The sequence below is a fragment of the Bos taurus genome, chromosome 3 (assembly GCF_002263795.3).
Source record: "Bos taurus isolate L1 Dominette 01449 registration number 42190680 breed Hereford chromosome 3, ARS-UCD2.0, whole genome shotgun sequence".
Taxonomy (NCBI): domain Eukaryota; kingdom Metazoa; phylum Chordata; class Mammalia; order Artiodactyla; family Bovidae; genus Bos; species Bos taurus.
In genome coordinates, this window is record NC_037330.1 from 46,635,634 (window position 1) to 46,779,812 (window position 144,179).

General features: G+C 36.3%; 1 protein-coding gene and 2 non-coding genes across 7 annotated transcripts; 1 reads left to right on the forward strand and 2 right to left on the reverse strand.

Annotated features, from left to right (window-relative positions):
- Positions 1 to 18,454: 18,454 nt before the first annotated feature.
- PTBP2 (polypyrimidine tract binding protein 2) lies at positions 18,455 to 104,149 on the reverse strand. 5 transcript variants are annotated; one of them, XM_024989568.2, is made up of 14 exons: positions 104,068 to 104,149; positions 102,370 to 102,400; positions 77,166 to 77,241; positions 60,751 to 60,923; positions 59,662 to 59,805; positions 53,718 to 53,882; positions 53,516 to 53,626; positions 44,742 to 44,937; positions 27,498 to 27,652; positions 26,004 to 26,037; positions 25,493 to 25,585; positions 20,559 to 20,775; positions 20,375 to 20,452; positions 18,455 to 20,209 (listed from the first exon to the last, which is right to left on the reverse strand). In XM_024989568.2, the coding sequence occupies exons 1-14, from the start codon at positions 104,073 to 104,075 to the stop codon at positions 20,080 to 20,082; spliced, it is 1,611 nt and encodes a 536-aa protein (XP_024845336.1). In that variant the 5' UTR covers positions 104,076 to 104,149; the 3' UTR covers positions 18,455 to 20,079. The 5 variants fall into 5 exon arrangements, with proteins under 5 accessions (XP_024845336.1, XP_024845334.1, NP_001421778.1 ...); XM_024989566.2 differs by having other exon boundaries at positions 18,455 to 20,212; NM_001434849.1 differs by having other exon boundaries at positions 18,457 to 20,209; positions 27,498 to 27,637.
- On the reverse strand, positions 49,269 to 49,483 carry LOC112446151 (small nucleolar RNA U3). Its single transcript, XR_003034213.1, has one exon. It is a non-coding gene; the product is annotated as a small nucleolar RNA U3 (small nucleolar RNA).
- On the forward strand, positions 54,967 to 55,069 carry LOC112446090 (U6 spliceosomal RNA). Its single transcript, XR_003034165.1, has one exon. It is a non-coding gene; the product is annotated as a U6 spliceosomal RNA (small nuclear RNA).
- Positions 104,150 to 144,179: the final 40,030 nt, after the last annotated feature.

Genomic DNA, 144,179 nt, shown 5'->3' on the forward strand with positions numbered 1-144,179 from the left:
TCAAAGAGCACACAATTTATTTGGGCAAAGTGGATTGATAGAATACGAAATAGATAAAAATAATCTTCGGTAGTGGTTTAGTCACTAAGTCGAGTCTGACTCTTGTGACCCCAAGTCTGTAGCCTGCCAAGCTGCTCTGTCCATGGGATTTCCCAGGCAAGAATACTGGAATGGGTTGCCATTTCCTTTTCCAGGGGATCTTCCCAACCGATGGGTAGAACTTGGTCTCCCGCATCACAGATATCTCTACCCACTCTCTATAGATGATCTGACCCACTCCTACTGCTTAAACTATGATCTATATGTTATGGCCAAAATACTCCCTAGATATTATCTCCACTTCCATCTCTCTTACAACCTGATCAAGTGCTCTGACAGTCCTTTAAAGTGATGCTCTAAAAACTAAATTGCAAGAACTACTTTTTTTTTTCCTACCTTAAGAAGTTCATACAACTCAATATCAGAAAAACAAACAGCCCAATCAAAAAATGGGCAGAAGACCTAAACAGTCATTTCTCTAAAGACATACAGATGGCCAATAAACACATGAAAAGATGCTCAACATCACTAATTATAAGAGAAATGCAAATCAAAACTACCACGAGGTACTACTTCACATCAGTCAGAATGGCCATCATCAAAAAATCTACAAACAATAAACGCTGGAGAGGATGTGGAGAAAAGGGAACCCTCCTGAACTGTTGGTGAGAATGTAAACTGATAGAGCCATTATGGAAAACAGTATGGAGATTCCTTTAAAAACTAGGAATAAAAAAATAAATAAATAAAAATAAAAACTAGGAATAAAGCTACCATATGACCCAGTAAGCCCACTATTGGGCATATATACTGAGAAAAACACAATTCTAAAAGACACATACCCCAGTGTTTATTGCAGCAATATTTACAATAGCCAGGACATGGAAGCAACCTAGATGTCCTTCAGTGGATGAACTTTGGATAAAGAAGATGTGGTGCATACATACAGTAGAATATTACACAGCCATAAAAGGAACGAATGAGTCAGTTGTAGTGAGGTGGATGCACCTAGATACAGAGTAAAATAAATCAGAAAGAGAAAGACAAGTATTATATATTAATGCATATATATGGAATCTAGAAAAATAGTACTGATGAACCTAGTAGAGAATGAATGGACTTATGGACACAGCGAGGGAAGGTGAGGATGGGATGAACTGAGGAAGTAACATTAACATAAATACTCAATTCTGTACAAAATAGTTAGTGGAAAGTTGCTATATAACACAGGGAGCCCAGCCTGGTGCTCTGTGATGACCTAGAGGGGTGGGATGGGAATAAGTAAAAAACAGCAGGAAGGGGAGGGAAGCTCACAAGGGAGGAGATATATATATATATATATACCTATATATATATATATATATATATGTATACTTACACATTGGAGAAGGCAATGGCACCCCACTCCAGTACTCTTGCCTGGAAAATCCCATGGATGGAGGAGCCTGGAATGCTGTAGTCCATGGGGCCGCTAAGAGTTGGACACTACTGAGCGACTTCACTTTCACTTTTCACTTTCATGCATTGGAGAAGGAAATGGCAACCCACTCCAGTGTTCTTGCCTGGAGAATCCCAGGGATGGGGGAGCCTGGTAGGTCGCCGTCTATGGGGTCACACAGAGTCGGACACGACTGAAGCGACTTAGCAGCAGCAGCAGCAGTGTACATACACATAACTATGACTGATTCACATTGTTGTATGGCAGAAACCAATACAACATTGTAAAGCAATTTTCCACCAATTAAAAAATTGAAATAATAGTGTAACCTTCTGGTCATTAATTCTTCCTTTTCCTTCACATCCTCTCATTGAATTAATTCCCCAGTCTGTCTCTGAAAAAGTCATTAAATTCTCTTTCTTTCTATTGCCTGAGTTCATATCATTATTTTTGGCTTGCACCGTTTCCAAGAGTTATTTCAGGGTCTCTTCACACAATCCATCCTCATCTTTTCTACTAGTTATCTAATATAAATCTGATTATATAGAGCCCTTATTTAAATACTCACAATTTCTATCTATAAAGAAGACTAAACTCCTCAGCATAACAGACAAGACTTACCTTGTCTAGTCTTACCTCTCCCCACTCCCATACTATATTCCATCAATATTGAACTATTCATATGAGTGGAAAATAAAGGAAAGTCTTTTCCATTACTCTGTGCCTCTGCACACATGTCTTTTATTGCATTAAGATGCCTTCCTTATCCCATTATTCCTTCTGGCAAATGCTTACTTACTTTTAGTACTCTAGTCAAATGTCACTTCCTTTGTAGCATTAAGTTTATCCTTCCCACATGCTCTCACAGCACAGTTATAGATACATCTCAATTAGAACCATGGCAATATGGTTGGTCTATGTTTTCTTTGCTAGACTGTGGGTCCTATTTGCAATTTTTGTTTGAGTTGAACAGATTTGGCAAATGCAGTGACTCAGATAAACAGTTTGTTAGGAGACAATTTACCAAGTCTAGGCTGAGAAATCAGGGAAGGATTCCAGTAACACAGTTCAGTCTCAAGAATAAGTAAAAACCAGCAGGCCAGGAAAGAGAAGTAAGAACATTATAGGCAGAAGGACAAACATGCACAAAAAGCAATGTTACGTACATTGATCCCTAAGTAGTATTTGCTAGTGGTAAAGTTGGAAATATGTATATATAGGCTAAGGGAAATACAAAAAAGGATTTTTTTAAAAATACAAAAAGGGATTTAAAAAAAATTATTTTAAAATGTTGCAAAGTACTTGGATGAGCTGAGCTATCTGTGAGGATGTATTAAGATTTTGTTCAACTGTGCTTAGTAATTATAGCAAAAAAAATACTGATCTGAGTTGGAATTTGCTGGTCAGATATGGCATAAGTAGACAGGTAAAAGGGAGGTGAATCTGAGTGAGAGTGGTTCAGATGACAGTTCTTAGTTCCAGACTATGTAGAAGAACTAGCAAGAATCAAGGATCATAGGCTCTGTTTTCAGAAAACCACATAAACTGAGATTGAAAAATTGAAAGTAGTAATTTGTGGAATGACTAATCTTCATTAAGCACTTCAATTTTGTTCACTCACTCAGTTGTATCCGACTCTTTGCAGCCCCATGGACTGCAGCACGCCAGGCTTCCCCACCTGTCCATCACCAACTCTCAGAGCTTACTTAAACTCATGTCCATTGAATTGGTGATGTTATCCAACCATCTCATCCTCTGTTGTCCCCTTCTCCTCCTTCCCCCAATCCCTCCAAGCATCAGGGTTTTTCCCCCAATGAATCAGTTCTTCACATCAGGTGGCCAAAGTAATGGAGCTTCAGCTTCATCATCAGCCTTTCCAATGAATATTCAGGAATGATTTCCTTCAGAATGGACTGATTTGATCTCCTTGCAGTCCAAGGGACTCTCAAGGGTCTTCTCCAACACCATAGTTTTCAAAGCATCAATTCTTCCGTGTTCAGCTTTCTTTATGGTCCAAGTCTCACATCCACACACGACAACTGGAAAAACCATAGCTTTGACTAGTTGGACCTTTGACGGCAAAGTAATATCTCTGCTTTTTCATATGCTGTCTAGGTTGGTCATAGCTTTTCTACCAAGGAGCAAGCATCTTTTAATTTCATGGCTGCAATCACCATCTGCAGTGATTTTGGAGCCCAGAAAAATAAAGTCTGACACTGTTTTCACTCTACTTGCCATGAAGTGATGGGACCAGAAGCCATGATCTTAGATTTTTGAATGTTGAGTTTTAAGCCAGCTTTTTCACTCTCTTCTTTCACTTTCACAAAAGGCTCTTTGCTCTTTGCTTTCTGCCATAAGGGTGGTGTTGTCTGCATATCTGAGGTTATTGATATTCTCCCTGCATTCTTGATTCCAGCTTGTGCTTCATCCAGCCCAGCATTTTGCATGATGTACTCTACATATAAATTAAATAAGCAGGGTGACAAGATACAGCCTTGACATACTCCTTTCCCAATTTGGAACTAGTCTGTTTTTCCATGTCCAGTTCTAACTGTTGCTTCTTGACCTGCATACAGATTTCTCAGGAGGAGGTAAGATGGTCTGGTATTCCCATGTCTAAGAATTTTCCACAGTTTGCTGTGATCCACACAGTCAAAGGCTTTAAGGTAGTCAATAAAGCAGAAGTAGATGTTCTTCTGGAATTCTCTTGCTTTTTGTATGATCCAACAGATGTTGGCAATTTGATCTCTGGTTCCTCTGCCTTTTCTAAATCCAGCTTGAACATCTGGAAGTTCACGGTTCAGGTACTGTTGAAGCCTAGCCTGGAGAATTTTGAACATTACTTTGCTTGCATGTGAAATGAGTACAGTTGTACAGTAGTTTGAACATTCTTTGGCATGGCCTCTCTTTGGGATTGGAATGAAAACTGACCTTTTCCAGTCCTGTGGCCACTGCCAAGTTTTCCATATTTGCTGGCTATTGAGTGCAGCACTTCAACAGCATCATCTTTTAGGATTTGAAATAGCTCAACTGAAATTCCATCACCTCCACTAGCTTTGTTCGTGGTGAGGCTTCGTAAGGCCCACTTGACTTCACATTCCAGGATGTCTGGCCCTAGGTGAGTGATCACACCATCGTGGTTATCTGGGTCTTGAAGATCTTTTTTGTATGGTTCTTCTGTGTATTCTTGGCACCTCTTAATATCTTCTGCTTCTGTTAGATCCATACCATTTGTGTCCTTTATTGTGCCCATCTTTGCATGAAATGTTCCCTTGGTATCTCTAATTTTCTTGACGAGATCTCTAGTCTTTTCTATTCTATTGTTTTCCTCTATTTCTTTGTATTGATCACTAATGAAGCCTTTCTTATCTCTCCTTGTTATTCTTTGGAGCTCTGCATTCAGATGGGTATATCTTTCCTTTTCTCCTTTGCCTTTAACTTCTCTTCTTTTGGAACTTCTCTTCATTAAGCACTTGCTATGTGCCAGATACTGTCTTAAGCACTCAGGATACAGCAGAAAAAGAAAAAAAAAAAGACAAAAAATCCCCATGATGTTTGTTGAAGTTCAAATTTTCAGAGGTAAAAGAAAGCGCATATGTTGCCATGGGTATGGGTGACTAAAGTATTGTGAAGGTATGGGAGTTTAGGATAACGTGAAACTGTAAGGAGAATGTATTCCTCAAGTCATAAACATGGGTAGGCAATTAGTCAAGGCATTTGTTAGTGCTTGGGTGGTAAGACAAAAAGCCAGGTGCAAGTCTTCAATCAATGTGAAGGAGTAAACAGGAGGTTGCTATGTTGTAGAGATGAAAATGGGCAAAGGAAGGTGGGGTCAGATGCAAATGTTTCACTAGAGTAGGAATGTTTCACTTAAAAGGAGGTGGAGAGAAGCTGTAGCTGAGAGGGAAAAAAAAAAAGCATGCCCTACCTTCTACCCCAGTGGTATATACATAAAATGAGAAGCATTAGGTTTTAGTTAAGGTAGTGGGAAAGGTGTTATATGAACGCATTAAGGACCGTGTTTATCATGGAGTGAGTGTTCCACAATCCTGGTAAAAAGGGCAAACAGAAAGATTATCAGTTGGAAGTTGGTTCAGAAAAGAAAAAGCCACAGAAAATTATGAGGATGAATATATGATAGATGATAAATGATTTGAGGAAATTACATTTTGGGCAGCAATCAAGAAATGGAGTTGGCTGACTCGAATGTTACAAAAAAGTATAGGTGCATGATGTTGAGTCCAGATTCTAGAGAGGACTCCTAAGTTAGAGGCTCTACGACTTTGGAATTTATATAAATTACTTCATGTAGAGCTTGCACGTACCAGTTCTTAGTTATAAGCTGAGAGTCCCTTGGACTGCAAGGAGATCAAACCAGTCCATCCTAAAGGAACTCAGTCCTGAATATTCTTGGAAAGACTGATGCTGAAGCTGAAACTCCAATACTTTGGCCACCTGATGTGGAGCTGACTCATTTGAAAAGACCCTGATGCTGGGGAAGATTGAGGGCAGGAGGAGAAGGGATGACAGAGGATGAGATGGTTGGATGGCATCACCAACTCAATGGACATGGGTTTGGGTGGACTCCGGGAGTTGGTGATGGACAGAGAGGCCTGGCGTGCTGCGGTTCATGGGGTCGCAAAGGGTTGGACATGACTGAGTGACTGAACTGAACTGAAAGTCCAGGGGAGTGCTGCCAAGTTGAATGGAGCCAGTTACCAATTATAGGCTGATATCCTGGGAGGTCTAATCTGTGGATATTGAAGCCAGGGCAAGAGTAGGTCCCTGGTGGAAATGGAGGCCAGTGTACTGAGAAAGTCAGAGTAGATTGAGGTCTCAGTGCATTAATGTCAATAAAAACAGAAATGCCCAACTTAAAAGACTCAATAGCAAAGAATACCCTCACCTGCTGTCTGATAACACACCCCCACCAGAAAGTGAGGCTGGTTTTGTTTGTCTCATCACTTGGCTCTAAAGCCTAGAGGTTGGGGTAGGCAGGAAGAATGGATAAAGAACATTCCAGTCAAAAGAAAACTATGCATTTTTATGGAGGTATCTGATAAAATGTTATCTCTAAAGGTCTGTGGGCTGAAATGATAGTGGGATTAGTTTTTAAAGCATGGACTCAGGCTTTGCTGTGTACCATGCAACTTTGGTAGTAACACCTCCTGAGCCTCGTTCTCTAGTATGGAAATAATGTGTGCCTCACAAATAAAATGCCTAGCACATTTTGTTGCTAGGCTTCCCGGGCAGTGCTAGTGATGAACAACCCGCCTACCAATTCAGGAGACATAAAAGACACGGTTTGATCCCTGGTTCAGGAAGGTCCCCTGGAGGAGAGCATGGCAATCTACTCCAGTATTCTTGCCTGGAGAATTCCATGGACAGAGGAGCCTGGCAGGCTGTGGTCCATAAGGTCACAAAGAGTTGGACACAACTGAAGTGACCGAGTCTGCACATACTCTGTTGCCACAGGAATTAAGTATGTAACTGTATACAAGATTCAGCATTGTGTTACTATCAAATGCTCTTCAAGTTCTAGCTATTATAATACATAATACAGGACCACAACTGTAAATCCAGACCCATAGGACATGAGATTTGTGTTTCCTGTTGTCACTGCTCCAACATGTGTCATTTCCTAAAGCTTTATTAAACCCACACACCCCCACCCCACCCCCACTATATGAAAAAGGAGACAAGATGTTTTCATGATCATCCTTCCTTTAGGAGAAAGATGGAATACAGCAGAAAGCTCTGGCTTTCCTGTGCAGAAATGCACTAAAAAGATATGATCAAAATGTACAAGATTTACATCGAAAGGACAGAAGAAATGTTACATATGTAAAATTTTCAGGGATAAAAGGTATATAGAGAAGCAACCAGGACCAAGAATAAAAAAAAGAGTTTTATTCATCTTCCTTTGACTGAAGGGCATGGATAGTTTGCTTTTAGTACTGGTTGCATAGACAAATTAAAGTGTCTCCTTCAAGCACTACAAATCTAACAAAGCTAGATTAGGTCCATGATTGATTTTGATCATGTCTTTATCTGTCAAAAAGCATTTAACAGGAGGCTTCCTGTGTGCTGTTTTGGATCTGTCAGGAATCCTCTGTTCCTTACTAATTCCTGAATATTCAGGAATTAAGAGGAGAGGCAAGCCTCTCCCAGGGCTGAGGAATCCAGGCATTTCCTTCCTTAGTTTTTCAATACCATAAGTACCCTCTTCCTTCTTGTGAACCATACAGTAAAAGTGATTGTTTACAACTCTCTCTCTCTTTAATATGGCTCACCTATGTTTTTTAAGTCTGGAATTTTAATCTTTATTTTTGCTGAGAATAACTACCTTGTAATGGTCAACATGGGAAATAGATGGGGAAACAGTGGAAACAGTGTCAGACTTTATTTTTGGGGGCTCCAAAATCACTGCAGATGGTGACTGCAGCCATGAAATTAAAAGACACTTACTCCTTGGAAACAAAGTTATGACCAACCTAGATAGCATATTCAAAAGCAGAGACATTACTTTGCCAACAAAGGTCCATCTAGTCAAGGCTGTGGTTTTTCCAGTGGTCATGTATGGATGTGAGATACACGCTTTTGAAGAATTGATGCTTTTGAACTGTGGTGTTGGAAAAGACTCTTGAGAGTCCCTTGGACTGCAAGGACATCCAACCAGTCCATCCTAAAGGAAATCAGCCCTGGGTGTTCTTTAGAAGGACTGATGCTAAAGCTGAAACTCCAATACTTTGGCCACCTCATGCAAAGAGTTGACTCATTGGAAAAGACTCTGATGCTGGGAGGGATTGGGGACAGGAGGAGAAGGGGACAACAGAGGATGAGATGGCTGAATGGCATCCCCAACTCGATGGATGTGAATTTGAGTGAACTCCGGGAGTTGGTGATGGACAGGGAGGCCTGGCGTGTTGCAATTCATGGGGTCACAGAGTTGGACACGACTGAGCGACTGAACTGACCTGAAGACAGTATATATGCCCATAGCATGTTGATTAAAACACCTTTGCTCCATCAGAGCTTTGGTCCCCGTGTCTTGTCTCTCCCACTCTTTTTCTCTCTCTCTCTCAGGCTATTTCTTTGGAGTGCAGAGGCCCTCTGGGTTCACTTTCCTGCCTGGGCTTCTAAGACCCTCTTGAGAAGGTGCTCTATGCCTTCACCCCATCGAGAGGGCACCTGAGGCCTTCATGAACAGAGCAAGCTCCGTGTCAAGGAGTTTATTGGTTTTCTGCGTAAACCAAGGAATATCAGCCTCTTTCTCTCTTCTTTACTTTCTTATTGTCTACTCCGGACCACCAGGTTCTGGTCCATTAAAGGACCTCAACATTTATTATAGCAAATAAAACTATAAATTTAGGTTCTAAAGAACACATAATACTTTCCCCCTGCTCAGACAGGGAAAGAAAGGGTACACTGTGACTCCAGACTTCTATATTCAAAAATGGTGTAGAGTATAAATACAAAGAAGAAAAGGACGCATCTAACCTCGCGTTCTTTCAAAAATCCTGTTACAATATTGTATGACTGCTGCTTTCTGTGTCTTGTTCAAATCATCTGAATTGTCTCTTATCTCTTGCTTCAACAAATCTACAAAGAACCACATACTTAAGCTCTCCTTCCCTAACAGAAAAAAACTCTTTTTTACTGGTATACCAGTACCTGTGTATACATGTTCAGATTAAGAATTCATTAAAAATAGACAGCAAATGAAAACAAAATTTGGATTAACTTTGCCAAGTATTTTGCATTTATTACACTATGAGTTAGACCAAGATGGTATGGAATTTATGAAATAAATATATTAAATATAGACCAATGAATCCTTTGATCTCCTTAGGCCAAACACTATTGAACTAATTAAAACTTGTCAAAAAATTGACAGCCTTTAGAATTTTTAAAGTGGGTTTTGACCTAAAAACAAATACGAGACACAGAAAATATAGAGGGAGACAATATATTGGTAAGGAATTTCAAGAGTTCTAGTGATTTAGTGATCAGACAGAAAGCAAATGCCCATAAATATTGTTGGCAATTCTATTTATTATAAAAACTCAATATTCCCAAAGCCATCTTATTTGACTTCAAGTGTCAGTAATTCTCATTAAACTCAAATATATCTGGCTTTTGTGTACAGAATGATAAGCTGAGGTAAAGAGCAAATTTAGAATCTCAGATGGTGAAGAAAACTATGTTGAATTTTCAGTCAAGCTGGTTATGAGTGTGATTGTAAACTCAAGAATACATTGCATGTGTGATTCTGCTTGAATCAAACTAAAAATATGGTTGATATATTTATTTGGCAAGTAATATTTAAACTTATGGTGGGACTTGAAACTATTTTTAAAGGTTAAAACATTTTTATGGAGGGGGTCTTTCCTCTTTTACATTAATTCTTTTGACTCAACAAAATAATTATTTCAGATTTTAAATTTCCGTGTTATGTAAAAACAGTGATTCTATTGTAGAATTCTCAAGCCAAAAGAGTACCATGAACAGCTTAGGAGGGTGAACCAATATTCCTAGGGAAATCTGAGGCAGTCCAAAATGGTCCTAAAAGTACAGTGACTAAAATGGGTCTGAAATTTCATTTTAAATTGTTTGTTGTAATCGCTTTGTTTCCCATTCTTCCCATGTCTATGTTTTAGTGGGAAATATTCTTAAATTACTATATAAAAAGACAATCCAAAATCATGTATCATGTTTGTTTCATGAATTTCTCTAATCCTTTTCATATAATTAGAATAGGATGGCCATGGCATTTAAATCATCCAAGGATAATGCAGCCTTAGAGTAAGGGTCTTCCTTTTAATGGCACCCAACAGGGTATTTTTAGAAGTCTTAATTTTATATTTGTTAAAATAATTTAAAATCAAGTTTTGAGTTTCTTGTAACGACAGGTTTAAATAAATTTAATACTTGATATTTTACAACTAGGAACAAAGAGCTTTACATTTAAGAGAGAGATTTTAATAAGCAGGATAAGTTGATCGTTTTGTCACTCCAACTCATACCCTTCTCTTAAAGGGTCATTTTACTCATAATTGTTTGAAAACACTGATCTTGAGTCCAGATGCTTTAGCAGGGCCCATAATTTGAACTTTTCATACCAAAATACATTTCTCTGCCGCTTCCTTGTCATCTCTGTATGACCTAGCAATGCTGAACTTTTAGTTTCTCCAGGGTGCCATAATCTTGACTCAGTACTATTTTTTTTTTTTAAAAAACAAACTATTCAGTCTTCAACACTTCCCTTCCTCACCCCTCCCTCTAACCCAGCTTTCAACTATAACTAGTTTACCTTTGGACAACACAGGTTTGGTCTACACGGGTCCACTTAAACATGGGTTTTTTAATAAATTCATATTATAGTACTACAGGATCCTCAGTTGAATCCCCACATGCAGAACCAAGGGTACAGAGGAAGGACTATAAAACTTTATAAGCACCTGACTCCCACGTTGTTCAAGTTTCAAATGTACCTGCGGGAATCCTAACAGATAAAAGTTGCATATATTCTAATAGCACCCTACTGTTGTTTAACTATTGTATCCAACTCCTTTGCAATCCCATCAACTGTAGCCCACCAGGCTCCTCTGGCCACAATGTCCCAGGCCAAGAATACTGGAGTAGGTTGCCATCTCTCAGGGGATCTTCCCTACCCAGGGATCGAACCCAGGTCTCCTGCAGTGGCTGTCAGATTCTTGATCACAGAGCCACCTGGGAAGCCAATAGCACCCAGTCATTTCTCCATAAAACTTATTCAACTGTACAACTGCTATTATTTCACACCAGACTGAAAGCCCCTTGATAAGAAGGAACTGTGTTTCATGCTTATTCACAGCATCTAGTTAGCATGTAATATTAATAGTATTTGTTCAAGCAGATGTTAACGGGTCAGTATGCTTTATGTTTCTGGTTAGAAATTCAGGTTTAGAAGTTAGTGGTTCATCCATAATACTGGATGTTTTATACTGACAATCTTTTAAAACTGAAATCTACTTCTTCAGGTGCTCTCCTGTAATTTTATAAATGTGGACAAATAATTAAACTCAATTACTATCTAACAAAAAAAGAAAAGGAAAAAACTAGCAATAAATAATCTATATCACTGTGGTGGACAGAGGAAACAGCCATGGACTTTGAGGTAAAAAAAAACCTCCATTTGTTCAGAAAAATATTACAACCATCTCACCCTAAAATTGATTCAAAAGGTGATTTTTAAAAATATTACTAGATATTTCCAAAGCTGTGTTTCTACAGAAGTTGATATTTTAAAATGTGCTTGTATGAATTATTGTTTAAAACTAAAAATAATCCTTTTTATTTTGAAAATATTTTAACATTGGCCATGTTTTATTGCTGGTGCTGTTAATCTATATATTGATTTAGCAATAAATACACCACTGTTACATAGAGTGTAATATTTTTAGTATTCATGACTGGTTGAAATTAATGCTGCTATTATTTCAAGAAAGATAAATACCATGCCAAAATTCGAAACTAATGCTCAAAAGAGTAAGATTAACAAAAACTATAAAATAAACTATTGGGCATTATCTTTTTAAGCATGATTCCTTTGAAACTCCATGGACGGTAGTCTGCCAAGGCTCTACTGCCCCTGGGATTTCCCAGATAAGAATACTGGAGTGGGTTGCCATTTCCTTTTCCAGGGGATCTTTCTATAATGAGGTAGATATTATCTCTATTTTACAGATGAGAAAATCAAGGCTTCGAAAGGTCTCATAACTACTGGGTAGCAAAGAAAGGTCTTTGAATAGTCTAATGTCAACGCCTATGCTTTTTCCAGAAAAAAAAAAGTTGTAATTTAATGCGTTTATAATTATAAAACGCCAAACTTAGGCAAGAGAGAACTACTGCAATGTAACTATGCTCTTCATGGGGCCGTTTTACTCATATCTTTGAGAAACAACAGTAATTATTCCTTTGAACATATGCAGTTTTAACTTCTATGAATTGTGATTGAATGCATTGGAACCACCATTTAGAACTTTACAAGTGTACTTATAGGGAGCTCTTTAACCCCAATTCTTTGACAAATTCTCCTCCACTAGAACTGAACACACTAGTGATAAATACATTAATACTTGAGATTTCCAGATATTTTGGTGGTTTCTACCACCTGGAATTGTTATAATACCACAAGTTAAAAAACAAAATTTTTAAAAAGGATTTTAAGCTGAACTAGACAAAAACAGAACATTTGAATATTACATACAATGCATTATCATTTATCAGTTCATTAACCAGTTGAAAAGACTTTAATTGATTATGGTTATAAAAATATAAGTCACAGGAGCAAGAAATTAGCTGCAAGGAAGGAAGAAACAGATGAAAGTTGAAGAGAAAGATAAATGTAAGTGACAGCTAAAGTGGTAGCAAGGTTTAGAGAGCAATGGGAGTGGTTAAGCAGGAAATACTCAGCAAGACAATAGAGAAAACTGTTCGTCACAAGAACATGAAAAATTATGTTAAGGGTGCGGGTAATAGCCCCTAAAGGCATAGTATGGCACAGCTGAATCTATATATCACAGCTCTAACTCAGAGTTATCAGCAGCATCACTCAATAAAGCTTAGGTATTTCAACTATAGAACTGTGCTATTCATTGGAGTGGAGAAAGGAACTGAAGCAGTACTCAATGAATCCAGGGAAGCCCAATGAATAGGCAAGCTGTCAATTTACCAAAATGACTCGAGTCATTTTATTATACCATATGATGTAACAGATGGAATCAAGATAGCTGGGAGAATTATCAATGACCTCAGATCTGCAGATGACACCACCCTTATGGCAGAAAGTAAAGAACTAAAGAGTCTCTTGATGAGTGAGTAAAAAAGTTGGCTTAAAGTTCAACATTCAGAAAATTAAGATCATGGCATCCAGTCCCATCACTTCATGTCAAAGATGGGGAAACCATGGCTGACTTTATTTTTCTGGGCTCCAAAATCACTGCAGATGGAGACTGCAGCCATGAAATTAAAAGACGCTTACTCGTTCAAAGGAAACTTAGGACCTAGACAGCATATTCAAAAGCAGAGACATTACTTTGCCAACAAAGGTCCGTCTAGTCAAGGCTATGGTTTTTCCAGTGGTCATGTATGGATGTGAGATACATGCTTTTGAAGAATTGATGCTTTTGAACTTGTGGTATTGGAGAAGACTCTTGAGTCCCTTGGACTCCAATGAGATCCAACCAGTCCATCCCAAAGGAGATCAGTCCTGGGTGTTCATTGGAAGGACTGATGTTGAAGTTGAAACTCCAATACTTTGGTTACCTGCTGCGAAGAACTGACTCATTTGAAAAGACCCTGATGCTGGGAAAGATTGATGGCAGGAGAAGGGGACAACAGAGAATGAGATGGTTGGATGGCATCACTGACTCAATGGACATGGGTTTAGTTAGACTCCAGCAGTTGGTGATGGACAGGGAGGCCTGGCGTGCTGCAATTCATGGGGTCGCAAAAAGTTGAACATGACTGAGTGACTGAACTGAACTGAATGATGTAATAGGGGCTTTCAATGTGGCTCAGTGGTAAAGAATCCACTGGCCCATGCAGGAGAGAGAGAAGACTCAGCTTCGATCCCTGGGTCAGGAAGATCCCCTGGAGAAGGAAATGGCAACCAACTCCAGTATTTTTGCCTGGGAAATCCCATGGATAGAGAAGCCTGGCAGGCTGCAGTCCACGGGGTCACACAGAGTCGGACACGACTGAGGGAGCACACACATATGCAAGCATGATGTAATACAGACAGGGCTGAAGAGTGTTAATTTCAAATCATTCAACAAAATCAATTCATGTGGAAGATCTTTCATGAACTTGGTATTTATTACTAAATAAAATTGATTACTATTATTAGCTATTTACCTATTAACTTGCACACTGAATTCCAGTAGTTTTAATTTATGAATAACAGCAGGTCTCTATTTGCTTTACACATTATAGGTCTGAACTGGAAACCCAGGGACCTGTATTCTAATTACAGATAAGTCAATACAAACGTGTTGCTAAACTATTCCTTTGACCTACCTCAACTACAGGTTAAAACCATATACCTAGGGTCCTTTTCAGCTCTAGTTATTCCTTAGTGTTATTAACAGTACAGATCTTTCAAATAACTTGTTACATTTTCTTGGTAATTTTTTCACAAGAAGGAAAAAAGCTGGTTTTCACTGAACTGAAAAGAATGTTCTACTAGCACAGAACTTTAATGTCCAGATGGGTCACACCTGCCAATCTTGTAAAAATGAAGATTCAGTAAGTCACAGACAAGGCTGGAGCATTTGAGGTTCTAATAAGCTCCCAGGTGATACTAATTGCCCTCAGTACAGGGACAACATTTTGAGTAGCAAAGTTCTAAGATCTGAAGAAATTGTAATGCGGACAAGCTTGGCTAGCCCTGATATTCTTATACAATTGCAACTATGAGCAGGAGTAAAACATGACATGGAAAATATCCCAGAAAGTCTGATGATATAATATGTCTGGGATTTGTGCTAATATGGGCAGTAAGTAAACAGAAGAACAAGAAAGATTAAGTTGGTAACCGAAGCTGAATGATGGAGCACTAACTAAGCACTAACACCAATTAAGGGGAATATTCTTTCTGTTCATTGAAATGAGAGGGAGGCATTAAGTTGCACCAAGGGTGGCTATAATCTAAAGCTAGAAAGGGTTATGTCTGTATTTGAGGATCTCACACATAAAAATTTCTCATTTACAAATTTTTCACAACTTTGCCTTAGAAGAAACTTGAGACTCAAAAAACAATGTTCACTGAAAAGGAATTGATTTAAAAACCTTAAAACTGGTTAAATGTCATGAGATTTAGTAAGAAGCCATTAATGTTCAGACACCCTAATCTTCAAACAATTATAAAGTGTGTTGAACAAAATATTCTACCATTTAAACATAAATTTTGCAGTATTTTTTTAAAGCCATAGACTATAGCACAAATTCCCTTTGAAAAACCACTGAGTTTAAAACATACTAAATTCAAGGCAATGATTACCTGTAGAAGGGGTATACAGGGGTTCAGATCAGGGCAAGTACAAAAATGTCAGTTCAATCTGTTTTAAGTCATACATTAAAATTACACAAAGTATGGAAAGTATTAGGCAGTGAGAGTAAATGTGTACAGGTGTTTATATGCTCTTCAAATTTTTCTGCATATTTGAATACTTCATTTTGTCTTTAATGTGGGGCAATCTCTTTTTTAACATTTATACTTCATTTGTAAAATAAAAAAAAAAGATGAAGGGAATAAGTGTATTTAGGAAAATAATAACTCCAAAATTAAAGGTTTTGATAACTGGTACACATACTCTAATCCTGTGGCTTAAAATTGAAATTTTTCTCCTGAATATGTCTTGAAACAGATATTTAGCCAAAACAGAAACCCATGTATGTTCAATTTCCCTAACAGTTCCATATCCTTTTCTCCTGAATGAAAAACATGTTTTCAGATTAATGCTATTTAAAAATATTAAGGCAGTGAGGAAATCTTGACGTCCCAGGCTGTTCATGAGACAATCTTTTCTTTTCATAGCATTCCAGGACTTTAAGTGTTAGAATTATCTCCAAGTTGCACAGCAACCTTTAAAGGTATGTACATATAAAATTAATTTTTAATGAAGTTCATAATTATGTATCTATGTTTTATTACTGGGCTATCAAATAATTCAAACAGAAAATCTAAGGCTAAATCCAGTCTTTCATTTGGCTTTGGGATGCATTATAGACTTGCTTTCTACATCTTTTTGCTTTACCAGATGCAACACTTTTTAAAAACATGAAAAGAAAATATTCCTCTGTAGCAAAAAGACATGAGGGTGTTATTTATTGCTGATAACTAAGATCTGGCAGACATGAAACTGGCATTGCAACTTTTCCTCCTACACAGCAATTTATCAATTGCATAGCATTTCTTCATTCGTACTATTTGAGCTCCACAGTACCTTGTGAGGTGGAAGAGCAGAATTTATTGCTTACATTTTGTATACATACATAAGGGATACTGAGGCTTAGAAAAGTTAACATGTCCTTTCCCTTCAAACTGTATGGTGAACCAAAATAGAACTAATGAACCAATTAACCACCACATAATTAATCAAGTAAGGTTAATATTAAAATTATATTTTGAAGTTAAAATACCTCTAAAGTATTAACATATCTCTAATGTTAACTAAATATAGTGATTCCTTATTATCCCTTGTTAAACAGCTAGGGTGTTCTTAGCTGCTTTCAAATACTGAATTAGATTTCTAACATTAAGTATACACGAATCCATTTCTTAAGTAGGTATTTTAAAAAATCTTGATGTCAAAAAAATCAGTTTTTCTCTGTTGAAGAAAAAAAAATCAAGTTATCTCTTAATATTCAAGGTAAGGCCTCTACAAACAAGCAACTGTGTCTTAACACGTCACTGTTAGCTAGTTCACTCCTCTTATCTTAGAGATATCTAAGAGATAAGACAGAGGCATCTAAGTGGTAATAATGACAAGGACAAAGCTGTTTTCACATTAACACTTAAAACAATTTACTATATGCTGAAGGACTGAGTAAATGTATGAAAATATTCTAGAATGTCAAAACTCCCACTTCATGGGCTTGAACTTTGGAAGGAAGGTTGCACTGGAGTGCACTGTAGAAAAGTGAAGAATCTATTACTCCTAGGCAGGAAAAACTTGGGTTTCTGGTCACTCCCCCAACAAAGACACTGGGAACTCTTCCCAGCTCAGTAACGAAGCAACCTCAGTTCCCACACATATTTCAGGACCTCTGTTTTCTTCTTACAAGCCAATCCCCGCTGTAAGGGACTATCTGAAAAGGGATAGCACCTACTTGATTCCTGGTGGTTCAGATGCTAAAGAATCTGTCTGCAATGCAAGAGACCAGGGTTCGATCCCTAGGTTGGGAGGATTCCCTAGAGAAGGGAATGGCAGCCCACTCCAGTATTTTTGCCTAGAAAATTCCATGGACAGAGGAGTCTGGAGGGGTACAGTCCAGGGGGTTGCAAAGAGTCGGACACAACAGATCGACTTTCGCTTCACTTCAGATATTTCAACTACCCCCCAATCATCCTGAGAAAAACTTCACTTGAAGAAACTGCTCAATTACTAGTCATTCATGGTACAGGTTTTTTTTTTTTTTTTTTTACAGATATTAGGCACATCTGCTGTTGCTGGAGTTCTTCTGTACTACAGTGATACTTGAAAAAAAAAATTGAGATTACTTACCTTTAAAATCACCCTCATGTTAACTCAAACGTACAAAATTATTTTTATTTACTAGACTCTTTCTTTTCTGGAGATTACTAATTATTGCATTAATACAGCACACTGAAAGGTACTGCATACTCCTTCATTTGTTTTTAATTTCCCTAATGTGTGAGTTCTGCAGACTTGTCAGTTATAACAGAACTTCAGGAACATAAGTAACTGCAAAGTTATCTAACACCAATACGCCTAACTGCTGACAAAAGTGAACCCCCTCCAAAAAAATGTTTTAATACAAACAGTACTCGAACTGAAACCATTTAAAAAGTGAAAACTGTAATCACCCGTAAGTTTTTAAATACCCTAATGTGCATCTGCCCTCCCACCCAAAGCAAAAGCAGATGGTGTGATTCTGTTTCTTCCCAGTAACATCAAGTACCCTTTGTTAAAACTCACAAAGTAGGAAACCTTTAGCAGACACAAAAGATGAAAGATGAAACTGCAGCAAGAGAGCATGGCAAATCCAAAAGATCTATTAGTGCAGAAGTCTACTGGAAAAAAAACAACAACAACAAAAGAGATAGAAAGAATTAACAAGATACAATAAAAGTTATGTCTTTAAAGCAGTAGATTGTAACAGGGTGGGAAATGTTTAATATGTGTCCTCCTGAAAAGCAGTTACCATCTTTCAAATTAAAAAAAAAAAAAAAAAAAAAAACAGCTGGTGTATTTTCACAGCATCTAGATTTATTTATGGTATAAAGTCATAGAATTGTATTATTATTATTCCTTTCCCACCCTGGCAGAGAATAAACATGAATTCAGAAGCACAGTGGAGTGAAAACAAAGGAGAGAGAGAAAAGGCAGCAGAGAAAGACAGAAAAGGTGAATACAGAGCTACAGAAGTGTTTATTGAGCATGCTACAGAGGTAAGCAGAGTACACACAAAAGGAAATTAAACAACCATCAAACCTCCCAACTTTGTTAGAAAATTAATTTTTAATTGTGCCGCTTTCAAACTATACTGAATTTTACATTTCTAAAGATGTAAAAACTCAACTAATAGAAAATATACATGACCATTCTGTCTACATAGATAACAGAATCTATGAATCTTGAAACTAAGTACATCAATTTCAAAAAAGTATTGGTCATTTAAACAGAATCAACAATTCAGATTGACAAGAACTGTTCAAATTAATTTGACCTGTAGATTCTGAGCCATGTTTTTATTAAAGTCAGATCTATTCCTAAATACAAAATATTTTGAAGATTTATTAAAACTGAATATTACAATGCAAGGTAAATTAAGACTAAAGGCACATAAACTTTGGTCCCACCTGGTTGTCAGTTTTAGAAAACTGCCACAAAATTAATCTTCCTGCAAATTTTCGCAGTACACTTTCTTTTATCTTTGAAAAATACATGCACCAGTTCCTGAACTAGCTAGACCAGTCTGCACATGCTCAGAAATCCACAACCATATTCCAAATCTTAATTACAAACTAAGGATGGCAATATATATTTAAATGCACATAAGTCATGTCAACTTCAAAACATCTACGAAAAATATTCAGCCACAAACAAGACATTACTTAGTGCTGACATTTATATGATACGTCCCACAAGAGTGTGTACAAAAAGGTTAAGATTCCACAATGCTTTTCCACATAGGGCTCAAACTTACAGAAATCACTTTGTTGTCTTAAGAAAGTAATACTCTGCATCTTGTTAATTTTAACTAATGCCTACATTCATAACTGAATCTAGACCAGAATTGTGAGATACAAAAGGCCAATGTTTTTTTTAAAGCAATAAAGCCTAAGGTAGTAGAAACTGGAAAAAAAAAAAAAAAAGCTGCTTTATTCTTTCCGTATCATGTATCTTATTTGATTAAATAAAAAAATATGACAAGCCGATAATTCAAAATAAGTTCCAAGCAGGAGGAAAAAAAAACTTAACCTTTTTACACACCCCTGCCTAAACATATTGTTAATTCCCATTTAACAATGTGCCCTAGACAACCAATTCCTTTTTTCTAGTAAATGCACAATAGCAACACTAGTTTCCTTTTTAAGGCACGTATGTCAACTAAGTTGAAAAAGGAAAGTAAAATTCAACTAAAATTTCAAACAGACAAAAATGGCTTCCCTACAGAACAGATGAAAGAGAGCAGTTAATAACTCTGCCTTTACATACGCCATTTCATTTTATAACCAAGGAATGATAACAGCATGGAAAAAACAAAAACAAAAACAAAAAATCAAACTCTGGTCCCCACTTTTCTGAACAGTCAATAGGTGATGACACCAAACAATGTGATTCACCCTCAATCTTCATCTCCCCCCTTTTTTAAATTGTTGACTTGGAGAAAGACACTCTCAGATGATGGTTTTCACCAAGGTTATAATTATGAAGATCAATCAAGGCCTGAATAGCTTCTTCCACTGTCGCCATCTGAAGAAGGGCCATTTTGTGATCTCTTCTGAAACAAAATTATGAAATTAGATACTTCATAAAAATCAGAATGGCTTAAATACTTTTGCTCATTTCAGGATCAAAAGATATCTAGAAATGAAAACAACTACTTGGAGAAAACTTTTACTTCTATCAAGTCACTAATTTAAAGACAAGAAAGCTTGCTTACTGAAAAAACTTAAATGCTTTCACAGTGCCCCCAGTGTTAGCAAACAGTGTTCGGAGATCTTCTTCTGCTACTGAAGGACTGGGAAATTAGATGGAAAAAAAAGAGTAATAACATTATTAAAAATTTTTTTATTTTATTCCTAAAATGTATATCCTTAATAAACTACTCCATCTTTAATACTTACGGGATATTGGATAGGTGAAGGGTTGCAGAAGGAGGGAAAATATTCTGAAAATTTTTGGATCCAGGTTTCTTAAAACGATGCAATGGGGAATTACCAAAATCTTTTGTTAGCCCTTGATCATCAAGTCCCTCTCGAGGTAGTTGTACAGTCTGATGTTTAGACAGAGTAACACGAATAATTTTTCCGTACATCTTCTGTCCATTAAGATGATTCATGGCTATAAAGAGGAAGAATGCCTATTAATAAACAATATCAACATCCAAAGCAAAAATATTACAATAATTCTTAGAATAGTTGAAATACCTAATTTTGCTATGGTTTTAAAATAAATCACGAATTTACAATAGCCACTGGTGACAAAACAAATTCATTTGCACTCAACAAGGCACTGAGGCAAAGAAGCCAGCTTCTTTCATAGAATGAAAACCCAGAATGAGTTTCTTGACAGTCCTGCTGATAATGCCCAAGAAACTTTAGAAACTTTAACTTTTTCTCCCTTCTGCTCCATATCCTAATTACCAAGTCCTATGTAACCCTTTCTAATTATCCCTCAAATTCATCTATTTCTACACTTTTCACTGCCATTACTTTTTATCTGTATAACTCAAATCAGTTTCCCAATTCATCTTGCTAGATTTTTCTCTATGTTCCTCCGTTCTATACAAATCTATGTCACTACCTGCTTAAAATCCTTAAGGATGAAGCCTCAACTTATTCAACATGTCTTCTATATTTCTCAGTCTGACCCTAACATCTTTCTCAAGCCTCCCTGAATAAATATTTTATTGATGATTTATAATACTAGTAACTTTGTTAGTGTTGAGAATCAAATGGTAATATAAAAACTATCCTGACCCTCATGGAACTTACAGTATCTTAGTACTATCCTCCTTGTACTTAAGTTTTCAGGTGTACAAAACATTTTTTTTTTAAACAAATGCTAGTATTTAACCTTTAGCCTGGTGCATGCTTTTCTACTTATAATGATTTCCTATCTCCTTCACAATCTTTCCTAAGCTATTTGTCAGTGTTATTTCCTTAAGAGGACCCTTTCTGCACTCTTCAGAAAAGGTTCAGAACCTTAGTAGATAGTCCCCATACAGTTCTATTTCTTTTTATAAATTCATCACATTTTAATTATCATCCTCCTTCAGACTGTAAAATACATGAAAGCAGGAACCAGTGTCTCTACCCCAGCACACAGCACAGTGCCTAAACACAGAACATCACATGCCTACTTCTTGAGGCAGCAGTTGGGTTACTTTTGAACTAAATAAACTGGTCTGAGATTAGAGAACAGTTATACGTTTTATGTTTTATTCAAGTAGTCACAACTGAAGAAAACCATGTCATAAGTCATATAGTTTAGCTAAACTGAACGTCTATTTGACTACTCAAATCAAAGTATTAGAGTATTAACAACAGAGAGGTAAAGACAATATGGAAGAGCAGGGAACTGAGAACAAAATCCCTACTCTCAAATGTTTTTAATTTGATTAGTACACTACAGTACACAGTCTGACACAGGAGATACCCAGAACTTGTTAAATCCATGCATCTTGTCATACTTACTTGTATAGAACAAACCAGTTAAATATAAAACAGGTCTGAAAAGGAAAATGCTATAAAAGTATAAGGTACCATTCTGAAAAATCTTTTTCATTTATAGCTTCCCTAATTTGTAAAATCAAATTTACTCTTCCAGTTATAAGATAAAGAGGTACTAAGGATGTAATGTACAACATGACAAATATATTTAACACTGCTGCATTTTATAAATACTCCCTCTACAGCACATTTTGCTAGAGAGTAGGTAAAGATCTATTATGAAAAACTATACTTTTAAGATGGCAGCTACATATGAACTAAAAACAGTTGAGGCTCTTTTGTAAGTAGTTCTTGAAAATACGAATTGGAGAAATAAGATAATTACTTTAACAAAGAACTACTTTTTGGTACTTCTTGAGAATTCATTTAATCGCTGAAGATCAGTACACTATTTCAAACATAATTTACAAATTCTGTTATTCCTAAACTACCTAATTTAAGAAAATTCTAGTATATTAATTAAATAGGCTATAGTAGAAATGGAAACATCTTTAATGTCTGCAAATTTAAAAATTCTGGTCTAAAATGATTTAACATGGCCTCTAAGATTTGCAATAATTCCATTCACACTTGACTATTACTGACTATACCTTGCCATTTATTTCTCCCATACTACTTTCTGAACATAAAAATATTTGCTTATAAAACAACTGAGTATTTCCCAAATAGAGTCCCATGAAAACCAAAAAGAACAGAGTCCATAAACAAAGTATATTAAAAAAAGTTTCACTTATTTTTTTCAATAGCACATCCTAGTTTTGCATAGGATTTGTGTGTGTTTTAAAGGCATTAATGGTGTGAGTCCATATTTAATGGAAATATACTTCAAGAAAGCAAAATCTAACCTATCAGCAATGAGAAATTTGCCACTACATATAGTCCAAAAACTACATCATGGTACGTAAGCAAAGCTTTAGTGAAAAGATAAAAATTTTATCTTTTTAATTTATAAAAATTAGGGATAAAACATTTTAAAATGTAAATAAATACTGTTAGGCAGTGAATTGCATTATCCCAAACTTCATATACTGAAGCTTTAACCCCTCAATGTGACTATTTGGAGGCAGGGCCTTTACGGACGGAATATAGGTTAAAAGAGGTCATAAGGGTGAGGCCCTAATCCAGTAAGACTGATGTCCTTGTAAGTACACGAAAAGATATCAGCACCTTAGAGGCTGAGGAAGGCTCCCAGGAAAGGCAGTGTGAGGACATATGGAGAAGGGAGCTGGTCTGCAAGCTAGGAAGAAAGTCCTCTCTAGAAACCAAATCTGTTGTCACCTAATTACTAGTCTCCAGAACTTAAGAAAATAAATTTCTGTTGTTTTAGTCACTCAGTTTGTTGTATTTTGCTATGGCAGCCCAAGCAGACTAAAACAAGTATAGTAAAAATTAAAGCATCATTTATTTAAACAGTCCATATATAAGAAACCAAAGAGCATCCAGAAGAATTTGATTGAACAGGTACTTTTCAACCATAATGACTGTGTATCCCTTATTTATAAGGGTAATGTGGAAAGACTGAAAGCAAAAGGAGAAGGGGGTGACAGAGGACGAGATCATTAGCATCACTGATTTAAAGGACGTGAATTTGAACAAACTCTGGTAGATAGTGGAAGACAGAGGAGCCTGGCATGCAGAGAACTGAACACGACTTAGCGACTGAACAACAGACACCACCCACAGTTCACACAATGAGAAAAAAGAAATCAAACATTTGAGAATGCTTTGTCAACTATGAAACACTGTAAAAGGCTTCTTATAAAGTACATAAAAATAATGACAATGACTATCCCTAACCAGAGTACACAAGTGTACATAAGCAGAAAAAGAAGAAAAGAATAATGAGCATCTATGACATAATCAAGGAGCTTCCCTGGTGGCTCAGATGGTAAAAAATCTGCCTGCAATGCAGGAGGAGACCTGCCTTTGATCCCCGGGTCAGAAATATCCCTGGAGAAGGGAACGGCAACCCACTCTAGTATTCTTGCCTGGAACATTTCAGGGACAGAGGAGCCTGGTAGGCTATAGTCCATGGAGTTGCAAAGAGTCATATAGGACTGAATGACTAACACACACACACACACACAATGACACAATCAGCACTTTTATAGAACTTCCACTAAAGATAGACATCTCCATTTTTTAAAATGGAAAGCCAGATATATAAAATTTTATACATTGCCTGATGCTGCTAAGTCCCTTCAGTTGTGTCTGACTCTGTGCGACCCCACAGACGGCAGCCCACCAGGCTCCTCCGTCCCTGGGTTTCTCCAGGCAAGAACACTGGAGTAGGTTGCCATTTCCTTCTACAATGCATGAAAGTGAAAAGTGAAAGGGAAGTCGCTCAGTCGTGTCTGACTCTTAGCAACACCATGGACCAGAGCCTACCAGGTTCCTCCTTCCATGGGATTTCCCAGCCAAGAGTACTGGTGTGGGCTGCCGACAATTCATTGCCTGGGCTACCCTAATAGCTGGTAAGAAACTGAATTTCAAACTTCTATCTGATGCCAAAGGCTAAAAGGTCTGGTTTATCATATTGTTAGTCTGTGAATCTCACTGGATATAACAGCACAAAATGGCAAATTTCAAAATTAATGATGTGAGTACACACAGTCTGAGGTACCATCATCCCCAAATCTTAATGAACAGAATTATAAGCTAACATCATACTGACATTTACAGTCAATCACACTAACTACCTTCTGGATTAATGTGATTTGACTTTATGCATGAAGTTGAATGAGATGCTAATTAAGTGATCACTTATTTATCTAATAATGTAAGTGAAACTTGTTGAAGTACATTTTAAGGTTCCAAAAAGGATTAAAGTGGGGCATTTAGTTTAAGTTTTTCATTTTATAGTAACCTGCTATCTCTAAAATACACTCATGTAACTCTTTACTAAGTTCAAATACTTTCAAATGACTTTAGAAGAATTAAATTAACATGGCGTTAATCAGGATCCCATGGACTATATGAACAGTTAACTTCAATTATAGGGAGTAACCAGAAATGAAAAATGCTAAGAATCTTTTAATATATATATCATAATTCTTAGGTGAAACTGTTATTTCAATCTTGAAGCCAAAACCTTTTTCCATTAAACTCCGAGCAAGAAATGGTAAGAGAATAGCACAAAAATACAAATATGTTCATCATGTACAACTATACATATTAAAATATGAAAATTAACAAGACACTGTGAACCCTGGCTATTAATAAACAGCTTCTTACTGATATAAAGGAGTTTGTTTTTATTCACAGGTTTACATTATACATTTGAAATCAGATTGAAGCCGTATAGATGACACATAGTTTATTCTTACCCAGTTGTGACTGGTTTCCATCAGCCATCTGTATTAGAGCACTGTCTTTCTTATTGTACAAAATCTTCACACGCTGCACATCTCCATAAACACCTTTTTTGGAGCCACAGAGAGGTAATCCAAAAATGGAATTAATTTTTATGTGCAAGTCAGCTAAAGATTATCTTTCTGACATATTAATGAAACATTCAGACATCAACATGATCACTCATTCAAACTCATCATTCTCACAAATGAATAAAGAAGATCAAGATTTTGAACAGTGAATTTTGAAAAGAATAATTTCTGATAAACCCTCAAAGCTATGTGAATGATATTAAATTAAAGACCATGCAAAATAAATCAGCATGCATTAAAACAAATTTTGTGTCTATGGAAAGTTTTAAATAGCAAAGAAAAATAGCAAAAGATTTACTATTCAACTTTAAGCCAAAGTGCTAGCTACAAATAAGAATTAAGGTGAAACAAAAATCAAATCAATAATAAAAGTATAGTGCTAACAATAACATACCGAAGAGGGTAAACAGACTTTGGGGCGTAACCATCTTTAGAAGGAGAGAAGAGCAAGCAGCGTAAGACAAGAAGAGAGAAGAGTCGAGGAAGAGCGGAGATGAACAGATCATCCATAACGAAGGGTGGTTCCCGCAGAATGGTGAGGTGGTCATGGATCATGGTTCAAGGCGGTTAATTGGGGCAAGTTGGTCCGAGGAACATTTGTTCAAGCACAGAAGCATGAACATAGGGAATGGAGACAGGGAATGAAGACAAGGACAAGGAAAATAAAGGATAAGACAGGGAAGGGAATGGGCATTTGGGAAAAGACAAGGAAAGGGAAGGTGAACACACAGGGAAAAGGATGAAATGGGGAAGGGAAACAGCAATGCAGAAGAAAAAAATAAGGAATCGGGGAACAAAAAAAAAAATAAAATATAGGTCAGTACATAGGAAATGCAGGATTTGGTCAGAAAATGGTTGGTTTATGTACTGTACAAGAAAAACTGAGTAAAATGTAGTCATCCAAGACAAATATGGGTAAAGTACATCTATATCAAAGAGTAAATTACAGCATTTCATCTCAACATAGGGAAGGGAAGCATGCATAGGAATTTTAAACTTTGAACTTTTAACTGCATAAGCATGGCTGGTTATGAAATGCAGGCAAAATTCTTAAAAGAAAAACAAAGGCACTCTGATTCAAACATTTTAGCATGCACAACTGTGAATGACTATAGTATTAAATGATAAAATAGCTTAATGTTCGTATTAACAGAGGCCAATTAAAAATGAAATATTCAAATTAGACATCATAAACTGATACATTGAGCTTCCCACATTTCATACCAGCTTCCATAGCAATCAAAATAAAATATACCAGACATAAAATGTACAACTAAAGAAAATAACTCAGCAATAAATTTTATTTAACAGGGTGGGAGGGGTTTGGGGAGAGGTAAAGTTGAAAAATATTTTTAGAAGACAATGACTAATAACTGCAAAGAAAAAATTACTAAGAAAGACTGGAAGAGTGCCTCGTCAAGATCTTTGGAAGAACCTTCAAAGAAAAATGTATTAGAGTAGTTCACATAAAATAAGATTTAAAAAAATGCAATGACACATAAGCATGAAATGAACAAGCAAATAATTAGAAAAGGCAAAGAGCAAAATTGTTTTACAGTTACATCTGCAAATTAGATATTTGCCTTTGAGAACAACAAAAAGATAAAAAGCCAAACTATAGTACTTCACCATATTTTTCTTAGGAAAAATAGGTAGTTAGGTTAAAAATATATATATATATATATTAAAAGAGATATGACTAGCTACAGAAATAAAGTATTACCTAAACAAGTACATAGATTTTATTTGGAAGTAGAAACACACAGAAAATACTTTGACTAATGAATGTACATAAAAAGAAAGGCAAGTGCAAAATGAAATAAACATGAAAAACTTTCACAAATGAAATGGAGTTAAAAAATAGACATCAGAAAATTATTTTACTAACCTCTTCATTTAAATTGCTAACCAACAGGACTGTATTGCCACCAGCTGAGACTCCAGGCATACCCACTCGGCCAGCAGCAGCTGCAGCAGCTGCTGCAGCAGCGTTTGGAATAGCCAAAGGACTCAGAGCTCCTGGAACAGCTGCAACAGGAAGCCCTAATTTTAAAATAAAGCATATTTTACGAAACACACACAAGTCGTTTACAAAACCAATTTAAGCACGATGGCTGATGGCTTGGGGCTGACCGTTCCAAATGGTTCCTGAAAGTTAATTTTTGTAACATTTAGAAAAACTGTTTAAGTAGCAGGGAAAATTCACTGGTTTCAATGAAATCATTAAGTATTAGAACCAAGGTACATACCTGTATTATGTCACAAATTAAATATATAACATTCCATTTCCTATGGAAAAGCAAACAAAGCAAAAAGAATGTACTTCCAAGTCAGAGACTTATAAAATTCACTTCCATGGTTCACATAGTGAGGAGTCAAATCTAAAAAAAATAACAAGTGCTATCTTCTTCATAAACTTACTTGAAATCAGACAATTATAGCTCACAAAACATATATAGCAAATTCTTCATTCTTAGAAACAAATCACCTTGAACATACATTATATAATGTATTCAACTGACCTAAAGAAAATCTTACCAAAATTTGTTTTCCTTAATTCCATACTCAGGTAGGTGTAATATAAGTCTTTCAAACACAACATTTGCCCCACAGAAAGAATAAGAGAAAGTCAATATAGCACACCAGTATTTTCCTATCCTTTACCTACCAGTTTGAACATTTCCTTCTTATTTCTACTGTTCTACTTTCCAGTCTTACTATTGCTCTGTCATCTTCAGGATTCTTCATTTATTCCACAGAATTCCCTTTGTCTCAGCATCTTTAATCTACTTTTCAACAATTAATAAACTTTGATTCCTTTCATTCCTTATATTCTTACATACTAACTTATTTCTTAATAAATATTAGTTCACTAAAAAAAAACAAATTACATGTTTTTTTTTCTTTCCATGATAAAGGAGATAAACATTCAACCTACATAAAATTAATTCATGACATACCTGGGTAGAACTGGCCCTTAGTACTGTTGTCCCATAAATTCATGTTTTATCTCTTCTTTTCAGCTTTCTTGTACATGTTATAAGGATGTACTGTTAACTCTGGTGTCAGATCTTACTCTTTTAGCCACGTTTATGTTTTTACTTTACAGAAACTACTATGACCTTTTATTGGCAGGCTGAAGCTTCTTCAGGATTGACAATTCTTAACCTCTTTAGTTTTCGACTTGTAAAAATTTTCCCTCAGATTTCCTTTGATCTTTACTGAGTACCTTTCATCAGTGGAATGGTGTTTCTCATATATGTTCAAGCTCTGGGTGAGTTTACAGGTTTTTCTCCCCCAATACAATATTTTGGGAGTCCCCCCTTTTTATTATTTCTTCAATTTTATTTTTTAGATTTTTCACTCTTTGTTTTGGAAAATTTCCAACATATACACAAGTACAGAGACTAGAATAATGAGCCCCATGTATCCATCATAACTGTTTAACAATTACTAACTCAAGGCCAATCTTGTTTCATCTATTCATCAATTTCATTTTTAAAGTAAATGCAGAAATAAGGATCTAATTTTAACACAGAAACTCCTCATGTCTAATCATTATTATACATACTAAGTAATCTTTAGCACCTTTTAGGATCTACCACTTTATTCTATGGTATTACTAACTTCCCCATGTTAAATACCATAGATCCCGTTATACTTCATAGGTTGTTTCCATTTAACATTCAATGGCTATCTTAAAATGCTGCCAATGTAAAGATACATTCCTAATTCCTAGGTATGTACTCACAGTCATTTTGTTCCTGCATATTCTGAGATACGTAGGTTCCCAAATTATAGTTCTAAGTAGTTTATCATTTTTCTTTGTTGCTAATTCAAGAAAAACTAGTAATTCATGAAACATGTATAAAACATCAATACATTTGCTATATCAGTCTACACACAACAGCCTAGGTAAACAAATGCTTCATTTCTATAGAAAATGGTTTCTTCTAAAATATATCTCTACCATGCCAATACACAATTAAACAATCATACAACTTCACCAAAATATTCAAAGATGATGGAAATTTTGTTCAAAGAAACTTTAAGTCTAGGATTTATAATGGAGATACCTTGGTAGTACAATATTACTTAAATCATCAAGCCTTATCATGGAAAAATAATCAGAGAATTAAAAGAATAAGTAAAATTAATTTAAAATAGTAATTAAGAATTAAAGTCTAGGCTAAAGCCCCCTTTTAAGTGTGAAAAAACCTGACTTAAGGCCAGGTTTTAATAAACATTACACTTTAGTAAAAATGAGACTAATAATTTTCTCATGAAATTTTGTGACTCAAAGCAAATACAATTTACCTCCTCCTAGTAAAGCAGCAATGGAAAGCTTAGCAAAAAGTGGAATGTAAGCTGTGACATCCCCAATGTTGTTGCTACTGCCCAAATGCTACTTCACAGTCTCCATATTTCTCCATTTATTCTTACCATGCTGGATCACTTGGTACTAAGACAGATGATCTATCATCTTGCCAAATGATCTTCCTTCATTTTAGGCAGTCCAGAGCATGGTGAAAAATACTGTCAGAGATGGAGTCACTGTCCTTAGTGCCACTAGCGTGTACTTCTCCTTCACTATTCCTTCTCCCAAGCTGGTAACTTAGAAAAACTATTTCAGTCATCTTTTGCAGTTCTAAGTCACTAGAATAGTCTTGCAGTTTTTACTGGACCTTTAAAAGCCTCTGAAGATAGATCCCACAATTTCTTTCAGTATATTCTTCTCTAAAAATTCTGTCAACCAGGTAAATCTCAACGTCTGCTACATAAAAACAAAAACCTACAAAGTATTTCATGATGCACTATTTATACTGTAATAATAAACTCTGGAAAGAAATTCTGTATTGTATTTTTCATAGTAATGTTAACTTTTAGCCATGAGAGAAAACAATACATTCACTATCTTCTCTTTGTAAAAAAACATATAGAACATGGTATACACATTGCCTCTAATGAATTACTTTTAGCTGTGAAAACAATTTGAATGATTAACATCTTTAAGGTAGCAAATATGCTGTAAAAAACACTGTCTATGCATACTGATGATGGGGGATAAAAACACCTGTTTTACTTCTAGAACCGCTATTGTTGTAAGAATCAAGTAACATCAAAGAGCTTCATATACTACCAGATGCTAAAGAAAAGGAAGATGTGACAGGGATCCTTTCTATGTGAAATGATCTTCATTAGCTGGGCCACCCAGCATTTTGAGTGATTCAGCCATTTTATAAATTTCCTGTAATAGTTCTGACACATTACTAGCCACTCCCCCACTGAAAATGATGGCAACACTGCCACATATCTATCTGATAGAGACTCAAAGTCCATGGGGATAAAGTGATTTTAAGTTATACATCTATCCCTCTATCCCCTCAGGTCACATTCTGCTGAGGCACACAGACATTCCTTGTCCATCACAACAGAACAAAGAATTAAACTGTTTTTGATAACTTCTCTTAAACCACTTGCCAATTTTATCTGTAATTTTTAATAAGCTTATTTTAGAACAGTTTTAGATTTGTAGAAAAATTAAACATTCTCCAAAGTTCCCATAACCTGGGCACCCCTGTCCCCCCATTATTAACATCTTGCAGTAGTATGATATACTTGCTATAATTCATCAGCCAGTATTAATATGTTATTATTAAAGTCCATAAAGTATTCAGACTTCCTTAATTTGCATCTAATGTCCTCTTTTCTTGGCTTCCCAGGTAGCGCAGTGGTAAAGAATCTGCCTGCCAAAGCAGGAGACACGGGTTCGATCTCTGGGTTGGGAAGATCCCCTGGAGAAGGAAATGGCAAACCCTCTCCAGTATTCTTGCCTGGAAAATTCCATGGAGAGAGGAGCCTGGTGGGCTACAGTCCATGGGGTTGCAAAGAGTCAGACATGACTGAGCACAGAATGCATTCATGTTTTTTATTTCAGGATGCTATTATTAAATTTAGTCATGTCTCCTTAAGGCTCCTCTTGACTATGGCAGTTTTGTCTATGCTTTTTAAAGATGCATAACTTGTTTTATCCTTTCATTTCCTATTCTAAAACTTCCATCCAATGTCAATTATACCATTATCTTTTCATCTTATACTTCTTTTCCCTGTTCAAGACATCTATTGATTGTTATTCTCACATATGACTCAACAGAGGATTTGGTGGTGGGACTTTTGAGGTTTATCCTAATTCATGTAGTATAGGGTCCTGGGTGGGGAGGGCAGTTTTTACAATATATTTCCTGATTTGAAAATAAAAATTTTACTTTTGACAAGAATGACAACTGCTATTCTTTCCTGAAACAACCCATTCCTCCTCTCCCACCAACTTTCCCTTCAATTTCTATTTTAGCCTCTAGAACCCATTTTTCTTTTGTCATTAACAATTTCACTTTTAGTCAATGTGTTCCTTAGAGAAAACGTTTAACTAAAAGCTTGCTTGATCCTAATGAAACTTCTCTTATAACCCTCATTTTTATCTCCCTAAACTCTTCCCCAAAGGGAAATAAGGGATGTATTATTCATCCTACTATCCCACCATCCAATGTTACTTTCCAACTGCTATTCTTCTATCACCAATTAGAATGCCTTTGAGGTTAATATCATGTAAACATCTCTCATCAAAACAGTCAGTCACTGGGACATTGTCTCTCACAACATAAAGACTTTCACACCTTATTTCCTTTTCCTTGCTCAGCTCTTGTCATCCTGCAATCTGTCCGACATGCTGGTCTCATGATTCCTTAACTTCTACCTTGATTTTACTATATCAATCTATTTTATCAACTTCTTCTGCTACATCTTTGACTTTCTTCTTTCACCATTCATTGCTAACATTTAAATCCTCTTTCCTGACTCCATTCTTCCATTTTCTTGATTCTACTTCTATACCAACCACTTAAGCCATTTTTAGACTATATGACAAATCCACTTCCCTTTCTATTCTCCCTTGATTAGACTTACTATGTAGCTGGAGCATTTTGGCTTGCTCGCTACTCATCTGTTAATGCTCTACTGTGCCAGGCTTGGATAAATTAAATCTTATATTGTGGACATGTCTTCATCTGGGTTTGTAAAATATTAAAGTGAAAACACACACACACACTCAAAAAGCATATGAGTCCACATTTTGTTATTCAACATTAGCTGATTTCCTAGTCTGTTTTCAAGAATTCCCTAAAAATCCACTAGACTCCTATACCGACCCTCATTCTTATGTTCAGCAAATATCTTGGAAGACTGAGATGAGAATTCCCTTAAAATGTTCAACCAACTTCAAAAGTTCTCCCTTCTTTCATCTGTTCCCCTTTCTTTATGAAGATACAAATGGTGAGAAGAAAGAATACAGACTGTAAAAAACTGACAACTTCAGTTCTGGCTCCAACTCTGCTCCTAAATTTCTATGTGAGCTTGACAGAAGTTCCTTTTAGTTCTCACAATGGTCCTAAAAATTTTCTATATATTTTGCCTCAACACTTCCATTATTCTCAATCCAATTCACTACAATCAATTCTAGGATTTAAGCTAGCCTTCAAAACAAATACTAGCTAATATGAAATTTCCACTCATTATATGTCAGGCATTGTGAAAAGTTCTCTGTATGCATTAACATAATTCAATCCTCACAACACTAGCTTTAGAACATGGGGATTACTATCATATCCATGACAAATGTGAAATCTAAGACAGCAAAGCTGAGCCAGATTTTGAATTGAGGATGTCTGGATTTTGAGCCTACACTCAAAATGATTATGCATACTTCCTTGCTTTTCAACTACCATCCCATTTTTCCTTCCTTCCAAGAGTGCATTACTTCAAAGAGGAGTAAATATTTTATCATATTTATATTCCTAATTCTTTATAATTTGATTTATACCCATTCTTATGAATAAGAATAAACTTTATGGTCACTACTAAACTGAAAAAGCACTTCTAATTTTAATCTTATTTTATCCCTTGATCTCTTGCTTCTTTTCCCACAACATAAATGTACACTGCTTAAAGTTTCAAGACTTTAGCCCTCCTGCCCTTTTACAGTTGGGAATCTTAAAAAGTTTTTTTTCTTTCAGTTTTATTGAGAGATAATGTACATACAGCACTGTATAAATTTAAGGTGTACAGACAGCATAATGATTTGACTCATACACCATGAGATGATCACCACAGTTAAGTATAGTGAACATCCATCACCTCACAGATAACAAGAAGAAACAGGAAAAAAATTTTTCTCCTGTAATGAGAACTCTTAGGATTTACTCTTTCATATATAACATACAGCAGTATAAATCATATTTATCACGTAATACTTTATAACCCTAGTACTATTTATTCTATAACCAGACGTTTGTATTTTTTTGTCCACCTTTATCCCATTTCTCCCCATCCACAAGCCCTCTGTCTGATCTGATCTCTTTAAACCAAAGTTTTAGGTATCAATCCTCTGGTCTTTCAAATTCTCAACCCCAAAGAACTCTTTCCTAAGTCCTAGGAATGAATATCCTACTGTCTAGGTCGACTTCTCAAGTTTAATTCCTCATGAGTCATCATATCATCAATTCCAAGTCTTACTACTTTTATGTTTAATTTTCCTCATGTTTCTTTCTTTCCACTCTCATTTCTATCCCTAGTGTAGATTCACAATTTTATCTTACTTAGACTAATAGTCTCCAGTATACTCCTTAGGATAGCATCCATTCTAAGATCCTGACCCAAACTTAATTCTTTTTCTCCTCACTGCCTTTCATGTTTTCCTATGCCCCTATGCCTCATTCACAACTGAATACTTGTCAACTTCCTAAATATGCAAGATATATTTTCCTTCACATCTGCTCATGCAATGTTTTCAAAATCCTTTCTTCTGGACTTCCCTGGTGGTCCAGTGGTTACAAATCTGCCTGTCAATACAGGGGACATGGGTTCAATCTCTGGTCCAGGAAGATCCCACACGGTGCAGAGCAACTAAGTCCGTGAACCCCAACTATTGAGCCTGAACTCTAGAGCCCATGCTCCACAACAAGAGAAGCCACCACAAGGAGAAGTCGCACACTCCGATGAAGAGTAGCCCTCGCTCACTGCAAACTGGAGAAAGCCCTCACACAGCAATGAAGACTCGACATAGCTAAAAACAAAACAAAAAGTAAGTAAAAATAAATAAGTCCTGTCTTTTTATCCCAATCAAATGGCTTTTGGCCTACAATGCCCTTCAACTTTCTCTTTTGGATGATAAAGTGCCCGTTTAATTATGCTCTAATACTATAATAACTATTACATATTTCAGTTTGCCTCATAATAGATATATATTCAGATGCTTGCTGCCAGATTATAAGCACAGAAATTGTGTAATTTCTCTGAGACCCTACAGTACCCAGCACAGTGCTAAAACCATCAAAAAATGCAATGAATGAATAAAGCAGGATGCCACTGAGTTGAGGCAGAATCCTTCAAGGAATGTGAAAAGCTCAGTGCAATTACTTAAGGGTAAGAAAAATTCACAAGGGTGCAAAAAAGGAAAGGAAGACTCAGAGATAAAATACCATTTTAAAATTAAGATTAACAGGAAAAAGAAATATTGACAAATGGAGAGAGAAATATGAAGCTAGGAAGAACTCACACAAAAAAAATCTATATGAAATTTCCTATATGTATCTATTGCTTTCTTGGTGCATCTTTAGAGACTCAAAACCTTCTGTATAATATTTACCTCCTTCAGATAAGAGGAGCATTTCATATTTGGTCACAAATACATACTTTTTATTCTACTAATTGCAGAGACAGTAGTAATATACTTTAGAAGGCTTTTCTTTGTTTTAGTTGCACCACATATACATAAGTGTCAACTCTTAAAAGCAAAATTTTTTTAAGATTAAATTTACCATCTGATTTGATTTAGAATTATCTTCTATATCCAAAGGCGGAAGTTGATTACCACTGAACTCAGGCTGTTTAGCTTTAAAAATACGAAGCCAGAATAAATAGGAAAAATGTTTTCAAATATGTGACAGGCTATCATGGAAAAGGAGAAGGTAAATACGGGATTAGTAAAAGAAATTCCTTAAAGCTACAGCTGAGAACAATATAATCAATGACCATAACAAAATCAGTTAAGCAAAGACTATATTATCACCCATTAGGAACTTGGGAATGAAAATTTGCATCCAAGATAGTTAAAAAGCGGCCTATGAATTTACATTTTAGTACTACAGTTACAAGTTTATTCCATTTGAGAATGCTGGTGCATGAGTAAATGCAAACTGATGCATTAATGTTTTTCTCCCAATGTTTTCGCCCATTGTATCTTCAAAGTATGCTATTACCATTTCATTTGCTCAGAAGACAAAAAAAAATTTTCCAGGTTTAAAATGTTAATTCAAATATTATTTAAAATATACTAACAGAATTAAATAAACTCTTTAAAAGGTCACTGCTTCAAGTTAATTTGTGATTCACAAGTGAAAATTTTATCCAAATTTAAAAATGAACAATTCAACTTCAGCTCTTGCAACTTCCTTTTTAGAAGAGATATTTTAAAAACTGGAAAAACCCAGTATTTTTAAAATTCAGCCATAGAAAAATAGAGGATACTTTAATAATCCAAAGAACTCAACGTTTTCTAAAAATGCACACATGGAAAAATAGGCAAGCTCAACTACAGTTTCTAAACTCTTAGATGTTAAAACAGAAACAAAATGAGAAAATCAAATTTATTGGACAGGTATTTTCATGAACTTTGGATGAAAAAAATTCTGATTTATGTTGAAAATGATAAAATACTGGCTTTTAAATTATGTAGTTTTTAAAAACTTTTGTTAGTTTTGAGACTCAGTGATATACTTTAAAATGGGTGTGGTTCAGTACTTCCAGGAAATATTTCTAGGATGTTTTCATATTTGTGAGTAATTATTTTGGTCTCTTGGAGCTTTCAAATGTGACTGCAATACATGAATTATTTGGTGTGATTTTCTGGCCATAACTGTCTTTGCTATAATTAGTCTTAGAATATTATAGATTAGGATTTTGCTAAGTTTAAGACTTTGGTATGTAAGTTTTAATGTATATTTTGTGAAAAAATAAAAATATAAATTCAGTTTACTATCATATAATATACACATGTATATGAATGACCATATATAATTGGTTTACATATATCATATATATATGAATGATCATATATATATAAATACACAGGCACACAGCTCCTATTCTGGATCCAATTATAGAGTAGGTATACTCATATTTGGTTTTGTAATCATGAAATAACCAGGTTAAACACTGGATGGACTTGGCAACAAAAAAATCTGTCATAGCAACAGAAAACATCCCACTATATAAAAAAGAAGGAAATTAAAACTACAGGCTTACCAATTTACTATATGCATGACATTATTCTACATGAACTCCATAGGGGGAAAAAAGGTAGGCTAAAAGCCTTAGCTAATCTGTAGCACATTTCATTTTAATGTTTATTAGAAGGACAGATTGTTGGAGCCATACTGCCTGGCTGGCTCAGGCCCTCACTAATGATGGGAATTTGAGCAAACTGCTAATCAGTTTGTGTTCCAGGCTTTAAATCTGTAAAATGGGGGCAATAAGGATAAATTCATTTAAGAATGGTGAGGATTAACTCACAAGAGGGTTAAGAATGATGCATTGGCATATACTCAATAAATGATAGACTATTAGCAATACCCATATGCATCTACCTTTTGGTTTCTGGGATTGGGACAATTCCATTCTAAAGCACAATATTTTAAATGTTTTTGCCTCAAAATGTATGAAATGAAGAACTGTAAGCAACAAAGGTGGAATCTAAATAATTACTTTTAAACTACTTTTCTGAAAAGATATTCCTGTGGTAGGAACTATCCCAAAAAGGATCTCCCTAAGGCACTTTGATAGTGGAGCCAAACTTTTATAGGGAGAGAAAACAGTGGTAGAAAAAAAGCTAACCCCCTTCTATCAATACCAATTATCCAAAAAATCTCACTCCTTAGAAACTGGTCTATGTGTATTTTTAAGACTCCTTTTTCACCACCATTTCTTTCTAGAAAGTGTGAGTCCTTCAGTTGTGTCAGACTCTTTGCAACCCTGTAGACTGTAGCCCGCCAGGCTTCTCTGTCCATGGAATTCTCCAGGCAAGAATACTGGAGTGGAATGCCATTTCCTTCTCAAAAGTATTTATTTACCTATATCATAAAGATGAACTTTAAGTGGCCTTACAATATACCAAGTGGCAATTTTATTCTTTCTAAGCTCTGGTGCTACTGAATGGTTCAGCAAAAACACTGAAACAAGAATTTCCAAATAACATTCATCTTTGGAGGATACAGAAACCATGAATAGCTTAAATTTATTACAAAGTATCTACAAACAACACTAAATATATTTTATTTTCTAAAACATATACAAAAGGAAAATCACAGGCAGCACTTAAATATATTTGTTAAGACAATATTCGATTACTGCTCTATTAGCTCAATACTAATTTTCAACTTTGTAGTTCCCTGCCCCCATTGCTCTATTGTAATGGGATACATGAGACATGTTTCACAGAAGATGTTTTTTACTGCACACCTACGGAATCATATTAAAAAAATAAAAAGACACAGAACAAACATACATATGGATACAAGGAAAAAGATGCTAACTTTTTGACTGAATTAATAACACACTGGTGGAGGGGGCCCCCCACCCCCGCCACAGTTAGTTTTAATAGAGAAGTGATTTTAGTCCACTAGGTTTTACGAAAAAAGTTTTTATGCTTCCTGGTTATTTCATGGGATGAATTCTTGTTTGAGATAAATATACCTAAATTTGATTAGTTCTCTTTAGTCCTTTAACCACTCCCCTCTTCCTTTTTGGGATCATTAAGACTGGGTGTTCTTTGGAAGGAATGATGCTAAAACTGAAACTCCAGTACTTTGGCCACCTCATGCAAAGAGCTGACTCATTGGAAACGACTCTGATGCTGGGAGGGATTGGGGGCAGGAGGAGAAGGGGACGACAGAGGATGAGATGGCTGGATGGCATCACTGACTCGATGGACGTGAGTTTGAGTGAACTCTGGGAGATGGTGATGGACAGGGAGGCCTGGCGTGCTGTGACTCATGGGGTGGCCAAGAGTTGGACACGACTGAGCGACTGAACTGAACTGAAGATCAAATAATAATAACAACATAAATAAATTAAAAAACACTCACTTCTAGGGTAAGGTCACCATCTCAAACCACTCTAGGGCTATCAAAACCTGGAAGTAACTAAGAGTTTCAAGTTTAAAGCAGAAGTAGGGAAGAATCTAGTCTGTACCCACTCACACATAATAAACTAAAAGCAAAATCTGGACATAACTTCTTCCACTAAAAATTAGCAAATAAATTCAAGAACTTAACTAACTGTCCTGCACAAACTGTAAATAGCCCTAGTTGACAAAGGAACACTAAACACTTTCAACCAATTATTGTAGAAGAAATGTTTAAATCAGAAGAAAAATCCAAAATTTGCAACCTCCAAATGAAATAAAGGCAGCAGCCATTAGTTGATACTAAAACCATTAATAGAAAAATAAAATGGAAGGATCAGAATGTCACCACCTGAAACCACAATCTTAAAGTATCACTAAAATCACTAAAAGTGACCCAACCATATATTTTACGCTTCCAACTGAGATCACAAGGAACATCATATTCCATATTCTTGCTTTAAAAATGTAAATAACAGAATCTGAATCTAATCTAGCTTTTGGAGCTAATTTCTTATTTATATAAAAGATGCAGTGGATTGAAGAACAAGTTAATGCTACTATAGCCAGACCAATCCAGACTGTGGCATTTTCTAAAAGGATATAACTAGGTTTCTATAATAAATAAGTCAATGAAACTGAGGGTTGGGTGGAAGAAGATGACTTTAATAATCTCTATATAAAAATAACCTCTATATCACTAATCTTCAGAATAATAGACACTCAGGAGACACAGTTACCAAACGCAGTATGTGGCTCTTGAAAAGATCCTATTCTGAACAAATCAACCCTTAAAAAACATTTTTTGAGACAATTGGGGAAATTCAAGATGAACTGGGTATTCAACATTAAGAGACCATTCTCAATTTTGGTAAGTTTTATGATCAGGTTTTAATCAACTTCCATCAGGTATGGTTGCTAAGAAAATGTCATTATTTTAGAGAAATTATGAAAATGTTTGAGATGACATAATGTTGAGGATTTGCTTTAAAATATAACAGAAAAAATGAACAGATATAACAAGTGTGGAAACTAGTGAATGGAGATGATGAATATATAGGATTTATTACATCAGTATATGATAAAAAAAAAAAACTTTAATAAAAGCTTTTAAAAAATCACCATGTAAATAACCCATTCAAAAAAAAAAGAGTTCACAAGTCATTTAAAGTTTTAAAATATTGTTTTTAAAAATATTTAAAAAACAAGTTTGCTTGTTAATTTTATACATCATAAACACATAAAAAGAAAACCAAAGTAAAGTCAATATAACAGTTAAACTGAACATCTATCAGTGGAACTGTATCAAGGCAGAGTTACAAGGCATGAATAAAAGAAAAGTATTAAAATACTGGGTCAACAGGTATGAAGAATATTTTTATGAGAACACTAATAACTGTGCTAAAAAGCTAAAATAAAGCATCTAAAATATTACATACTTTCTCTATAGCAGTAATGCTCAACTCCCACTACATAGTAAAACCATCTTGGAAACTTAAACAATTACAAATGCACGGAACCCCACTTGCAGTGATTTTCAGTCTAGGGTAGGGCCTGGTGACTTTGATGTGCAGGAAAACTGAGAAGCACAGATATATAAGGATTACAGATTTATCTAGATGGTTGTTACATCTATTCTCAATCATCAATTATTTTAACATCAAAATATCTTATACAAAGTTTGCTTTTCTTTTTAAACTATATGATGAGAAAGGCTGCCACACAGAAGGCTCTATTCTTGGAATGTATTAACTGCATTAATTTAAAAAATGTAGATAGCGTGATCATGAAAAATTACTTTTAGCAATTTTCTAAAAGTGATCCACCCCTTAATAAATTAACTATACTTCTTAAACATGATAAAATGATCATTATAACGACATCTCAATTTATAATCTCAAGGATTTTTGATCACCTTGTTCTTTGATGTAGAATATGAATAACTAATAGTCTGCCAGGTTTGTGATTATGTATTTAAACATCAGATTTCTAACTAATTACAAAGCACTCATCTCCATTCTTAAATAAACTGCATTTTTGAAGACACAGTGATTCCTAACTCTGAAAGAAAGAAGCAGAGAAGCCACATAAAAACTTACTGTGTAAAATAAACCAATTAAAATTTATAATATTGATTCCAAAATGACTAAACTCAGTCAACTGCTTAGATACAAAAATGATACAAAATAAAGTGAATCCCCCTAAATATTTGGCAGAAAAGAATTATCACCTAGTTATCTGTTTCCCTGGTGGCTCAGATGGTGAAGTGGCTGCCTACAATGTGGGAGACCCGGGTTCGATCCCTGGATCGGGAAGATTCCCCTGGAAAAGGAAATGGCAACCCACTACAGTACTCTAGCCTGGAAAATCCAACGGATAGAGGAGCCTGGTGGGCTACAGTCCATGGGGTCGCAAAGAGTTGGATACTACTGAGCGACTTCACTTACTTTCTTTTCTATCTGTGTTCTTACAGAATTTTTGAAACACAGGGATACCTATAAATTATTTCACTTTGAACAAGTACAGCTTAAGAAAGACTCAAGCTGAAAATGGATCTTATCAATATTAGTTTGTTGTAATCTGAAGTCACCTGATTAGATATCAATGGAAGCAAATAAACAGAGAAAAAAATTTAGTCACCATTCCAGAAGGTATGACCTTACTAAAACAATACTGCATGTCACTAGTCACTACAAACAGCGTCTGATCACTACTTTAAAAAAGTAAAATAGTAAGTGATTCTTCATGAAGATTATACTATCCACCAAAGGCGAGTGAAGCGGGCGAGGGTGCAAAGTTACCTTAATGTCCTATAAATGGAAATGTTTGGATTATGATGAATTATTTTAAAACATTTTTTTCCATAACTGGCCAATCTACAGTAACAGTATAAAGCTGAATGCTCAGCTCATAAAATAGGAGCAAAATATCCTTAATATACATTTAACATGTCTTGTATACTCCAAAAGAAAGAATCCACACAACCAATTCAGATTTGTAAATATCTGATGAGCATTTAGAAATTATAAACTAGTTCATAAAATGATAAAAATTAAAATAATCTGACATCCTTATTAATACCCTAGCAAATAAAAATACTAATACTCAATGCTGAACAGGAAAAAGTAGAATAGCCAGCCTCACATACCATGTATGTTAAATTAATTATCACCATTCTGGAAAGAAATTTCAAACAAGAATCACAAGGCTTTAACATTTCTCTGACACAATGATTCTAGTTCTATAGTCTAAGTAAATAAAGGACAAAAACGTTACATACAGGTACTGGTGGTCACAATGCCATTTATATTAATGAAAAGTATGAAGGGAAACTAAACGTTCAACATAAATACAAAAGTATTATATATCCATTAGCAGTCTATCTTGCTATTACAATTACCATTTTTCGGGAAAAAAAAAAAAACCCTCAATAAAATGACAAACACAAAACTGCAAACAGTGTGATTTTAATTTTTTACAAATATGTATTTACATAGAAAATAAGAAAAAATATATCAAAATATAGGTAGTTATCTTATGAATTATAAATATATTCCTTTATTTGATTTTTAAAATTTATAACTCACCTTTAAAAAACTATTTGAGGATATTTAAAAATTTAAAAATCCCCGTTAAAACATGTAAACAATGAAGTCATTTAGTAAAGGAAGATGAATTCACATATTTTCACCCCAAAATATTTTTCTACGTTGACACTATATGGTAGTTTAAGTGTGCAAATAGTATTATGTTTTAAAAAAGTATATACTGTTATTACAAAATACTTTATTGCTAAAAAATGCTAACTATCATGACAATGCTGGGCTGCCACAAACCTTCAATCTGTAAAAGAACACAGTTATCTGTGAAGCACATTGAAACAAGGTACGCCAGAATATTATACTGAAATCTTCAAGAGAGAACAGTGACACCAAATTAATTTACTAAAAACTGAGCAACTTTACTCACATTCTTTTAATGCAAAAATGTAGAACACTTGAGAAATGATAAAAGCACTGAATAAGACAAAAGTTAAGTTATGCCAGGATTGTATAATCTTTTATGAGAAAGATTTCTTATTTATTATTACTCTAAAAAAGAATTCCAACAAGGCCATTACAAGAAAAATGATAAACTCCATAGACAAATCCATGACTCCAACCAGAATCCAAAAAACATACATAAATTCATCAACTACCCCCCCAATAGGCAAATACACATAGCTCTTAGGGTCCCAGGAAGTGATTACGGGTCTAAGGAAGTACTATGTTTGAAACTAGCTGAAATTTCTCGGTCTTTTACCACTGTTTCTTTAATGAGTTCAAAGTAAAATTTTAAACTCCTTAGAAATGACTATAAAATCTTCGTATCATCTTCTACTTTGGTTACTTTAAGAATTAAATAATGTATCTGCCAAGTACCTTGCAGAACCCCTAGGATCTAGAAGCTATTCAATAAATGTTGATTTTTGTCTTTTCTATAAGTTCTATCAGTAAAAAATTAAGAATTCATAGTAACAATTACAAGCAAAGGCCATGATTCATTCATTACTGTCTCATTCTTGACTTTAAAAAAATGGTACACCATAAAATTGTTAATATTATTTACTTACAAGCCAAGTTGAGGAAATAAAGCTTTAAACTAAGCCCACAGAGTGATGGAGATTCTCTCAGGAAAGAATGTTATCAACCTAAAGAATTCATTATGATAAATTTATCATGATAAATTTATTATGACAAACTGCTATAATTTCTGCAAGTTGTTATTAGACAATCAGAATAAGGTTAAGTTTTGTCTAAAATTATCAGAATTAATTTCAAATATCAAATGCTTCTCTTGTGCATTAGTGTCTCTCTGTTCATAGATGATGTATCACTTATATAACATATTTATAAATGGATAACACATGTTACATATCCACACTAAATAAGTGATGCTTTTTCTTTTTACATTGATGAATGTAAGCTCAACTTATGTTCATCAAACTCCGGGAGACAGTGGATAGAGGAGCCTGGCATGCTACAGTCCATGGGGACACAAAGAGTTGGATAATACTTAGCAACTGAATAATAGCAATAAGCTAAACTCTAAGAACAAGTTTGCGATTCATCAATCTTGGGTTCCATACGTCCAGAAACATTCATTTAATGATAATCTTACAAACTTCAGAAACCAAGAATTTCCTGAATTCATCAAAAGGAAACTAAAATGTCATCTGAAGTTATAAATCACTTATTTTACTTACAAAATAACATTTTCTGTTATTTTTTCTTCATCTTGACTCTGTCAACTATTAGTTGCAAATATTTGTGTTTTTTTTATTAGGTGGGTCAAACCCATTGCTGAATGAGGTGAAATATAATAACTAAGACAAAATGCAAATAAATACCAAAAAAAATTTTATATAAAATTCTTCCTAGTTAAACCTGTGTTTTAAGACTACGATATGTTTTGAAAAATCCATATACCTACTCCCATTATATGCTGCCTCTGTTAACTTTCTGGGTTTTTTTTGTGCAGGGCTAAACTGAAACAATCAGATTGGTTTTCCAATCTAACTGAAACAATTAAGACTGAATATGCACAATGGCTTCTAGATAGCATGACTTTAAAGTGTAAATGTTTTATTAAGAACTCAACAGTATTTTTTCATTAGAGCTTTTCCTCTTCTATTTTGGGAGAGAAGATGAGATAGGTAAAAGCAATGTGACACAACTTTAATTATACTTATGAATTTAGGTTTTTCTTCCAACAGTATTCATATACATTCTTACCTGAGGGGGTGGGGGGATCTAACATAATTTCTTAAAATTCAAAATGGGAGATTCATTATACTTACTGGAGTTTAACAGGCACTTGCCCATTTGGCAGAAGTGGTACAGACAATAAAAATCATACCTAAGAGAGATGTTTCCTTGGCAAATGCTGCAGCTATAGCTGGGTCCAATGCAGGTTGTCCATCCCCAGATGGAAGATCAGGTCGAGTATAATCCCTACTTTTATCATTGTTGTATTTTACATTCAAATTCACAAGCTTGGAAAAATCAATCCTTAGGGTACAGCAAGCATTATAAATATTCTGACCATCTAGGGCCTGTAAAAGTGAATAAAGTATATCAGCAATTTTAAGAGATAAAAATTAGAAAAAGTACGACTCTGACAAAAAACTCAACAATGAAAAGCTGTACATAATAAAAGTTGCCCGGAAAGGGATCAAATTCCATACTCTTTTCTTTGCTACACTAGCTGTATGTATATTGTTTTCCACAAATACTACTGTCTTTAAATAGAAAGTGCTACTTAAATATAAAATATAACCAGTTAAATATATGTGCTAATATACTTTCAATTTCAAAAACCTGCAAATATTTTAATTAAAAAAAACAAAGGCCACAAATATAGTTCATCCTGCCAAAATAGTACTGTAATATCAATAGTTTGCACAATAGTTAAAAGTTAATTTTATTACACATATATTTTTTGCTGGATGGTAATACTTATGCTCTAGAGTTGAAAGACCACTCAATTAGGTCACCTTGAACAAGTTATTTAATATTTTCTAATCTCAGAATCTGGAAGACAGATGACAATGGCTGCCATGCTTCCTTGCAGGATTATTGTAAGGATTAGATAAAAGACCACATGTGTGCAAGTATCATGAATTATAAAGCACAGAAAAAGGCATATAAAGCATATAAAAAAATATGCTGCTGTTATGTTTTTTTCTCTTCCTATATAATCGCCATTTATACTCCAGCTAGACAGAAGCTTGGAACAAACTACACAACAGGAGAATATATTGTTGATTTTTTATTAGAAGAACAAACATTTTCTTTATAAAGTAACAGTTCAGAAATGAAGAACATGTTTAGCTCTAATTCACTTCAAAAATAAAACAACAATTCTTCTGGTAACAATACATAAATAGATCAAGCCTGATATCTATGTAGACCAAGATCTACTAGGTGTGTAAATATAGAACTATATTAATAGTAGACAAACGTATTTTTCACACTTGATGTTTGAAAGAGAATTTTTATATTACTTCAGTATGACTATTTTAATGGCTGTATTATTGGAGAAGGAACGTAACTGAAACACTTAAAAATAGTCAAGAGTGTTCTGTTATGGAAAAAGGAAACCTCAATAGCTGCTTTGTATATAAAGTTTATAGTTAAAATATTATATTTAAAATACTCCCACTCTGTGAAAAGAGGAAAACCCTTTCCTTTAACATACAAAATTAAGATTTAAGTGAATATATTTACCAAGCTAAAAGCTAACTTAAAAACACAATTCAACACAAGTTTCCCCATTTCTATATTCACATAAAGAGACTACATGCACATCAGGATTTGAATTCTATTTGAATTAGGGAAAGCACCTATCATCACATGAGAATGGGAAGTATCAACTCTCTCAGGCAGAGTAATATAAATATTAATTCAATACTTCATAAGTAATTAATTCTTATTCAATACCTAATAAGTAATTAATTCAATACTCTGCTGTAAAAGCAAACAAAGCACCGAAAATAGGTCTTCATTTACTCATTCCTATAGGGGAAATGGCGAGTCATGTAATAGAATCTATGTCTCTACCTTATACATGAATGTCAAAATTCACTCTTAGGTGACTATTTCAATAATATATAAAAAATCTGATATAAGAAAAGACCTGACTTTGGATCATAGTACCTCGATTAATGCAAGAAGTAATGTACTGATACAAAATGACTAACTTCAAAACAAGCAGTTTCTTTGGGGCCAGGTTCTATCAAAGAGGTTGACTGCCAAATATCTTAATGATTATGCTAACTGCTTGAAAGCTGTCTAGAAACCTTTAACCAAAAAAAAAAAAAAAACCACCTTTATGTAGGTATTATACACAGGTATACCTAAGATACACACAAGGTATACACACAAGGCACACACAAAACTGTACCTTAGATACAAGAGCTAGAGAAATCAGGAAACAATATGTATATAAGCAACAGGGGAGAGGAAAAAGAGCTAAGGATACATGATAACAGAAATCCAGGCATTTTCAACAGCTGGCTGAGGTAAAATGACAAGTGAAGTAAGAAGAAAAATTAAAGTAAACTATATATGCAAGCTCACTTTAAGTTCATTGTTATTTGCCAACTTCCAGGAAATAACAGTAGCACACAAGTCAGTCAGTGTTCAGCAATCAAGATTGTAGTGATCTTGCTGGAGCAAAGATTTCTGACAGTAAAAGCCCAAGTTAATTTGCAAAAAAGCCTCTCAAATGTATCTATGCAAAGGGAAAGTTTGGAGAGTACATGAAAACAATCAGGAAAAAATATCTTCATAGTAAATATAAGATTTATGTCAAAAACATGATAAACTCAGTAAAGATGTTAAATATAGAATGAATAATTAACACCACAATGAAACACTGCATATGGATAAAAAATAGGAAAAGCCACTAATGAAACTTAATGAAATATATTCTCCTGGAAGGAAATCATTAATGATAGGATTTCCAAAAGACACAGTGTCACTGTGCAGTGTCAACTGCACATATTCCTAATAAAAGTGGATAATACCCCTAAAAGCTGTGTTACAATTTTCTACCAAGTGTGTTACAATTTCAGGGTTGTATAAATTAAATAATTTTAAAAGATCCTGGGTGAAAAGGAGTCTACTTCTATACCTTGAGGGCTTCCCTGGTGATTCAGAGGTTAAAGCATCTGCCTGAAATGCGGTAGACCTGGGTTCGATCCCTGGGTCCGGAAGATCCCCTGGAGGAGGAAATGGCAACTCACTCCAGTATTCTTGCCTGGAGAATCCCATGGACGGAGGAGCCTGGTAGGCTACAGTCCACGGGGTCACAAAGAGTCGGACATGACTAAGCGACTTCACTTTCTATACCTTGAAAATACAGAAACTGAACTAGAAAGCCACAGTAAGTGAATGATATTTTTGTTTGCCAATACACTGAAAAAGATTTCTGAAAAAGGCATTAGGGCCTTTTCATTAATAAATGTGAGGATCATTTAAAATAATTTACTTTTTATTTGATAATCATTATTTTTACAATGATTGGTGATTACTGGTGGTGACTACCACCCTAAATGCCAACCTCAATATACGTAACATTACCTTGTTGGTTGACTTAAGAGGGTTTTTATTTTTAATTAACTAATTAAAAGATCATGACTTGACAATATTGTAATGTTTTTTGCCATACATAGACATGAATTAGCCATGGGTGTACATGTGTCCCCTGACTTCAGAGGTTTTAAGAGAGACTGGACTGCAATATACACGAACCTCAGAACAAATTCAGGTGATGGTTAAATTTTTCCCCTCCAACCCTCACTAATACAACTCCATTTTTAAGATTTTTTTTCCTGAGTTACTATTCTCTTATAAAATAAAATGCTAGGGGGAAATAATTCCAATTAACTGAAAGTAATTGCCAAAGATCGTAACTAATACATGGCAAGAGTCTGGTTGGCAATGTCACTCAAGCTGCCTTTACATGGCAGTGATTCCCAGGGCTTGAAAAACTAAACAGAGCAGTGGGCTCCCAATCCCAAAGATTATAACTGTTAGCTCAGAGGAGCCTAAGAGTCCCATTTTTTATAAGCAATCTATATGAAAAGAAGGTTCTGAACCATACTTTAAAAGAACACTCTAAGTTCTCTTCCCCTCCAAACCTAAAGATACACTATGCCTGCTAAATGAATTCCCAAGGCATAGGTGATATTTTTTCATTCTCTCAATCATCTGATCAACTATCACTATAGAAGTAGAGAAGCAGGCTTGAAATTCTCTTCCCAAACTATTATTCCTTACCTGTAAATTTTACATGATTTCTACTGTTTTAACAAGCATAAAAATGTAGCACCTGAATTACAAAGTTTAGATCTAACTCATTTTATTACACACTGAGATGTACATGGATGGTTGAAAGGTAGGAAGAGATCTACAGCACACCAGCTGTCGGCTAAGTTGTGTCATGTTGAAAAAAATGCCCTCATATCTATAATGTGTTAGGTTCTAAGAACACAGCAGAGAACAAAGCAGACATGACAACCACTCTTATACAGCTTATAGTCCAACAGATAACACAGACACTTTTTTGTTTAGTTGCTCAGTCATGCCCAACTCTTTTGCAACCCTATGGACTACAGCCCAGCAGGTCTTCTGTCCGTGGGATTTCCCAGGCAAGAATACTGGAGTGGGTTGCCATTTCTTCCTCCAGAATTCAGACACTTAATAAGTAATCATAAATTTGATCCATGGTGGTGAGAACTAAGAAAAGAAGGGATCAAATCTAGTTGAAAGGTTATAGAAGACCTCTCTGGAGAAGAGATTTCTAAACTGAAACCTGAAAGACAGAAATGAGTTGGTCATAAAGAGATGAAGAGAAAAGTATTTTATTTATTTTTTTTTTTCCACTCAGATTACGTTCTTTCCCTCTTCATCTCCTAAAAGGAAAAGAAGAACGATCATCAATGGCTAATGGCAGCTGCAGAAGCAACACCAAAAGCCGACTTCACACTCAGAAGAGAACGCTTTATCTCCTCCTCGTGGTTTCGGGTGCTCTACACGTTCAGAGAAACTTCTCCAGTAATGAACTATAGAAATGATCCCTCAAAGTATAGTCTTGAGAAAAGTATTTTAGCACATAGAATATAGCAAGTTGTAAGCCCATGAGATCAGAGAATACACAGCATACACAAGAATTTAAAGAAGTTCAATACACATTAGATGCAGACAAATACTGTTTGATTCCATTTATGAGATACCTAGAATACTCCAATTCATAGTCAGAAAGTACACTGGTAGATGCCAGGGGACTGGGAGTGGAAGTTGGGGAGGGGAACTGGGGAGTTAGTGTTTAATAGAGACAGAGTTTCAGTTTAGGAAGGTGGAAAATTCAGACATGGATGATGGTGAAAGTTGCACAACAATATGAATGTGCTTAGTGCCACTGAACTGTGCAGTTAAATATGGTTAAAATAGTATTTTTTACGTGACTTTTACCACAATAAAAATCATAAAAAAAAAAAAAAAAGCCCAATATGGTTACAGAGGTGTAAGATGAGACTGGAGAGGCAAGATTTAAGAGTTTTATATAAGTATGTTAAAGAAAGAGCATTTTTATACCAAGGACACAAATCAGTCATTGAAGGGTACAGAGAAAGGAAGAAATATGACTTTAAGTTGAGATCATTCTTAAAACTCACAGTGGTGGATTTAGACTAGAAGGCCAATGAGGCACAGATTTAAGAGACGGCTTGATGGTTTAGATTAGTGCTACTCAAACTGTGGTTCATGGACTAGCAGCCCAGTTCACCTTGCATGAAAAGAAGTTTGTATCAGAATTTATGATCAATATTGACACTAAACAAACTATAGCTTAAAGTAAGCTAATTTGAATGTTGGCACAAGCTTCTTATAGCATTGGAGACTAGCACTTTGAAAAACACTAGCTTAGGCTGCAGTGACGACAATTAAGAGTTGGAGGCAAAAGGATAGACTGAACAAAAACTTAGGATCTAAAATCAGTAAGATTTGGTGATAGGCTGAAAGGAGGAAGAAGAAAGAAAGATTCAATGTTTTCTGTCTTGTTTCTTAGATTGATGGTACTTTGTCCTGATCAATACCTAGAGAATGGTATATGAAATACAGATTTTAGTATTTTTGGTGGTGGTGGGGCGGGGGGTGACAGGAGTTTAATTGAACACACTAAGTCTGAAGGTGCTCCACCGTCCTAGCCTGGGTCTCTCAGAAGATGTGTGACCTAGAAATAAAGTTATATGAGTACTGTCAGAATCACAAAGTGTAACTAAGCTGTGTATAACAGGTGAGGTCACCCTAAAAGAAGGGGAGGGATACAACAAATAATGAACAGAGAGGTGGGATGTATCTAGGTGAGAAGTGTTAAAGACCAGGAGAAAAAAGGATTTTAAGAAAGGGAAAGACAGATTCAGTGTCAAAGGTTACCTAGAGGTTAGGTAAGATAAGGACTGAACAATTCTGATGAGATTTAGCTACTCCAGTGATCTCTTGTTGAGTAAATGGGTGCTGAAACCAAATTACAATAAGTAGAGAAATAAGAAGGGAATAAGTATAATAAGCAAAGACAACTTATTTAAGAAGTGTAGTTATAAATGAAAAGAAAGGGAGATGAGGTGTTAGATGGATAAATATACGAATTATGGAGTTAAGGGTAATAAATTCATTAAAAAAAAAAGAGAGAGACATTTAGGCACACTTGAAAAACTGGTGAGAAGTAACTAACATGGAGAAAAATACAAGAGAAAGGGGAGATAAAAGTACAAAGACTCCTAAGAGGCAGAAGAGGGTGGTGTCTGGTGTTTACTGGTCTTAGAAATATCTATGCCTTATATCTAGAAGAAAGAAATGTGTGGGTATAAGTATATTTTGTGAGAAAGGCTGATAAGACTTTCCATCTGATAGTTTCTTTTTTTTTCTGAGAAGCAGTAGGCAAGGTCATAAGAGTGAAAAGCGACTTGGTAGAAAGACAAATTTCCATCTGATACAGACAATTGTGGAAAATGGGAGAACATGCTGACTGAAGAAACGTGGTAAGATTTTGCAGGCAGAGTAGAGGGCCTATTTGTAGTTAATGCTGATGAGTTTAAACTGCTATCAACTGGTTAGATTATGTGATATTCTCTGGCTACACTCAATAGTCCAGATAAGGTATGAAGAAAAAATACTGGAGTCATCCAAAGTATAGGTTTTAAAAGGAGTCTGGATTACAAGATAATGGGACAAGCAAGATTAGAAAATAGATTCCTTTTTTCCTTCACCAATAAGTGCAATACAGTAAGCTCAGATACCAGAATAAAAGCTTAATAAAGTAATTATCTCTGTAGATTTTTGTAGAGAAGACCTGAGTGTATGTAAACATTCACCAACACCAGTAGTTTAATGCTTATTTTCTGTGCAGAAGATCGGTTAAATGAAAACCTATTAAATACTGAAAAATATATATAAACTACTTTCCCCATTGAATCACATAGCCCAAATGAGGTACAATTCTGAAACAAATTCCATTTCACTGGTCCTTTACTAAAGTGTGTTCCTCTGGATCAGAAGGGAATGACAAAAAGAAAATATTCCACATTAAGAAAAATGTGCACTATATTTAAATTTGTTTGAAGTTGTGAAAAATGCCATCAAGAACATGGCTTCTAGATTGTCTGCTATTGATCAAACCTCATACCACAATTATTTTGGTATCTATTTTTATCTCCAAAGTTGAAGGGCTGAAGCATGTTAGGAAAGTTGATTATTTTTGAAAAAACAACTTTATAATTGCTAATTTATTCCTGAAAAGGGAAGTATGATTAGATCATGCAATTGGGAACCACTGAGTAGAAACATACTGGAGAAGAGTAGACTGAAAAAATGTCTACTTTACAGATGTGTACATTATAAATCATTTACCTCTTTGAATCTTAGTATCTGCTAACAGGAAAAATTCCTGTTCAGTTTACAATACAGAGTAGTCAGAAAAAGAATGAGATAATAGCACTTGGTAAATCATTTCAATTATGCTATTATTACTAGTAAAGTCTTTCTGCTACCTGAAGCTACTTCTGCTCCCCAAATGAGATTCTAAGAATGGAAATGAAACAGTAGTTAAAAATGGCCTGGTTTCAAACAAGTTATTTTAATCTGGAGGTAGCACTGAAGTAATATACCATAATCAGTCTGAAAGTAAAAGAGTGAAAGAGAGAAAAAAGAGGTAAGACCATTTTAAGTGGAAGATGGCTGATTTAATGGTTTAACCACTCCAATATTCTTGCCGGGAGAATTCCATGGACAGAGAAGCCTGGGGCAGGCTATTATAGTCCACGGGGTTGCAAACAGTCAGACACGACTAAGTGACTAACACTTTACACACACTTAATAAATATTTAATTTTTTAATAGTGGAATAAAAATAACAATATTATACTACAGCACAAGAAGTTAAAGAGACAAAGGAAGATTTAAATAAGACAAAGACTGGTATGCAGTTTTCAATGCTAGCTGTAACATGAGCAAATTTTGCTGCTTTGAATAGTTTCTTACCCTCCATATACAACAACAACAACAAAAAGGTAAGTGATTGGAATAAAAAGGAGACCAAGAGCGTATCGAAAAAACCTATTTTTAAAAAATACTTAAAAAGAATATCGGAAATCAACTGAGAGCTTATTACAGCATTTGAGCCACATGAGTACTGATATATTTCAGCCAAAGTACCTTACAGCTAATTAAGTACTTTGAAACTCCCACTGGAAAATGTAAAATCTTAAACAGGTATGCATGCATAATATAATCCTGCTATATCCTCAAGAGCACAAAATATTTGGACCTAGATAAAACAAAAATGCAGAATATAAGCCTATATTATAGATAACTACAAATATGACAATTGTTAAAAATAAACATTTCTTTTTATCACAAATACTAAGCTTTCTAATACTATCTCTATGACATTAATCTGTGTCATCTAAAATGCTATATGGTACTGCTAAGTTATGTCAATATTAGTTACTGACATAATATTAATATTAATATGTAAAATAATAATATTAACGATATTAGTTACATATATATGTGTGTGTATATATATCTGCCACTAAAAATTATTGCTCTCAAAAAAACCTAGACTTACTAGTTTTGCTTGCTGAGCGTTTACTGGATCGCCATACTGGAGAAGAGCTTGAAACTGGTTATTTTTTGTAAATGTGATTATCTTCAATACAGCACCAAACTTAGAAAATATCTGTTAAAATATTAAAAATCAAAACAAATTATATCTACTGTATTATTATTTCTTCATTTTATAGATAAAATGCAAATGAAATTAAACTTACTTGGTGAAGAACATCAAGTGTTACAGGATAATACATATTGTCAATAATTATTCTAAGCACTGGACTCTGGGCTGGAGTCACTGCACTCTCACTAACTGTGGTGCCACTAAGAGGAGTATTTGCTGTCTGGACAGCAGTCACAGCTTGAAGAACTGCTTGAGCACGCTAAAAATCAAAACATAAGCACTTTAGAAACATTCCTGGTATATTCACTTATACTTTGCTACATGCTACAGTATTAAATTCTTTTCTAGAACACATACGGATTAAATAAAATTTAACACTCACTCAGTAAATACACTTTTAAGCACCTGCCATAAGCCACATATTGCCTGTTTACAATTCAAGTATCATACTAGTATTTACCTCAAAACAGTTATTGAGGGTTTGGGACCAATGCTGAACAAGATAGATAAGTCATGTAATTTATTCTCAAAACAGCATGATGTAGTCTGACAGATTCAGAAAATGTTTTAAACAGAAACTTTTAGAGAACAATGAAACTTTAACATTATTCATTCCATAAAAAAGGCAAATGGCAAACCTTAAGAGGAAATTACTAGATTATCCAAAAGAACACCTATAAAGCTTATTATTTCTAATAAATCCTAAAAGAGAAACATTCAGATACAAATTTTTTTTTGATACTAGTGTAACTTTTGAAACCAAAATTTTTACAACAGAAACCGATGTATACCACAGTACACAGCCATAAAATTTTCAGGAAAACTTCAAGATAAAATATAAAGAATCTTTCCCATCCATGTTATTGTTTCTAATATATCATTAATGGTAAAATGCACTATCCTTTTATGTAGGACTAATAAGATATTGCTAATTGAACCATGACAGATCAACTTATAAGACATATCTTGATTTCTGAGATTTTAAAAAGTGAAAAAAATATATACAGAATTGAGAAAATACAGTATTTTTAGGAAATGTCAACTAAATCTATGTTAAATGCTCCAGAAACACTGCCTTTATTACCATTATGTCTTTTCTATTATTTCTCTGACAGATTCACTGATAAGGAAATAATTGTTTTCTACCTTATTTGGGGGTCAAAAAACCTATATAAAGGCAAATAACTGTTAAATATAATAGTAACTAACACCTCTATGCTGCTTTACAGTTTGAAGAAGTTGTACTGGCAGACGAACAGGCGTATATATAAACAAAGCACAGCGATAAATGAAAAGGAAGACAAACACAAAAGAATAAGAACACTATGTATAAGGAAGGATCCGTGCTCCCTTTAGCAGCACACATACCAACATTGAAACAATACAGAGTTTAACATGGTCCTATGCAAATATGACCCCCAAATTCATGAAGTGTCACATTTTTTTCTGGACCTGTTAGCTAAAGTGGTGTTGGTAATCATTTTGCAAAACATAAATAAATCATTTTGCAAAACATAAATAAATCAAATAAATAAGTTGTATATCTTAAAATTTACACAATGTATATGTCTATTATCTCAACAAAGGTGAGGGGATGCTCATTTCACTGAGATCAGCCTTGGGATTTCTTTGGAAGGAATGATGCTAAAGCTGAAACTCCAGTACTTTGGCCACCTCATGCAAAGAGTTGATTCATTGGAAAAGACCCTGATGCTGGGAGGGATTGGGGGCAGGAGGAGAAGGGGACGACAGAGGATGAGATGGCTGGATGGCATCACTAACTCGATGGACGTGAGTCTGGGTGAACTCCGGGAGTTGGTGATGGACAGGGAGGCCTGGCGTGTTGCGATTCATGGGGTCGCAAAGAGTCGGACACTACTGAGCGACTGATCTGATCAGATCTGATAACTAGGAAATCACAGAGCATAATCTCAAAGAGACCACACACTCATCTAGTCAAACTTCGTCATCTACATGATAATTAAATAAAACACGACCTATAAATTTATGTTAGCTAAAGTGACTAAAATCCAACATTTTGAAATATATGATAAATATTTAATACAATGGACACATTTACACGACTTATAGATATTATAAAAGAGGGATGAAAGTATTTCTAGAACAATGTTTTTTAAATATTTGAACATATTTAGTCCAATACAAATTTAAATAAAGTATTTTAAGTAGCTCATTGCAATATCACTTTCTTCATTAGTGAACATGTCTACATACATTTATTATAATAAGCATGGAAATATCACAACTTAGAACAACCCTTCTGCTACTATTTCAAATAACTGAATCAAATACCTTTCTAAACAGGAATCACATGATCATGGCATACTATCCAAACAGTATAAAAAGTTAACTTTCCTCTGCAACTCACTCACCTGTATGCTTTCCCCTACGAACCCTCACAATAATCTTGGGTATTCTTCCAGAGACATCACCTACATATTCAAGCATGTATGTACATATATACTCCATACAAGCATATAAGCACTTATCTACTGCATATCTTTCTTTCCAATACTATACTCACTCTCTACATCTTCCTTTTTTTACCTTAACAATTATGTTCTCTATTAACAAAGAACTTCATTCATGTTTCATACATGTCTTAAAAATATTCATGGAGCAGAGGTGACCTGCCAATCTAGATTTTAATTAAACTTTGTATTGAAACAATCATACACATAAAAGGACACAAATCATGAGTATACACAGCTCAATAAAATATCAAATAAACCATATCATGAAAGCACTATCGAGATAAAAAAAAGAACATTACCAACACTCCAAAAGCCACACACGTTTTCTCCCAGTTATGTAAATGGAATGTACTACTCTGGTCTGGCTTCTTCCAATAAACATAATTTTTATGATGTCCATTCAAGTTTTGGATGCACCAGTAGCTTGTTCATTCTTTTTGCCAGGGAGTATTCCAACAAATAAATATACCACAACACATTCTACTGCTGCTCAACATTTAGATCATTTCCAGCCTTGGGTAATTACATATAGTGTGCGATGAACTTGCCCATACATATCTTTTGATGCACATATATATAAATTTTCTCAGATATATGACTAGTAAAATTACTGTGTCAAAGAACAGGAATATGCTCAGCTTTAGCTGATAAATGAAGATTTAAAAAACTATTCTACCAACTTACATTCCCATCACTTATTTATAAGAGTTCAAGCTTTTCTACATTGTTCCAACACTTGGAATTACCTCAATGTATCCAATATGGTAGCACATGGCAGTATCTCACGTGATTTTAAATTGCATTAAAGGTTCTTAATCCAAACCTAATCCACTTTGTAGATCAGAGGATGGCTTTCAAGGAAACTGGCTTATGGAAACTTGAAGATGTCTAACAACTGGTCATATGAAGTGTGGGATGGAAACTTGGCACAAACATAGGCAGGTCACAATATTTCAGGCAAAAGTTACATCACAGAAACAGTGGCCTCCAAAGACAAAATAAGAGAAGGTATGCCAAGTTATAGGATCTATCATTACTACTGAGATAGAAGCACAGGAAAATGGAGGGGGGAGCAGCCACAGACAGAAACAGTAGTCATCTCAGAAAGGACCTTTATCCTGAGCATGAAAACAAACTGCTGCAGGGGAGCAAGTTAGATCTGTGCATTTTAGAAAGAGATACACACACATTTGTACTAGGGAGAAAGTATTCAAGACAAAAATTAAACATCAGTAAGAGAGTTACTAACTTTCCTAGTGGCTCAGACAGTAAAGCATCTGCCTACAATGCAGGAGACCTGGGTTTGATCCCTGGGTTGGGAAGATCCCCTGGAGAAGGAAATGGCAACCACTCCAGTAATCTTGCTTGGAAAATCCCATGGACGGAGGAGCCTGGTAGGTTAAAATCCATGGGTTGCCAAAGAGTCAGACACGACTGAGTGGCTTCACTTCAAGAGAGTTATTAGGTAAGATTATTATATAGCTAAGACATGGCTATGTCTGAGCAACTGAAGTAGAAAAAAAGAAATGAAAACTGGGCAGATATTGAGAAGAGTGAATTCATACGACTTGTGACTTGATAAAAGGTTGTGGAAGAATTCATGGTTGATGTACATATTCGTCTCTCTTTTGTTATAAAACACTATTAAAATGCCTATAAATAAAAAATGGAATAAATGCAGACACTGAAGAGAGGTCATCACTGGCCAAGAATAATTTTATCAGATTCCTGGAACACAGAAATTGCATGGACTGAAGACACAGTGAACACATAGCAAACAGCATTTGCATTGGTAGCAGCCATAGGAATCAAATTAGAAACTGGCAGGTACACAGGAGGAGGTGAAATGGAATGTGAAAATAAAAGGATTAACAGAAAGCCTGGCTAACAAACAGCTAAACTCTTCTTCCTCCTCACCATCAACCAACTTAATAAAAACAAAATCAACAACTAAACACCCCCTTAAAAGAACAGAAACTCTAAAGAGGGTTTTAAAGGCCTAAGTAAAGACCTCTTTGGCATTTGGGGGGGATCCCAGCTTAGTATCCAACTCATTACTTTACTCTAGAGGAAAGCATGTAAAGTCCAGTAAAACCTAACTGCCCATTCTGAAATATAAAACAAGCAATGAGAGCGGGTGGGATGAAGGAGGAGAGCAAGATAAACAGCTAATACTAAGGAAAGTAAAAGATAGCAGAGTGTTTAAAAATACCATTAATTAGTATCCATAAACAATGACCAGGTGTAATATAAAAAGGCTATCAAAGAAGAATTTTTTTAAGTCAAAAATATGGCTGTAACCTTTTTTTCAACAGAAGGAACGTTGCACTGATTATTCCCTATGTCAAAAATAACCAAAACTGTAATAAGTGTTTTACTCTTTAATTTCTGAGGTTTGTTACTCAAATGTCACTTGTCAATCAGGCTTCCACTGGTTATCCTATTTGAAATTACAAGGCCCCCTCCACACCCCACCACAGACATCTATCTACAGATGTTTTTTCTTTGTCCTTTCAACATCCTTTTAATTTCAATCTTTTAAAATGAGAATGAATTCACTAATTACTTTACTGAAAATATTAATATGTTAAACCCAACTGGGATATTAAATGCCACTTTAAGTAAAAAGAATAGAGAATAGGCATTTTCCTTTGATAAAATTTTAAGAAGTACAACTTCTGGTTCAAAAGTAACGAAAATTACCAAACTTAAAAAAAAAAACAAAAAACTGAAATGTTAGCCTTATCTTTTAGGCAAAAAGTTTTACAAGCTTATTGTTCATATACTATCAAAATGATCTTAAGTTATTTTCTACAAAGGTTAAATTTTGTGAGGATTATTTTCCATTTGCTAAGGCAGAAGCCAGACACAGCTTTATATTTTACTAAAACAGATAAAATTAGCTAAAAGCTACATTAAAAGAGCTAAAGTTTCTATATCACTGTTTACTGCAATCCTAAGTGTTTATATCTAAAACCACTCTTCTATGATACTTTTCTAAAGAAACATTAATTTTAAATAACTAGAAACTTCTACCTTGCATTTTTAAAAGATAACACATTCATATATTCTCAATTCTTTTATTTCCCTCCAAGAAAATCATTAATTCATCTTTAATAGGAATTTATCCATAAGAAATTAAAACCTATAAAAAGTCAAATAACCAAAGGTACTGAATTTCACACAGTAAATCTAATCAAAGTTGTATAAACAGTTTATAGTTAAGTCCTACCTCAGACAGTTTCTGTACAAGTTTTAATTTGTACAAAGAAAAAGAACTTTGACCAGAACCTTAAAAAAACTGAAAAGATACTATTTAATTTATCCAGTACTAATTTAAAATATGAAAATAAAAGACTGCACATATGTTCTGTAAAGTAATATAATATTTAATACTTAGGGACATACTGTAAGAAAATATAGCAACAACAACAAAAAATTTAAAAGATCATACAAAAATCTTCTCAATGGTTAAAAATTTTCTCCTAATATGAGTCTTAATACGCTCTAGGACATTTTGTTTATGAACCTACACATACTCACTTGGTTTAATGTATTATCTGTTTTTAGTTCCTTGTGATTGGAGTACTGGATATAAATCGGTTGGTTACGAAGGTGAGGTGTCACAGCAGAATAGTAATTAACCATGGTAATAGCTGCTTCCTCTGTTGCTAGTTCCAAAAATGCCTGAAAATTTAAATAGCAAAAATTATAATACTATGAATTAAATTCAAATAAACTTCCATATCTGTGTAATCTATTTGGCTCATTAAAAAATCACTATCGAGAATTGCCCTAATAGGTAGAATCAGAAATCCTTATTGAAGCTTAGAAATACAATTAAAGCTAACCTTAGTAGAAAGCTCTTAGCGTACACAGTATTTCTGCCTTCCATCTCTGATTTCCATACATTACAAATGTAACTCCTCAAAAAAAGGCTAGAGAAAATAAAATCCAAACATTTTCTAGAAACAGAATTTTACCATGCCTAACCTAGAAAACATGAGATCTCCAAGTCATTTTTAAAGCATTTATAATCTACTAGAAAAAAAAATTAAATGCCATCTTATTAGTGATATTAACTATATTTAAGAGAGCATTAAATTTCTCTAAATTCTTCTAAATGCTATTAGGAACTTTAAAACAAAATTTGATTTTTAATACACCTGGACCCTACTGCTACAGATATATCTATTCAGTATAGAATATCTGGGACTAACACTAATTTTTTCTAATGCTATCAGATAAATATTTCCCTGGGATAAGCTTAAAAGGTAAGATGATACTAACGTCCCTACTGATTTCTGATATTACAAAGAGCAACGCCCCAACAAAAAAAAATATTTCATCTGTATTTCCCACAATCTCCTTGAACAATAGTTCAACTACAGTCCTAAAGTGAATTTATGAAGCAAAATTTGAAAACTATGGTGACTTACTCATTTTAATTCCCTAGCATTAATTTCTTATACACAGCTACCAGGAAAAGTCAGAGTAAAACTTCTGTCATGTTCCTTAAGAAAAGTAACCTTATGTATAATTATATAAACTATCATTTCATCAGGCCACAGCTAAATCCACTTGCTGGATAGTTTGGAGCTTAACATGGTATAAGTCCAGAAATAAGTATACCTGATTTTTTCCTTTCAGCATAAGGATGTTGGTCACCTTACCAAAAGGTAAGCCTAAAGCAATAACTTCAGTTTCTGTCACTTCACCAGGCAATTTTCGAATATGAAGTACACGAGAAGGAGCACCATCCATTTTATCTTCTCCTTTGAATTTTTTACTATCATTACCATTGGCTGAAAGAAAGTAAAGAAACAGTTGTGTTTATCTTATGTGCGTAAAAAAAAAAAAAAATCACAAAACAAACTTCAACAGAGAACTTAAAAACATAGCTAAGCATACCTGTGATACTAAAAATTTACAAACACGGTTTTCAGAGTAATGGAAAAAACTCTTATCCACCAATTACTACTAAATGATCTCATCAATTAAGATTATTATTGGGTAGAGACATCTCTGGATAGCATATGTAGAGTAACAACTGACAATCAAAAACATTAAAATGAAATTTCATAAAGAAATGGTCAGTGGCTATACAAAACAATTATCTTACAATTCAATCATCTGAACAGACTAAGGAATATACAAAATCAGTGAAAATTTTGACTTAGCAAAAATTAGGGACACTATATTTTACCTGAAAAATTCTAAATTGCTCAAATTGGAAAATGTACTAAAAAAATGGAATCAGATAATGCTTTAAAAATTATTATGCAGTCAATCCACAGTATGGCTTATATTCCTCTACCTAAATATTTTATCACTATCAACATCTACCTATTATATTATCACTCATGGACTTGATTATCTTTTCTGTTACTCTGCGCTTTAGAGTGATATATTCTGAACAACAAATTAATTGCCTACCTTTATCCAAAACTATACCAAAACACAAAAAACAAAAACAAAACTTATGAAAGATGCAATAAACAGAATATCATCTAAGACTCAAGGATAGTTCTAAGAATCTATTAAAATGAAAAACTCTTACACACAGAGAAATATACATGTATACTCCATTTTTGTATACAAATTTTGGTACTTCACAGTACACACCCCCAAACACTCAATACAATAAAATTAAGACCATCTTGATCTTCTAAAAGTGTCCTTAAAATTTATTCAAACATCAACTCTTTAAGCAGTTACTTTCTTGAGTATCAAGAAAATGTCTGGCCTTTTAGATTCTGGAGTACATCAATGACAGCAAGCAATAAGAGCCCTGATGTTCTCTCGTTGTCTACTGAGACAGATGGCCTACCTAGTACATGAACCAGATAACTTCTAGAAGTAGTAGTGCTATGGAGAAAGTAAAGCACAGTAATGAGATTAAAAGTAACATAACAGAGGACTGGAAGAGGGTGATATTGTAGTGATTTTACTGGATGATCAGAGATATGTGATCTCATCTGATAAATCATACAACTTGGAAGTGTCAATTAAGTCACAGTTTAAGAGTTGCATTCAAGTTTATACAGACAACGCATTTAAAAATTGCGTAGGTTGACTTTCAACATAAAACTAGTAAGTTCTACTTCAGTCAGTTCAGTTCAGTCGCTCAGTCGTGTCCGACTCTTTGCGACCCCATGAATCGCAGCACGCCAGGCCTCCCTGTCCATCAACAACTCCTGGAGTTCACTCAAATTCATGTCCATTGAGTCAGTGATGCCATCCAGCCATCTCATCCTCTGTCGTTCCCTCCTCCTCCTGCCCCCAATCCCTCCCAGCATCAGGGTCTTTTCCAATGAGTCAACTCTTCACACGAGGTGGCCAAAGTACTGGAGTTTCAGCTTTAGCATCATTCCTTCCAAAGAACACCCAGGACTGATCTCCTTGCAGTCCAAGGGACTCTCAAGAGTCTTCTCCAACACCCCAGTTCAAAAGCATCAATTCTTCAGCATTCAGCTTTCTTCACAGTCCAACTCTAACATACATACGTGACTACTGGAAAAACCATAGCCTTGACTAGACAGACCTTTCTTGGCAAAGTAATGTCTCTGCTTTTGAATATGCTATCTAGGTTGGTCATAACCCTTCTTCCAAGGAGTAAGCGTCTTTTAATTTCATGGCTGCAATCACCATCTGCAGTGTTTTTGGAGCCCAAGAAAATAAAGTCTGACACTATTTCCACTGTTTCCCCATCTATTTCCCACGAAGTGATGGGACCAGATGCCATGATCTTCGTTTTCTTAATGTTGAGAACTTTTTCACTCTCCTCTCTCACTTTCATCAAGAGGCTTTTTATAGTTCCTCTTCACTTTCTGCCATAGCGGTGGTGTCATCTGCATATCTGAGGTTATTGATATTTCTCCCGGCAATCTTGATTCCAGCTTGTGCTTCCTACAGCCCAGTGTTTCTCATGATGTACTCTGCATATAAGTTATAAGCAGGGTGACAATATACAGCCTTGATGTATTCCTTTTCCTATTTGGAATCAGTCTGTTGTTCCATGTCCAGTTCTAACTGTTGCTTCCTGACCTTCATATAGGTTTCTCAAGAGGCAGGTCAGATGGTCTGGTATTCCCATCTCTTTCAGAATTTTCCAGTTTATTGTGATCCACACAGTCAAAGGCCTTGGCATAGTCAATAAAATTCACTCAAACTCATGTCCATTGACTTGGTGATGCCATCCAACCATCTCATCCTCTGTCATCCCCTTCTCGTCCTGCCTTCACTCTTTGCCAGCATCAGGGTCTTTTCCAATGAGTCAGTTCTTCCCGTCATGTGGCCAAAGTATTAGAGTTTCAGCCTTAACATCAGTCCTTCCAATGAATATTCAGGACTGATTTCCTTCAGGATGGACTGGTTGGATCTCCTTGCAGTCCAAGGGACTCTTAAAGAGTCTTCTCCAACACCACAGTTCAAAAGATTCAATTCTTCTGTGCTCAGCTTTCTTTATGGTCCAACTCTCACATCCATACGTGACTAATGGAAAAACCAAATCTTTGACTAGACAGACCTTTGCTGGCAAAGTAATGTCTCCGCTTTTTAATATGTTGTCTAGGTTGGTCATAACTTGTCTTCCAAGGGGCCATCATCTTTTAATTTCATGGCTGCAGTCACCATCTGCAGTGATTTTGGAGCTCAGAAAAATAAAGTCAGCCACTGTTTGCCCATCTATTTCCCATGAAGTGATGGGACTGGATGACATGATCTTAGTTTTCTGAATGTTGAGATTTAACTTTTTCACTCTCCTCTTTCACTTTCATCAAGAGGCTCTTTAGTTCTTTTTCGCTTTCTGCCATAAGCGTGGTGTCATCTGCATATCTGAGGTTATTGATATTTCTCCCAGCAATCTTTATTCCAGCTTGTGCTTCATCCAGCCCAGCATTTCTCATGATGTACTCTGCATATAAATTAAATAAGCAGGATGACAATATACAGCCTTGACGTACTCCTTTTCCTATTTGGAACCAGTCTGTTGTTCCATGTCCAGTTCTAACTGTTGCTTCTTGACCTGCATACAGATTTCTCAAGAGGCAGGTCAGGTGGTCTGGTATTCCCAACTCTCTCAGAATTTTCCACAGTTTATTTTCTAGTGGCTTATATTGTAGTTTTAACACAAAAAAGTCTCACCAAGATTCTGGGTTATTTGTTAAATCCATATGGGTCAAAGAGCCATGGGCCCTCTCATCTTACCAAACCTCTTTTCTTACAGCACCCCAATACTCATTTCCAGTTTCTTTAATTCCTAATTCATTTGATACCTGTTTGGACCCTCTGCTACTTCCCAGGTGGTGCAGTGGTAAAGAATTTGCCTGCCAATACAGGAGGTGCAAGAGACCGGGTTTGATCCCAGGGTCAGGATGATCCCCTCGAGTAGGAAATGGCAACGCATTCCAGTATTCTTGCCTGGAAAATTCTGTGGATAGAGGAGCTTGGCGGGCTACAGCCCATGGGGTCACAAAAGTTGGACATGACTGAGTGCACACAACAAGCAGGCATACACACACACACTGACCCCTCTGCTAACTCATTTACGTCTCAAAATGGTTACAGTGACACCCGCCCACACACACCCCCCCACATACCTCCACCTGCTAACTCATTTACCTCTCAAAATGGTTAGAGTGCCCCAAGTTGTTCTGGTCTCCATGTCCTTCCTATCCTTATTTGCTCATATAAACACTCCAGAAAAAGGTTTTTTATATGCCCATTATTTTAATCTCACTCATTTACCAATATTCTAATTGTATACTTCCAACTGTATATACCAACTTGAAGTGCAAAATCTCAAAAACTACTTCCATCTATTCAGTGAAAATTATTTAACAAAACTTAAGTATACTCTCCTTATTTTCGTTTTCCAAGTCTTTCAGATACAAGCACTTATAAAAAAGCACTAGTAACTTCATTTATCAAATATGGTAACTGAAAGGCAATGCAGTTTTAATCCTAAAAATGTTTGAAATTTATTTTCCCAAATAGTTTTATTTTTTAAATTAATTTAATTTTTATTGAAGGATAATTGCTTTACAGAATTTTGCTGTTTCCTGTCAAATCTCAACATGAATCAGCTATAGGTGTATACATACATATCCCCTCCCTTTGTAACCTCCTTCCATCTCCCTCTGCATCCCACCCTTCAAGGTTGGTGCAGAGCCCATTTGAGTTTCCTAAGCCATACAGCAAATTCCCATTGGCTATCTATTTTACAATTGGTAGTGTAAGTTTCCATGTTAACTCTTTCCATACATCTCACCCTCCACTCCCCTCTCCCCATGTGTGTAGGTTTATTCTCTATGTCTACTTCTCCACTTTTGCCCTGTACATAAATTCTTCAATATCACTTTTCTAGATTCCGTATATATGCGTTAGAATAAGATATTTATCTCTCTCTGACTTACTTTGTGCTGTATAATAGTTTCTAGGTTCATCCCACCTCATTAGAACTGACTCAAATGTGTTCCTTTTCATGGCCGAGTAATATTCCATCGTATACACGTACCATAACTTCTTTATCCATCCCTCTGTTGATGAACATCTAGGTTGCTTCCATGTTCTAGCTATTGTAAATAGTGCTGCAATCAACAATGGGATACATGTGTCTCTTTCAATTTTGGTTTCCTCATGATATATGCCTAGGAGTGGGATTGCTGGGTCATATGGTGCTTTTATTCCTAGTGTTCTAAGGAATCTCCATACCATATTCCATAGTGGCTGTATCAATTTACATTCCCACAAACAGTGCAGGAGCATTCCCTTTTCTCCACACCCTCTCCAGCATTTATTTTTTTGTAGATTTTTTGATTATGGCCATTCTTAATGGTGTGAGGTGATATCTCACTGTAGTTTTGATCTGCATTTCTCTAATAATGAGCGATGTTGAGCATCTTTTCAAGTGTTTATTAGCTATCTGTATGTCTTCTTTGGAGAAATGTCTGTTTAGGTCTTTTTCCCACTTTCATTGAGTTGTTTGTTTCTCTGGTATTGAGTTGTATGACTAAAAGTTTTAGTTAGACTTCAAGGCAAAGCATAGTGTTACACAAGCTGCTAGCTTTAAAAAAAAAAAAAACAAAGAATCTGAGCTAAGGAAAATGAATGATCATACTTATCTTTCTTATCTTTCCATCCCTACATGGGAAAATAAATTTCAAAGAACAGTTAACCAGAAATGTAGGTATATACTGATAGAGAATACTTTTTAGCTGTTAGTTAATTCCAACAGATGTCAAACAAAAAAAAATCTTACTAGGTTTACTGTAAAACCTGCCTGTAACTCTATTTCTGAGTAGCTGCACAGCCTAGCTGCCAAATGTAACTTATGCATGACTTGGAAAATAATAGAAGGCTAGGGACTTCCCCAAGAAAAAGAAATGCAAAAAGGCAAAATGTTTATCTGAGGAGGCCTTACAAATAGCTGAGAAAAGAAGAGAAGTGAAAGGCAAAAGAGAAAAGGGAAGATTTACCTATGTAAATGCAAAGTACCAAAGAATAGCAAGGAGAAATAAGAAAGCCTTTTTAAGTGAACAATGCAAAGAAATAGAGGAAAACAGAAGGAGAAAGACTAGAGATCTCTGCAAGAAAATTAGAGATACCAAGGGAACATTTCATGGAAAGACGGGCACAATAAAGGACCTAACAAAGGCAGAAGACATTAAGAGGAGATGGCAAGAATACACAGAAGAACTATACAAAAAAGATTTTCATGACCCAGATAACCACGATGGTGGGATCACTCACCTAGGGCCAGACATCCTGGAGTGCGAAGTCAAGTGGGCCTTAGGAAGCATTACTACGAACAAAGCTAGTGGAGGTGATGGAATTCCAGCTGAGCTATTTCACATCCTAAAAGATGATGCTGTTCAAGTGCTGCACTCAATGGGCCAACAAATTTAGAAAACTCAGCAGTGGCCACAAGACTAGAAAAGGTCAGTTTTCATTCCAATCCCAAAGAAAGGTAATGCCAAACAATGTTCAAACTACTGCACAATTGCACTCATTTCACATGCAAGCTAAGTAATGCTCAAAATTCTCCGAGCTAGGCTTCAATAGTACGTTGAATGTTCAAGTTGGATTTAGAAAACACAAGAGGAACCAGGGATCAAACCGCCAACATTCTTTGGATCACGGAAAAGGCAAGAGAATTCTAGAAGAACATCTGCTTCACTGACTACACTAAAGGCTTTGGCTATGTGGATCACAACAAACTGTGGAAAATTCTTAAAGAGAATGAAATACCAGACTACCTTACCTGCCTCTGCAAACCCTGTATGCAGGTCAAGAAGCAACAGTTAGAACCAGACATGGAACAACGGACTGGTTCAAAATTGAGCCAAGGAGTATGTCAATGCTGTATACTGTCACCCTGTTTATTTAACTTATATGCAGAATACATCATGAGAAATGCTGGACTGGATGGAGCACAAGCTGGAATCAAGACTGCAGGAAGAAATACCAATAACCTCAGATATGCAGATGACACCAACCATATGGTAGAAAATGAGGAGGAACAAAAGAGCCTCTTGATGGAGAGTGAAAAAGCTGGCTTAAAACTCAACATTCAAAATCAAAGATCATGGCATCCGGTCCTATCACTTCATGGCAAATAAATGGGGAAACAATGAAAACAGTGACAGACTTTATCTTTTTGGGCTCCAACATCAATGCAGATGGTGCCTGGAGCAATGAAATTAAAAGATGCTTGCTCCTTCGAAGAAAAGCAATGACAAGCTTAGTGTATTAAAAAGTAGAGACGTTACTTTGCTGACAAAGGTCGGTATCGTTAAGGCTGTGCATGTTTTTCCAGGAGTCATGTACGGATAAGAGAGTTGGACCATAAAGAAGGCTGAGCACCAAAGAATTCATGCTTTTGAATTGTGATGTTGGAAAGGCTCCTGAGAGTCCCTTGGACTGCAAGGAGATAAAACCAGTCAATGCTAAAGGAAATCAATTCTGAATATTCACTGGAAGGACTGATTTGGAAGCTCCAGTACTGTGGCTTCAGAATCAGTCCTTCCAATGAATATTCCTGATGCAAGGAGCCAACTTATTAGAAAAGACCCTAATGCTGGGAAAGGAGGAGAAAGGGATGACAGAGGATGAGATGCTTGGATGATATCACCAACTCAACGGGCATGAGTTTGAGCAAACTCTGCAAGTCGGTGAAGGACAGGGAAACCTGGCGTGCTGCAAACAGTTGGACGTGACTGAGTGACTGGCCAACAAAGTGGATTCCCAGGTGGCTCAGTTGTAAAGAATCCACCTGCCAATACAGGAGAAAATGTGGGTTCAACCCTGGGTCGGGAAGATACCCTGGAGGAGCAAATAGCAACCTACTCCAGTATTCTTGCCTGTAGAATTCCAAGGACAGAAGAGCCTGGCAGGCTACATTCCATAGGGTCACAAATAGTCAGACATGACTGACGACTGACCGACTAAGCATGCAGACTATATTAGAGGAAGGCTCTCATCACCTCTATGCAGGAGGACATGTTGTTAGGACCCTTATAGAGATTCAAACTGAAACAACGTGCTGGAATATTTTCAAAACGTTACAATAAAATAAAATGACATCATATCAAAAACGTCTGTATATAAAAGTTAAAACAGACATATCTCAAACAGTTCTGAGTAACATGTAACAGAATCCGTAAAATGATTCACATAATGAAATAAAAAGTCATACTTTCAGCAAAATCCTGATGCTACAGATTAACAGCAGCACTGGCAGAAATATACCTAACTTAAAGAGGTATCTCATTTCTGTACCTATATAAAATGGACTCAAGAAAGACCCTATCTTACCACTGTCAAGCCTCCTCCCCACTTTCAAATAATTACACATTCCTTCCAATAAAATCCAATTCCAATCCATTAGAGCTGTGTCTTTGAAATGTTTAACTTCTAAAGAAACTAGTTTAATACAAAATAGTTTTGAGTAAGATTATTTCCCCAAGACTAAGTTTCTAATAACATTAACTTCCCCCACTTACAAAATTCTTTTTTTCTTTGACAGAAATACAGCTGTAGAGGAAGACAGTCTAGACAGGGAAAGGCTGCTGAGACATGCTATTGGAAACAAGAATTCTATATAGTAAAGTCAATTACAACAGACATGGAAAAAGCTGGAACATAAAAATGAAATACTATTTTGCATCTGACAATCATAAAAATGTCCTAGTAATATTTGTCTGTAAAGTCTGTTTTTGAGACATTTGGATGACAACTGTATATTTTTCTAGCTAAGTACAGCTACTGGTTTTCAAAGGTCTTAATGATTCAAATTGGCATCTGTCTGCATATACACAGACCCTACCCTCATCTATGTTAGAAAAAACACAGAAATTTTAAAACTCAACGTTTCCTCTGTTCAGAAAAGGTAAAATAAACTGCATGCATATAAATTTCTTATGTTAAAAACAGGCTTTAAGAAACTTTATTCCATCATGACAAAAAGACTTGATTCATTCTTTAGTCATAAAGTATTGTTATTCTAAACATACTTTAAAAAAAGGAAGACAATTAACAGATTGTTCTTTCTTTTCAACAAAATCAAATCACTTTCTCTACTTTGTTCCTTTTGTTAATGGAACTACTGTACTATCCATTACCCAGTGATTCCAGGCTAAAACTCTTAATACTTCTATCAAAGTCTACTTCCCAACTCAGAAATTCTTCTAATTTCTTGATACATCATTTTCTCCATATTCTACTTCTCAGACTCTAAAATTAAGGACCCTGATATCTCCAATTTGCCTCTGCCTTCTAAAAAAAAAAAAAAAAAACCACCAAACAGAACAAAAATCCTTTCTAAAGTGTAAATCTTTTCTAAAAAAGTTCAGTCTCCTTAGTATAACACATGCAACTTTTTGTTAAATTTCTTGATATTTTTTCTTTCTAAAGTTTCCATAAATGGATTTTTAAAAAGTTCATTGTCCAAAAATTTGCTAAGACTATCAGAAAAAACTATCTTTGTATGTTGAACTGTATCCTGTATCTGTTCTAAAAAATCACCTGGATTCCTTTGAGTTTTCTATTTTAAAAATCATGTTGACTATGAATAAGACAGTTTTACTTCTTCCTTTCTAAACTTTATGCTTTTTATTTATTTTACTTGCCTTAAAGAAAGTAAAAGCTAGAAATATTCAGGGAAGACACATCCTTACTTCATTCCTAATTTTAAGAAGAAAATATTCAGTGTTCCATTATCACGAATGAAATTTGTTGTAGGCTCTTAGTAGATCCCTCTGTGTATCCTGCAGAAGGTCCCTTTTCTTGTTAGCTTTCTGAGAACTTTTTACCATGAGTAGATGCTGTATTTTTTGTCAAATGCTTTTTCTGCTTCTATTAACTGGATGATTTTTTCCCCTCTGTTATTCTATTACTGTGATTATGTAGAGTTCATTTGCCACTGATAAACCCTACAATCAAGGGGTAAATCTCAATTAGTCATCATGAATTATCTTTTACATACTGCTGAATGTGATTTGCTAATATCTTGTGAAGAATGTCCACATTTATGTAAATGAAAAGTATTAGTGTGAAATCTGTATTTCTTATATTATCTTTGTTAGATTATTTCAGTAGCTTCATAAAGTGAATTAAAGAGCATTCTTCTCTTTGTCTAAAAGGTTAAAAGATGGCTATTATTTCTTTGACATTTCATACAATTCAACAGTGAAACCACCTATACCCGAGTAAAACCACCTTCAAGAGAAAACCACTGACCAGTGAAATCACCTATGCTTGAGTAATCTTTGTGGAAAAATAACTTAGGGCTTTCCTGGTGGCTCAGACAGTAAAGAATCTGCCTTCAATGCAGGAAACCCAGGTTTGATCCCTGGGCTGGGAAGATCCCACGGAGAAGGGAACAGCTACCCACTCCAGTATTCCTGCCTGTACAATTCCATGGACAGTGGGGCCTGGCAGGCTATAGTCCACAGGGTCACAAAGCAAAGACTCAGAGACAACTGAGAGACTAACACTTTAATTAAAAATTCAATTTTGATAATAGATATAAAGATAACCTATATCTATAATAACATATAAGAGGTAATCTACTATTATCAGTTTTTTAAACTAGATTTGTAAGGGAATTTGTCTAGTTCACTTGTTGAATTTATTGGCATTACTGATGCCTACAATACTATCTATTGACATATAGAGAGGTAATCTAAAATATTGGTTTTTTAAACTAGATTTATAAAGGAAACTCTCTATTTCATTTGTTGAATTTATTGGCATTACTGATGCCTGTAATACTGTCTTATTTTCCTATAACAAGGATCTATAGATCACGGTATAGGATCTATAGTAATACCGCCACTTCCACTACTGCTACCAGTAATTTATGTTTTTTCTTAAATGGCACCCCACTCCAGTACTCTTGCCTGGAGAATCCCATGGACGTAGGAGGCTGGTAGGCTGCAGTCCATGGTGTCACTAAGGGTCAGACACGACTGAGCGACTTCACTTTCACTTTTCACTTTCATGCACTGGAGAAGGAAATGGCACCCCACTCCATTACTCTTGCCTGGAGAATCCCATGGACACAGGAGCCTGGTAGGCTGCAGTCCATGGGGTCGCTAAGGGTCGGACATGACTGAGTGACTTCACTCTCACTTTTCTTTCTCGAAAGGAATTTCAAACCATTATTTTTTTTAATATTTTTAAGCTCATAGAGCCAACAAAGGTAGATAAGAGATAAGTATCTAATATAGGTACAAAACTATTTCCCCCCACGCACTTCTTGGAGGTGATGTGGGGAATATTTCTATATTTTCTTCTATATTCCAAGGAAATACAATTTTGTTATGTTTTCATTTTCACTGTCAGAAATATCCTATGAATCATGTGCTGTACAGAATTATGGAAATTTCTAAATATTTGGTAATTTCCTAGATTTCTTACTGTTTTTTATTTCTAGTTAACTCCTAGGATAATGAGAAGCAGCTTTCTATCATTTGAAATTTACTGTAAGTTATTTTAAAATCATGTTGAATATCCTATATTGGCTTAAAAAGTTATTCTTCAGTTACTGCATGTTTTATAAATATAAGTTAAGCCGAGCCAACAGCACTGTTCAAATCTTCTATGTATATTTTAAGATTGATTTGTCTTCTTGATTACTATGAACAATATTAAAATGTCCAGTTTTAAATTTAAAATTGTAGATTTCTCTTTTTGTCATTTTTAAAATGTTCTTGAACTGTTATTACTAATATACAGATTAAGGAACGTTGTTTTCCAATATATTGACCCTTTTGACACTAAGAAATATGTCTTTTTATACCAATACAACTGATACTCCTTGTCTTGAATTCCAATTCATCTGATGTCAATACAATTACACAAACTTTCCTGTGCTTACTATCTGCATGAAATATTTTCCAATCTGTATCTCTGTACTTTAACCTGACTTCAGCAGTAGAGAGTGTAGTTAGGTAGTACTTTTTAATCCACTATGACTTTGTCTTTTAATTGAACTTCTTAGACCACTAATATCCAAAAAATATATATAAGTCACATACTTTTAAGTTTCTAGTAACCGTATGGAGAAGTTAAAGAAAGTGAAATTAACTTTGATATATATTTTAACTCAATATATCTGAAATATTCCTGTGAAAGTGAAGTGTTAGTCACTCAGTCATGTTTGACTCTTTGCAACCCCATGGACTATAGCCCACCAGGCTTCTCTCCTCTGTCCATGGAATTCTCCAGGCAAGAACACTGGATTGATTTGCCATTTCCTTCTCCAGGGGATCTTGCCGACCCAGGGATCGAACCTGGGTCTCTTGCATTGCAGGCAGATTCTTTACAATCTGAGCCACCACATCAACATATAATCAGTAGTTTTAAAATTTTTTGAGATGTTTTACATCCTTATTTTTTCAGTACTACGTCTTTGAAGCACACACCCATTCACTTATCAATTAAGAGTAGTCACATTTTGCATGCTCTACAGCCTTATATAACCAATGGTTACTATGAGACTATGTTAGTTTAGCCAATTTACATTTAGAGATTTATGACTGGGTTTAACATCTACCCATTAATTTTCTAACTGTCCAGTGTTTTGTTGTTCTGCTCTTGCAATATTTGACAGTATTCCATTTTAATTCCTCTACGGGTTTTTCATTTTAAACAGTGTCTCTGAGGTATGATTCACGTAAAATAAGCTTCATATAAAGCTACAATCGTCTGACAAGTTTTGACATATGCTTACATCTATGAAACCTTCAGCATAAAAGAATATACATATCCATCATCTCCAAATTCCTTATGTCCTTTACAATCCCCTCCTCCCCTTCCCCGCTCCCCCCGCCCCATGCCCTTTGCTTTGTTGTTGTTTAGTTGCTAAGTTGGGTCTGACTCTGTTGCAACACCACAGACCGTAGCCCATCAGACTCCTCTGTCCATGGGATTTCCCAAGCAAGAATACTGGAGTAGGTTGCCACTTCATTCTCCAGGGGATCTTCTCAACCCAGGAATGGAACCCACACCTCCTGTATTGGCAGGCGGGTTCTTTACCACTGAGCCACTAGCGAAGCTCATAGAACAATAGGTCACTCTATATGGCTGAGCAGCATTTCACTGTATTCATGAAATTCAATGCCAAAAGAGTCATTCATTTATCCATTCATCACTGATGGACCCTTGGGTTGTTCTAGGCTTTAGATATTACAAATAAAACTACTATAAACATTTACATGTGTGATGAGTATATGCTACCATTTTTCTTGGGTTAAGTACCTAGGAAACAAAGTTGGATCATACTGTAAATGTTTAACAGTTTTAAGAAACTGCCAACCTGTTTTCCAAAATAGTTCTAAATTTTACATTCCCATCAACAGTATATGAGTGTTACAGTACCCTCACATCTTTTTCAACACTTAGTATGGTCATTCTTTAAAATATTAGCTGTTGTAGAGATAGGCAATGTTGTCTCACTTTAATTTTTATTCTGGATAAAAATCCTTTATCAACTGCATGCTTTGTAAAGATGTCTGCCACTCTATGGCTTGTCTTTTTATTCTCTTAACTGTATTTTGAATAATGTTAAGTTTTTAAAACTGATCAAATCCCATTTGTTCTCTCACAGACCATGCTTTTGGGGTCAAATTAACAACTAAACAAAACATAGATCCAACAAGTTTGCTGCTGCTGTTGCTGTTGGCAGCATATGGATATCTTACTGTTATACAACTCTGCTGAAAAATCTATTTTTTCCCCTCTACTGAACTGCCTTTGTACCTTTGTCAAAAACCGGTTGTCCATAATTGTGTGGCTTTTTTCTTGGACTCTCTATTCTGTTCTACTCATCTATGTACCTTTACGTTAATATAATATTGTTTTGATTACTTTAGGGTTTACAATAACTTCAAAACAGGAGTCAGTCCTCCAAATTTGTACTAGCTTTTAACTATGCATCTTTGTTGAAGCTTCAATACGCTGGTCACCTGATGTCTAGAACCTACTGATTAGAAAAGATTCTGATGCTGGCAAGGACTGAGGGCAGAAGAAGGGGGCGACAAGAGGATGAGACAGTTGGATGGCATCACTGACTCAATGGACATGAGTCTGAGCAAACTCTGGGAGCTGGTGAAGGACAGGGATGCCTGGAGTAATGCAGTCCACGGGGTCACAAAGAGGCTGACATGACTTAGTGACTGAACAACAAAATGTTTCTTTTTTCTTATCCTACCTAGCATTTTTCTTCAGATTTTAGACATTTTCAGTTATTAATGCTTCAATTATAGACATATTTGGCAACATTCTCTTCATTCCCTCTCTGAAAACTCCAAGGACACATACGTTAGACTGCCTGATCATCCAAAGACATACTTTTATTCTCTCTGGAAACTGAATACTTTCTGTCAATCTGTACTCAAGTTCACTAACCTTTCTTCAGTTGTCTCCAAACTTCTGTTAGTCTCAATCAGTGAATTTTCCATTCCAAATATGGTGTGAATATTGTATTTTTCAGTTACAGCATTTCTATATACTTTCTTTATAGCTTTCTCAACACATTCTTCCATGTTTATTCTTTCAATATTTTCTTTTACAGCTTTAAAAATACTTATAGTCTCTGTCTGCAAATTCCAGTATTTAGGTCATTTTGAGGTCTATTCTTATTGAATGGTTCTTTACATGATTTTAACATCTGATGTAGGTAGGATATTGTGGATAATTGTGGGAAGACTGAATCATGTTGTCTCCCTTAGGGGATACTGTTTTATTTAGGCAGGCAATTAAATTACTGGTGAATTCTTCACGTCTTGTCAGACTGGACTATCACAGTCCCTTAGTCTTATGATTGTCACTTACTATTAGTATTAGTGTATGATCCTTTCTCTGAAAGCCTGAGCATTCTGCAGCCTAAACAGAATGTTTGAGGTAATCCACAAGATGTATACATTCTAACTTTCCAGAACTCCAATGTCTCAGAGCACTGTACAATCTATGGAATCACCATTCTAACTCTCAGCCCCACAGTAGGTCATTCCTGACAGACCATGAGTGTGTTAACCTGCACATATGCAGTCCAGTCATTATTCAAAATTCTGATTTTGAATCCCTACACTGAATTCTGCCCTCTGACCTATGCCCAAACCCTTGGACGAATTCCTTTTTCAGGATCCTCCTCCATAAATTCCAAATAGCTCAGAAGCTCTGAATACCAATCTTATTCTCTTCAGCACAGTGAAACCTTCATGCTCTGCTTGGGTTCTACCTCCATGTGCTACAACAGTAGGGTACCTCAAAGGAGAAAAGCCAAACTATGAGGTTCATTTCACATGTTTCCTTTATCTCAAGGATCACCATCCTATACTATTTACTCATCAATTCCAGACAACAGCTGTCCTACATATTTTACTCTATTTTATAGTTTTCCATTTTGAGGGAAGATGGAAAGAAGGAAAGGCTGCTACCAGTAGTCTGTCACAGCCCTACGAATCAGTTTTTAAAACATTTCCATTATCCATCATTAAACGTAGTTTCAAAAAAATGAAACTGGCAGAGATACAGACATCTGAGCTTGTTTGTTCAATTATTTGCACATGGTACCCTGACTTTCAAAATCATGGCCTAGTAATTTTGTTTTGTAATTGTGACATGGAAAACTCAGTAATGACAATGTGAAGAAAAATTCATCCTATCATTATTATAACTATATTTGGAGAATACTTCATTGTAATTTGTATTTAACTTGCAGGGTCTGTGTGTGTGCACTGAGGTGTACATATACATGGGTGTGGTTATCTAAAGAAAATCAAAATGCTTTCATTCCTTTACAATCTTTACATTGCCCAATTTGATTCCTCAAACAAGTAATTTAGGAAAGGGTTTAGTAAAAAGAAACCTTGGTTAAGGTAAATAACATAAAATGTACAGTTATAAAGCAAACTAATTCATTCATCATCGGATTCAAATTTGGTCCAGTGGCCAAAAATCTAAGATCTAAATATTGGTCCACATATTTACAGACAGACAATACAACCAACCAATTATTTCAAACATATAAAGTTTAAATACCCCGTGAAGATTAAACAAATCTTACATTTTCAAGTAAATAAAGGAAGTCAATTCAAAGAATTAAAATACTGTTACAGCAAAGAAACATATTGAAACCACATAAAAAAGACAACTATGCAACTGAATCTTGTACTTGGGGCTGTAGGATTTGTGGGACTGAGAAGAAACACTTACAGTAAAAATATTTTATGACAAAGAAACATGAAAGCTAAACATGCAAGTACAAAAAGTGAGAGTGAGGAAACTTGTAAATGAAAGAAAAAAAAGGTTACATTTGTCATTAAAAAAAAAAAGCTGTAAGATTTAATTACTTGACCACAAGACACCCACTTCAGTTTTTTTTTCCACTTGATACATATCTACTACAGCAAAATTTCCTCTAAAATGTTTCAACACAAAGCATTTAAAAACAAAGGCTACTCTGGTAAAGCACACCAAACTTGTAACATTCTGCCCTGCAAAATGGCAAATAATGAGACTGTTAGGAGAGTAACACTTACCTGTAACCACCATGCTGGTCATGTTAGAGTTTGGACTACTGAGAACACTGCCTGAGAGTAGTTCGTCAGATCCTCTCTATAAAAACAAGAACAAATTAGTGTAAGACCCCTTTAAATTTAAAAATGTTAATCTGAAAGTCACTTCTCTGTAACTTTTCAAATAGTGTCACTGAAAAATGTCAGGTGTTACACTACTGGGAATAAAAAAAAATTTAATTCCTGAAACAATAAGTTAACTCCACTCTCCTATCCGTAACTTCCTTTCTCACAAAGCCAACAGTAGGTCCTTCCTTCCATTAACCCAAGTCCAAAAGGCAATAAATAGGAAAAATGACCAGGTTTCATAATTAAAAGCTTTGGAAAACTACATCAATTTTTTAATAAGCAAATACCAAAGCAGTTGAACTTTCTCACAGACACTCCGAATCCTTCAACCTCATATCCTTTACTCATCCAGATAACTCAGGTCTTCAGAAAATGAGAACTTCACACTAATGATCTGGACAACTCATCTTCATAATCATTGAAATTAAACAGGTGTATGTTTCAATGGCTAGAACACTGTAAGCAAAGGCAAAATCTATGGAATGAGAAATTTCTTTCTGCCAATATAAGAAGAGACAATCATGTTTTCAAATCCTTTAAAGAAAAATCACATGAATCGTATGTTCATATGTTCTTAGAACTACACAATTTGTTCAAACCAAGCAATGTTGTTTCAGCTGTTTTTAAGTGTACGTACGTAATGTGCGTACTTACAAAAGTACATATGAGCACACTAATATTTAAAACAGCTAAATCAACTGTTTTGCCTATTTGAAGTATGTGTATACTTACATACATTGGTAAGCAATATTTAAAATAACTAAATCAATACTAGCTGATTTAGACAAACAGTACGAAGTTGAATACAACTACCAAAATGGAAAAAAAAATATACAAAGGAGATGATTTATCGAGCATTTCAGAAAGTCCAAAACAATTCTAATTAACCATAAACTTCATGCTAATCAGTGTTAAACTCATTCTTTAATAAGCTGTATTACAATATAAAAATGATAAATATTCGTATGTCATTGTCCTCATTGTTTTAAAATCAAACTATTTATTAACATCAAGCTCAGAGACATACAAGAAGAAAAATAAAAACACAGTATCAAGTCACATTTACATCATCTTTAATTTTTTAATCAAGATATGGAAGATACAGCATGGCACTGTTTTATAAGGACATGACATACAGAATTAGATACTTAAGAGATCCTTAAATTGTGGTCCCTAGAGCAATATAAAAAACCTGGAAATTTCCTTAGCGAAATATGTTCTCAGATCCATCCTAGACCTACTGAAGAAAACAATGGAGACAGGATCCAACAACCTAAGTTCCTTAACAAGCCCTCCAGGTGCTTCTAATGAATGCTAAAGTTTAAGAACTGCTGATAAACATTACTGGTTAACTATCAACAACAAAAATGTTTCCTAGTTTGTTTTCTTTTTAATTTTTTTAGAACACTTGTTAAATTTAAAATAAAATTGAGAAGGAACAGATTTCTCATATACTCCCTGCCACCACACATGCACAGCCTCCTCCATTATCAGCATCCTCCACCAGACTGGTACATTTATTACCAAAGATTATTAATGTATCATAATCACCCAAAGTCCAGTTTAATACTTTAATTAAGGTTTAATACTGTACATTCAGTGGGTCTGGACAAATGTGTAGTAACATATATCCATCTTTTAACATTTTTTTTTTTAACATTATTTTTACTACCCCCAAAATCCTCTGTGCTCTGGCTATTTTCATCCAAACTCCTTCCAACCTCCTGAATTTTGTTGTCTCCATAGTTTTGCCTTTTTCAGAATACAGGTGGAATCTTACAGTATGCAGCATTCTCAATTGGCTTCTTCCATTTAGTAATCTGCATTTATGCTACCAGGTACCCCCATGCCTTTTCATCGCTTGAAAATTCATTTTGTTTTACTGCTGATAAATACCACATTGTTATGTACCACAGTTTACTAATCCATTCACCTACTGAAGTAGGACATCTTGATTGATTTCATGTTTTGGCAATTATGAATAAAGCTGCTGTTAAGATACATGTGCAGGTTTCTGTGTATACGTAAGTTTTCAACACCTTTGAATAAGTATCAAGAGGTTATGGGATCATATAGTACAAGTATGTTCAGCTTTGTAAAAACAGCTAATTTGTTTTCCAAAGTGGCTATATAATTCTGCATTCCCACCAGGAATCTATGAGATTTCCTGACACTCAATATCCTCCCCGGCCTTTACGGGTGCCAGTGTTTTAACTATTCTGAAACAGTATTTTGGCTATTCTGATAGTGTAGCAGTATTTCACTGTTGTTTCCGTTTGTATTTACTTTATGACATATGATGTGGAGCATCTTTTCATATGTGTATCTGCCATCTGTATATCTTCTTTGGTGAGGTGTCAAATTTTTTGGTCCACTTTCTAATCAGGTTGCTTTCTTACTGCTGAGTTTGAAAGTTCTGGGTATTTTAGATAATAGCCCTTTGCTCCGTGTATTATTTGCAAGTATTTTCTCCAAGTCTGTGGCTTGTCTTCTAGATATATTTCACAGACAAAAAAATTACTGATTTTAATCAAGTCCAGCTAATCAATTATGTCTTTCTTGGATTATGTCTTTGGTGTTGTACCTGAAAAGATACCTTTGTACCTAATTATCGAGATTTTTCTCCCACATTATTTTCTAAAAATTTTATAGTTTAGCATTTTATATTTAGGTCTATGATCCACCTTGAGTTAATTTTTGTGAAAAGTTTAACGTCTGTCTCAATTCATTCTTTTGCACATGGATTTCAGTTGTTCCACTAGCACCTGTCAGAAAGACTATCTTTGCTCCACTGTTTTGCCTTTGCCTCTTTGTCAAAAATAGGTTTGACTATATTTATAGGGGGCTCTATGCTGGGCTCTCTATTCTGTTTCACGAAAACCAGGCTGCCTTGATTACTGTAGCTTCATATTAAATCTTGAAGTTGAGTAGTATCAGTCCTCCAACTTTGTTATTCTCCTTCAATACTGTGTTGGCTATTCTGGAGTTTTTGCTTCTCCATATAAACTTCACAATCAATATGTTGATACCCATATAATAACTTGCTGGAATTTTGACTGGGATTGCACTGACTCTATAGATCATTTTGGGAAGAAGTGACACCTGACAATATTGAGTATTTCTATACATGAATATGGACTTCCCAGGTGATGCAAGTGGTAAAGAATCCACCTGCCAATACAGGAGATGTAAGAGATGCAGGTTCAATCCCTGGATTGGGAAGATCCCCTGGAGAAGGAAATGGCAACCCACTCCAGTATTTCTCACTTTGAAGATTCCACGAAGAGAGGAATCTACCTGCTGAACACCATGAGAGCACAAACTCACACAACCAATAAAAATACAAAATAAATTTAACAATGACACACAAAAGAGGATCAATAAAATCAAGCTTTTGATTTTTCAAAAAGACAACAAAAGAGACAAAACAAAAAAAGATAGCTACTTATACCTCATTAATCCATGCACATAAGAATAAAAGCTCAGGGAAAAAACTGAAAGCAACCAGATGAAAAAAACTTAGCTCAGTGAATAATCTCATGGAGCATAATGATACCATTTTCTTACAGTTGCAGGACTTTTATGAAAAATAAACTTCTAGGCTATTTATGCCACTATGTTCTTCATTTGCATTTTGTTACAGTGGCTTAGACTTTACACTAACATATACATATCCCTACCGCACAATTGCACTCATCTCACACGCTAGTAAAGTAATGCTCAAAATTCTCTAAGCCAGGCTTCAGCAATACGTGAACCATGAACTTCCAGATGTTCAAGCTGGTTTTAGAAAAGGCAGAGGAACAAGAGACCAAATTGCCAACATCCGCTGGATCATGGAAAAAGCAAGAGAGTTCCAGAAAAACATCTATTTCTGCTTTATTGACTATGCCAAAACCTTTGACTGTGTGGATCACAAGAAACTGTGGAAAGTTCTGAAAGGCATGGGAATACCAGACCACCTGACCTGCCTCTTGAGAAACCTATATGCAGGTCAGGAAGCAACAGTTAGAACTGGACATGGAACAACAGACTGGTTCCAAATAGGAAAAGGAGTACATCAAGGCTGTATACTGTCACCCTGCTTCTTTAACTTCTATGCAGAGTACATCATGAGAAACACTGGGCTAGAAGAAGCACAAGCTGGAATCAAGATTGCAGGGAGAAATATCAATAACCTCAGATATGCAGATGACACCACCCTTATGGCATAAAGTGAAGAAGAACTAAAAAGCCTCTTGATGAAGGTTAAAGAGGAGAGTGAAAAAGTTGGCTGAAAACTCAACTTTCAAAAAATGAAGATCTGGTCCCATCACTTCATGGGAAATAGATGGGGAAACAGTGGAAACAGTGTCAGACTTTATTTTTGGGGGCTCCAAAATCACTGCAGATGGTGACTGCAGCCCTGAAATTAAAAAACGCTTACTCCTTGGAAGAAAAGTTATGACCAACCTAGATAGCATATTGAAAAGCAGAGACATTACTTTGCCAACAAAGGTCCGTCTAGTCAAGGCTATGGTTTTTCCTGTGGTCGTGTATGGATGTGAGAGTTGGACTGTGAAGAAAGCTGAGTGCCGAAGAACTGATGCTTTTGAACTGTGGTGTTGGAGAAGACTCTTGAGAGTCCCATGGACTGCAAGGAGATCCAACCAGTCCATTCTGAAGGAGATCAGCCCTGGGTGTTCTTTGGAAGGAATGATGCTAAAGCTGGAACTCCAGTACTTTGGCCACCTCATGCGAAGAGCTGACTCACTGAAAAGACTCTGATGCTGGGAGGGATTGGTGGCAGGAGGAGAAGGGGACGACAGAGGATGAGATGGCTGGATGGCATCACGGACTCGAAAGACTTGAGTCTGAGTGAACTCCGGGAGTTGGTGATGGACAGGGAGGCCTGGCGTGCTGCAATTCATGGGGTCGCAAAGATTCGGACACGACTGAGCGACTAAACTGAACTGAACTGATACATACCCCTGTAATACGGGTAATAGAAAAAAAAGACACTGCATACTTCAACTGACTAGCTCTATATAAGCAAAAAGAAATAAAATTGGATCCCCACCTAAACAGTGTAGTAACTAAAATATTTTTTGATGAATTAGAAACAGAATAGATAAGACTTTAAAATTTTTCAGCAGAAAATATCTTTTTATCTATGAGTGTAAGTCACAAAAGTGGATCACATACTATGTAATGAATACCTCAATAAGTTTCAAAAATAAGAAATTGTACAGATCGTAATATTTGATCAAACATGATATTTTAATGAAAGTAAGAGAAGAGAAAAACAGAACAAAATCTAATTGTTATTTATTCAGATAAGATTTTGGAACAGTTTTTAAAAATTTGAGCCAAAAAATGACTCTACACCTCACAGAGTAATAACAAACTTTAAAAGACAAGTTACTTATAAAATAAGCAGCAAGAGATTAGTTTTCAGCACATGAAATGAAAATTACCCTTAATCTTGATCACAGTTTAAAAAAAAAAAGAAAAGAAAAAAAATTAATACTAGACATATATGCCATCTCACTTCTCAGACTAGCAAAATTCCAAGCATTTCAATATGCTGGGCAGGCTATGGGGAACTGAGGAATCTGCATTCTAACCAGCAGTATAAAGAAATGAGAAGATTTTCCATATATAGCAATGAAGTGATTTCCAGGGTATATTTACCTTCTAGGATATGTTTAACATTATGTTAAAAAGTCAAGATATTAAACCCTGTGTATTCTGTGCTATATTTTCTCTAAGATGCTAGGAGGGAGCATGCAGAAAAAACTCACATTTGCTTCTATTAAATAGAAGAATAAACAAAAAATTAATGAAAGTAGAAACCCTTTGTAAGGGGAATACAATAAGCAAAGTAGAATGAACAGGAGTAGAAGACATCTATGAATGTGGCTTGTTTTGCAACTCTGGAAAATTTATTCAAAGTGAAAAACTATTCCCTAAAAATGAAAATCAAAATGTAACAAACAAATCTAACTATTAGGGTGATGGCAGAACCACACACAAAATTATTTCAATAAACTTTAAAAAAAACCCTGTAATTGTATTGGTCTAACCAAAAAATTTGTTTTTAAGTAAAAATAAAAGACACATTTTTCATTTTTACCAAGAACTTTACTGAACACATTCACTGTTTTGTTCCACTATTTTCTGCCATTTTTCAGGCATAACTTCATAATTCTATAACTAAAAACTTGTTTTGAGTAAAGAACTGTTCCAGGTGCTTTTTACAGTCTTCTAGGGAATTGAAATCTTTTCCATTAGGTGAATTTTGTAAAGACCAAAATAAATGGAAATCCAAAGGTGCAATATCTGGTGAATACAGCTGATCAATCAGAACTTTCCAGATAAGTTGTAATAGTTTTTTTTTTTTTTTTGGGGGGGGGGGGGGCTGGTCATCAAATAAACATGCGGTATTGCATTATCCTGATAGAAGATTATGCATTTTCTGTTGAATAAATCCACACACTTTTTATTGGGTGCTCCTTTCAGTTGGTCTAATTGGTAGCAATATTTATTGAAATTAATCATTTGGTTCCCCAGAGGGAGCTCTTATTAGATAACTGCTTTCCAATCCCACCATATATACAACATCACTTTCTTTGGATGAAGACTGGTGTTTGGCTGGTGGTACTTCAACTCTCTTGTCCCACAATCTCTTCCATTCCACCTGATTGTACAGTATCCACTTTTCACTGCTTGTCACAGTTTGTTTTAAAAACAGAACGTTTTCACTATGTCCAAGTAGAGAACAGCATCAAGAAGGTTTTTTTCATTTATGTAGAACCCAGACATCAAAACAATTAACATAACCAAGCTGGTGCCACCCATTTTCAAGGCTTGATCTGACTATTTTGAGTATGTCAGCTATCTCCCACATGGTGTAATATCAACTGTTCTCAATGAATGTCTCAATTTGATCACTATGGACTTCAACTGGTCTACCCAACCTACTCATCCAGCAAAAAATCCCCAGCATGAAAACTTCGATTAACCACTTTTGACACATTTGACCAGGCACAGCACCTTCTCCATATACTACACAAGTCGTTTTTTGTGTTTCAGTTGCATTTTACCTTCCTTGAAATAATAAAGCATAATATGCCGAAAATGTTGCTTTCCCTTCCATCCTCAACTGTAAAATGGCTGCACAAAAATTCACCAATTTTAATAAGTTTTCTTTAAAATGCATGCTGATATGACAGCTGTCACAATACAATCTAACAAAATTGTTTCAAGTGAACAAAGTTAAAAAAAAACAACTACCAAAATTGTTTCAACTGAAGTTAATACAAAGATAACTAAGCAATACTAGAGTCATCTTATGGAAAAAAACAAATGAACCTGTTGGCAAACCCAATACTATACATTTTTCATGAAATACACTTTGAGGACAAAAATAATTGCAAAACAAATCTTAAAATTATATTACAAAAAATATACTACAATGTTACCACTGATGTTGCTTTTTAAAGAAATATATATGCAATTATGTTAACATTAGCAAGAATTTTCAACCTACAAGAGATACCAACAAAAAAATTGGAAAAGGAAACACAGTAAAATTATGTACGAATTGGAAATGAACACAGATATATATGTCTTATTTTATTAGCTTTCTCAAGTGAAAAAATTTGGAAACAATAACAAACCTAAAAGACATTGGCACCTTTGCACCCACATTATTATTGTCTCTAAAGACCAGGTCCCACTAAAGGACCCATGATTTCCAGCTAACTAAAATTTTGGAGAAAAAAATAATACTTTAGGTAAAGAGCAAAACTAGTGATATTATGAGCTGCTGATGGCGCAAGATGAGAAAATTCAAACATTTTTAAAGAAATGATCACTGCAATAAGACTAAATGTAAAAATCTTTGCCTTCAAAATAACACTTTCATCAACAATAAAGAATTCACGTTGTACTGGAGTTTAGGCTAGAGTTAGCAGCTCATAAGGAAAATTTTTAGCAAAAATCTCTCCTGTTTTTCTTTTAATAAGGGTGTTTTGGTAAAACCAAATATTTGAGAGGAAAAGTTCTTCTGAATAGAAAAATACTAAGTAACATATGCAGGAGAAGAGTATCACCATTTTTGCAATACCCAGTGGAATTATGCAATTATTAGCTACTAAAACCCACTAGTACAGACAGATGATGGAGCACTCTATACTGGATGCATCAAGCAGAGAACACCTGAACCTACTAATAAATGTCAACATCACAAAAAGATAACTAGGCATGTTCCTTCTAGGGTGATACATTAGAAATTACACCGTACATTTACAAAGTATTCTTGCTGAAAATTAAACTTGAATCTGATCAAGTCTTATTACCTAACTACAAGTACACAAGAGATAAAGGATATGAGGAATAGAAAAAAATGACAACATAGAGGTAAAATCAGCAAAAGCATAATTTTCAAAAAATTGTACAGAATAGATGACCCAGTTTCTCTAACAGAAAATCAATAAAGGGGGAGAGAAAAAAAAAAAAAACAAAACTGTCCTATTAATAGACTTGCTTGTATGCATGCTATGTCGCTTCAGTTGTGTCTGACTCTTTTCCACCCTATGAACTATAGCCCGCCAGGCTCCTCTGTCCATGAGGATTCTCCAAGCAAGAATACTGGAGTGGGTTGTCATGCCCCTCCAGCAGGGATACAGACCTTAAAGTACCAAATCAGTAAGCTGACTTTCCTTGATCCCTGATTTAAAAAGAAAATACACAAGATTTCTTTAAAGTGATCAGGAAATTGATTACTACTGTTGGAGATTACATGGCATTGGGAAATTATTTTAGGGACTTCCATAGTTCTAACAGTGGATAAGACCCCACCTGCTAATGTAGGGCACACGGGTTTGATCCCTGGTCCGGGAAGATTCCACATGCAGAAGAGGAACTGAGTGTATGCGCCAGAACAACTGAGCCCATTATAGAGTCCCTGCTCCACAACAAGAGAGGCCACCACAATGAGAAGCCCACACACCGCAACTAGAGAAAGCCTAAGACAGCAACGAAAACCCGGAGTAACCAGAAAGAAGTAACTTGAAAAAATTATTTTAGTGGTGGGGTGGGATGGGCAAAGTAAGTGAAAGTAATTAAGTGATACAAACTTCCAGTTATAAGTAAGTTACTGGGATGTAATGCACAGCATGGGGAATGTAATAATAATATTGTAATAATTTTATATGGTCACAAATGACTACTAGATTTACAGTGACCAATTTGTAATATGTATAAATGTTGAATCATTATGTTGTACTCCTAAATCATAATACAGTATGTCAACTACACTTAAACAACAACAAAAAATTCTTTAAAATTTTATTATGTATAAAAATATCTTCAAGAGACTGTATCTGTTAGAGATACACATTGAAATATTTAGGAATGATATAAAATCATCGCTAAGATTTGCTTTAATATTCTTCCAAAGGAAGGCAAAGAAGTGTACTATTATACCATTCACCCCACTTTTGTACATTTTGAAGCTTTCACAAAGCTTAAAAAAGTGAAAAAGGTAAAAGACACTGATGGAAGAAATTGAAGAAGATGCAAATGGAAAGATATTCTTTCCATTTATGCTCATGGATTGGAAGTATACTGTTAAAATGCCCATACAACTCAGAGCAATCTACAGATTCAATGCAATCATCAAAATTCCAATCACATTTTTCATAAAATAGAAAAAAAAAATCCTAAAGTCTATACGAAACAACAAAAAATCCTTAAGAACCAAAGCAATCGTGAGAAAGAACAAAAGTGGAGGCAGCACACCTCTTGGTCTTAAACTGTAATATAAAGAGTAACTCAAAACAGTACAATATGGGCATAAAAGCAGACTATTATAGATTAATTGTACTGAGTTCAGAAATAATCCATGGTCAATCAGTTTACACAGAAGGAGCCAACATACACCGTGGAGAAAAAACAGTCTCTTCAAAATGATGCTGAGAAACCTGGACAGTCTCATGCAGAAGAAAGAAACTGGACCACCATCTTTCATCACACATAAAAATTAACTCAAAATATATTAAAAATTTGAACATAAGGGCTGAAACTATAAAACTCCCAGAAAAAATGTAAGTAGTAAGTAAGCTCCTTGAAATCAATCTTAGCAGTGACTTTTTGGATTTGACACCAAAAGCAAAGGCAACAAAAGCAACAGTAATTAGGACTATGTCAAACTTTAGCTTCTGTAGGGTGAAGAAAACCATCAACAAGATGGATGGAAGGAAAAATCTGCACATCATACGTGAAATGTCAATATCAAAAATATACAAGAAACTCATAGAACTCAGAAAAAATAAACATTAAAGATTAAAAATAAACATTAAAGATTAAAGAATGGGCAGAGGACATAAATTGACATACAAATGACCAATAGGTACACGAAAAGGTACTCAATCATGGATCAGTGAAATGCCAATCAAAATCACAATGAAGTATCACCTCACACCTGTTAGGTGGATGGATGCTATCAAAAAGAAATAACAAGCATTGGCAGGGATTTGAAGAAATGGGAACACTTGCGCAATGACGATGGAAATGTAAACTGATGTACCCACTAAGGAAAACACTATGCAAGTTTCTCAAAAAATTTTACAAAGTAAAACTGCATGATCCAGTAATGCCATTTCTGGATATTTATCTAAAGGAAATAAAATCACTATCTAGACATTTGCACCCCCATGTTCACTGTAGCACCAGGGAAACAACTTAGGTCTCCATCAATGGATGAAGAAAATGTGGTTAATCTACACATTCATAACAGCTATAAAAGAAGAATTTACCATTTGCAACAACATGCAAATGAGGTCATAGGGCTAAGTGAAATAAGTCAGAGAGAGAGAGAGACAAACACTGTATGATCTCATTTACCTGTAAACTCTTAAAAAACGCAAAACACTGAATTCCGAAGCACAGTCTGGGGCAGTAAATAAAGATGGTGGCCAAAAGGTACAAACTTGGAATTCTGACATAAAGTGAAAAAGTGAAAGTGGAAGTCGCTCAGTCGTGTCCAACTCTTTGCGACCCCATGGACTGTAGCCTGCCAGACCCCTCTGTCCATTTCCCAGGCCAGAATACTGCAGTGGGTAGCCGTTCCCTCATCTGGGGGATCTTGCCAACCGAGGGAACAAACTCAGATCTCCCACACTGCAGGCGGATTGTTTACCAGCTGAGCTACCAAGGAAGCCCATAAATTAGCCCTGACCATGTAACACATGCTGATATAGTTAACAATATTTGAAAGTTGCCTAACGCTACGCTATGCTACACTACGCTACGCTAAGTCACTTCAGTCGTGTCCGACTGTGTGTGACCCCATAGACGGTAGCCTACCAGGCTCCCCCGTCCCTGGGATTCTCCAGGCAAGAACACTGGAGTGGGTTGCCATTTCCTTCTCCAATGCATGAAAGTGAAAAGTGAAAGTGAAGTCGCTCAGTCGTGTCCGACTCTCAGCGACCCCATGGACTGTAGCCTACCAGGCTCCTCCGTCCATGGGATTTTCCAGGCAAGAAGAGTACTGGACAGGGGTGCCATTGCCTTCTCCAAAAGTTTCCTAAAGTAAATCTTAAAAGTTCTCAGCACAAGGAAAAAAATTTAACTATGTGTGGCAATGGATGTTTACTATACTTATTCTGGTAATTGTTTCACAATTTTTATACGTACATCAAATCATGCTGTATACCTGAAAATAATATAATGTTATATGTCAATTATATCACAATCTCAAAAAAAAAAAGGAAAAAGAGAACTCTACAAATCAAAGCTTACTGCCAAACGTATCAACTGATTTTTCTTAATCTTAAATGCATTTTTAAATAAGAAAATAAACATGTTCAGCATGTAAAGTGACAAAAAATAATAAAACAAATCTAGCTGGGTAGAAAGAGATAAAAACAGAAATTAGTGAAATATGAAAAAAATTACAGAAGGTGGTACTTTGAAAAAACCAGTAAAATAAGGCCTCTGACAAGAAAAATTAAAGGATAAAATATGAATATGTGCTTTTAGCAAAAATAAAAAAGGGGAGAATTAAAAAATGCTATAAAATTCTGAAAATAGCAAAGTACTGAATAACCGAATAAATCAGTAAACTTTGATGAGAGGTGGGAGCATGGATCAAGAGGGAGGGGACATGTATACCTATGGCTGATTCATGTTGTTGTATTGCAGAAGCCAATACTATATTGAGAGACAATTATCCTCCAATTAAAAAGAAATAAATCTGAAAAATAACTTTGGAAGAAATCAAACTATTTGTCAAAAAAAAGGCTCTCTCTTTCCTCATGCCTTACACACAAGTTGTTTAAAATCCTTGCAACATGTAGGACAAATGATGGGAAGTACAATGCATTAGCTTTGGTAAAACTGCCAGTGACTTATTTTCCTTTTTGCCTAAAGCATCAAGTTTCTGCATTGAGCATGTCTTTTACAAATAAAGAAAATATCATGGAGAAGAAATATGCTCTCCAATTAATTTATAAATGTAGTACAACTACAATCAAAAATCAAAAGTCTTCATGGAACCCAGCCACCTTATCTTGTATATACACACAAACACATATATATATTTGTATATATAAATAAATGAAAAAAAATGCCAAGGACAGTTTTTAAGAAAAGTTGTGAAATTTACTCACCAAAATTCCAGCCAGGATTTATCATGATGCTACATTAAATTAAGACATGTATTGATAGCGATAGTCACAAACAATGAAACAGAAGAGATAGCCCAGGGAAGTTTCTCACATATATGGCAACACGACAACTAATACTGCAGATCAGTAGGAAAAACATGAAATCAATCAAGTTTGTAGCAAATTTGTTAGCCATAAGGGGAAAAAAACCATGTAACCTTTATAACACACTAAAATTAAATTTCAAGTAGACTGAGGCCCTAAATGTGAAAATCAAAATTTTTAAATGTTCAAAATAAAATCTGGAAGACTATATAAAAGATCAATTTAATACAAATTTCCTAAAGCTAAAACAAATTTAATGTTAGTATTTCCAAATCTAACCATCAATTAAAAAAAAAATAGCCACAGACAGGAAGTTTATCTGTACCTTGTACAACAAAGCTTTAGTACCCACAATTCATAAAAACTCCTAAGAATCAATAAAAGGAAAAGTTCCATAAATCAATATATAAAAACTCCAAGAAAATAAATGAAAACTTTGAAGCTGACTTCTAATAAAGTGCTCCTTCTTAGGATTTACAGATTTACAGGACTTCCCTGGTGGCTCAGACGGTAAAGCGTCTGCCTACAATGCAGGAGACCTCGGTTCGATCCCTGGGTCGGGAAGATCTTTTGGAGAAAGAAATGGCAACCACTCCAGTATTCTTGCCTGGAAAATTCCATGGAAGGAGGAGCCTGGTAGGCTACAGTCCATGGGATCACAAAGAGTCGGACACGACTGAGCGACTTCACTTACTCGCTCACTTACAGATTAAAGAACTATAATAAAAAGCATCACCATCATTTGAGTAGTTATGTACCATGTTGTGCTAATTCTTTTACATATTGTTCAATCAAGACAACTTTTGAAATAGGTCCCGTTAAACCCATTTTAAAAGCTGTAAAACTGAAACTCAGAGGCTACCTTATTCAATGTTAACTCGTCTGTTAATTCTAAATCATGTGTTTTTAATTTGACAAGACCTACACTGACAAAACATTTCTTTTTCATCATCAATAACTCCAATCTATATTACATTTTAATACTGCTGCTGCTGCTTCTGCTAAGTCGCTTCAGTCGTGTCCGACTCTGCTTTATTATAAAAATTTTATTTGGACTTTCCATCTTTGCATATATCCTTTAAGAATACTGATGAACAGATACTTATCGAGAAGACTATGCTGAGCATAAACAGGTTTAACAAAGTTATTTAAACGAATGTTCTTGAAAAAACACAGACGTATGCAAAAAAAAAAATCAGCTATCATGTATCTTTTAACAGAAAAACATTCCACCACTTACAGAATATTACTAAAAATCAAGAGAACGTGATGGCCTTAGATCCATCCACCAACTGACACATATGGAGAACATAATAATTGTAACATCAGAATACAATCAGTAGATGCAGACTACGGATAACTCTGTACCACCAACAATCAGTTTTCTTCAAAAATAAAATGTAATTATAAAAGCCTCACAAGGATAAAAGGATAATTTGCAGATCAAAAGAAATTTATTTACTGAATGTGTTGATCTTTGATCCTGAACCTTCCATACCACTAAAAATAAAGACAGTAAACGTACTACAACTTTTACAAGACAAATAGAAATCTTAACACAAATTTGGCACTTGAGAACATTAAGCAATTGCTGCTTTTTTCTTTTGGAGGGAGTGCACTGTGGTTGTATTTCTTTAAATCAGAGAGGGAGGAGGGTAGACAGAGAGAACTGACTCTATCTTTAAAAGAGACACAATAAAGTACTTTCGAATGAATACAAATACCCGGAATTTTTCTCAAAATAACAGAGGAGGAGAAAAGTAGAGTGTGGATAGCCTAAATTTTAGCAATGGGTTGTTTGTTGATGATTGTTTGGGCTGAGTGACAAATAACAGTTTATAATACTACTATGTCTTTTTTCTAAGTTCAAAATTCACAATAGCTATAACAAGAATCATTTCTCAAAAACACATTTCTTCCATAACTTTTTGATTATATTTTATTACTTTTCAAGTAAAAAAATTTACCTAACCACCTTAGTCCTTCATGAATAGCTAAAACTAAATTAGGAAACTTATTTAACTTTCAATTTAGCAACACAAATGAACCAAATAAGATATCTAAACAGTTAACTACAGAGGCTCATGATTCTAAATCATAGTGCTCCATATAATACCAAAGCTAAGGACTTTGCAGCTCAGTTGAGACATTCTAAAAATAGAATAATGAGCTACTTTCATATATGGAAGCTTACAGGTATATGGTTTTCCAGTAGTCATGTATGGATGTGAAGAGTTGGACTACAAACAAAGATGAGCACAGAAGAATTGATGCTTTTGAACTGTGGTGTTGGAGAAGACTCTTGAGAGTCCCTTGGACTGCAAGGAGATTCAACCAGTCCATCCTAAAGGAAATCAGTCCAGAATGTTCATTGGAAGGACTGATGCTGAAGCTGTAACTCCAATACTTTGGCCACCTGATGAGAAGAGCTGACTCATTTGAAAAGACCCTGATGCTGGGAAAGATTGAAGGTAGGAGGAGAAGGGGACAACAGAGGATGAGATGGTTGGACAGCATCACCGACTCAACGGACATGAGTTTGAGTAAACTCTAGGAGTTGGCGATGGACAGGGAAGCCTGGTGTGCTGCAGTCCATGGGGTTGCAAAGAGCCAGACACAACTGAGCAACCGAACTGAACTCAACAGGTATATGGAATACTGCCTACCACATGAAGTACAATCTTTCTGCCTACCTATCTGACATCCTATATTTTCTCTCCCTCCCACATACAAACTCTGCAGTAAAATTCAAACGATTCAGCTGATTGTTCAATGGTTATGAATCTGTGCCAGCCTATTGACACAACTTTAGACATGTCTTTCCCTCAACATATATTGCTCAGTTCTGCACCCAAACATTTACATGTACTGGTCACAATCCACTAATTTCATGAAATCTACTCTGATTCTACCAATTAATGTTCCCTACTGTAGCTTTAGGGCATTTTTGTAAACCTTGAATTAGTATATTTATGTCTTTAACTAGATGAGGTCCTAGAAGATATAGCTCTTTTGGATCTCCAGGGAAAAGGAAGAAGGTTAAGCAATAAAATTGGCATTGACCTTTTTACTGATAAGTAGCTCATGAGATTATGAGCATATTGAAGCCAGAGACCTTCCAAGAGTCATTAAGTATACTATGTACTATGTAATATGTACTACCAATGATGGAAAATCAACAAAATAAGTAAGGTCTCTGCTCTCAAGACACATATATTCTTAGTGTCTTTGAATCACCAGTTTTTAACATAGTGCTGTCATTTAGTAGACACACTGTGCTGCTGCTGCTAAGTCACTTCAGTCGTGTCCGACTCCGTGTGACCCCAATAGAAGGCAGCCCACCAGGCTCCCCCGTCCCTCAGATTCTCCAAGCAAGAACACTGGAGTGGGTTGCCATTTCCTTCGCCAATGCATAAAAGTAAAAAGTGAAAAGTGAAGTCCCTCAGTCGTGTCCAATTCTTAGTGACCCCATGGACTGCAGCCTACCAGGCTCCCCTGTCCATGGGATTCTCCAGGCAAGAGTACAAATGTCTTTAATTTGAAATTCTAACATAAATACCCTAGCAAGAATTATGTAACATTTTAAGAAAACTCAAAACCTAAAAACCCGAATAACACAGTTTTTGGTTAAAATACTGGTCATCAATCAGTTATATTCAACTACTATTAAAAAGGTTATGTTTAGTACTATTTTATTGCAATTACCTAGGAAAGCCAATGATGCTGAATAAAGTACCCATATTACAACTTAAACTGTCTTTGCATTCAACAGTTTACAACTGGTGCTTTCAAAATTCTAGTGAAATTTAACCCAAAAAAAGCTAACTATTTGGGCCCATTATTCTGCAAGAATTTCAGAGGCAAAATGGTTAAAAGTATAGAAATAAACCTCTGAAACAAATTACAAAGAATTAAAAAAAATTTTTTTTAAGAAATGCAACAAACTTTGTATTAAAATCTACCAATTTCCTTTCTGTTTCACAGTCTCACTGACCTAACCAAATAAAAAGGGGTCTATAAAGAAGGCTAAGTGCCAAAGAATTTATACTTTTGAACTGTGGTGTTGGAGAAGACTCTTGAGAGTCCCTTGGACTGCAAGGAGATTCAACCAGTCCATCCTAAAGGAAATCAGGCCTGAATACTCATTGGAAGGACTGATGCTGAAGGTGAAACTCCCAATACTTTGGCCACCTGATGAGAAGAGCTGACTCATTTGAAAAGACCCTGATGCTGGGAAAGATTGAAGGTGGGAGGAGAAGGGCTCGGCAGAAGATGAGATGGTTGGATGGCATCACCGACTCAATGGACATGAGTTTGAGTAAACTCCAGGAGTTGGTGATGGACAGGGAGGCCTGATGTGCTGCAGTCCGTGGGGGTCACAAAGAGTTGAACACAACTGAGGTACTGAACTAACTGAACTGAAATTAATGAAAACATTCATATGGATAATGAAAAATGAGATTTCAACATAGCCCAGAGCTACAAAAACTGGATATTCTATATGTAGTATAAATTGGTTAACATTAATAAAGGACTTAGTTCATGGAAAATACTTTTTATGTACAATCACACTTAATATTCAAAGTTTGTCATCTCAATTCTAAAGAAACTTAAGTTTAAAATGTTTTAAAATGTTTAAGTATCAAACAGGAAAAAAAGCTGAATTATACTACTTAATAATTCAAATGGGCTTCCCTGGTGGCTCAGATGGTAAAGAATCTTCCTGCAATGCAGGAGACACAGGTTCGATTCCTGGGTTGGGAGAATCCCCCAGAGAAGAGAATGACTACCCACTCCAGTATTCTTGCCTGGAGAACCCCATGGACCAGCGAGCCTGGTGGGCAACAACATCTAAATGCCCAAAACTGTATCAAAAAAGTAATAAAACTGTAGGAAAAAGTACCTATAATGCATATGAATCAATTATCTTTATATATAGAGTTGGACAAACATGATAATCATTAAAATAGATCCCATATTCAAAGAGGCAGTTCACAGAAACAGAAAGCCAAAGTTTTAAAATCTCACCTATTTCAAAATATAAATTACAAAGCTTTTTTTACCCTAAAATTAGCTAATATTCTAAATTTTCATTAAAACTCAGAATTGGTAAGGGTACAGAAAAACAAGCACTCCCATACACAATTGTAGAAAACAAATGAGTAAGAATCCTCTTGGCATTGTGGCTTTAATAAACTCTTTAGCTGTAATTTAATTTGACACAGTATTTTTACTTTTATTTTTAATATTCTCACTTGTTAACTGCAAAAATAATTAAATCAAAATATTAGTCGATGTGGAACTCAACTGTGATGTGTAAAGCAACTACAGTGTGAGGCACCAATGTAACAAGACAAAACTATAATTGCAGAGACCATATTAAGTAAAATTTTTAAGTGAACTTCTACTTCTAGCCAAGAAGGTGTAACAATGGACCAATCTGCCCTACTTAGGAAAACAAAAAAGTCATACATAATTTATACAACACTGTTTTTCAAGACCACTGGACACTTGACAACGATGCACCATGGGATAAGCCATGACTGTCCCAGCTTACTAGCTTGAGAAAGTCCAGGTCAAGGCCCAGCTCCAATAAGGAAACTGGGTTGAACTTCAGAAATTCCCTGACAGTTAAAAGTCAAAAATCCAAGATCAAAGCAGCTCAAGTTTGTTTGGCAGAGTTCAACAGAGAGCTGCACAAAGAGAACTCTGGAAGGTCAGCAGAGAATCCTCCCTGAGTATTCAATGCACGTGCATAACTATGTAAAGTAGAAGGTTATTTCTCTTGTTGTTTAAGTCTTTTAAAAAGATAAATGGCTACTTAAAGAATGCGCTATAGAATTTATAACATGTAGAAGTACAATGTTATAATAACAATAGTACACAGGCCAAAAGGGGAGAAGTATTCTAATACTTTAATGGCAAAGAGCCACTGCTACTGCTACTGCTAAGTCACTTCAGTCCTGTCGGACTCTGTGCGACCCCATAGACGGCAGCCCACCAGACTCCGCCGACCCTGGGATTCTCCAGGCAAAAACACTGGAGTGGGTTGCCATTTCCTTCTCCAATGCATGAAAGTGAAAAGTGAAAGTGAAGTCGCTCAGTTGTGTCCGACTCTAGAGACCCCATGGGCTGCAGCCTACCAGGCTCCTCCGTCCATGGGATTTTCCAGGCAAGAGTAGTGGAGTGGAGTGCCATTGCCTTCTCCTGATGAGGGTAAAAAATGGAGAGTGAAAAAGTTGGCTTGAAACTCAAAATAAAAAAAACTAAGATCATATCATCCAGTCCCATCACTTAATGGCAAATAGAGGCGAAAAAGTGCAAACAAGTGACAGATTTTATTTTCCTGGGCTCCAAAATAACTGCAGACAAAGACTGCAGCCATGAAATTAAAAGACACTAGCTCCTTGGAAGAAAAGCTATGACAAAACTAGACAGCACATTAAAAAGCAGAGACATCACTTGGTCAACAAAGGTTCATATAGTCAAAGCTATGGTTTTTCCAGTAATCATGGACAGATGTGAGAGTTGGACTGTGAAGAAGGCTGAGCACTCAAAAAATGGTATTTTTGAACTGTGGTGCTGGAGAAAACTGTTCAGAGTTCCCTGAACAGCAAGGAGATCAAACCAGTCAATCCTAAAGAAAATGAACCCTGAATATTCATTGGAAGGACTGATGCTGAAGCTGAAGCTCCAATACTCTGACCACCTGTAGTCTACAAGAACTACACTTTAAACTGAAGGATACAAATAGTCTGAAAGTAACACAATGGAAAAAGATAAACCATGTGAACTCTACTCAAAACAAAGCCAAGATGAGTATAATTAGAAAAAGTATACCTTAAAGCAAAGAAGATTACCATGAATAAAAATGGTCACTGTATAATAATAAAGAGGTGAATATATCAAGAGGACATAGTAATCTTAAACATTTATGTACTAATTGTAATTTCAAAAATATAAAGTGAAAATGATAGAAACACAAGGCAAAACAAACGAACGCACAATATAGATTTCAATGTCATTTTTTCAGTAAGTGACAGCAATAGAAAGACATCACTTGAACAACATTACCAATAAGCACGACCTAATTAACATATACAGAACACATCGCCCAACAACAGAATACACCTCTCTATAAAGCACTTAAAACTAACAGGATATATAATATCTAAACCATAAAATAAGAAAAAATTACAAAGATTCAAGTCTTCCAAAATATGTTCTCCAGGCACAATGAATTAAATTAGAAACAAACAAAAAGTATATGGAAAATTCCAAATACCTGGAAATTAAATAACATACCTCTCAATAATCCATGGGTCAAAGAAATAAACATGGTAGATGTACTCTGAACTGAATGAAAAGAAGCTTACATGTCAAAACTTGAGGGATGCCATAAAAGCAATATTTGTATGAAAATACATAACATTAATCCTCTGTATTAGAAAAGATACCGTGTCAACTACATCAACTTTAATATTAAATAGGAAAAAAGCAAACTAAATACAAAGCAGAACATTCAAACAGCAGAAATCAATAAGATGGGAAATGGAAAACATAGAAAATTCAATGAAGCCAAAAGCTGATTATTTAAATTAATAAAATCAATGTATTTCTAGACAGACTGATAAAGGAAAAGACACTAATTATCAATATCAGAAATGAGAGAGATGACATCACTATAGATTCTAGTTATTAAAAATATAAAAATCCAATACAACAAACAACCCTACAAATAAGTTTAGCAACTGTGATGAAAAAGCTTAGCAACTTTGATGAAGAGTTTAGCAACTTTGATGAAACAGACTAATTCTATGAAAACAAAATTGCCAAAGCTCACTCAAAAGGATAATCTGAATAATCCTGTATCTATTCAATAAATTGAATGTGTAGTTTAAAACCTTCCCACAAAAACAGCAAACCCATACAGCTTCACTGGTGAACTGTACCAAACATTTAGGAAAAAAATAACGTCATTTAAGGTATTTAATTCAGGAACAAAGAATGCTTGCTCTCCCTATTTAAACACTGCACTAGATGCTTTTTCATACTTAGTGACTGAACAACTAAATGCCATAGGTAAGAAAAAGAAAAGACATTCAGATAGAAAATATAATAAACAGTGTACACAGAAAATCTGATGGCATCTACCAAAAAGCTGTATACTGTAATAAAAATGTCTGGCAAATGTGCTAAATACAAAAGCAATGGGCAAAAATAATCTTTATTTCTATATATTAATAACAAATGGACATTTGTTTTAAATATTACTTAGAATAGCACCAAAAAAAAAACCCAAAATAAGGATAAATCTGAGTAAAAAGACAAAAAATCTGTATAGTGAAAATATAACTGCTCCAAAAAGTAAAAGATTGAATTAAATGTTAAGATAATTTGTGTTCATGGGTGGAAAAACTCAACATTAAGATGTTAATTTTCCCCAAATTGCTCTATTGATTCAAGTTAATTTCAATTAAATTCCAGCAGGCCTTTCTGTAGAAACTGACTCATAGGAAAATGTAAAGGACCCAGAAGAGCCAAAACAACTTTGAAAACAAACACAGTTCCACTTTATTTCAAGATTTGATATAAAACTAAGTAGGATAGTACATTTTTGGCTACTAAATAGACAAAAACGGGTCAATGAAAAAGAATACAGTACAAAGAATCATATGTAGATAATAATTGTTTCTGACCAAGATGCACAGCCAATTCAATTAGAAAAAAAAAGTCTTTTCAACAAATCATGCTAAAAAAAGTGAATTTCCATATTCAAATCCAAAAAATCTTGATTCATACATTGCATCATATTAAAAAAAGTTAAAAAGAACTTAAATGTAAAACTAAAAACTATAAAATCTATCAGAAAACAAAGGAGAAATCTTTGTGACCCTGGGTTTCACAATGACCTGTTTTTATTACTTAGTCACTAAGTCACTTCAGACTCTTTTGTGACTCCATGGACTGCAACCCACCAGGCTCCTCTGTCCATGGTATTTACCAAGGAAAAATACTAGAGTGGGTTGCCATTTCCTTCTCCAGGGAATCTTCCTAACCCAGGGATCAAACCTGTATCTTCTGCATTGCAGGTGGTTTCTTTACCCCTGATCCACTGAGAAGCCCTCACTGAGCCACCAGGGAAGCCGTAAAGACAATGAGTGAGTGAGTGAAGTCGCTCAGTCGTGTCCGACTCTTTGCGACCTCATGGACTGTAGCCTACCAGGTGCCACCATCCATGGGATTTTCCAGGCAAGAATACTGGAGTGGGTTGCCATTTCCTTCTCCAGGAGATCTTCCCGACCGAGGGATTGAACCCGGGTCTCCCACATGGTAGGTACTGTAGGCAGATGCTTTACCGTCTGAGCCACCAGGGAAGATCCTAAAGATGACTTAGATATGACCAAAAGCATGAGCCACACTAGCAAACACCTGGTAAACTTAAATTCATCAGAATTAAAAAATGCTATTTTTCAAAACACCATTGAGAGAATCAAAACAAAAAAGGCAGAAAATACTGCAAACCATATATCTGATAAAGAACCTGTAACCAGAATGTAGACTTCTCAAAACTTAAAGAAATAAATCAATTTGAAAAGCAGACATTCAAATAGACTTAACCAATGACATATAGCTTGCAAAAAAGTCCATGAAAAGATGTTCAACACCAAAGACACTAGAAAAATGAAAAATAAAACCACAAAGAGATTACCAGTTCACATCCATCAGACTGTCTATAATTAAGAAAAAACAGTAACAAGCACTAGAGAGGATGTAGATGGGGGATGCCACGGGCAGTAAACTGGAAATGAAAGCATTTGTTTACAAAAAGACCTGCACAGAAACTTTATTTATAATAGACCCAAATTGGAAACAATCCAAATGTCCATCAAGAGTTGTGTGGATAAACAAACTGCTGTATGTCTGTACAATGTAGTACTACTAAGCAATAAAAAGGAATGAACTACTGATATACAACATGGCTGAAATTCCAATAATGCTGAGTGGAATGATCCAGGGAAAAAGAGGATACATACTGTATGACTCTTTGCTTAAAATTCTAAAAACTGCAAACTAATCTACAGTGACACAAAACAGATCAGTGGTTGGCTGGGGAAAGAAAGGCAGAAGGGAGTAATTACAAAGGAGCAAAATGATACTCCTGGGGTTCATTACCCTGATAGTAGTGGTTCATAGGTGTATATATGTAAAAACACTGTATACCTTAAATATAGGTGGTTGATCTCAAATTATATCTCAATAAAGCTTCTTTTTAAGGCACAATATGGGCCAGTACACATGGCATGAATACATTTGTGTAACTAAACAAGGATGTTTATATGTGTGGTAATATGTAAACTAGTAATTTCAGGAAAAAAAATGCACAAAAAAAATTTTAACATAATCACCTACACCTAAGAAAAAGGACTGGAAATCAGGGAGAAATATTTTTCACTTGAATTTTTTTTAACTACACACATGTATTACTTTTTTAAATTTCATGAAAGCTTAATTACTTGGCACATAAATCCAACGCCAAAGGAAAAATTCTTAACCATTATCCTAGCAAATTATAGGCACCCCACTCCAGTACTCTTGCCTGGAAAATCCCATGGACAGAGGAGCCTGGTAGGCTGTAGTCCATGGGGGTCAAGAAGAGTTGGACACGACTGAGTGACTTCACTTTCACTTTTTACTTTTATGCATTGGAGAAGGAAATGGCAGCCCACTCCAGTGTTCTTGCCTGGAGAATCCCAGGGATGGGGGAGCCTGGTGGACTGACGTTTACAGGGTTGCACAGAGTCGGACACGACTGAAGCGACTTAGCAGCAGCAGCAGATTATAAAAATACAACTTCAGTTATCAAAACTTTTATATTAAACAACAGACAAAAAAAAAGGCTAGCAACCACTTAACATAATTTTCTAACAACATTCCCTCTTCAAACTACTAATGTAGAAAACTGCCAATAAACCACATCTGAACACCCTCTTCCAAGCATCTTCATTTCTTTCTGCTTGTTCTAGGTTTTGTGAATTCCTTTTCTCCTTATCCAGTAATTGACAACTCAGACTTGCATCATTTATATTTTTAAAAATTCACTTCCAGAAGATATGCTTGGATGGTTAACTACATCTGACCCTCTTAGAAAATACCATTGCTGAATAAAAATAAATACACCTTCCCACAAAAAGCTCATTACTTCTCCCTCAATCTACATAATATGAACTTAACAGGTAAGGCAAAATAGTACAGTGTGGACAAGTGCTTAATTTACTAGAAAGAGAGGACAGAAAATAAGCAAGAAAACACAAAATATCTCCAAGTGTTCTAAAGAATATCACATTGTTATTGATGAAATTTTAAGAATTCCAAAAATTATTTAGAATGGTCAGGAATAACTGGACTCTCAAGAGCAAACTGCCTCTCGTGACCACTCATACTTGAAGGAGGTAAATGTCTTGCCTCCAACAAGTATTTGAGATCTAGGCTTGAAAGACATTTTGCCAGGCTTGGAAAACTAAAGATTTAAGAATCGTGCCCTAACAGGGCAGAAAGGTTTACAAACAGAAATTTGTAATACATCCCAATGTTAAAATGTACAAGGATTCAAGGAAATGAAAGGCCTAAGCACTAGATCTAAGGTTTAAAGTATGAATAGTTTTTCTGGCCAAAGAGAGTGAGGAAAGATTCTAAACAATCTCTACACTAGATCTAAGGTTTAAAGTATGAATAGTTTTTCTGGCCAAAGTGAGTGACGAAAGATTCTAAACAATCTCTATGTAAGGACTAACTTTCTTTAGTAGACGCACAAACCAACTCTATAACTTCTGACTCAAATTTGAAGCTAACTGCCTGAACAAGTTTCTTTATTCTCTTTAAAAATCAGGGTAAACTGATTTCTAATGAAGCTTATTACTAGTGAAAATATCTCAGACTTCATAACAGAAAAGCAGAGTGAAAAAAATCTTATATTACTATAATTATATCATTTAGGTCAAATCACTTTATCTGTCCATTTAGAACCATAAGTTCCCCTCAGAAAATTGGGTTATCGTTTTATATTTACAAGAATATAAGCTTTTTCAATTCCTTGAACACCATTCATACTTTAAAATATTATTCTCAGAGACTGCTTTTCTAGAAAAATTTATGGTTGTCTATTTAGGTTAAAACTATTTATATAAACCAATGTTAAAAATTCAACAAGTACTTTCCACTGGAATTTTTGTAAGCTATATTATAGTTTTCAGAAGTCAACAGAAAGTTTCCTTTAATGATAATACACTCAGTAGATCGAGGAACCCAGCTTTCCTTAGTTTTAAACACTGTTTTCCTACCTTTACGCCAACTGCAACATCAGTGACAATTCTGTAAAACAAACAAACAAAAAGCTTCAACCTCTAGTTATTCAAATGGTCACTGTTAGAAACTTTTTAGGGTAGTTCATCAATCATAAATCTTCCACTCAAAATGCAGATGGAAAACACACACAAAGATGGTCGGTGGAACATTATCAACTTGGCTTTCTAGAAATGACTTTCAAACATGTGAGGAAACTCACAGTTTCGGTGTTTTTTTTTTAATTTCAAATAGCAAAAAGAACAAAACCCCAAAGCCTACATAATGTCCCGCTACACTTAGGTTAATAATTTAAGACTTAATTCAACTCTTTAGTAATCTTAATAGGATGAGGAAACATGAAATTCAATACAAATTTTGCCATCTATTTCCATGCTGATCTGGGGAAAACAGTGAAATCTGGATTTGTTTCATCTAGAAAATAATCTTTAGAGAACACCTAGGATGAGTCAAATTTCGTTAGTCTGTTAACTTTTACTAGATCTGCACTTGATATCCTTAAAAAACATCGAAATCCAGATGCTTAAAAAAACCTCGTATTTTACTTCTGACCCTTCAAATACAGTCACTGATTCCAATAAAAGATACTGTTTTCCTATGCTCCCAAACGGGCTGAATACGGCTACATTTCGCCCTAAAGGGTGCCTCCTTTAACAATGAGTTAAATTATTAGAGTCTTTTCAGGTGTGGAGCGTTAAGTGCAGGGAAACCCTGGTCCCGTATCATTTCCCGAAGCCTTTGCCTCACCTCACTTAGCATTCTATCGCCAGCCTCAAAGGTGCAGATGGTTCTGGCTTTTTAAGAGTTGTTTTTGTTTTTCCCGAAACTGGTCAAAGTAGCTGAAAAGATGGCCCTGTGTTGACTATCTGCTCTTCTTTCTGCCACAGCTCTTAGCCTTTGCCCATGTGACTGATGTCCACCACAAACACTTCGTTTTTTGAGATGATTTAATTTCTGGGCCCTTCTGCCAAGCCTTCAACGTTCTTAGGCCGCACAGAAAGGCATTTTTCAGCCTCCCGCCCCCACTAGCAGACTCCAGTGAAAACAAAAGAGTGTGACATCTGCCCTCCCCCTTCCTCCCGCCGCCGCACGCCTCCCCGCCCCCCTTCCCCCGCGGCTCCCACTTAGCTTTCCCCGGAGCTCCCGCCACCGGCATCTCCCCCAGCCAGGGCGGGCCAGGCGGGGCCAAGAAGGCCTGGGACTTCTAGGGAGGGGGTCCGGGGAGGGGGGGGGGCCTCTGTTCTCTCAGCGGGGAGCCGCCCCCCTCCCCCAACGTAGGCCTCGCTCTCCGGCCGCTACACTCGCTCCCACCGGAACCGCTCGTCCGGGGTCCGGGTCCCCGGTTACGGATCGAAATGGCTCCTAGAGGGGGGAAGGGCCGGGCGAGACATTCTGGGGCCCCCACCGCATCCCTCGCCGCCCCTCCAAGACCCGCTGCTTCTCCGGGGTCGTCGCCCCAATGCCGGCCAAGCCTACGAGTCCGCTTTCTTCCCGTTTTCTCGACCAGAGCCCGCCGGGGGAAGCCCAGGGAGGGGTGTGTGCGATGGGGCGGGGGTTGGGTAACCGCAGCCCAGCCCTGGGAGGGGCCGCCAGAGGGTTTCTGCCCGACCCCGGACGGGGCCACAGGCGGGCCCCACTCCCCTCTCACACACCACCTCGCCAAACCCGTTACCTACCCGTCCATTGCCGAACCGAACAAAGCTTCGCTCACAAGAACCGAGCCACGCAGCCGGCGAGACACACAAGCGGAGAGAAAATGGCGGCTAGAGCCCGACGGAAATTGCCGAAGGTGCCGGAGCGCACGGGGCAGCGCGTGGCAGCGGCGGCGGCGGAAAGAGCCGAGCGCGCCGGCGCCCGGCTGCGGGCGGCGAGCGGCGGGGCGCGGGGACGGCGGGGAGGGGGCGCCGCCGCAGTGGCCTCCTACGCGGCGCCGCGCGCCTGGGGCCCTCCGCCCTTTGCGCTCTGGGCCTCGGCCTGTTGTTGAGCAGAGTGGCTTGCTTGGTTTCTATTGTACGTTCCTCCTCGAAGTCCCTGTTGCCCTCTCAGGGCGGTGTGGGTGGACTAGCACCCAGCCCTCCACACCCACTGCCCTGGACCTCGGGAGGGTGTCCCCTGGACCGCAGGACTGCCCAAAGACCTCCTCCACTTTTCCCTCCAAAGCAGGTCCCAACTTGGCTACCGTCGACTTAGATGGGCCAAGAAAAAAACTATTTCATAGCTTTTTTCTTTTTTTACTATGCCATCTTTTATTAACAGACCCCTCCATCCTCTCAAAACCAAAAACCAAAAGAAACTTTATCCCATTAACCAAGACCACTGCTTAGTGAAAACTGTGCTTCTGAAGCAAGTAGACATCAGATTGAAACATACGGCTTTTGCTTCCCGACGCTTGAAGTTCCAAGTGGAGGAAGATAACGATTCTCACCTCACTCAGCTGATTAGTCTGCACCTGTAGGAAATACTCACAATACCTGGATGGAAAAGAACACAGGTTGAGAGATGTATTAAAAAGTTGGTAAGAAATCTGCTACCAACAGTAAGATCTACCATTTGGAGGCTTGAAAGAGCAAGTGGGGATGGAAGTACTAGCTCCATCTTTACCGTTGGTTAAAGATGGAGGAAACACTACGATGGGCTACTCAAATCGACTCCCTTTTCTATATCTCTCACTGGTTTCCTTTTAAATTTTAAAAGCATATTGGACAATTCCTTTAAAGTGTTTTTATCAGAGGCTCAACGTTTGAAAAGGCATCCGTTTTTGAAAAATTTGCTCAGTGGGCGACTTTTCTCTATCCTCCGTCCTTCCCCCGCAGCCACAACACACACATACGCACACCTCTAATCCTGGAAATGAAAAATATTCTCTTTGTCTCTCCAATTACTCTCAATGACCACTCTGGGTTTTCTGATATCTCCTTCATACAAATCTCTTATCCATTTACTATTTGGAATTTCACTGTACTAAATATACTTTATGATTCATAAAATTACATTGTTTTTAACTTGAACAAAACTTATAGAACATCTGGTCCAAATAGAACTCTTCAGAGCACTCAAGTGTTAAGAATTCTTGATTTGCTTCAGGGATTAGAATTTCTTAAAAAACAAACAAAAACAAAAAAACACACATTACTTCCTACATTGTCTTCCCTTTGCCGTTAACATTAACTTGTGATACATAGAGGACCCATTATCAGTGCCATTAATAATCACTCTTCAAACGTTTGTGGTTTTGAACAGGTATTTTCACTCAACAATTACATATGTAAGCTCCAAAGGCCAGGAACTCTATCATAATTCTCTGTATTCCCCCACAGTGACTCAATCAATGTTGATTCATTAGCTCTTGTTTTATCTTGGCAAAGACAAACTGCTCCACCAAAGGAAACCTGTCCTTAGGTGTCAAAACAAACAAACAAAATTTATCCTGTTAACCAAGACCAAACTATAATATTCACAAAAACGTGTTTTTCTTTTTTTTTCTCCTAATAAAATACAAGACTACGGACAGACAATAGTCAGTGTGCTTGCTTATTTAGACCCATCACTTTCTAGAAAACATTTAAGTTTCTTTATAAGTCAAGACACAAAAAGTAGTAGGTAAAATATATAAAGTGAAATAAAGAAATAAAAGGGTGATACAACATAGAACCAGAAGTGAGACTAATGCAACAACTATATCACAAAAGCATGGTGATTAAAGATTGGATTCAAATCAGAGCTCTTTTCATTTAGTAGATGTGTGACACTAGACATGTTCATTAACCTCTCCAGGAAAAAGTTTCATTAACTGATGTTAATGGGATTTCCTCTACTGTAAGTAAAAATGGGATTAAAAATAAGACCTTCATCCCAGATGACTGACCTTAAAAGTCCTAACGTATGTAAAGCAGAACTCTAAGTCACTGATGGGATACAGTAAATGCTCAATAAAGGAATAAAGGGTGCTATCATCATCCTATTTTTTTGTTGTTGTTGTTCCTAAGTATTATTAGTCACTTGAGAAGGAACAGGTTGCAATTTTTTGGCCCTTGGATTTTTTAGCACCAATAATATTCATATAAATAAACCTATATAGAGACTTTCACAAAGGTTAAACACATCACTAACATAATTAGATTGGCTGATATCTAGTGGAATAAATCTGGGGAAATGTCATAGATAAATTTCTAAAACCTCATCCAAATCAAGATTTGTGTGATTTTATGAGTTAACCATGGTGGAGATTATTAATCTCAACATTAGCAGATGATCAACCTTTGTAATATATGACAAGACTATATTAGTATTTATGACTTCCTAACAAAATAAGGCAATAAAAATTAAAGTGCCTGTACAGTATTATTTTCATTTCAATATCTTTTTTCAGTATAATGATTTGTTCTTTCTCCTCTGAGTGGTAAATGTTTTGACCTTTTACAGAGATTTACACTTATGTGAACAATGATTAAATCTAAATTTCAGTGTATGTTAAGTCAAAATGACGTCTAATATTGATGCAATAAAAATAGGAGATAGGATCTTTTCATAATATTCTGATTTTATTCCTAGCTTTACATCTTTCCTGCCTATATTACTAAAGACTTCCTTTAACTTTTTTATGCTGCTTTTCTTCTTATGAAAAGAGGAAATAATCATAGGATCAATTAGATAATTCCAGGGGAGTATGTATTTTTATACTAATGGAAATATTCTAAAAGTAAATTGTGGTGATAGCTATACAATATACTGCTACTGCTACTGCTAAGTCACTTCAGTCGTGTCCGACTCTGTGAGACCCCATAGGTGGCAGCCCACGAGGCTCCCCAGCCCCTAGGATTCTCCAGGCAAGAACACTGGAGTGGGTTGCCATTTCCTTCTCCAATGCATGAAAGTGAAAAGTGAAAGTGAAGTCACTCAGTCGTGTCCGACTCTTAGCGACCCCATGAACTACAGCCTACCAGGCTTCTCCATCCATGGGATTTTCCAGGCAAGAGTACTGGAGTGGGGTGCCATTGCCTTCTCCGATACAATATACTAAATATAAAAAAATTCATTGAATTATACACTTAATACTGATGATTTTCATAATATGTAAATTGTATATCAATAAATCTGTCAACCAGAAAAAGCACATATCTTTAGCTACTGAGGAAACCCATCCTACCAGTTTACTGGTATATTCTCCACATATATAATGTATAAATTGATTACATACAGAGTTACATAGGTTTTATTACAAAGTAGTAACCACAGTACACATTGTCCTGTAACTTATTTTTTAATTTAAAAATATATCTTAGAGATCTGTCCCTGTCAGTAACCACATTAAGAACTATCTTTTTCTTTATATATGTCAATGTGCAGGCTCAGTCACTCAGTGGTGTCTGATTCTTTGCAACCCTATGGACTATAGCCCACCAGGTTCCTCTGGCCATGGGATTCCCAGGCAAGAATACTGGGGTAGGTTGCCATTTCCTTCTCCAGGGAACCTTCCCAACCCAGGGATCAAACACATGTCTCCTGCCTTGGCAGGCAGTTTTTCTTTACCACTGAGCCACCAGGAAAGCCCCCATTCTTTATATATAGCTGCATAATATTCCATCAAATAAGAATCATGATTTATTTAACTAGAACTCATAGATAATATTTATATTGCCTCCAATCTTGCTATTTACAAACAATTTTGTGATGAATATTCCTATTTCTAGGTCATTTTTCACATGTATGAATATATCTTCTGGATAGATATTACAAATTTCTGCATAGAATTCACTTTTTATTTTAAAAGATGCTATCAAATTACCTTTCAGGTGCTTGAGTCCTTGCAGGAAAATATTACCAATTCTCATCATTAAAAAGGGCTGATATCTCTAATATATAAGGAGTTCCTAAAAATAAAAAAATCAAAGTCCAACAACCAAATTTTAAAAATGGGAAAGCATATGAATGAAATATTAACAAACATCTTAGGAAAGTAAAAGCAAAAATTATAAATCCTTACCCTCACTTATAATAAGAAACATCCAAAGTAAAACTGTATTAATGTACTAATTTCACCTGTCAATGCCCACCTCCCTCCTCCACCTCAGGCAAATATCACACAAAGCTCAGTACTGAAAGGATTCCTTTCCAAAGTATCAATTGTGAAAGTAGAATAAAGATACCTCTAGATATCAGTTCAGTTCAGTCGCTCAGTCCAACTCTGAAACCCATGGACTACAGCATGTCAGGCTTCCCTGTTCATCACCAACTCCCAGAGCTTGCTCAAACTCATGTCCGTCAAGTCACTGATGCCATCCAACCATCTCATCCTCTGTTGTCCCCTTTTCTTCCTGCCTTCAATCTTTCCCAGCATCAGGGTCTTTCCAATGAGTCATTTCTTTGCATCAGGTGGCCAAAGTATTGGAGTTTCAGCTTCAGCATCAGTCCTTCCAATAAATGCTCAGGACTGATTTCCTTTAGGATTGATTGGTTGGATCTCCTTTCAGTCCAAGGGACTCTCAAGAGTCTTCTCCAACACCACAGTTCAAAAGCATCAATTCTTAAGGGCTCAGCTTTCTTTATAGTCCAACTCTCACATCCATACATGACTACTGGAAAAACCATAGCTTTGACTAGATGCACCTCTGTTGGCAAAGTAATGTCTTTGCTTTTTAATATGCTTTCTAGGTTGGTCATAGCTTCTTTTTCAAGGAGCAAGCATCTTTTAATTTCATGGCTACAGTCACCATCTGCAGTGATTTTGGAGCTCAAGAAAATAAAGTCTGACACTGTTTCCATTGTTTCCCCTTCTGTTTGCCATGAAATGATGATACTGGATACCATGATCTTCATTTTTTGAATGTTGAGTTTTAAGCCAGCTTTTCACTCTCCTCTTTCACTTTCATCAAGAGCCTTTTTAGTTCTTCTTCATTTTCTGCCATAAGGGTGGTGTCATCTTTGTATCTGAGGTTATTGATATTTTTTCTGGCAATCTTTATTCCAGCTTATGCTTCATCCAGCCTGGCATTTCTCATGATGTACTCTGCATGTAGGTTAAAAGGCAGCGTGACAATATACAGCCTTGACGTACTCCTTTCCCAATTTGGAACCAGTCTGGTGTTCCATGTCCGATTCTAACTCTTTCTTCTTGACCTGCAGCCTTTCCCTTCTCCAGGGGATCTTCCCAACCCAGGGGTCAAACCCAGGTCTCCAAAATTGCAGGTGGATTCTTTACCAGCTGAGCCACCAGGGAAACCCACCTCTGGATATACTAAATGTCAAAATGTCTATTCCCTACACATTTTTTATTTGGCAGTTTTCTGGAAGATATATTTCGCAATAAAGCAATGTATCAGTAAAGAAGACTTGGTACCCAGGAAACCAGAGAGCCAACAAGTAAGAGAAGAAAATTAGGTATCAGTGAAAGAAGGCCTAGGCCAATAGCTATACAGTCATATAGCAGTCGTAAGATTCCAATACTGTATGAGACCAGAGAGCTCCAGAAAACATGTCTCCAAGGAAAAACATGGAACTTACAGACTGAAAATGTCTGAATATATTGAGCAGAGTTTTCTAGCACTGTTGGCAAGCTTAGGGGTAAAATTAATAAAAGATACCTGGAAATTTTTTAAAAGTTAGCTTCAGGATAAACAAAAAGTTGTAAGGAGATATGATCACATACACTGTGAATCAGTTATAAAAATAGTTACATCTCCATAAAAATGTAAGCACTGAATATTAATAAAATTAAGAGTGTGAAGCAATTTCATGGAAGGATGGAAGAGAAGCATAGATGTATGCATATGTATATGTGATGGGAATGCAAATTCTCATATTCCAAAGTAGGAAGCCAATAGATAATGTCTAGCCTTGATAGGTGAGAAAATGGCAGATGAACATACTGTTCAGAAGCATAGAGGTAAATACCAGGAAAATCAGGAAGAAGAGTTGAATGCAGTTGTTTCTGGGGTATAATACTTGGGGATAAGAAAAGGGTGAGACAAAAGAGTATAGTTTGGATTTTGTTTATTTCATGATAACTCTTCCAAAACTATTTACTTTTTATGTTTTGTGCATGTGTTACTTTGGTAAAAATAAATTTTACATTAAAAAAAGAAAGGATTAGATGGCAGCGAGCAAAGGACTGTCTTAGCACAACCATTACCTCTTTTGTATTCTGCAAAAGTGACTGCTTATCTACATGTTCACTGAAAAAAGCTCAGCATAGCTGGCTGTCCTTCCTATATTGTGCATATAATAAAGATTATTCTTGGAAGAGAACACAATAGTTTAAGCGGATCAGCAGTTTTTAGAATGTTCATGCATAAAGAACTAAACTAGGGGAGCGAATGTGAAAAATAAAGAAAAATGCGCAGAAAAGTAAAAGATGAAAAATATGCTAAATACAAAAGAAACAACATCATTTTTGCTTTATAATATTATAACTATGAAATAGTATAAATTTATTATAAAATCCACATTATAATTTACTTTCTTTTATGCAATAACCACACAAATGATGAGTGACAAGTGGTCTGCAAATAAAACTACAGCTTTGAAGCTCATTCCTGGAATGAGTAACTCTTCCAAACTAACTTTCTTTGTTAACTTCACACAGAAAGGAACCAAATAACAAATGGAAACCTTCGGCCTTTTCAAAATCTATTTTAATAGTCTAGAGTGTTCAAAGTAATTTAAATACATTTGCTCCTTAACACCGGCGATGAAAAGCTGAGAAATGAGAGCTGAAAATTGTTCAGATTTGGTTAAATCTCTTAATTATCTTGCAACAGATATTTCTGTTGGAGCATTGTTACTTCAAGTCTGATCTCTTACCCTCTACACCCATTTTCTATTAGAGAAAATAAGGTATGTTTTAAAGGAAGAAGAAACGAATATGATTTTGTCCTCATTTAATATATTTAATATTTACGGTGAAGTATTTTTTCCAAATTTGCAAGTGACAGGTACTTTATATTAGGAAGATAGAATCAGTATTCAAAATGATATTGGAAGGAATTCAATAGGAATATAAATGTAAATTCTCCTATTTAGGTTTTAAAAAATCAACTGTAAAAGGTTCTGCATATTAAGGGGTATGTGGTTTGATGATACATTCTATACAGAAAATATGAAGCATTGACCCAAAACAATTAGGATTCTTAATAAAATAAAAGTATTCAATTAAGAAGGTAATAGTTCCATTATATTCGACTCAAATTTTTCCCATGAACTTTGTTTAGTTGGAATGTGTTTAAAAAAAAATAATAGTTGTACCAGGATAATTGTAGAGAACAATATTGTTGGCAGCCCTATTCTCTTTATGGATAGCCGTGCAATTTGGTGAGGGGTAAGCCAATTGAAAAGCAGAGACATTACTTTGCCAACAAAGGTCCATCTAGTCAAGGCTATGGTTTTTCCTGTGGTCATGTATGGATGTGAGAGTTGGACTGTGAAGAAGGCTGAGCGCCGAAGAATTGATGCTTTTGAACTGTGGTGTTGGAGAAGACTCTTGAGAGTCCCCTTGGACTGCAAGGAGATCCAACCAGTCCATTCTGAAGGAGATCAGCCCTGGGATTTCTTTGGAAGGAATGATGCTAAACTTAAACTCCAGTACTTTGGCCACCTCATGTGAAGAGTTGACTCATTGGAAAAGACTCTGATGCTGGGAGGGATTGGTGGCAGGAGGAGAAGGGGATGACAGAGGATGAGATGGCTGGATGGCATCACCAACTCAATGGACGTGAGTCTGAGTGAACTCTGGGAGTTGGTGATGGACAGGGAGGCCTGGCTTGCTGCAATTCATGGGGTCTCAAAGAGTCGAACACGACAGAGGGACTGAACTGAACTGAACTGAAACCAATCAAAGTAATCATCCCCCTCCTTCCATAGTGATAATTTCAGGTCATCCAGACCTAAGGCTAATCAGAGCATGGCATTCTATTGAAAACAGAGGTTGGGTCAAGGATGGGTCAGTCAACATGAAATCTCATAGACACCAACATGGAAACATGTAGTTCTGATCAGTGCTGGTAACCACACTAGAATCACAACGGGAGACTGCCTAAACATAAACCTTACAGAAAGACAGAAAGAAACTCTTGCCTTCCAATAATCTATTTTCAATAGGAGCCAGGGAGTTTCTTTTGTAAGCAAAATCTTGTCACTACTCTGCCCAGAAGCTGGAAATGGAGCTTGATTTCACTTTGAGTAAAAGGCAAGGTCCTTACAAAGGTTTATAAATCTGACATGATCTGGTCCCCCGTCCTCTCTCTGTCCTCATCTGTAGTGACTGTCCTTTTTTATACTCATTCCTTACGGATGTACTGGCCTTTGCTGTTAGAATATTCCAGGCACTGTCTCACCTTAATATCTTCTCTAAATCTGTTTCTCTGCTCTTCCTTCAAATATCCCCTGCCCACCTCCTATGTACACCCCCAATAAAGTCTTCATCTTTAAGTCTTCATTCAAATCTCAAAGAAAATTACCCTGATATAGCCTTTGTACCCCACTCTCAACAATCTCAGCCCCCTTTCCTTGTTCTACTTTTCATTTTACTAAAAGCACCTGCCACATTCTAACTTACTATTCAACTTGTTTATATTCTTACATTTATTGTTTACCATCAGTCTTTCTCCACTAGAATATAAGCTCTAGAATGGTGGTTTATTTGGGGCCTGACATACCTCGAGCGCCTAGTACAAATGCCTGGCACACAGTAGGTGCTCCTCAATCCTTTGTTAAAGGATGAATGAGCAACCTAGCTACTGGATCACCCACTTGCAGAAAACTGACTCTGGACTTGCCAATGATGTGAGCCAAGGTGAGTCCTTCAGGGCTTTATACACTTGAAACAAAAATATCTTTTTTAGGCAACTGAAAGCAAACTAATTATTAAAGTACTGAAGGATAGGAGATTCATACCAGAGAAAAACATGAAGGACTTGGAGATGTTTTTACCCTGGGGAACATCAGTGAAGAACGTGTTAGTTATCTTCTAATAAATAAAGGGCTGCCAGGAAGAATTTAGGCATATATTGTCCCACAAAGCAGAATGGATTGAAGTTATAGAGATCTCAGCTCTGTGTACAAATGGACCTTCTAACAATGAAACTGCCTCAGTCTGGAATGAGCTGCCTCAGGCTTTAGCCAGCTTTCTGCTATCCAAGCAGATACTGAATACATCCATGGGTCAGAGAGAGGATAGCAGAGGTCACTGCATTTGGCAGTAGATTGAACTCTGATTTTTAGAGTCATTTGCTACTCTAGAATCAGATCTGAAGTATTTTGATGTGAGCACTTATAAGATATTTGCTTTACCCATAAAAACATCTACCCCCTTCTTCATTCCTTGACTCTTTTTACTTGGATGGGCTTCCAGCATTCAGATTTGTATTGTGAGAGCCCAGCTCCTTTGGACATAGGTAATTAGACTAGGGATGGGCATCTTAGGAAACTGAATCAGTCAGATTCTTCCACTTAGAAATTTAGAGATAGGAGAAAAATCTTTCAATTCGTCTTCTTATATGATTAGAAAGGTAACATCTGAATCCAGAAGTAATAAACAATCGTATTCTAGCATATGAATTCTACCATATGAGCTAATGAGTGAAGATAAGTGGTCTGTAGAAGGATTAAAAGAATGTAGCTGACGCAAAGAAACAAAACTGAATGAATGTTTATGCTGTTTGACTGTCAGGCTTTCCAGTTCCTATTTCAGTCCTTCCTACAGCCCAATGGTTTTCCTGTTCTTGAGTCTCTCTGTTTCTCATTTTCGTTCTTGCTCTATTTGTCCTCTTAAGCTAGTAAGCTAGTCAATTTCTTTGTATTACTTGCATTTAATAAATATTTTATTTCACTTTTAACCCCTGGTTATCTGCATTTTTAGGTTCTGGATTAATAAATGAAATCTATCATTTATATATAAAGGGTAAAGGTAATATTCTCTCTACACATTAATTGGGATGCTGCTGCTAAGTCACTTCAGTCGTGTCCGACTCTGTGTGACCCCATAGACGGCAGCCCACCAGGCTCCCCCATCCCTGGGATTCTCCAGGCAAGAACACTGGAGTGGGTTGCCATTTCCTTCTCCAATGCATGAAGGTGAAAAGTGAAAGTGAAGTCGCTCAACTAGTGTCCAACCCTCAGTGACCCCATGGACTGCAGCCTAACAGGCTCCTCCGTCCATGGGATTTTCCAGGCAAGAGTACTAGAGTGGGGTGCCATTGCTCCGCCAACTGAAAAAAGTAAATGTAGTGTGGGGAAATTGTAGGGATACATAAGAAAACAAGCATAAGCTCTTGGCCAGATCTCCACCATGTGAACCTATCTCATGGAAGTCAGATCTGCCCCCTGAGATAATCTCACCACCGCTACTATCCTCTCCCTCAGTGCACGGGAACAGAGGCAGAACACTGGAAAATGTTTCACAACTGGGAGAAAAGCTCTGTTTGATCATGTTTGCTGATTTGCATGCGGTTCAGATGGTAAAGCATCTGCCTACAATGCGGGAGACCCGGGTTCAATCCCTGGGTCAAGAAGATCTCCTGGAGAGGGAAATGCCAACCCACTCCAGTCTTCATGCCTGGAAAATTCCATGGACGGAGGAGCCTGGTGGGCTACAGTCCATGGGGTCGCAAAGAGTCGGACACAACTGAGCAACTTCACTTTCTTTCACTTTCACTTTCAAATACTTCCTCCATGGTTGATTTCAAGCATGAATTTGGGAAGATGTGAGCCTAGTTGGTTCTCAAGCCTGTGTACAAGCCAGTTCCAGCATACCACTGAAACAGGCCACCTTACTGAATCCAGAATCTACTTCCAAGGACGTCAGCCTCAGGCTGGGCTCTTCTGTCTTGAATGCTTTTCTCCCTTTGCATGTTTTTCTGCCTTCCTTCTAGTCTTGTTCAGAAGTGACCCCACCTCAGAGAGGCCTTCCCAAACAGTTCTGCTTAAAATAACGACTCTTCCATTATTCTCTGCCTTACTTCTTTTTTTCTCCTTAAGAATTAACAGCCTAAGAGTATACTGTATGTCTAAATGTTTAATTGATTATTATTTGTCTCATCGCCCAAAATGCAAAATACAGGAGAGTAATAAATTTGCATTTTTTGTCCTTTGTTGCTCTTCAAACACTTAGAACAATGCCTGGCACAAAGCAAATAGTCAATAAATCATTATGAAATGAATTAATGAATAGACTTCGCTAAATCAAGTGGTAATCATCTCTCTATTGTACGTGCTTAGCACAATGCCTGGACCAGAATTGACACTCAATAAAAATGTTTGAATATATGAATAAGTGATTAGATATATAAGACAAATGAGCTAAAGTGGAAAGTTAGAAGAAAGTTTACTTAGAAATTATTTCTAGTGATCTGCCTGGACAATAGATGGCATATCTTTTCCTCCTTATCCTGTTTCATAGTTTGGAAGATTGAAATACAGAAAAACAAATTACTTTACCTGTTGATGTAAAGTGTATTGCATTTATATAAGGCTAGTAATTTGATTCAGAAAAGACTGTCTGAATTAGAAATGGAAAGAGCAAAGGATAAGTAGTTCAGGAGAGCTGGCTCTTGTGTCAGTTGCCTAAACTGGGTGGAACTAAATGATTTTTTGGTAAAAGAAATATTGTGAAATGGCATGATTAGAGGTTTCCTTCCAACTCAAAGAGTCTATGATCAGGTTATTTTACTTGAGAATATACATTTTTCAATTCCTTTTTATGTGAGGTGAAATATCCAGTTCAAACAAAAATAAGTTTCCGTTCTAGAAGTTACCATTCATGTTGTTGTTGGTGAGCCAAAGTTATTTAACTAATGCAAGTTTAAATATGTATAAAATAGTTGACCACATGCAATAAGAGATATTCATTCATTCATTGGACAAGTATATATTCACACAATACATATATTTGTATAATCAATAAATGTTTATTTATTCATAAATATTTATTTGACTGTCCTATTTAATAGTATAAATTGTCCCTGTAGCAAATCTGATCCTCTTCACCCTACTTTCACTTCTTCATAACATCTTTCAATATAGTAAACAATTTCCTTTTGTATTAAATTTAATTTTTGTTTCCTTTCTTTCCTTCAACAATCTTTCACCATGGACACTCACAAGGGAAAGCTCTTTGCTCATCAATGTACCCCAAGCCTTTAGAACGGTGCCTGGATCTATAAAATACTAATCTTATTAACAATAAATATTTGTTAAATGAAAGAATTTACACTTTCTATGTTTCAGACTCTATTTTAGGGACTAGGAATATGATCACACTATATGTGTGTGTATATATATATATATTCATGTATGCATACACACATATATGTCCATATATATGTCAGGAGATGATAACTGCTAGATAGAATAATAGCAAGGCAGGGTAGAAAAAGGCAATAAATGAGAACTGAGTGATGTGTTTTAATAGGGAGATTAGGGAAACCAATTCTGATAAAGTAATATTTAAGCAGAAACCTAAAAGAAGGTAAAACAGTATGAGACTGCACTTTAACACTCTCTGTGTAAGTATGGAAATATATTGATTGTGGCTGTTCAAAATTTTTGAAAATTAAGTTATTTAAGACATAATTTATTGGAAATGTACCATATTTTAAATCTCTGTGTAAGGTACTGAAGCCATAAGGATGAAAACAAGCAAAGAAACAAAACAGTCCAACAGTCCTCAGCCTCATGTAATTTGACTTCTGCTAGAAGGAGGAGCCATTCCCTTCTCCAGTGGACCACATTTTGTCAAAACTCTCCACCATGACCCATCCATCTTGGGTGGCCCTACACAGCATGGCTCATAGGTTCATTGAGTTAGACAAGGCTGTGGTCCATGTGACAGGATTAGTTTTTTTGTGATTGTGGTTTTCAGTCCATCTGCCCTCTGATGGAAACAGATGAAAGGCTTATGGAAGCTTCTTGACAGGAGAGACTGACTGAGGGGGAAACTGGGTTTTGTTCTGATGGGCAGGACTTTGCTCAGTAAAACTTTAATCCAATTTTCTGTTGATGGGTGGGGCTGTGTACCCTCCCTGTTATTTACCTGGGGCCAAACTATGGTGGAGGTTATAAAGATAATGGTGACCTCCTTCAAAAGGTCCCATGCACTGCTACACACAGTGCCTCCAACCCTGCAGCAGGCCATCGTCAACACACGCCTCCGCTGAAGACTCCTGGACATTCACGGGCAATTCTGGATCAGTCTCTTGTGGGGACACTGCCCCTTTCTCCTGGGTCCTGGTGCACAAAAGGTTCTGTCTGTGCCCTCCAAGAGGCACAAACATGGTCCACTGGAGAAGGGAATGGCAAACCACTTCAGTAATCTTGCCTGGAGAACACTATGAACAGAATGAAAAGGAAAAAAGATAGGACACTGAAAGATGAACTCCCCAGCTCAGTAGATGCGCAATATGCTCCTGGAGATCAGTAGAGAAATTACTCCAGAAAGAATGAAGAGATGGAGCCAAAAGAAAAAACAACAACCAGCTGTGGATGTGATGGGTAATAGAAGTAAAGTGCAATGCTATAAAAAGCAATATTGCATAGGAACTTGGAATGGTATGTTTATGAATTAAGGCAAATTGGAAGTGGTCAAACAGGAGATGGCAAGAGTGAACATCAAAATTTTAGGAATCAGTGGACTAAAATGGATGGTGATGGGTGAATTAACTCAGATGACCATTATATCTACTACTGTGGGCAGGAATCCCTTAGAAGAAATGGAGTAGCCATCATAATCAACAAAAGAGTCCAAAATGCAGTACTCTGATGCATTCTCAAAAATGACAGAATGATCTCTGTTTGTTTCCAAGGCAAAGCATTCAATATCATGGTAATCCAAGTCTATGCCCCAATCAAAAATGCTGAAGAAGCTGAAGTTAAATGGTTCTATGAAGACCTACAAGAGCTTCTAGAACTAACACCAAAAAAAAAGATGTCCTTTACATCATAGGGGACTATAAGGCAAAAGTAGGAAGTCAACAGATACCTGGAGTAACAGGCAAATTTGGCCTTGGAGTACAGAATGAAGTAGGAAAAAGGCTAATAGAGTTTTGCCAAGAGAACTCACTGGTCATAGCAAACACCCTCTTCCAACAACACAAGAGAAGACTCTACACATGGACATCATGAGATAGTCAACACTGAAATCAGATTGATTATATTCTTTGTAGCCAAAGATGGAGAAGCTCTATACAGTCAGCAAAAACAAGACCGGGAGCTGACTGTGGCTCAGATCATGAACACTTTATTACCAAATTCAGACTTAAATTTAAGAAAGTAGGGAAAATGAAATCCCTTATGATTATACAGTGGAAGTGACAAATAGATTCGAGTGATTAGATCTGATAGACAGAGAGCCTGAAGAACTATGGACAGAGTTTGTGACATTGTACAGGAGGCAGGGATCAAGACCATCCCCAAGAAAAAGAAATGCAAAAAGGCAAAATGTTTGTCTGAGGAAGCCTTACAAATAGCTGTGAAAAGAAGACAAATGAAACACAAAGGAGAAAAGGAAAGATATACTCATTTGAATGCAGAGTTCCAAAGAATAACAAGGAGAGATAAGAAAGACTTCCTCAGTGATCAGTGCAAAGAAATGGAGGAAACAATAGAATGGGAAAGACTAGGAATCTCTTCAAGAAAATTAAAGATACCAATGGATCATTTAACACAAAGATGGGCACAGAAAAGGACAGAAATGGGATGGACCTAACAGAAGCAGAAGATAGTAAGAAGAGGTGGCAAGAATACACAGAACTATACAAAAAAGATCTTCATGACCCAGATAATCATGATGGTGTGATCACTCACCTAGAGCCAGACATCCTGGAATGTGAAGTCAAGTGGGCCTTAGGAAGCATCACTATGAACAAAGCTAGTGGAGGTGATGGAATTCCAGTAGAGCTATTTTAAATCCTAAAAGATGATGCTATGAAAGTGCTGTTGCACTCAATATGTCAGCAAACTTGGAAAACTCAGCAGTGGCCACAGGACTGGAAAAGGTCAGTTTTCATTCCAATCCCAAAGAAAGGCAATGCCAAAGAATGCTCAAACTACCGCACAATTGCACTCATCTCACATGCTAGCAAAGTAATGCTCAAAATTCTCCAAGCCAGGCTTCAACAGTATGTAAACCAAGAATTTCCAAATGTTCAAGCCAGATTTAGAAAAGGCAGAGGAACCAGAGAGTCAACTGCCAATATCCATTGGATCATCAAAAAAGCAAGAGAGTTCCAGAAAAACATCTACATCTGCTTTATTGACTATGCCAAAGCCTTTGAGTGAGTGGATCACAACAAACTGGAAAATTCTTGAAGAGATGGTAATACCAGACTACCTGATCTGCCTCCTGAGAAATCTGTATGCAGGTCAGGAAGCAACAATTAGAACAGGACATGGAACAACAGACTGGTTCCAAATGGGAAAGGAGTACATCAAAGCTGTGTATTGTCACCCTGCTTATTTAACTTATATGCAGAGTACATTAGGCGAAATGTATTTCATTGGGCTGGATGAAGCACAAGGTGGAATTAAGTTTGCCAGGAGAAATATCAATAATCTCAGATGCACAGATGAAATCACCCTTATGGCAGAAAGTGAAGAACAACTAAAAAGCCTCTTGATGAAAATGAAAGAGGAGAGTGAAAAAGTTGGTGTAAAATTCAACATTTAGAGAACTAAGATCATGGCATCTGGTCCCATCACTTCATGGTAAACAGATGGGGAAACAATGGAAACAGTGTCAGACTTTATTTTTGGGGGGCTCCAAAATCACTGCAGATGGTTACTACAACCATGAAATCAAAAGATGCTTGCTCCTTTGAAGAAATGTTATGACCAACCTAGACAGCATATTGAAAAGCAGAGAGACATTACTTTGCCAACAAAGGTCCTTCTAGTCAAAGCTATGGTTTTCCAGTAGTCATGTATGGATATGAGAGTTGGACTATAAAGAAAGGTGAGTGCCGAAGAATTAATGCTTTAAACTGTGGTGTTGGAGAAGACTCTTGAGAGATGCAAGGAGATCCAACCAGTCCATCCTAAAAGAAATCAGTCCTGAGTATTCATTGGAAGGACTAATGCTGAAGCTGAAACTCCAGTACTTTGGGCCCCTGATGCAAAGAGCTGCTTCTTTGGAAAAGACCCTGATGCTGGGAACAATTGAAGGTGGGAGGAGAAGGGGACAACAGAGGATGAGATGGTGGATGGCATCACCAACTCAATGGACATGAGTTTGAGTAAACTCCTGGAGTTGGTGATGGAAAGGGAGGCTTGGCATGCTGTAGTCCATGGGATCACAAAGAGTCGGACATGACTGAGTGACTGACCTGAACTGCACTGTTAAGAAGGAGCTAGGAAAATCAATTATTAAAATTCAGTTAAAAAAAAAAAATTCAATACAGCTCTAGTAAAACCAGAAGCATAAAGAAGGGCCCGCTGTATTGGGGAATATGTGAATTGGAGAGAGTTTTCTGGATGGTTGAAGCTTCAGGTCTCAGGTTGCCAATAAATGAGACAGGCAAGAGCATTTCAGGTAAGAGGAAACAGCACGTGCAAAAAAGGGCATCAGGAGAAAGAATGAAGTGCTTAGAACCTGTGTTGGTGGTGGTTTAGTCACTAAGTCATGTCTGACTCTTGAGATCACATGGACTGTAGCCTGCCAGGCTCCTCTGTCCATGGGATTCTCCTGGCAAGAATACTGGAGTGGGTTGCCATTTCCTTTTCCATGGAAGATGTACAGAGAGGTAATAATGGTGTTGAAGATTTTGTTGCAAGGAATGGAGTGAGAAGAGAGAACCTGGTAATGAAATGTCTGTATATGCCTACCTATGGAGTTTGACTCTTGAGTCCCTTGTGCAGCAAGGAGATCAAACCAGTCAATCCTAAGGGAAATCTACCCTGAATTTTCACTGGAAGGACTGATGCTGAAGCTGAACCTTCAATACTTTGGTCACCTGATGCAAATAGCCGACTCTTTGGAAAAGACCCTGATGCTGGGAACGATTGAGGGCTGGAGGAGAAGTGGAGCGACAGAGGATGATATGGTTGGATGGCATCACCGACTCAATGGACATAAGTTTGAGCTAACTCTGGGAAATAGTGAAGAACAGGGAATCCTGGCATGCTGCAGTTCATGGAGTCACAAAGAGTCAGACATAACTTAGCAACTGAACAACAAAAAGTAAGGATTTGAACATTATCCTAAAGGCAATGCAACAAGAAGCTGTTGGAAGATTTTAAGCAGCAGAATATGTGAGGTTCCTATAAGATGTTTTGGTAGGAACTCAGGGTAGATATTTCCACTTTAAAATTTTGGAAGTTACAAGACTGTTTCGTAAAACTGTTACCCATTGGAGACTCTTGATATCTCAGAAGAGGGGGAAAGGCCAGATAAAGAGTTCATAGTTTCTCTATAATACTGAAATACATAAAGCACCAAGATATTTATGTCACTAACTTTTTCATGACACTTAGTATAGCCTGGAGATTGTCTTTGATTTGAAGCTTCTATAAAAGGAGAATTGGATATTTTCCCACTGATATTGAAAGCAGCTTTTTTGCCCCTTTCCTGTTTGCCAATTTCTATTCTCCTCTAACCTTAAAAGAATCTAATTATAGGAAAGAGATCACTAAGCTGTCAAAACTAACACCTGACTTATGCCCTCCTGAATGCACACCAGCCTTGTCTAACTTGTTGATTTTTTTCCTATCTATAAAGAAGAATGAAGAATTAAGTAAAGAATAATTTGCTCTCTACTCCTAACAGTTCCCAGAGGATTCCTCCAGGCAGATCACTCTGGAAATAACATCTGAAGAGAGAGTCAGCCAGTCAGCACTCAATGGAGAGTGACTAGAACCCATCCTCCTGACCTGATGACTTACTGATATTCTTCCCCCTTTTAAAACTTTAAAAACTGTCATGACTCAGCAGAATCTTTGGAGTTGGTCTCTGGACACACATCCACCATCTCCCCAGATTGCCTGCCTTTCTGAATAAAGCACCTTTCCTTTCTACTGACACTTGTGTCTCAAATTATTGGCTTTTGAGTACTGAAAGCTGAACTTGAGATCAGTAACAATGTTAATGCTAGTAATCTGATGATATTATTTAGATTTTACCTTGATTAAGGTCAGGAGGGGCGGCCATGAGGAGATACCCCTCGTCCAAGGTAAGGAACAGCGGCTGCACTTTGCTGGAGCAGCCATGAAGAGATACCTCATGTCCAAGGTAAGAGAAACCCAAGTAAGACGGTAGGTGTTGCGAGAGGGCATCAGAGGGCAGGCACACTGAAACCATAATCACAGAAAACTAGCCAATCTGATCACATGGACCACAGCCTTGTCTAACTCAATGAAACTAAGCCATGCCCTCTGGGGCCACCTAAGAAGAATGGGTCGTGATGGAGAGGTCTGACAGAATGTGGTCCACTGGAGAAGGGAATGGCAAACCACTTTAATATTCTTGCCTTAAGAACCCCATGAACAGTATGAAAAGGCAAAATGATAGGATACTGAAAGAGGAACTCCCCAGGTTAGTAGGTGCCCAAAATGCTCCTGGAGATCAGTGGAGAAATAACTCCAGAAAGAATGAAGGGATGGAACCAAAGCAAAAACAATACCCAGTTGTGGATGTGACTGGTGATAGAAGCAAGGTCCAATGCTGTAAAGAGCAATATTGCATAGGAACCTGGAATGTTAGGTCCATGAATCAAGGAAAATTGGAAGTGGTCAAACAGGAGATGACAAGACTGAATGTCGACATTCTAGGAATCAGCGAACTAAAATGGACTGGAATGGGTGAATTTAACTCAGATGACCATTATATCTACTACTGTGGGCAGGAATCCCTTAGAAGAAATGGAGTAGCCATCATAGTCAAAAAAAAGAGTCCAAAATGCAGTACTTGGATGCAATCTCAAAAACGACAGAAAGATCTCTGTTCATTTCCAAGGCAAACCATTCAATATCATGGTAAGCCAAGCCTATGCCCCAGCCAATAATGCTGAAGAAGCTGAAGTCGAACGGTTCTATGAAGACCTACAAGACCTTTTAGAACTAACACCCAAAAAAGATGTCCTTTTCATTATAGGGGACTATAAGGCAAAAGTAGGAAGTCAAGAAACACCTGGAGTAACAGGCAAATTTGGCCTTGGAGTATGGAATGAAGCAGGGCAAAGGCTAATAGAGTTTTGCCAAGAGAACGCACTGGTCATACCAAACACCCTCTTCCAACAATACAAGAGAAGACTCTACTCATGGACATCACCAGATGGTCAACACTGAAAACTGATTATATTCTTTGCAGCCAAAGATGGAGAAGCTCTACACAGTCAGCAAAAACAAGACCGGGAGCTGACTGTGGCTTAGATCATGAACTCCTTATTGCCAAATTCAGACATAAATTGAAGAAAGTAGGGAAAACCACTAGACCATTCAGGTATGACCTAAATCAAATCCCTTATGATTATCCAGTGGAAGTGACAAATAGATTTAAGGGACTAGATCTGATAGATAGAGTGTCTGATGAACTATGGATGGAGGTTCGTGACATTGTACAAGAGACAGGGATCAAGACCATCCCCATGGAAAAGAAATGCAAAAAGCAAAATGGCTGTCTGAGGAGGCCTTACAAATAGCTGTGAAAAGAAGAGAAGTGAAAAGCAAAGGAGAAAAGGAAAGATACACTCATTTGAATGCAGAGTTCCAAAGAATAGCAAGGAGAGATAAGAAAGCCTTCCTCAGTGATCAATGCAAAGAAATAGAGGAAAATAACAGAATGGGAAAGACTAGAGATCTCTTCAAGAAAATTAGGTATACCAAGGGATCATTTCATGCAAAGATGGGCACAATAAAGGACAGAAATGGGATTGACCTATTAGAAGCAGAAGATATTAAGAAGAAGTGGCAAGAATACACAGACGAACTGTACAAAAAAGAGCTTCATGATCCAGATAATCACAATGGTGTGATCATTCACCTAGAGCCAGACATCCTGGAATGCGAAGTCAAGTGGGCCTTAGAAAGCATCACTACGAACAAAGCTAGTGGAGGTGATGGAATTCCAGTTGAGCTATTTCAAATCCTGGAAGATGATGCTGTGAAAGTGCTGCACTGAATATGCCAGCAAATTTGGAAAGCTCAGCAGTGGCCACAGGACTGGAAAAGATCAGTTTTCATTTCAGTCCCAAAGAAAGGCAATGCCAAAGAATGCTCAAACTACAGCACAATTGCACTCATCTCACATGCTAGTAAAGTAATGCTCAAAATTCTCCAAGCCAGGCTTCAGCAATACGTGAACCATGAACTTCCAGATGTTCAAGCTGGTTTTAGAAAAGGCAGAGGAACCAGAGGCCAAATTGCCAACATCTGCTGGATCATCGAAAAAGCAAGAGAGTTCCAGAAAAACATCTATTTCTGCTTAATTGACTATGCCAAAGCATATGACTGTGTGGATCACAATAAACTGTGGAAAATTCTGAAAGAGATGGGAATACCAGACCACCTGACCTGCCTCTTGAGAAATCTGTATGCAGGTCAGGAAGCAACAGTTAGAACTGGACATGGAACAACAGACTGGTTCCAAATAGGAAAAGGAGTACTTCAAGGCTGTATATTGTCACCCTGCTTATTTAATTTATATGCAGAGTACATCATGAAAAATGCTGGGCTGGAGGAAGCACAAGCTGGAATCAAGATTGGCGGGAGAAATATCAATCACCTCAGATATGCAGAGGACACCTCCCTTATGGCAGAAAATGAAGAGGAACTAAAAAGCCTCTTGATGAAAGTGAAAGAGGAGAGTGAAAAAAGTTGGCTTAAAGCTCAACATTAAGAAAATGAAGATCATGGCATCTGGTCCCATCACTTTATGGGAAATAGATGGGGAAACAGTGGAAAGAGTGTCAGACATATTTTTGGGGGACTCCAAAATCACTGCAGATGGTGACTGCAGCCATGAAATTAAAAAACACTTACTCCTTGGAAGGAAAGTTATGACCAACCTAGATAGCATATTCAAAAGCAGAGACATTACTTTGCCAATAAAGGTCCGTCTAGTCAAGGCTGTTGTTTTTCCGGTGGTTGTGAATGGATGTGAGAGTTGGACTGTTAAAAAAGCTGAGCGCTGAAGAATTGATGCTTTTGATGTGTTGGAGATGACTCTTGAGAGTCCTTTGGACTGCAAGGAGATCTAACCAGTCCATCCTAAAGGAGATCAGTCCTGGGTGTTCATTGGAAGGCCTGATGCTAAAGCTGAAACTCAAATACTTTGGCCACCTCATGCGAAGAATTGACTCCTTAGAAAAGATCCTGTTGCTGGGAGGGATTGGGGGCAGAAGGAGAAGGGGACGACAGAAGATGAGATGGCTGGATGGCATCACCGACTCGATGGACATGAGTTTGAGTGACCTCTTGGAGTTGGTGATGGACATGGAGTCCTTGCGTGCTCAATTCATGGGGTCGCAAAGAGTGGGACATGACTGAGCGACTGAACTAAACTGAACTGAATGCAGTGGACAAATATTTTCTTTTGTTATTAACATGCAGCGTAGCTTATTTATATCTCATCAAAAGCTATCCCTTTTTCATATTGTCTACCAATATAGGGATTTTCTGAGTTTTAACAGCAGCAAACAAATCTTGTCCCTGAGAGTAGAATTTGCCACCCCAAATATGCCGCTGTGGCATAAGAATGATTTCGAGCTGAAGGCAATTGAGAAGAAGCAGATGAAAGAAAAGTCCTCTGTTCTCCTCCTAATTTGTTTAAAAGGAGGACAAACATTTACAAAGATGTCCCCCAGTGGAGACAAATTTAGAAATTTAGATCCTTATCAGCTTGGAGACAGCACCAGAGGAATCAGCATAATAAAGTTTACTAACTAGCCTTTACTAACCATTGGATATGCAGATATTTATCTTCTAACAATTTGAGACCTAGAGGCTCCTCTTCCTTTGTCTTTCTACTTCTTTAAAAATTTTTTATTCCTTTGTTTAAATACTGTATGAACAGAAGGTCTAGCCATCCCTTTGAGTTACTAATCCCTGAGTCTCTCCTTTCATACATTGGATATACATGTTAATAAACTTCTGTTTGCTTTTCTCTTGTCAATCTGTCTTTTGTCAGTCTAATTTACAGGCCCAAGTTGGAGAACCTAAAATAAGCAGAGGAAGAGATTATTCCCTCCCTACATTCCATCGGACACATGAATATAGTAGAATAGAAGATGGCAGCCTGGCTACTCTGATGTTATATGTGCTTTGGAATGCAAAGTGACCAATTAGGGTATATTTTAAGCCAAGGTTTTAATAATTTATGAAATATATCTTTGGACCTTTTTTAATACTTGTCAAGTGTAGGCATATCTTCTGGATCTCCTTCCCAAAATCTCTTTAAAAAAAAGAAAAAAGAGAAGATTTAGACACTACAATAAAAACTTTAAAAGAAAACTCCACAATATTCAGATTTTTGTGGCTTTTATAACTTCAAAGATTGAATCAGATTTATATAAAGTTCATCTTCCCCAAAAGAATTCCTTACTTACAAACAACACGACTTAATTGTCTGAGTGTAAGCAGAATGAATGTTAAAATAACATTAACTATAAACTATTTCTAAGCACCTTCAACACCCTCAAGTACTTCAGAACTAATTAATTTACATACAATTGATATGATAACTTTGGTTAATTTATGAATAATTCTTATCTATTTGTTCAATCAGTCCCCTAGGATTTTTATTAGTCAGCACATTGTTAGCTGGAAGAGTTTTTGTTACTTCAGACTTGACAGCAAATGAATAAGATGATTGGTGAAATAGTTGCTGCCTTTCATCTTTGTCAAGTGAACTTGGACATTTATTTCCCCTTTTCTCAGTGACTATCTCATCTTGTTTGGTACTTTTTTGCTTAGGACCCAATGCCATTATGTCTGTTGAAATGTGAAAGTGTTTGTCACTCAGTCGTGACTGACTCTTGCAACCCCAAGGACTGTAGCCCTCCAGGCTCCTCTGTTCACAGAATTCTCCAGGCAAGAATACTGGAGTGGGTATCCACTCCCTTCTACAGGGGATCTTCCTGACTTAGGAATCAAAACCGGGTCTCCTGTATTCCAGGTGGATTCTTTACCATCTGAGCCACCAAGTTGGATATGTCTGCTGAAAATACCCACCAGATATTTTATCAGCCAGAGTGGTTTTTTGAAGACATAATTAGGTACAAAATTAAAGTTTCCATCATATAGGGTCTGGACTCACTAAAATAGGTAACCTTAGTACAGTTAATATCTTATTTTTCGAAAAGGGCAGAAGCAGGAAGGTCACTCTGACCTCCCATCACCCCCCACACCCTTGTTCTCTGAAGAAGAAGAAAAATATGTGAAAGATTCACTCCCTGTACCAGAACGAAAGACAACATTCTTATTACCAGAGCTGGGGAAATCTGCACAAACAAACCTTGTTAAACACACCCTTACCTTCCTAGTTATTTCTTCACCACCCATACCTCAAACTGCTTTGGTCAATTCTTCACAAACTTACTACTTCTTTTTCTAAGAGGAGTAAAATAACAGCTTCCTGTTCTAGTCACTTCTTCAGGTTTTTGTTCTCTTGTGAAGGCTCCCCGTACATGTAAAAATTCAATAAAATTTGTATGCTTTTCTCTTGTTAATCTTTGTCAATATGACTATCAGACCCATCCAGGGACTCTAAAGAGGCCTAAGAACAATCCCCCTTCCCCCAAATCTCTCCAGCTCACAATTTAATCCAAAATTTAGGGCAGAGAAAAATCCCTAAACCTTGCCCAATACATTTTCCTCTAGTGACTATTTGGAAGCTTTTCACTGAAAACAAAACAAAACAAAACACGTGGTGCTCCTATCTTGCTAGAATCCTAAGCATGAATTTAGCTTGATTATCGGTTAAACTGGTATTAGGCACTTTAGCGGCCAACATGATAAGTTTTTGGCAGATAATGTCCTGAACCAGCCAGAGGAGAAGAGAGAGCCAGCATTTAAACTTTAGAAACAGATACCTATGGCTTTGGGTATAGATTGCTATAAGGGTGGCTTTACCTACAGCCCAGCCACATAAATTTACAGTAAATACTGAATGTTTCTGTTAATCCAGTCTCTCTTAGAAAACTTACCTGTGCTTTCCTAGTACTTCAGTGTTTGAACATGTTGTGCCCTTGTTATATGAAAATGACAGTGCTGAACTGTGCTTTGAGTTGTTTATTTGAAGGCAGTGAAAGGTTACAGATCCAGTCACTCTTTCCTTTCCTGTTCCTCTTATTAAAGGTAGCATGCATCCTTGAGACAGATGACTCAGAATGGAGTTTATCAATTGAATGCTCCCCATATGTAAGGCATATGCCAGGCAGTCAGGAGATATGGAGGGACTGGTTTGAATTCAGCCCCCTGAGAAGCTATTGTGGAGGCTTTCCTGCCACTAAAGATAAAGTTGGTGTGAATCACCAGTGTCCACTCCTGGGAGCTTTGATTCTCATGATCTACTTTGCCTCCAGCTCCTGTGTCTATATTTCCTACATCCTTACACCTTGCACTAACATATATGTGAAATTCAATCCCTTGTTTAGTTTACATAATAAATCAGCTTCCACCAAGTGTCCATGAGATTCATCCTGAATATTTGGAGGTGAAAATGAAAGTTATATTGTGCTGAGGTTAGACTTCTACAACAACTTTCTTTTTCTTCTCTCTTCCTGATTTTGTTCTCTCCTCTCCGTTGAAGCAAAACAAAATGTCCTTCCTCTCTCATGGGTACAGTTTTAGTGACCATCATCTATTGCTTCAACTTGTCTTTGAGAGTCTCATTCAAAACATCAGGAAATAATTCTTCCTTGTAATACTGTTCTTCCCTAGAGGAATTCTGATGACTACATTTCTCTCCCCTCCATTATAGGAGTATGAGAGAGAAATCTTAAAAGGATTTAAAATTTAGAAATTTTAAAAGGATTTAAAATTTAGATTTGATTATTTAGAGAAAGCTTTTAACTACTGCTCAAAAAACAAAAACAAAACTCCCAAGTGCTATACTCCCAACTCCTCCTAATAGCATTCCAATCAAGCCTCTAATTTATCACCTTCTCTTTCCTCCACCTGAACAGTTAAGTGCCACTTGTGAAACATCTCCCAATCTTACAGATGTTGCCTCCATAAAATCACATTTTCAAAACTCAATTGGATCCTCAGCTTCTCCTATTAATCCCTTGAGTTGTACTCAGCCTCCTCTCCCTCAACTACGAATCCAAATCGGCACAAATCTTATCAAACTCTCCATTCAGTTTCAGGCCACTTCCACTGAGAAAACTGAGGCCATGATATATAATTTCTCTTAACTGGACGTCCATCTCTCATCTATGAGGTAATTTAGATAAACCATTCACACTTGCTCTTTTTCTCTAATTTTGAGGATGAAGGGTACCTCTTGTAGTTCCTGGATATTATACCATCCAGGTCTTTAATCTTTCAATGACTCCCACCGTCACTTAATTTTGTTCGGGACAAGCATCTTCTCTTAACTCAATTACTATAATAACTTCTGACTCTTCTAACCACTATTCTTATTCATATTAACTCTACACTCCACAGGATCTCTGTAAAACCAGATCTGAATATGGAATCATCCTTCTCAAAAATGTTTAATGACTCCCTTTCACTGTAGATAAAGTCCAAGCTTATTTACATGGTATGCAAACTCTTCATGGTGTTGAATCTCACTTTTGGACACTCCCAGTCTCCCACTTTATGCCCCAGACAGATAGGACACCAATAGTTCCTGCACCTAGCATGTCATTCTTGTCTCAATGCCCTTGTTTACACCTGTTTATGACCTTGCCAACTTTCGCACAGTACGCTACACTGAATAACACATTTCCTTTGCCTAATTAATTTCTGCTTACTTTACTGAAGTCATTTAATATGTCACACTAAAACTTTTTCTTTTTTTGCTCTGATAATATCCCGTGGCTCTCCATCACCTATTTTTATCTGTTATTTTCTAATTCCCTCTTTAAGTCTGAGCCACACATACCTTATAGGTTCTTGAGGGTAGAAACTAGATTATTTTTCAACCTTGATCTACCAAATCCTTTATTGTATTGCAATGTGAAACTCTGAATTTTTACTGTGAAATATTTCATCCATACCAGACACAAGTGCTCATAAACAAAGAATACTAATGGAATTAATACCACCTGGGTTAAGAAATAGTGGCCAAGACTTGAGTGAATCCCTGGTAGTAATAAAGTTCACCAATCTGGGCATCTGGCCCAGCTGCTATGTGGAAAAGGTCCTTGCCCTAAAGCAGAAATTATGTCCACAGGGAGTAGGCCACTCTATATACTTTTTCTTTTAAGATTGCTATGTTCTATCTCTAGCTCTCAGGAGTAATCAACCTGAACATATTTCTATATAGTGAGATCAGAGTTCTTGGCTATTACAGCAGGGAAAAATGGAAACTTCGCTTGTAAATAGCCAAGACAAGTCAATCACAGATAAGAATCTGGGCTAGGCTCATTAGTATCCTTGGCCATAAAAAGTAATTGGGACCTGACATGCCCTCCTACCATTAAAATGATAAGAAACACTATAAAACTTGAAAAATGTAAACAAATGTTTTTATACACTGGACAACAAACAGTGCAAAACTGAGAAAAGGAAAAAAATGAAGTGAGCCCTATGATCTCTCCAACTTGTCCCTGAAGGCACTTTCTGAAATACGGTGAGGAGAGAATTAAACAAAGCACAATATGACAGTCTCACTAAGTTGAGGTGACAGATATCAGATTTAGAAGAGGCTAAATCACTTGAAATCTGAACTGATGAGAAACTGAAACAGAAGGAAAGCAGAGGAATTGCTCCAGAAATCTGTAAGAGTTACCCTAGAGTCTATTGGCGAATACTGAGCTACACATGCATAGAATAAACCCTCTGTAAAGCTGGTCAAAGAATGACTGATGATCTGTAAGCTGAGTAATGATCATTGTTCTCACAGGGCCGGGAGATACTTGAGCTCCAGTATCTTTGTCTGGGTATAGCCTTGGTGGCTCAGATGGTAAAGAATCTGCCTGCAATGCAAGAGAACCAGGTTCGATCCCTGGGTTGGGAAAATTCCCCAGCGAAGGAAATGGCACCCCATTCCGGTATTTCTGCCTGGAGAATCCCATGGACAGAGTAGCCTGGAGAGCTACCATCCATGGAGTCACACAGAATCAGACACAACTGAGCGACTAAACACACACACAAACCATGGTAGAGAGTCTTCACTGAATGTCCGTGTATTCAATGGAGACCCCAGAAATGTCATCCTTTAATAGTGGAGCTAAACAACCCTTAGCAGTGTTAAGATTACTCTCCACCTTCCCTGACCAAGCACCTCCCCCTCAAAAAAAATTGAGTTAAATTGATCTGAAAGTAGCTAAATTGATCTGAAAGTCAGTATTAGTCACTCAGTCTTGTCCAACTCTTTGCAACCCCATGGATTGTACCCCACTGGGCTCCTCTGTCCATGGAATTCTCCAGGCAAGAACTGAAGTGGGTTGTCATTTCTTTGTCCAGGGGATTTTCCTGATCCAGTGCTCGAACCAGGGTCTCCTGCATTGCGGTCAGATTCTCTATCACCATCCGAGTTGTCAGGGAAGCCCAAAACTAACTTAAATGTCTACCAAAATAATTCAACTCTCTTTAAAAGACAGCGAAACACGACACAGAACAAAGTAAACTTTGCTATGTCCAGAACTCAATACAAGTTTAAAAGACATATAAGTGAAAGTGAAGTTGCTCAGTCGTGTCCAACTCTTAGCGACTCCATGGACTGCAGCCTTCCAGGCTCCTCCGTCCATGGGATTTTCCAGGCAGGAGTACTGGAGTGGGGTGCCAGCAGAAAAAGAGACTCATGCAAGAAAAATGTCAATTAATAGAAATATACCTTGAAATTATAGGGATGATGGGTTTTAGCAGAAGTTTTAAAAGTGATTATACATATGCTTATAAATATAATGACAAATATAAATATGACAGAAATAAAAGATATAAAAAGATTATTTTATATAAAATCATTTTTATATAACATATATAACTAAGAAATTTAAAAATCACATGGAACTTCTATAGCTGAAAAAGTTAACAGTTGAAATAAAATATTTTGTGGATAAGTTTAATGGAGCTCTTAAACACTGCTGAAGAAAAGATCAATGAACTTGAAGACATAAAAATCAATATCTATATATATCCAAACTGATATATAAGAAGGAAGAAAAGACTGAAAAAAATGAACAGAATTTCAGTGTCCCATGGTACAATAGTAAATAGCCTAAAACATGGATAATTGAAGTTCTGAATAGGGAAGGGAAGACTGGAAATACTTGACATATTAATGAATGAAAAATTTCCAAATTTGATAAAACTATTAACTCACAGATTCAAGAATTCAAGAAAAACCAAGCATGATAAGCACACAAAAAAACTCCTAAATATGCCACATCATAATCAAATTGTTGAAAATCAGTGACGAAGAGAAAGTCTTAAAACCAGACAGAAGAAATAAAATATGATTGCAGATCTCTTTCCAGAAAAAATTGCAATACAGATGATGTGCAATGACATCTTTAAAGTGTTGAAAAATTTTCCTTTCAAACTAGAATTCTATATTCAGAGGAAATATCTTTCTGAAGTTAAGGAAAATGAAATCCTATTCTACACAGACAAAGTTGAGAAAATTATCAGCATATTGGTACTATAGTTTCCTCAGATAAAAGGAAAATTATACTAGAGAGGGAATTGAATCCTAATGAAGGAATGAAAATGCTGGAAAAGGTGAATATGTGGTATATTTGAAGTTTTTTTTTTTCATTTTACATAATTGATTTCTTAAAGCAAAAATAAATGCAATTTATTAGACCCAGGGAACTGAGGAGGGTACCCAAGACAGTTTTCACACAGCATAATTCTTAGTTCAAAGGAGGGTGTTAATCACCTTAAGATGGGATGAGGGTCATGATAGACAAGCACCGGCGTCGTGGTTGATCCACCTAGCACAGAAACAAAAGGAGACTTCAGAATATCTCTCTGCATTTTCAAGGTGGGGACAAAAAAAAAAAAAAAAAAGAAAACCACTATTATCTTCCAATGATCTCTAAAATTTAGCCCTTTGCCCTTTAAAGCTCAAACATGAATTATTTGATATTTACATTGAATAGCTCCTTAGCAACCATCTCATATATATGGAGAACGGTACAAAACTGCTTTAATAGAGCTGAAAATTAAACAAATCTCAGCTATATCAAAATATTAGTATATAAACATATCTCAAAGATTTTTAAAAATTAAATTTATAGTCACCACACATCATTTCAAAATGGCCAGTGATGTATTAGTGATTGCAAATTTTTCAAAATAATAACAAAGAATACAACTTACACTAACAAATATTTGTTATGGTTGCTAACTGAACATATTGTTACAGGTTATTGTGCCAGTACAGAGTAGCAGTTGGGAAGAAGGCTTTGTTAGGGATCCATGGTCAGACAATGTGTCAGGGGTTCAGGGTTCCAGTTATGCTGTTGCTGTTGTTAAGTCACTAAGTAATGTTGAACTCCTTTGCGACCCCATGGACTGTAGCCCTCTAGGCTCCTCTGTCCAGGGAATTTCCCAGGCAAGAATAATGCTGTGGGTTGCCATTTAGTTCTCTAGGGGATCTTCCTGACCCAGGGATTGAATCCGTGTCTCCTATATTGTAGGCGGATTCTATACACTGAGCCACCCGGGAAGCCCACTCCTGTTATATGAGAGACTTTAAATAGACAAATCCATAGAGACAAAAGGTAGAATAGTGTGTGCATGGGTACAGAGTTTCAGTCTGGGATGGTGAAAAATCTGGAGGCTGATCATGGTGATGGTAGCACAACAACATGAATGTACTAAATGCCCCTGAATTGTGCGCTTAAAGTGGTTAAAATGATACGTTTTATATTATGTCTATTTTGCCATGGTAAAAAAAAACAAACATATAAGCATTCATTTTTTAATTTAATATTAATGAATATTAGAGTCAGCCAATAAAAATATGAGACTGAAATTTGAATGTCAGAAAAACAAATTTTTTTTTAGTGTAAATGTGTAACTTGAATATTTGGGACTTACTTATAGTAAAAAAAGTATTTGTTTTCTGAAATGGAGCATATTTATACCAAAAATATCATTCTTTATATGAAATTCAAATTTCATTGGGAATCCTGTAGTTCTACATGCTAAGCATAGGAAAATTCAGTTCAGTTCAGTCAAACAGTCATGTCCAACTCTTTGTGACCCCATGGACTGCAGAGCACCAGGCTTCCCTGTCCATCACCAACTCCCAGAGCTTCCTTAAACTCATGTCCATGAAGTTGGTGATGTCATCCATACTGTGAACTCATCCTCTGATATCAATTCACACTCTGTCATCCCCTTCTCCTCCTGCCTTCAATCTTTCCCAGCATCAGGGTCTTTTCAAATGAGTCAGTTCTTCACATCAGGTATTGGAACTTCAGGTTCAACATCAGTCCTTCCAATGAATATTCAGGACTGATTTCCTTTAGGATGGACTGGTTGGATCTCCTTGCAGTCCAAGACTTGCAAGAGTCTTCTCCAACACTACAGTTCAAAAGCATCAATTATTTAATGCTCAGCTTTCCTTATGGTCCAACTGTCACATCTATACATGACTACTGGAAACACCATGGCTTTGACTATATGGACCTTTGTGGGTAAAATAATGTCTCTGCTTTTTAATATGCTGTTTAAGTTGGTCATAGCTTTTCTTCCAAAGAGCAAGCATCTTTTAATTTCATGGCTTCAGTCACTGTCTGCAGTGATTTTGGAGCCCAAGAAAATCAAGTCTATCACTGTTTCCAATGTTTCCCCTTCTATTTGCCATGAAGTAATGGGACCAGATGCCATGATCTTCATTTTTTGAATGTTTAGTGTTAAACCAGCTTTTTCACTCTCCTCTCTCACTTTCATCAAGAGGCTCTTTAGGTCCTCTTCACTTTCTGCCATAAGGGTGGTGTCATCTGCATATCTAAGGTTATTGATATTTCTCCTTGAAACTTTGATTCCAGCTTGTGCTTCATCCAGCCTGGCATTTCTCATGATGTACTCTGCATATAAGTTAAATAAGCAAGGTGACAATATACAGCCTTGACATATTCCTTTCTCAATATGGAACCAGTCTGTTCTTCCATGTCCAATTCTAACTGCTTCTTCTTGACTTGCATACAGATTTCCCAGGAGTCAAGTAAGGTAGTCTGATATTTCCATCTCTTTAAGACTTTTCCATGGTTTGTTGTGATCTATACAGTCCCTGGCAGCTCAGCTGGTAAAGAATCCACCTGCAATGTGGGAGACCTGGGTTTGATCCCTGGGTTGGTAAGATCCCTAGGAGAAGGGAAAGGCTACCCACTCTAGTATTCTGGCCTGGGAAGTTCCATGGACTGTATAGTCTATGGGGTAGCAAAGAGTTGGACACAACTGAGTGACTTTCACACAGTCAAAGGCTTTAGCATAGTCAATGAAGCAGAAGTAGATGTTCTTCTGGAATTCTTTTGCTTTTTCTATGATCCAACGGATGTTGGCAATTTGATCTTTGGTTCCTCTGCCTTTTCTAAATCTAGCTTGAATATCTGAAAGTTCTCAGTTGCTGTACTGCTGAAGCCTATCTTGGAGAATTCTGAGCATTACTTTTCTAGTGTGTGAGATGAATACAATTGTGCAGTAGTTTGAACATTCTTGGGCTATGTCTTTCTTTGGGATTGGAATGAAGACTGACATTTTCCAGTCCTGTGACCACTCCTGGGTTTTCCAAATTTGCTGGCATATTGAGTGAAGCACTTTCACAGCATTATCTTTTGGGATTTTAAATAGCTCAGCTGGAATTCCATCACTTTCACTAGCTTTGTTTCTAGTGATGCTTCCTAAGGTCCACTTGACTTCACACTCCAGATGTTCTCCTCTATTTCTTTGCATTGATCACTTAGGAAGACTTTCTTATCTCTCCTTGCTATTCTTTGGAACTCTGCATTCAGATGGATATATTTTTCCTTTTCTTCCTTGCCTTTTGATTTTCTTCTTTTCTCAGCTATTTGTAAGTCCTCCTCATGCAACCATTTTGCCTTCTTGCATGTCTTCCTTTTGGGTATGGTTTTGATCACTGCCTTCTGTACAATGCTATGAACCTCTGTCTATAGTTCTTCAGGCACTCTGTCTATCAGACCTAATCCCTTGACACTATTTGTCACTTCTACTGTATAATCATAAGGAATTTGATTTAGGTCATACCTGAATGGTCTAGTCATTTTTCCTACTTTCTTCAATTTAAGTCTGAATTTTGCAATAAGCAGTTCATAATATGAGCCACAGTCAGCTCCTGGTCTTGTTTTTGTTGACTGTAAAGAGCTTCTCCAGCTTTGGATACAAAGAATATAATCAATCTGATTTTGATATTGAATATAATCAATCTGATTTTGATATTGACCATCGGGTGATATCCATGAACTTACTATTTATCAGATATTATGCTAGAGGCTGAAATATGTGGGGTATGAGATAGAATTCTGGCGTTTGAGTAGTTTTCTTAAGTTATGGTGATGCTTAGCCATATTAGCATATGAATTATACCTTTATATAAATGTTATTAATACAACAGTGACATATCTTCAAAAATTCTTCAAGTTTTAATTTTTAAGTGATTAGGAAAAAGAAAGCTAATAATAATAAAAAAGCAAGAAAAGACCTATGAATTCATTCCCAGTTTTTGCAGTGTTTACTTGTAGCATTGTCACAATCTTGTGTAATTTTTTTCGTTCTTATTTAAAGAATACAATTAAAAGGAAAAGGTTTTTTTAAGCTTATTTCTTTATAAGAAACACACAATAAGTTATGCTTCTTAACCCTATTTTAGAATTTTAAAGTCTGTATTTATGATGTTATATATATATTTAGCTAAAAAATGACAGACTCCACTGTTGTTCAGCCAGTATTGCAATATACCACTAACCTCTCTCCCATGTATAATTTCTACTTCCTGCAACCGATCCCTGATGGATTAATCTTCCTGTTACAAACTCTGTTATTGTTACTTCCTCCCCCCGATTTTCAGTGGTTCCTCTCTATATTAGGATAATACGTGAAGTCTTTGGCTTGGATTTCAAATTTCTCCAAAATTCATTCCTTTCCTCACCTCGTTTTACTTTTCCATTCTTTTCTCACTCCTCTAGTGAACTCTATCTTTAAGACACGGAGTTATTTTATTCTCCAGTGTGTTTCTATATTTGACCTTTGCCAAAGCTATGTCTATTTTCCTAGCTCATTTTCTTCCTTGAATCCTTTCTGTTTTTAACATCGTGAATTTCAAATGGTTTTTGCTTTGTTTGCTTTGTTTTACTGAGACCTACTGAAAGAAATGTATTTTACTTGCAACCTAATGCACATATATATGTACATTAAAAAATAGAAGCAAAATTCTCCTTAAAGTATATTTTCCCTTACTTTGAGTCATAGAAAACTTCTTTTTGATTGTATTGTGTTTTGTTCTCTACCATTCCATATCACTAAAAGAAAATGCTAATCTCATCCCACTAGATTGATTTCTTGACCCAATTATGGAATACTGTTATATTCTCCAGTTGGAAACACTGCCTTAATGCTTATCTAAAATGTCCCCTCCTATATGAAGATGTTTATCCCTCTAATCAGAAACAGCCTTTCTTTTCTCTCTACGCTGATAAGGGCTTTTACTACTGATGCACTTAATTAACACAAAATCTGACATTATAGCTATTTGTGTCCATTTTATGACTTCTTGTAAGATTGTAAACTTCTCAAGAGTAAGGCTGATATCTTATTTGCGTCCTATTTGATACAATATTGTAGAGTCTCATAGGAAGTTAGTCAAAAGAAAGAAATCAGATATTAGTCTTTATATGCCTCATCTAATCTACTCTAAAAGATTTGTTTTTTCTTGAGCTGTATCTGCTTTAGGGACATGATGATAAAATTCATTAAGGTATTCTCTATTATCTGTAATCACTTAATGCTGCTCTTGAGTAATTCATCCAGACACTGCCAATTCTTACAGAGCTTCCTATGCTAGGTCATATTTCTATGTTGGTTCCTTAAATGGGGTAGTAATTTTTACAGTACTTCTGAATCTGATCTGATGCGGGGTGAGGCTGAGAAATCCAATCCTAGTTTTATAGCAGTTAGGAGGAGTGCTGGTATATTAATATCTTCAATCTCTCTTATTAGAACAAAATAATTAAAGGTATGTTAATAATAGGGAAAAATGAAAAGAAAAGCAAACCACTTGAACACAGAATAACATTTTTCAGAAAAGCAGTACTCAATAACATGAAAACATTCAAAGGGGGAACTCCTTTAAATATTGTTTTAAAAAAACTTCAAAGAGGATACCCAAGTCATGCAACTGTTTTTTAACATGAAAATCTTCTAATACATTTCCCATGCAATGCTTAAAATTCTCAAAGGGGGCTCCCTCTGGAGTAAAACTCTTTGAAGGTGAAATCTCTTCAATCATATGAGTTTTTTCAAAGAGAAAACCTTTTCCAAATTTTCTTTAAGCCAGGGACATTCTTTAAGGAGGAATTATTTCTGAAATAGCAAAACTGCCTTTTCAGTGATATGTGCATTTTTAGATTCCTCCAGGTGAAGCCCTTAAAAATAATGAAAATAAAATATGACCAATAATATATTCTGCATTAAGTTTGGCAAGAGAAAGTAAGTTCTTGTCAGCAATGTATGTAATATACTTCATTTTAATGTTATTAAAAATGTAAGTGCCTTGAGATTGTTAGATATATTGATTTAATTAAAATAAGGGAAACAAAAAGATTTTCCCTAGGATCTTCCTTTTGGCTCAAAAAGGCAGCAAGAAGCTTATTATGTGTGGTTAGACTTAATTTCTAACTTTTATACTTAATGTAACCTTTGATGTGATCTTACCATCAGTTTCTCTTTAACTACCTATTGTAAAGCTAATTTTGCAGGTTACTATGACATCTGAAGAGGAAACCTGCCAGACATCTTGGGTCAGATCCATTGCCCAGAGAGCTCAGTATTTTGTTAGTCATACAGATGACATGGTTTTGTTGTCTGGCCATTTATTTGGTTATTCATCAACAAATACTTATTGCATTTACAGTATACCACTTATTATACTGTCATTACTCATGATAGCAATATAAGAAACTTGGATATTTGCCCACCAAATAGTCTCTCTCATTTTCTTTTCTCTAGAAGCTTCTGAGATTAGTCACTAGAAGGACCAAAACAGGGGCAGGTGTTTTCATCCTCACAATTAATTTAGGCCTTGACTCCACTCCAGACTAGGCATGCAGCTTATCTTTGTATCTCTAGTGCATGTATTCCACTGCTTTAGTAAACAAAAGAACTACCTACCAGGATTTCTAGGCTTAGCACAACCCAATACTGGCACCAGTTTTGACAGGTGTTGCATGTGATACAAAATGTTCACTTTGTTTTGTAAAATAGCAACATCATTTGGAATACAAAAATTAATGGACTAGTATACTTCACCTCTGTGAGATTCTTCCTCCAAATCTATAAACTTAGTCTAATCATGACACAGTAGACATACTCAAATCAAGAGACAGTCTATAGAATTATTGACAACAAATCTTCATAAGTGTCTGTTAGTCAAGATCATGAAGAAACAAGGAAAGACCAAGAAATTATAACAGTTTAGAAGGGAACTAAGGAATCATTATAAATGCAACATGGTATTCTGGGTTGCATTCTGGAACAAAAAATGATGCTAGCAGAAAAACTGGTAAAATACAAGTACAATACAATTAGTAGTGCCGTATCAATGTTAATTTCCATGTGTTGACAAGTGTTTCATGGTTGTATAAGATGTTAGCATTAGGGGAAACTGGGTGAAGGGTATATGGGAACTCTATGTACTATCTTTACAACTCTTCTTTAAATCAAAAATTGTTTTATAATAAATAATTGAAAAATATATCTGCAGTTGTGATGTAGGGGAAGAAGCAACTTTAAAAGTGATATTTAAATGCTTGAGGTCCAGTAAATGTCACCTTAGTTCGTGCTCTCTCCTGAGAATTGAATCAGCTTCTATGTGAATTTCATAGAAAAATGAATTGTCTTACTTGTCTTTGAACCCTACAGCTGACTAGAAAAGCTTGCAGGACACCTGATAAACAAAAGACATATATGTTTGGCCCAAAGGTAGATTCCAATGCACTATCTCTGGATTGGAAAGAAATTTTTTTTTTTCTACTGGTTCTACTTCCAAATAATTAATTCAACAAATATTCAATGATGCAAAGAGGTCTCAGACAGTGAACTGGATGCTGCATGTACAAAACCCAATTCAATATGGTTCTTGTTCCCAAGTGTCTTACAGTCTCCTAGGGGAGGGAGACCTATTCATTCAGTACACAGTTATTGTTTGAGTATGTACTCTATGCTAGCCACTACTCTTGGTGCTTGGGATGCAACAGTAGAACACATCTACAAAAACACCTGCCCCGAAGGAGTTTGTATTCTCTTAGGAGTGGTTTTGGGGAAGACAGCCGATTTACAATCAGGGAAATATTTGAGTAAATGATGAATCTTCTGATTTAAACCCAAGATTTGTCTTTGTCAGCGGTTTTTGGAGGCAGGTATGGCTGGCCTGTGTCATAATTTCCCCTCACTTGAAGTGGTTGTATTATAACTCATCTCCACTCATACATGGTCAAGCAGAGACACTGAGTGGGCAAATAATGATATAATTATGATTACATATCCTCCAAAGGACACTTTAAAAATTATTTATTTATTTTTGGCTGTGCTGGGTCTTTCTTGCTGTGTGGGCTTTTCTCTAGTTTCAGCAAGAGGGGGCTGTTCTACTTGCAGGCTTCTCATTGAGATGGCTTCTCTCGTTGCAGAGCACAGTCTCTAGACTGCATGGGCTCAGTTGTGGCCACCAGGCTCCAGAGTACAGACTCAATAGTTGTAGCACTCAGACTTAGGTGCTCCGCAGCATGTGGGATCTTCCAAGATCAGGGATTGAACCCATGTCTCCTGCTTTGGCAGGTGGATTTTTTACCTTTGAGTCACCAGGGAAGCCCCCAAAGGCATATTTGTTGGGGCAAGGAAAACTAACTTTGTACCTATGAAGTTGAAACTGTAATATGTTTGGGACCAAGGAACTTGTTACCTTAGTGGGTCTTTGTAATGATTTCCTCTATAGGCCAGTGAGTCCCACACCCATTTTAAGCAACACTATCTAGCCTCTCCATTTATTCTCATTTACATTCAATATTTTCAACACCATTTTATTCTTTTTCTAGATGTCCTTAAGGTGTCCCAGTAGTGTCTGTTAAATAGTTCATACTAAGATAATTTTTCTTTGATAGTTGTGTAGGTATACAATTGTAATGACTTCAGGTAATGTTTCGTCTGTTTTGTCAACCAATGCAAGTATTTATATATTATAGTTTTAATGTTATATTTTAATATTTCTACAGCTTATGCAATTTATCACTTCTTCCAGGCATTGTTTCAAAATTATCTTCATATTTATAATAAGAAAATAATATTAAAATCCAATAAAACAAACGAAGTAAAATTAATGGGAAAAAAAAAAAAGAATTGCTACATTGAATAGGTAAAGTACATCCAAAGCATTGCTGCCAACCTAGGGAAGTTAAATTGGAATAAACTGCTGTTTTAAAAATTAGATTACATGTAAGTATGTATCTGAGGGCTCCTTAGACAGACTTTTTTGGCCAAAAAAAAAAAAAAAAAATCCTGATTTTTTTTTTACCTGTACTAAAACAGAATAGTTTGATCAGATCTTTTAAGATAAACTTTGCTTTGAATTTCACAAATGAAGCTTGGCTACCCATCAAAAAAAAATTTTTAATAACATTTTAACTGTGCTAAAAATACTAATTTTTGAGCTCATAATTTTTCACTTTCAAACTGTGCTAAAAAATACTAATTCTTGGGGTCAGAAACAAAGCAGCAATAGCTCTTGGATTTGATTGTGTTCAACAACCATTGTTTTTAGCTACCTGACTTCACTTTGGAAGCATTTTGAATGAATTAGCCAGTGAAACTCTAAGCAGAGACACTCTGGACTAGTGAGAAGTAGGCCATGATTCTCTGTTTCATCTCCTATGTCCATTTCCAACCCAGGGGTGTAATATACCCATGCAGACTTAGCTGAAAGCTATTTTGGGTTTGCCTTGCCCTTCTGCCATTTCTACTGTAAATCAAAGTTTCAAACTGTTGGAATCTATTCATATTTTAATGATTAATACTAATTCACTATCTGTACTGGATAGAGTAAAAATTCTATAAAAGCCTACATGATTCTCCAACCTGGAGAAGATTTTAAAGAGAAAAAAATAATTTCAACTCAGTTGTTCAGTTCTGTTTGTCTGTGTAGTCTGAGAAACCAACTGAAGATTAGAAGTGCATGAGATTTATTGGGTATAAAAGATAAAGGGATCAGTGCCAAAAAAAAATGGGAAGAACATTCAGACTTCCAGGTGGGTTTGACACTTGTGAAGAGGGGAAGAGGAAGGATAGACCAATGTGAAGAGTCCTAAACTGAAGCTCAGTTCTGAGAAACTTCTGATCAGTCTAACAGAGAGTCTTTGAGCCAAAGCCACTCATTAAGAGTACCATGTCTTGTAAGACTAATCTTTTCCCCTTCACCATGTTCAGTTTGTATCTGGAAGCCCACAACCCTGATGTAATCAGTCCCCAAATGGGGTGGATCTAAAGGAGCGTTGGCTGCTGAGGCCTTCAATGAATTTTGCTCCCCACGAGAGGTATAAGCAGCACATCATCATGACCACATCACCAAACCCCTTAATGGAATATTTACATGTGTATGTAGTTGCTCAGTTGTGTCTGACTCTTTGGGACCCTTTGGACTATAGCCCACTAGGCTCCTCTGTCCATGGGATTTTTCAGGTAAGAATACTGAAGTGGGTTGCCATTTTTCTCCTCCACGGGATCTTCCCTCAAACACACATCTGTGTCTCTTGAATTGCAGGTAAATTGTTTACCCACTGAGTCTTCAGGGAACCTCATACCCTAAAACTTAAAAAGAACCCTATTTCATGGTTCAGGTAGGTTCAGTTGCTCAGTCTTGTACAACTCTTTGCAACCCCATGGACTGCAACATGCCAGGCTTCCCTGTCGTCAACCAACTCCCAGAGTTTACTCAAACTCATGTCCATTTCATGGTGCTCCTGCATAAATGACTGTCACTAAACGTTCTTTAAATGTACTCTTGACTTATATTCTAGTGACTAATCAATAATTTAAAGCAGTCTGATGGTGGAAAAAAAAAAAAAGATCATTTAAGAAATATATCCAGGACAAATTCATCTTGTAAATCTGTATTTAAATCTTTGAAGCATTCAGAAGGAATTAATATAGATACCCACATTCTCTTTCACTAAGTGACTTTCCCCATGTTTGGGGGTTAAAGTTTTGTGAAATAAAGAAAAATGAACCAAGTTAGTCTTTCAGTTCTGATTTTATAGAATTCATACATTGAATCATTCAACAAATATTTAGTGAGTACCTATGAAGTGGGTCATATTTGTTAACTAAGCATTCCACTTTCTCTATTTATGTACCAGGAAGTATCACAAATTTTCCTGGTTTAGGAAGACATGAATTAATTTCAATTAGTGAAAAGTTCAATTTATTTACTTATTTAAAAGTCTGCAATTATAAGAGCGAGATATTT

Coding starts and splice junctions, on each gene's coding strand:
- PTBP2 (XM_024989566.2), bottom strand. Junction 53,627..53,717: donor CACTTGATGTTCTTCACCAA/GTAAGTTTAATT, acceptor ATATTTTAACAG/ATATTTTCTAAGTTTGGTGC. Junction 27,653..44,741: donor CAAGGAAACATCTCTCTTAG/GTATGATTTTTA, acceptor TTTTAAAATTAG/GGCTTCCTGTTGCAGCTGTT.